Source organism: Coloeus monedula (assembly GCF_965178545.1).
Source record: "Coloeus monedula genome assembly, chromosome: 19".
In the NCBI taxonomy this organism is placed as follows: Eukaryota; Metazoa; Chordata; class Aves; order Passeriformes; family Corvidae; genus Coloeus; species Coloeus monedula.
In genome coordinates, this window is record NC_138799.1 from 5,216,267 (window position 1) to 5,338,162 (window position 121,896).

Genomic DNA, 121,896 nt, shown 5'->3' on the forward strand with positions numbered 1-121,896 from the left:
GGCTGCAGGGTCCAAGTTCTGGGGTTTTGGACATGTGGCCAACAGCTTTGTACTGGCTGTGACAAAGCAGCTGTGCAGGTAAGTGGGATGATGATCCTGCCTTGGTCTCAGCATCCACGAACTGGTGTCCACAGTGTGTTCAGTGAGCCAGAGGCAGACCTGGCGTTCCCTGGTGCTGAGCCCGCTGGAGGCAGCAGGTGGAAAGCAGCCTATGCTCATATGTGAGCAGAGAAATTGCTTCTGCTGGCTCTGTTTTTGCACTTTTAATGCTGCTGTTGGCATTAGAAGGGCATTGTATCCACATTATTCATGCACTGCTAATAACTCCGGAGTGCTGTGTGCTGCATCTTGCTTTCAGTTGCACCCAGCACTTCAGCTATGCTGAAGCCAAGGGAGCTGTGCTGACAGATCTGAGAAAAGTCAGAATTTGATATTAAATAAATCTGGATCCGTTTCCAAAGCATGGCTATAGAACAGGAACAGTGTGATCCCTGCTGCTGGCATAATTCCATTTAAATGATATATCTGCAGATGGAAAAGCTGCTGGTGGGTCTGTCTGGTGGTGTAGAGAGAAACGGAGCACCAGGCTTAGAACACCTGGTAAAATAAGTTTTTGTCTTCTCTTTATGGACTGGAGATGAAAGGTGTGTGGGCCAAGCAGCTCTCCTGCTGCAAGGGGGTAACAGGTATTCCAAGGAGGATGCAGGAGATGGAAGAGTCCACCTAAAATGCTGCTCCCCCTGTGCTTGCCCTGATGCTGGAGAGACATCAGATCTGAACCCTGTGTGTAGGGATGAAATGGGATGGTGCAGCACTGAGGTGTGGCACCACTCTGGGATGGAAACCCTCCAGGGGAGCATTGCTCTTGATGAGATCCATTTGCAAGAAAATGGAGTGCCTTTCTCTGGCACTGGAAATTCCACCTGCAAATGCAGTCCTGGGGCTGAAGGCTGCTTGGTTCCTCTTTCAGCTCTGGCAAGGCTCTAGAAATCTGAAGGTGCCTTTGAGGGAGGATCCTTGTTTAATTAAGTTCTAAGTGTTGGGAGGTGAGTGAGTAATTTCCTTTGTTAGTTGCTGCCTTGCTTGGGGAATGGTTTGCCTTGCAATTAATGAAACCTCTCCCTTCTGCCATGCATGGAAAACTCTCTGGAGACTAATGAAGGCCCAGACCCTTCCAGAGGTGCCATTGCTGCTTAGGGACACCAAAGATGCAATTGGTTTTTGTGGGGAACAAACCATCTAGCAGCAAAGTAACCAGCTCCCAGGCAAGCAGGTAAATAAACTGGATGTGTCAGCCCAGAGGGTAAATAATTCCTAAGGGAGAAGGGAGGTGTCTCCAAGAGGTGTTGGAGGCCCAGGAGCAGGATTACAGGGCTGGGACCTCACCACGTGTTCAGCTTTGAGTATTGCTGGGTCCTGGTGCTGCTGAGCTGCTCCTTTGCACAGGATGTGCGACTGTCTTGATCCTACTTGTGAAAACTTGTGTAAAACTGAAAATCAGAGCATTCCCACCCACGGCAGGTGGTGTTAAAGAGCAAGAAACCTCACACAGAGTCACAGGGGGAAGAGCCAAAGGCTCCAGTGTTGCAAGGTGAGGCTAAAACTCCCCCCAGCCAGGATGGAGAGCAAGGCTGGAACCCTGGGCAGTCTCTGTGCCCCCCAGGGTGATGGGCCTGTAGCTCCAGCTGTGCAACCTGATGTTGATAAGCATTAAGTGCTACAGACACTCACATTGGCTTCGGGTGTGCAGCATGGAAAGCTCCTCTCTTTTATCACTAATAATTCTCCAACCTAATTCCTCTTTCTCCGTACAAACCAACACATTTCCCAGCAGCTGCCTGCTAAATCCCAAGCAGGTTTTGTAATTGGCCCCGTTGCCCTGGAAGCTCTGCCACAGCAAAGCAGATTTTGTCATCTTTTGGTTCCTCAGGAAACTTTTCTTTCTTGGTGAAGAATGAACTTTTTTCATTTTGCCTTCAGTCCTTCCAGGTGTGGCTTTGGGGCTTTCTGGGGCTGGAGGAGCAGTTTATCTCTGCTCCCCTGACTGCATTGTTAAATTCCTGATAATGCAGATAATCAAGAATCATAAATATGAATTTGAGCTTCCCGTATTTCCTTTTTGGGGGTTTTTTTCAGTGTTGGGAAGTAGGCAGGGCTGCAGTTGGGGTTCTTGCTGGTTTGCTGGGATAGGGCCCTTTGGGTTAAGGAGAAATTGAGACCACTGGATGCTGTTGGGGCCTGCCATAGGGCTCTGGACAAATCATGATGCTCTGGTGTATCCTGATTCTCTGGTGGAGAGACCATGTACACAGTAAACCCTCTTGCAGGAGTGTCCAGTGCATCAGGGGCCTGCTGCTGCCAAAAACTGCATTTGAGAGTTAAAGGGAAAGGGTGTGATGGATATCCTGCAGTTGTGGACTGCAATGGCAGCAGGACTTTAATGCTGGCCTGTTTTCATCCTGGAGAAGAATCCTGATAATCCTGGTGTGCCTCTGAATATGTTGTCAAAGGCAGCTGCAGCTCTGTGCTTCCTCTGCTTGCCTGCAAGGTCTGTCTTGGGACAAGAATTTCCTAGGAAACAGTGGAGAGTGATGGATCTAACCCTACTGCAACTTTGGGCAGCTGAGGCTCACTGCCAGGGTCCTGTTTGCTGGGATGGGATACGTAAATGGGGGCTGCAGGCACCTGTGTCAGGCAAATGTGCTGCTTTTTCTTGGTGCATCGCCTGCAGGCAGGGTTATAGCCCTGTGAGGGATCCCTTCCTTACCTCGGGGTGTTGGGAGCTCCTGGTTTTCCCTGGCAGCTCTCCATGGCTGTGTGCACAGGGAACACAGTGTCAGGTAAGAGCATCTCCTCCTGGGAGCCCAAAGGCTCACTCTGGATAAATTGCCAGTATCAGCCCTTGTGTTGCTGAGCAACTCTGTGGGCAGCTGGCAGGGAAGGGAGGGGGCTGTGAATTAGGGAAGGATCCACATCTGCTGGCTCTACTCAAGGTCCTGGCCCTGATTGCAGACTGCAGCCTGATTTGGCTACTTGTCTTAACTCGAGCCCTGGATGAGTGTTCATAGTGCTGCAGCGTTCACAGATTCCATCCATCAGAGTTTGCATTTGTTCCTAATGCTTTGATCATGGTAATAAATCCCAGATCCTCCGGCAAATGGAATCTCACCTGGGAGTCTGTGAGAGCTGTTAACACTGATGGGTTGCTCTGCTATCTCCCAGCTTCCTTCCACTCTGCAGGATGGTGACACCTTTCCTCAGCCCATTTTGGGATCATGTCCAAGGAGGCGAGATGTTTTCCCTCCCTCTGCCCCTTGGATTGCCTGTCCCAGCAGTGCTGGTGCTGTGCTGACAGGGAGTCCTTGGGCTGCCAAGAGTGTCCTGGGGTGGGAGTGCTGGTGCTGTGGAGGGGGAGAGGTCACCTGGACATCCCACAGGTGGGTCCTGAGGGTGACAAACTGCTCTCCAAGGCGTGAGCCCTTCTACAGTGAAAAAATAACTTCTAAACTTGCCTTGTTCCCCGTTTGTCCTGTCTTAGGAAAGATAACACACTTGGGCTTGCTATTCTAGAGCAGTTTCTAGCCTTGGGTGCCCCACAGCTTTGGACTTTAACAATGAAGCTGAAAATCTGGTTTCTCTGAAGGGAGGTTCCCAAACAGAACCAAAGCCTGGCATTCCTGGGCAGGGAAGCTGCAGCCAGTCAAAAGCAAAGGGGAGTTTCTCCACAGGTTTGTGAGAATTACACTGAGGACACAAAGTTGTCTGTAACTGCTCTGCCTCTTTCAGAAAGGAGCCACCTGGGGCAGCCACTGTGGTGGAAAGAGGCTGGTTCAGACCTTCCCTGGTGAGGGTGAGAGGGGCACAGTGTGTCAGTGTTCATGAGAGAACCCAGCTGTTCCCTGGCCAGGGGTGGGACTCAGCTGGGGAATCTCTTCCTTGTGTGCCCCAAGCTCCTGGGGCACTTACCCTGCCCCAGGCCCGGGATCAGCAGGTCAATGAGATCTGCTGCATCCAAAGGATGCTGCAGGGAAAGAGCTGTCATGAGGGAATAGCTTGGCAGGACTGGGTGAGAAGTGATTCCTCTGAAATCCAGGCCTGTGGCAGCCAGAGAGCACCATCTGCTGCAGCCTCTCTGAGGTTTGAAGGTCAATCACCTTGAGATCTGTCCATGCTGATTCTCACTAGTGCCACTGGGGCTGTCCTGGCCAGTGGCTCATCTCCCAAATCTGCTGTCCCAGCACTACCTGCAAGAAATTCTGGCAGCTTCCACCATAATTTGCTGGTCCCTGAAAATCCTGCATCGGTTTTGCATGTAGTTCCTGAAGGTTGATTTGAATGTTTTTAAGCATTTTGGCCTCTGGTTTTGTTTGCCACCCACTCCCCTCACCTGCTTTTCACTGTGACTTTCTTCTGCTGGTTGCAGCCTGCAGTTCCCCAACATCAGTCTCCATTAGGTGACACCTCTTTACCAACATTTGCATGCTCAATGTACAATCAGTTAATTGCTGTGCAATTTCTTGCCCAGGTGATTTATTACGAGCTCAACCAGTCACAGGCTATAATAATTAATCTGCAAATTGAGTGTGCCTTTAAATTAAGCCATACATCATAGTAGCACGATTGGGTAAATGCCAGCTCTTTGGATTTAGAAGGCAGTGTCACTTCTCCCACCAAAACAAACCATGGTGGCTTTCATGTGTCACATCATCCCCAAGCATTGGGAACCCAAAGCAAGGATTGATCTTGGAGCAATGAGAGCAAAGGTTGAGTTGATTCAATTTATTGGGAGCCATCAGCACCAGAAACCAACTTGCATGTGAAGCAGAGCAGCTCACTCACCAGGCTGAAAACTAATCCTAATCCCAAACTTTGCCTCTAATCCCCTGATGTTGGACTTGACTTAAAATATCTTGAGAATAAGGGAAAAAGAAGATTTCATTTTTGCTTGTTTTGCAGCTTCCACAGGGCTGCATCTTCCTGATCCAGCTGGGAGAGTCAATAGGTCTCAAATGAGCAGTGCTTGGTATAAATTCCTCAGTAAATACCAAATGCCTTTTTGGTTTTCTGCATCTTTGAAGACATGGGGAGGAAACTACTGTCACGTGGGTGGGTCCATCACTCAAAGAGGACAAAAGCTGCTGGGAACTGAGTGCTGTCAGCAGCTGGAGGTTCAGTGTTTCTGTAAAAACAGCCCTTCCCATGCCATCTGTGGTTGATCTGATCTTCAAACCCTTCCTACCTTTCCTTTTGCTTGATTTTCCCTTAAGTGAATCCTTTCAGAGATGAGTGTTAATCCATCCACATTTGAGCAGGGGCTCCCAGGAGTGTCTGTGGTGCTGAACACTGGTTGTACTGGTTCTCTCCCCCTGGCAAGTCCCACTGTGGTTGGTGTCCCCTCCTTCTCCCTGCAGCTGGGAGCCCAGCTCCCACCCATTCATTCATTAATCCCTTTCATTCCCTGCTCATTTGTTCGCATCCTCTGCAGCGTGGGGAGAAAATCGCAATCCTGAAAACAAATAGGAATTCATCTTCTCTTTGGAAATAAAAGCTGGTCCATTTAAATACTTTGTTCTCTTTGAGGTTTGCCTGTGTGCAGATGAGGCTGAGGTCTCCTGTAATGGAGTCGAAGCCTCAGTGCCAGGCAGGGACAAAGCAGGGAACCCATCTCTCTTCCTTTTGTATCAGTCCCTCCCTGTGCCTCCCGTGCTGAAGGGGATGAGATGTATTTTCCAGGGCAGATAGGTCAGTTTTAATGAGATGCTTCTGTGCTGCCCTGGCCTCCAGTGCACATGATTAAAGCAAAGTGATTTGCTGATTAGTTTGGGTTTTTCTGAAGGCTGTGAAGGTATTGTGTGGCTCCTGCCGTGATGTTTGTTCCAGCCTGTGCTCAGGGGAGGTGCTGGGCTGCGGGTCCATGTGATTAAAAATTTGCCTGCTAGGACAATGACCCTTTTCCTGAGCCCTGGCAGCTCAGGAGGGGCTAGGATCCAAACCCAAGAACCTGCTCCCCTCCTAGAGGCATGGGAGAGGCTTCTTGGATTCCTGGGAGAAGAAGATGGCAGTGACATCTCTCTCAGTCTGCTGCCTCATCCCATCTCATCCCTTCTCTTAGACTTGTCCTTATGGAAAACATAAGCTTTGCCTGTAACTTTGCTGGAAGAGCAGATTTAATTCCAAACAGAAGAGACACTGGAGCTCAGCCTGCCCAGCTTCCCACCACAGCTGGGCTGGGTCCCAGGGTGTGTCCATGGCTAAACAGGGCTTTCCTGAGCTAGGTGAGCTGCTGTGACCCATGCAAGGGTGACTGTGAGCCCAAAGCTCCTGCTCTGTGGTGGGGATAGGGCTCCCTGGGGGCAAGGGACTCTGAGTCAGGCTCCTGGTGTGGCTGGTGGGACAAGGTTTGGGGAACTTGCTTTGTTGCCTGTGTGTGAGTGGAGGCTGATCTTTTTTCCTCACAGAAACTGGAATGATTCTGTTGCAGAAGTGGAATGGAATAAGTCCTCCCAGGTTGGACGTGAACAAGCTATTTAGCTCCTGCAGATCATTAAGTGATCCTTAAAATGTAAGTTTCCCAATTCATTGAGATGTTGAGGTGCTCTGGAAGTGGTTGCTGCCTTCTGAAGTGCCTCAGTTTAAAGCTGAGCAGATCCTTGAATGGCTTCTCCCCATCTCATACAAGGAATTTCTTTTCTATCTTGAATAGTCACCAGCTATGCTTCCTGTAAGAAAAGCTTGTGAGAGTAATGAACTCTGGAAACTGCTTATCTGCCTTTTGAAATAAAAATGCTTTTGGCCTGGAAGCCAAATGATATCTTGCACTTAGCAAAAAGAACTAAACCACTCCATCTCACATGTCATCTGCTCACAAAACTGCTCTTGATTGACCCACAAAGCTGGAATTGTTTACTGTGTGACTGACAGGGTTTAGTTAGTATCAGTTCCTGGAGGGCAATATAGCGAATTAAATCTTGCAAAGTGAGCTCAAGAGTCTTTGCTTTGGATGAGCCCTTTTTACCTCATTCTGTCCAAGTGAAATAGTGCTGTTACTTCCCTAGGATGTAGCTTGCCTAATAGGATAAGGGATCCTGTTACCCAGTGCTGGCAGTCCCTCACTGCCTCTCTGGCTGCCTTCATCCTCCAGTGTGTTTGGAAAACTGGATAATTTTGCCTGCCAAACTGGCAACAGTTTGTCTACCACAGTGCCAGAGAGGGAAGACCCTCCAGAACCTTGTCCCACGTTGCTGTCGGTGACGTGCTGGAGAGTAACCACTCTGAGGTTACAGAGCCACCATGATCCCCAAAGGCATCATGAGCAGTGGCCTGCACAGCTGCTGGGAAGAGCACTGCTGGCTTTTTCCTTATCCAAAACTTCTTGGGTTTGCCTTTTGCCCCTTGAGTTCTCTGTAGGAAGGAGTGAGAATCTCCAGCTTGATCTGAATGGGTAAAGTGAGCTGTTGTGAGCACCCAGAGCAGGGTCCCTTCTGGAGGGCTGACCTCAGCAGCAAAAGGCATCCCTGAGGTTGTGCATTGCTCTGCCAGCTGGAGGCTAAAGCTCCTCCAAGCCTCGCTGCTCTGCCTGCTTCATCCCTTTGGACTCTGCGTCTTGCTCCTGCTCCTCACCTCTGCTTAAGGCACAGCCAGTAAATCAGGAGGAAAGTGCCATTTCTTGTTTAGAAAACACTGGCTGCACTAAAAATACCTTTGTCCCTGCACCCAGACGGTGAGTGGAGGAGCTGGGGGCCCAGCAGGCTGCCGGAGTGCATCAATAATGGTTCATGTGCAAGGCTTGGTGCGGTGGATGGCTGGTGACTCACACCTGAGTCATGAGGCTTCTGGCTGCAGGGAAGTGTTTCCCCCCATGTGGAGCATGGGGAGAGGACTGAATTGAACTTTAAATTTTAAATCATTTGGGTGTCCTTCCAGAGAGTTATCAGCAGGTGCTGCTGAAAGATGTCCAACATCCTCCTTGTGTGGCTGCTCAGCAAAATAGGGACTGGCCTGGGTTGGGTTCAGCATCTGCTAATTAGTATTTAGCTTTAACCACTACACAAATGCAGCTCTGTTGCCCAATCTTTAATGCAGGATGACCTGGTCCTGCTCAGCTGTGAAGGACTTTCCAGTTTTGCAGCTCTTTAAGGATAAAGAACATGAAAGGTTGAGCTTTAATTGTGCCTTTAAGTGAATTTAAGTCTCTTGAAAAAGCTGCAGGTTGAAATAGAGATTTGGGAGGATGAAGTGCCTTGCTGCAGGGACAGCTGGTTTAGCAGGCTGGGGCTTGGGGTGTCTACAGAGAGATCAGAGCTTGTTGCCTTCTTGCAAGGTTAAAATTGGATGAGGAGCTACAGCTGGGCAGGGTCTTTACTTCAGCTGGAAGGCTGAAATAGCTGCTGGGGCCATCTCCCTCTTCCACTGGTCTGCAGCAGCATTGCTAGGCTGCTTCTTCTCCCCCACTCTAACTAACAAGAGAAATTAATTTCTGGAGCTGTTGCTTGCTGTTTCTTCTGAGAAGTGGAGAAATGCTAATGGGAAAATACAACATTTCCCCTCACCTGTCCTCTTAATTTTGAGTTAAAATGCATTCAGGCTCCTGGGAGGAAGAGCCTCTGCTGTGGTAGTCTGTCTTGGTATTTAATTTAATGCAATTTCATGGCCTGTCTCAAAAAGTCTTATTAACAAGGTGGGTGTGAATTCAGTGTGAAGGCACTCGGGCAGCACTGCTTCCAGCAGCAGCGTGTGTGGCCATGTGGTCCTAGTCCTGGTCTGGCTGTCTGGTTTGATTTTTAGCTGCTGCTGCCTTGTTCTTCAGAGGCAGCTTGCCTCTTGAGGTGGAGGAATTATATGAGATCCTGGGGAGAGATTTGTCATGCCCAGCACATACCCCACCAAGGCTGAACCTGTTATGGCAGAATCGAATTGCCAGAGGGTTAAAATCCCATCACACCAAGCACCAAGAGTCAAGGAAAAGAGCCCAAAATGATTGGTGGTTATAGGGTGGTGAGTGGGTGGGAGGGACCCCACAGGCACCCTCCAGGGATTTGGAGAGCTGGGAACCTGCTGACATCTATCCTTGTAGCCCCTGAAAGGCTGATGTCCTGCACTGTGGGGGAGAGCTGTGGAGGAGGAGGGATGCTGCCTGTGTTATTGGGTTATAGCTGGTGTCAAGGCTGATGTTCCTGGATGCTTGGGGTCTGCAGCACTGCAGGCATTAACTGGAACAAGTCATGTATTGATGCTGCAATCATGCCCAAAAGGCCAGAAGAGGGGGATCCAGGATGGGAACTATGTGTCTGACACACCAATAAAACACAATGATCCTCTGGGCTCCCAGCCTTTGCTACTTTGGGAAAGGAGAGGAGGGAAAAACAAACCCCAGGCATCTGTATTAAAACCAGCAAATGTACAGAGGCTGCTGTCTTGGGCAGGATGGGGGCACTTGGCACTGAGGTGAGCTTGCACAGCCCTTCTTGAGGAGCTGAGCTGCCTCTCAGTTGGGGAAAAAGAGCCCTGGCTTGCTGTGTGGTTGCACAGAGGGGGATCCAGAGCTGGGGGATCCAGAGCCAGGCTGGGGAACACTTCAGCTGTGGGCTGGAGGTGTGTGGGAAGCAGCGTGACCAAACCCCAGCACCTCACAGCTGTGTTTGTTAAATCCAACAGAAATGGCCCTTTGCTGCCCTGGCTTTGTGTGAAGCCCCAGCTTCTGGGAAGAGCTAAAAATGGGTAACAGCATCCAAAGGGGGCTCTATTCTCTCCTGTAATGACTCACTGGAGCAGCCATGGGCTGGGTGCTGCGTGCTGCTCTGCCTAAAACGATGGTTAATATGCTCTGTGCAGGCACTACTAGTTTGCATCCCTTACCCACTTTGTTATTGATGTAACTGCACCCAGCTGCAAATTAATTGGGACTTCATTGTCCCAGAGAAAATTGCTTGCAGATGTATCATAAATTCGAAGACAGTGAACTAGACTGGGGTGGTGCTGGGTGTGCTCTACACCACTCTGCATCAAACTGATTGACAGTGCTGGGAGGGAGGGAGGGAGGTGTGCTCCAGAGCAAAGTTATTTCAGCCCTGGGTGCCTACAGCCTTGCTCAGGGAGCCTGAGAGGAGGTAAAAATAGGAAAAGGATGGTGCTGGCTAAGCTTTGAAGTGAACAGCTCTTTGTGGAAGTATCTTAGTGTCGTTTGTCATCTCCTTCTGCTGCACTGGGGTCTGTGGTGCTGAGGTGTCGTGGGTCAGGGTGAATCTGGGAGTGATCCTTATTCCCTGTGGGAGCGAGGGTCTTGCTGTGCCTGGGCTGGAAGTGCTTTGAGCTGCACATGCAGGCTGGTTCTGGAGCTGGTTTATCTTCACCCAGCACAAGCACAGCGTGTGTGAAGTATTCCCTCTTCTCACAGCATCGACGACAGTGCAACATCAACAATCTCAAATTAATGGTATGTTGAAAGCTCAAGGCTAAGGCAGAAGGAATTAATATCCTTGAGACCTGTCTAGTTCTGCCTCTTCTGACACCTCCTAATTTTCCATGTAAATTAGCTTATGGATCTCTGGCTCTAAGGCTGTGTTGTGTGCTGGGGGAATCTGGCGTGTCTGCTAGGAAATTATCCTGAGTAATGGAAGGGTTATAATTGTGCTGTAGCTATTCAGATCTGCCTCCCCTGTGTGGATGCCCTCTCTGTGACTATCTGAATAATCACTGCATTTAGAGCAGTTTCACATGCATTTCAGGTTTGTTAAATACTCCGTGCCAGCGTGTGATGGGCCTGTGTGTGCACAGTTGTGCTTATAATAAAACATAATGTTTAATCCTTCTCTTATGTTGACCCAACCATGCATGAACAGCAGGGACAGTTCTTACGTACACACCCAGAAGAATAAGCCCAGGCTTCAGCTTATCCAAGCAAAATAAATAAACCCAGAATTTTGGAGGAAGTAAATAAAGGTGTGAGCACAGCTGCAGGCAAATCCATTCAAAAAGTATCGATTTGCTCCGTCCTGGATCTGTTACTGTACACCAGAATAGGCTAAAATCTGTTTCTATCTTCACAGAAAATCAAACGTGGGAGTTGATTTTTTAAAACTAATGTTGCAATAGGGGCAAAAAGCTGTACAAGTCATCTGTTCAGTGGAAATTCATTCAGCTTTTAAATTAAGAAAGGTTTATTGACTGGTGTGTTTTAAGTGCTGGTGATTTGAGGACTGTGTAGCACAATGAGAACTTGTCCCTCCGTATACATGTAATAAATAAAAACAAGAAATGTTTTTGTATATAGAGCCAGAGTCCCTTTGTGCTATGGGTTTGCAATTGGAAAATTCCCTCAATTTGCACGCTGCAGTGTTGCTTACTTTTGAGGCTTGAGATGAAGATGGGAACCATAGAAACATCACTAATAAATCCCCAGAAGAAAGGGAAGCTTTGCTGAAATAAGGTCTCTGCTTGACCCTGAAGGATGGTTATGGAAAAAAACCCGTGGGAAGCTGGAGGCACAGCCAGGTGTGTGCCAGCCCTCAGTGGATGCTCAGGGGATGCAGCTGTCCCTTCCTCAGGTTCAGCCCAAAAAAGCCTGGCAACTGCTTTAGGTAGATGTGTATGAGGGCAGGGACCTTTCCTAAGTCCAGGACAGAGAATGAAGTTTTCATTCAGTTCAAGCAACCAACTTCTGCAGTATCTCAGCAGAGATGCTCTAAGCACCAGCTTCAGTCTGACCAGTTAAAGTCTTTTTGTCTGTGAGGGAGGAAATGCAAATGTGCAGACCAGAAATGCTTAAAGGCTCGGGAAGGATGTTCCATTCCTGTGCTAGGTGGTCATGGCCAGCATCCCCTTGCTGACACTTTGTGCTTTGTTGGGTTTAATTTGCTGTACGGGGTGTTTGGGCAGCAGCATGGCCAGGGAATGCCCAGGGAGAGGAGCCTGGTGCTGAAACCCCTGTTCCAGTTGAACTGAAGAATTATAAATAGCCAAAATCAACTGTCCTAACAGAGCCACTAACAAGGCAAATAAGAGTGAAATAGATTTTGGTAAAACTTGCCTCTGGTTTTAAACAGCTCAATAATTCTATTCTCAGAGTGTGCTTGAAAGACTTGGAATTGACTTTGAGGGTTTTTTTATTTTCTTCCCTAAGAGAAAGTAGCAGGAGCTAACTTCTGGAGGTGGTATATTTAGAAAAGAAGAAACCCAACAAATTCTTTCTTTTATAAAGAAAAAGAAGATTGTTTCCTTTTGGCTACTCTTCCCTCAGTGCTGAAATTGTCTTGCTCTTTGAGTGTCCAGTGCCCACTGCTCCTTCTGGAGCTTAAAACAGTCCTCCCAGGGGTGCTGCTCACTTCTCTGGACTATTCCCCCTCCCCACGTGGCACTAACAGTGCTGACTGGTCTCTTTGCCAAGTCCTTAGGTCTTCCCTACTTCTGTTTTCCTTCCCACTGCCTGTATCATCACCCTTGGTCATGGATCTTGTTTAAAGATGTCTCACTCCCAGTTATTTGATGAAAACTGCCCAACTTTTTCCAGCTGACATAGCCAGGTCCCAGCTCTTTTCCTCTCACCACTGTCAGTGCTGTCCCATATTCCTCCTGTGCAGGGTTTACAAGTCAAACCCAGTTTGGGTAACACTGCCCTTTTCTAGCTCATCATCAAGGTGAGGAAGGAGCAGACTAAAGGAACCGTGGAATGTGCTTAAAACTTGATATCCTCAGAAGTTATCCCATTCCTCTTTAAAGAAGGGATTAAACACTCCTGGGAACCACAGCTGGCAGCTCTAGGTATACCAGAATAGGCTGGCTCCTCCTCACTGGCTGCTGGGATCTGTTTTCTGTGAGCAGTTCTGTACATCAGAGGTGTGTCACCCTGTCTTGTTCTCATCTGAAGCAACACTCACTGCTGGGCCAACTCCCCCAGCCCATGGGAGGTATCTGAGATCTTTGCAGCTTTTCAAATAAGCATATTTTAAAGAATTAGGACCATGAGGTGATTTGGGGAGATTAGAGGAATGGAGGTTATGTGCTGTCTGTAACACATCAAGGCTCAGCTGCTCTGCCTGGTCCCTGGTGCTGCAGCTCCTCAGCAGCTTTGGTCTGTCACTGGTGGCTTTGTCTTTTCTTGAGCCACCCACTGCTCTCTCTCCTGGTTTCCTTTCCTCTTCTAAAGGACAGTCAAGATAAGCAGTTGCTTTTCTCAGCAGTACTGTAGATTTTATCTGAGACAACAGCCTACACTTTCCAAGGATAAAATGATCCTCATTATTCTCCTGTCTCCAGCCTTCATCTGAGGTTTGGGTCACAAATACTTGTAAAATATCTGGAATTTTTAGACTCAGGAGCTAGAGGACAGCAACATGTCAGCTTTCCTCCTTAGCAGCTCATTTTGGTGGTGAAATCGGAGCCCTAGGATGTCAAACTCCACTCTTAGGCAGCCAGAAGAAGCTTTTGGCATGACTCAGACCTTGTTTTGCTTGGCTTTTCTCTAATCCCATGTCATTAATAGCAGAGGAAGCGGTGGTGAGTGAGAGGAGGCTCTGGATTTCCTCCTGTAGCCAAGGGGTCAAAGGGGTCTGAGGCTGCCCGTGCCCCTGGCCCTTTTCCTTGTGCCATCGTGGACTGGGCAGTGCTGCCATTGCCTCCTGGATGAACATGTGCAGGGTGCCATCCCATTTTGGAACAGCTGCCCATACCCCTTGGGAGGGGTGGTTTGGTCCCAGAGCATGTTCAGGGCAGGTTTCCTGCTTAGCTGTTGTTGTAGGTGAGAGGGTGAGTTTGAAGATAAAGTAAAGGAGTCTCCAGCGTGTTTAGGTCTTTATGATGTTCTTCTTCTGAGAAATAACTACCCAGCTCAGCCTCTTCTTCCATCCTGTAGCCTTCAGAGCACCAGGAAGTCTGGTAGGACCAAAGGGAAAGGCAGAACCTGACTGTACTCAGCACAGCCCTTTTCCCAATTGCACACAAAGCTGGTCTGCCCTCTTCCCACCAAAGCCAGGAGTAATTAGCTGTGCTGTGGCAATATAATGAACAGTGGGGCTGGATTTGCTGGGTAAAGCCTCCCTCAGCACACAGGAGACATCTTAATTAGCCTGATTGGGCCACTACATGATTCAGGGTTGATGGGGAGATGCTGGAATGCTGTTGTTCTTTTTTTCCTTTTACCCTGAGCCTGAGACTGTCAGGAAAAGAGGGGGGAGGTTTCATTAAAGTCCTCCGGAGAAAGACACATGATTTATTTCTCACGGAACAATCGATGTTTCCCATGCTGCAGAAAGGCTGAATATTAATTACAGCAAATGAGCCCCTTCTCATTGAGCTGCCAGTGTTTGTTCTTAGACCTGAGCCCCCCAGTAGTGACTGGGGGCTGTGGCTGGCACAGCCTGGGAGCAAATGTTCATGTGCTTTCTTCAGTGGCAGCAGTTGGCTGAGGAAAAGTGTCTGGATCTGAATGAAAGCAAAGGACTTGTTCTCACTCTGAGAGGTGACGTTTTACTCTTTCCTTTTTCTTCTCAAATAGTTTCTGTGTTGATAACATGACAAATGTACAAGTCCAGAGCACTTGAAGGTCTCAACTGAAATCCTAGTTGGAATCTAGGTGGTTGTAATGAGTTGACCTTTAAGAAAAAACAAAAGTGGGAGGGAGTTAAGTTCCCAAAATGTTTTGTGCAAGTTGAAATCTAAAGTCTTAATTAATGAGCAGACAGGATGGAGGGCAGGGAGCCCTGATGTGAACAGTCCTTTCACAATCTGTTTTGATTTCATGGTGGGAGGGACCTGGCTGCTGAAGAAGGTGCACTTCCAGGAGCAAAGTTCCTAAGGGAGTAAGTCAATCAGAACTTTTAGAAACTCTCATCAGTGATAACTTCACCCCCTGTTTCCATCCCTCTGCTTGTCCCTATTGAGTCCTCTGTGCCAAAATGTGCGTGAAAATGTTAGAATTTGGCTTTCTGTGTTCAAGCCCCATGGGAGAAGGGGTAGAGGATTGGAGCCCGGAGGGGGATGTGGGTGTGAGAAGTCCTGCTCCTGGATAAGGCAGGAGTCTTCCTTGCTGTGGCTGCTTAAGGAGAGCTCTGCTCTCTCCCCTGAAGTGTCTGGAGGAGCAGGGAATGGCAGCCTGGTGTTTGCAAGCATGTGCTTACAGCAGCATGTGTAGGAAGATAATTGTAAGAGCTCCTCCAGAATTAGCAAAGGCAACTGAATAGTAGCTAAACACCAGAATAATTAAAATGAAGTCACTGGCTCTGCCTACTCTGCAAGTGGAAACCTGCAGGGGACACAGGAGCACAGGTTGGAGGGTAGGGCTGACTCATCTGTTAACTCAGTTTTAAGTGGACGAAATAAGATTTAAAGCTTAAACAGTAACACAGGTTTTGGTTTAACTGAAGCTTGGAAAAATCATTGCCCCAAATGCATTTCTGTGGATCCAGACCCTGCAGATCCTATTGCCACCCAGTGCTGGATGATGATGCAGTTGGTACCTGGGGTGGGGTCCACTCCCTGGGGTGCTAAAAACCCCCTCACTGCTGTGGTGTCAGCTCACCCTGGTGTGATGGGCAGAACCTGGCTCTCATTTCCAAAGGTCTAACCCTGTGTGCCCCTGCAGGATGGGCAGAACCTGGCTCTCCTTTCCAAACGACTGACCCTGTGTGCACCTGCAGGACGTGGCCTTGAGCCTTCGGTGGTGCTGGTGCTGTCCAGCTGCTGTGTGTGGGGAGGGCAAGGCTGATGCAGTGACGGCTTTGGAGGAGCAGAGGAGGGAGGGCTTCCTGCAAAGGCTGGACCCCAGGGAGTGTGGACCTGACTCCAGCAGTGTTTAGAGATGGTGAAAGGTATCGAGGTGGCACCCTGATGGCTTTTCTGATATGTTTGTCCTCAGCACATCCAGAGGTGCCTCTGGATGCACCACTCTGTGCGCTGCCACGTCTCATGCTGAAGCCGCTTCTCAAGGGTAGCTTTGCAGTGGTTGAAGCCCAGCTCTACCCTTCAGGAGAAACCAGTGCTGCTGCTCTCCCTGAGCCAGACTGGGACATCAGGAGTGGTGCTTTCCATGCCCAGGGCAGCCCTACTGGTAGAAAGATGTGAGAGGAATGATTATTGTGTCCTATATGATCATAGGAGCTGCTTCCCAAAGGGGATGTGGATAGGGGCAAAGGATCCCAGAGCTGGTATCCTCTCCCATACCCTTCTGCAATTGTGGTCTACATCTCTTAGCAAGGTTTTTCCCCCCAGTGGTGCAGCGAGTTCCCTGTTCTAATGCTGCCCTGTAAAGATTCTGGAGACTGGAGGGCTCTCGTGTGCAGGAGGAGCCTTTCACTGGGAGATGGGGGCTATAGATGAGACATCCTTCCCCCTTCTCTTCTGTGGGTGTGTTTCGTTTTTGCAGCCCCCCCAGCAGGGATGGAGCCAGTGGAAAGGCTGCTGTGGGGGTTTGGCTGCACTGCTTTGCTAACGGGAGGTGAGCAGGGAAGGGCACTGCTGTGTGGTCCCTGCATCTGGCAGGAGGATTTAGGAGAAGCGAATGGGCTGGGAACGTATCCGTACCTGCCACGTGGCTCCTCTCCCACCGGTGAGTCTGCTGAATGAAATGTGTTCAATTAGCAGCCATGGGGGATTGAGGAAACAGGATTAGTCAGGTTCTGGCTGTGTCCCAGGGGCCAGTGAGTCACCCCACCTTTCCCTTCTCCCCACCCTGCAGCCTCTGTCTGTGTGCTCCATCACGGCTGAAGTTTTCTCCTGGGCAGGTTCAGCTGTGCAGAGACTTCAGGTGGAGAAGGGTGTCCAGGGAAGGGTGTCACCAGCTGGGCACCAGGGACCTCAGCTCCAGGGGTGGCTCGGCAGAGCTGTGACTGGGAGAAGGCAGGAGTTTATTTTGCTGCCTGTGGGGACGCAGGGAGGTGGAGAGTGGAATAGAGGTAACTGAGAAAGGTGAGCCAGGGATTGAATCCTGCCATGACCAGGCAAGGATGGCTTTGTCACTAGCAGGGAAAGTAGGAGTAAAAGTAACTGGACCATCTGCCCTTTTGTGGGAGTTCATCAAGAGCAGAGCTGTGACATGTGGCTTCACTCGCACCTCTGAGGACAATGAGGGGAAGAGGAGGGGCTGGAGAGTGAACCCATCTGTCACCCTGCTGTCTGACAAGGCAGCTCACAAACACATGGGATAAGTGCTGGCAAAATGAGCAGAGGAAATTTGTCTCCTCGAGCATAGTAGGCTGTTGATCTGAAAGAACAGATTGAATAGTTTTTCTATCACCCTTTGGTTCTGGGAATGTTTTTCCCCTGGTTTTTCAGCTGGATTTCCCTTTGATTTCTCTCAGACAAGATAGAAAGTGGGCTGTGTACGGCAAGCAGGACTGCCGGGAAATGAGCTGCCTTATCTCTGTGCCCTTCTCACGTCACCTCTCGGGCAGCCCTTGCAGCTCTCCAGGCTCCCTATCCCTGCATGAGTAGCTGTGCCCTTCCCTACTTTGCAATTCCCTTCATTCAGGCTCTGCCGTTGGTAACCAAGGCACTGAGACAGGAGATCCCATAATAAATACAAAGAGCAGAGAGACAAAGAGGTAAAGCTGAACACAAACCAGAATGTCGATGGACTCGCTGACTGAACAAAGCCAGCTCTGAAAAAGTTGGAAAAGGTATAGGATGTTTGGAGTAGGTCACACCAAGGTGCACAGACACTGTTTAGCTCCTGAAAGGCCTTGCCTTATCCTCTAGGTAGGGTGACACCTCTGAAGGCATTTGATCAATAGGTTTGCTTCTAAGGAGAGGCTTTTGTTCGTCTTGCCCTGTGCTTTGGGGTGATTTTGGGAAGCTGACAAAAGTTTTATGTTGGCTGTGTTCTTTGCTAGTTTGCTTCCTGTCTGTGCCTCTCTTCCCAGCCTCTCCATACACACACAGGCATCCACATCCTTGTCTTCCCAAGGAGTATTTGTCACGCTTTTATGGATGTACATGGAAAGGGAAGGACCCCACAGTCAGTGTTTAAATATTTGGACAAGGAAGCCCCTTCAGGACAGGCAGGAGGAACATGAGGGAATGGAAACCATGAGCCTTTACAGGGTGGTGGGAAGGGGCACGTGCTTCTGCTGGGACACTGGCTATATGGGAAACCGTGTCCCTGGTGTTGGGACCAGTCTCTCCAGTATGGCTTTCCACCTCACACAGATGAGATCTACAGGGCTTCAAGCTGGGAAGGAGCCCATGTTGTGGTTGGTGTTGGACTGGTGTGTTGACTTCAGTGTGATGAGATCTGGGAAAGGTCTGCCCCACAAAACCCCTTTGGAGTGCTGCACCAGCTGGTGCTGGGGTGGCCTCCCTTCTTGGTTGGCCCACTTGCCCCTGTGGTTTTTAGCACATGGCTTGGCCACACTGGGCCAGATTGACTCACTTCAGATGAGAACAGACTCATTCAACCATAAACAGCTTTACTGTGTAAGCAAGATAATATCTTCAATACACTGCTCTCCAAGAGAGCCCCGATAGCTCAGTCTGTTTTCACTTCTCATACTTTCCTTACGGCTGGCACTAGAGGAAGAAACACCCACCCAGTCATTACCACCTCCTTTCCCAGAAAATGTGCCAGTTCTTTCCTTCTCTGCCTCATGGGAGAAAGGTAGCACAATAGCTTCCCTTGTCCCGAGGGCAAGTCTGGCTGGCACAGCACACATCCTCCTCGACCTTCGCTCCATCCGAACCCTTCAGGGAGAGTACTGGCCAAAGAGCAAAGCAGCTCCATGAAAAACAGCAGGTGAAAATTCCTGGCAGTTAAAACGGGGCAAAGATTTTCGAGCCATAAAGCTTGAAAGCTCCGCAGGTGTCTGGCTTTGTTGGTCACGGAAATGCAGGCGGAAAATCCATGAGATACCCTCAGTCACGGTGTGGATGGGCTGGTTTTGACAGAGCCTGGAAGAAAATACAGAGACCCTGTCCTGAGGTTTGTTCAATGACTCAGAAAGCAACGTGCTGCATCTGATGGTGTCAAAGGTGCTGCACACCTGACTGCTTTGATCGCCAGAGGTGAGCGAATGGCTGTGTGCTCTCTACAGGGTGTAGGTTGAAGTACTGGCTGTACTTAAATACGCTGACAAGTGTGATGTGGGTGCATTAGGTGCACCTGTAAGTGTGTGTGGCTTAGGACATCCTGTGCAGGTGACACAATTTTGCTTTGGGGCTGAGTAAGGGTGAAATTCTGTTCTGGGCATATCGTGGGGTGGCTGGTGGCGTGAAACCGTAAGCGTGGTATAACAAATTCCTTTGGATTGTTTGATGGTTTTAGTTCTTTAAATTAAATCCATCAACAGTAACCAGCCCCTCCATGTCTGACAAAGTGTTGAACAATGCCTGCGTGGTCCCTGCGGAGCCTGGCACAGGCTGTCGGTGTAATCCCCGCTTTGAGCTGATCTCTGCTGTCTTTTCTCTACTTTATAATGAGCAGAGTTATTTCCTAACCTCCAACTGTTAAAGCCGCATATACAACACGCAGACATTTAATTTTCCCTCTTTTAACTTTGTGTAAAGCATTTGTTATTTTTGAGGAAGCTGCATAAGCAACTCTGCTTCCCCTGAGCTGCTTTTCCACAGCTTCTTGCTCCACAGATCTCTGCACATTGTGATTTTTAGTCCTGTTTAAAACCCTCTGCCGGGGGTTCCCCAATGGCCATGCAGACTGTGAGGCACAAGAGCAACATGAAGAACTAGCACTGTGAAAATCTGCTCATTGGCATGAAAAGCCACAACGCTGGTGTCAGCAGCAGTAGTTTTGAGAATTCTTTGCAGTCCCTTGAAGCAGTGTGATTATTATGTGTCTGATTTTGCTTGAAATATTTAGGATTAGCATCAAAATGAGCCAGTTCTTAAAATGTTTTGGTTGCCAAACAATACAGCGCATTGGAGGCAGACGGGGCCAGACTGAAAGGCCAAGCAACAGGGCTGGGTGAGACTTCTGTCCCCAGGATCTCTCTGCTGTGTGCTTCTAGGACATCAGCACAGCCAGCAAAGTCTGCAGACTACTTATAAAAAAAATAAATATGGTATTGTGGTTCAAAGGTTCAAGTTTTGAATGAAGAAGCTCTATGTTGACAAGCTGCTTAGGAACCCTGGTCGGGCCAAGAGGTGAGGAATTGTTGGGCAATGTTGATAGAGGTTTTACTCTTCCAGGGTGAATATTCCCCCTGGAAATCCACTTGTTGTCCTTTCTCTCTTTTCCATTCATCCTCTTTGGGGGCCCAGTGGTGGCAGAGTCCTCCTGTCCAGGATGAAAAGCAGCAGCACCGAACATCTCATAGGCTGGGAGCAGCGCAGGAGCAGAGCAGTGGAAGAGAGGCACCTGGACTTTTGGAGCTGGAAGTTTGTAGTCCACAGGCTTCTCTAAGACCTGCCTGCAGCTGCTGCTGCTCCATCAAGTCACAGATCCAAAGGCTTTCTGCTGCCCTCCCTTCAGAGTGCCCTAGTGAACAGCTACAGTCACTGGCAGCGAGCGTGGGGAGAAGTCCTCCAGAAACTGAGTCTGCTGGGTGGATTCTGGCGCCAGCTTCAGGCACACACTGGCCTCTGTCATGCTGTTGTTGTTGGCAGAGCTGCTGTTGCGACAGGGCTCTTTGGCAGGGCGAATGGCCACCAGGAACTGGCGCTTGAAGGTCTCGCTGAGGGCGATGTAGAGGAAGGGGTTGAGGCAGCTGTTGGCGTAGCCCAAGCTAATGGCAAAGTTGTAGGCGTAAAAGAAGGCCATGGATGGGGTGTCGATGCCCAGGTGAACCAGCTGAAGGATGTAGAAGGGAGCCCAGCAAATAAAGAAGGCGGAACAGATGGCGACTGCCATGCGGGTGACCTTCTTCGTACGCACCCGGAGACTCCTCTGGGGCAGCGGCACCACGGTGGTGGACATGTGCTGGAGGATCTTAAAATAGACCACGCAGATGATGACCAAGGGCACAGCAAAGGCCAGCATGAACTGGTAGAGGGTGAACCAGTAGATGTCGGTCTCTGGGTTGGGCAGCAGGAGAGCACAGCGCACAGTCCCGTCCTCCAGGGGCATGAGGCCTGCGTACATCCACACGGGAATGATGGTCAGGAAGGACAGGAGCCACACCAGGCAGATGACAAGAGCCGCAACACACGGCGTCCGAACGTAGGTGGATTTGAGGGGGTGGACGGTGGCCAGGTAACGGTCCAGTGTCATCACTGTGAGGATGTTGGTGCTGGTGATCTGGCTGTTTGTGTCCAGGGCGGTGATGATGGTGCACAGGGGAGCTCCAAAGTACCACGAGCCGTTGCCTAAGAGCTGGTGGATGAGAAAGGGCATGCCCAAGAGGAAGAGGAGGTCCACGATGGAGAGGTTGAAGATGAAAATATCAGGCACGGTCTGTTTGCATCTCAGCTTCTTCTTCTTGACGATAGTGTAGATCACAATGAGGTTCCCCACGATGCCCAGGAAGCAGATGATGCTGAAGAGACTGGGCATGATCACGTTGGTGTGTGGTGCTGGCTTCTCTGCTACTGCCAAAACAAAGCAAGGCAGTGAGTGCAACCCAGAGATAACCTCTTTACAACTCTGTGTGCTTGTCCTGTCCTGCAGATGGACCCATCCCCATGAAAGACATAGCTTGGGATGATTTTTAATACCCTTTGTAGCACTTGGAGAGGCTTAGCTGGGGATTTGGCACTTCCTTCTCTGCCTCAGTATATGCAGTATGCCACCCAAACCTAGCTATGTGTAGGCATCTTTCCTCAGCTCTCCTGATGTGCTTCTGTCCTGCTCTGCAACTCCCCAGCCCTTTCTTGAAGGACTAACCTCTGGTTGGCATGTCTCTGTATTCACCAGCACCTGACAGAGTTGAGAGTAACTTTTATTCCATGGAGTGAAGTGTTTTTAGCTGTTTTTGAGGGGAGTGGGTGAGGCAGCTGGTGCTTCACACACTGGAGAAGTAAAACCTTTCTGTGGGTGCCAAAATCTGGATAAAGTCAATGCTCAAGCTGCTGTCAGAAAGCTTCAGTTCATCTGTTGGGTAGTTTATCTGTTGTATGGTATGAGACACAGAGTTCATTGACCATGCACGCAGACAGCTCATGCTCATCTGTATCGTGAAATCTGGGACCGTGCCCTGGCTGTCCCCTGTTCTCTTGTCAAGGTCAGGCCAGAGAACGTTCTCCTTTCTGTCTTCCTTCCCTGCCTCTCTCCCTTTCTCTAGTTTCTTTCCTACAAAGAAATCCCAGTGTGTGGCCAGACAGGGATTGGGAGTGTGTTTCAGAGGGGCCCTTCAACAGGGATTGTCCTAGGAGAAAAACAACTTAAAGCTGCTCTCTTTGAGTTCTGGATGTGGGTGGATTTCCAAGGCAAAATTCTTACCTGATAACATTTAGCTTATCCATGCCAATGCTTGACTGTCCCTCTCTGGGGTGGGAGGCCCAAACATAACCAAATTCACATTGGCCTTGTCCCTCAGCTGGGTGTAAAATCACATTTTGAAGCCACAAGCTCTTGGGCATGGGAGGTGGTGTCGAAGTGATGGTGGTGCTCTCTGTTCTGCAGGGTTCCCGTGTGCTGGAGTCTAAAATTGCCCTTCTTAGCTGAGGCAAATCTCATTTCATCTCATTACTCCTCTCCTATGGGACCTGGCGGGGTTTTTTCTAGGAAAAGGTTTTGTGTGAGTTATTTATGTGGCTGTTACAAGGACTGTGTGTGACAGCCCTGCAGCCTAGGCTGCCTTTCATTGAATTGCAGATGATTCAATGTGCTGTTAATTGGAAATGCTTTCAGTCGCTGAGCAATTGGATCCCCTTAGCAGCAGAAGTGGGGAAGCCTCCTCCAACAGAACCTAGGGAAATCTTGAAAATGAGATTAAGTGAAATAACAGATACTTACAGGTGTGGTCTTTGCCAAAGCGGTGTCTGTGTGCTGAAGTGGTACTTGCTGACTTTGACCTCTCAAATTCTTGAGTACAAACTTCTCCACATTTACTTCGGTGTGACAGAGAAGTTTGATGGAGTTGGCAAGATATCTGGGGCTACACTGCTGGCCTGTGGCTGGAAATGTGTGTGCTGTATTTCAGTGCTCTTAAAAGTGGGCCATGATGAGCTGCCACTAGCTCAGTCCTTCTGGCATTAGGAAGCAGCCAGCTTAGGCATGAACAAGTCCAAGGCCAATGCCAGAACACAGTAAAGCAGTTGCTGCACCATTTTATTGGGAAGCCTCTCTGCAGATGTCAGAAAGCAGCCAGTGAGGCACAGGAGAACTGGCCGGGGTCTGAAGGTGGAAGTCAGGCTTAGCTGATGAGATAGCCTTGTCTGGACCATGTGTGGGGGTTTAAGTGGTTCCTGTTCCTCCTGGTGACTCATTAATGCAAGGAAATGTCCCCTGTTATGATTTTTAGTAGAAAACCTATGGCCATCAGCACCCTGTTGAAACCTGACACTCTCGAGCATCCAACCTGTGCATCCCTTGAGCATCCAAACAGATCTCACACCTCCTCAATGCTGAAGGTGATGACTCTGGTCCTGCTGTTCTGCATGTAGCTGTATGAGTTCTGATCTCCTTTCTTTTAACCACAAACTTTATGAGTGTGGTGGGAAAGGACTGTTTGAGTGAAACACAAATGGCACATGGTTAGCTGGAAACTGGGACAAAATGTCTTTTTCCTGCTGTATAATCGATTCAGTGCTCATGGTGACTCTGTAACATTTGGGATGAGCTTGGCTGGCCTCAAAGCAGGATGTGTGCATGGCCAGAGGCTTTGTGTGAGAGGTGGCCTGGGCAGTGCTGTGGCATCTGTCCTGCTGATGGTGTCTGTACAAGCAGGGCTTTCAAGAATTATCAGCTGCGCTAATTTGAAGCTGTAGTTCATGTGTGTTTTATAGGCTGGTGCCAGAAGAGCACAACTATCAAATACTCAAAAGTTCTCTCTGTTCTAAAGTCTCTTTCATCTTGAGACATCATTGAATCTGAATTTTCAGTGCTGCTTTTGTGCATATCCAAGTGAATATATTTTGTATTGAAGCAGCTACTTCAGGCATTGATTTGTCCTTGCTGTGGCTGCCCTGATAGCTTTTCTTAAAGTCCCAAAGTGGCTGCACGATGTGAACTGAATGAGGGCTGGGCTAATTTTTTTTTTTCTCTAAGGTGGTTGTAGTTCTAAGCCATGCCCTGATACGTAAGAGACTTCATCTTCACTGCATTTCAGAAGGAAGTACCTAAGGCACATTTTTGGTTTCTAAAGGACTCTGCTGGTGCAGAGTCAAAGACCACGTATAAACCACCCTCTGCTGAAGAGTTTCACTAACTTTCACCACTGACAACTGGCCTGCCTGACCCTAAACTATCGATTTGAAAACAGGGCAGTGTGGAGAAAACGGGAGACTGGCGAGGATCTCTGCATCCCTCTCCAGCCCTATCTCATCTTCTCTTCGCTTCCCTCCCTGTCTAGCCGGGCTGGTTCCTCCCTTCCCAGCAGCCAGGACCTGCGGGCTGCTGGAGTTCTGCTGCCTGGCAGCCAACAGGTAGCGGCTGGCTCCGAGCCGCCGTGGCCAGCGGCGGGGCCGGGCTCTGTCCGAGCGCTGCGCGGTGCCCGAGAGGGTCCCGCACCCCGGGGGCCTCAGCCCGTCCCGCCCGGCGCTGTCCGGCCGCGGGTGCTGAAGGCGGCACGGCCAGGGTGGGGTGCGGGGGGTCCCCACCTCAGCCCCCCATCATCCCCCTCCTCCATCGCCCCCAGCCCCGCTGAGCGCCCGGCCCGCGCAGCCCCGCTCACCTGAGCCGTTCCGAGCCTCCGGCGCCGAGAAGTTGCGGGAAGAGTTGCCGGGGGCCATGGCAGCGAGTGCCGGCAGCAGGGACGGAAAAAGTTGGGCAAGTTGCCTCGGCGGCTCCGCGGTGGGATGGGATGGGCTGGGCCCCCGCGCTTTCCCGGCGGGATGCGGGAGGAAGGAGCCCTCCCGCAGCCGGCGAGCAGCGGCTGAGCCCCGGCTGCGCTCGGTTCCGCTGCCGCCCCGCCGAGCCCGGAGCAAGTTCTGACATCAAGAGCAGCTGACTCGGGCAGACACGCCGGGGGCGAGCATCCCTCGCCGCCGCCGGTGGGAGGGGATGGAGCGGGGCCGACGGGGGGCTGGGCAGTGCCCCTTCACATCACAGCCCGAGGGGATGGCTGGATCTGCGCCCTCCCGGCCACAGCCAGCCTGCGCTCGCCGGCGTCGGGAGGAGTAATCAGATTTTTGCCTTTTAGGTAGCTCTGATCTGCCTTCGGTGTGTATTTTTCTCTGTTTACAGACACATGCACTTTTCATCCCCGAGTCACAGGCACAGCCCCGGTGGGGCTGAGGAATGTAAAGGAAGCAAATTACCCACTGGAAACTGTTGCTTTGACACTCTGACCCCTCTAACTTCAATTCGAACCTGAGACACTTCACTGCAATTAATTCTCTGCTGTTTTCTGCTGTTCTGCTTCTTGTCACAGCTCATTTGCTTCCTAGCTCCAGAAATTAGCTCTACTGCTAGCTCAGATTTTATTCATCTTCTATTTGCCTTAAAAATATTAAGCAAGGACTCCCTCGGGTTTTGAAAAGCTGTTTTACTCTTTTTCTTTGCCTTGCCAGAGCAGTAGCCTGTTCTTTTCTGTGGCTTTGAGCTGATGTGCTGATTTTGTTGTGGTCTTGGCCACTGTTTATACCTCAGATAGGTTCCTCCATTATGATTTGATAAATCACATGTTACCAAGGCAAACAGATCATTCTGTACCTCAGAGCACTTCCTGCACTGAAAAGACATGATATCATGTCAGAAGACTGTGAGAAATCTGGCAGCAACAGGCAGGGTTTTCTCTGTGGCAGAGCACAGTGTAGGGGACTTGATTTGCTTTATAAAAACTGCATATGTCTGTCTGGAAATCTCCCTTGCTTCTGTCTCTTTCTCTCTGTAGTTGCAAAGGCTGGCATCAACTGTAGGAGGCATTTTTTGGAGCTTCATAAGTCTGTAGGAATCAATCTGTACCAGTAAAAGAGAGGCCCAGCACACACAGAGCAGCGATCCCAGCATGGGCTGTCAGCCAGATTTGGCAGCAGCATTTTCAGTATGGGCCATTTTTGTGTAACCCAAAGGAGTTCATCATTATTAGGTTGTCCTCTAGTGGACCAGCAGCAGACAGAAACCTGGAGCACATTTTGCCCTGGCATCACAGCTCTTAGAAACCAGACACAGGCTGAGGCCAATCTGTCTGCTCTGCTGTAAGGTTTTTGCTGAGTCTCTGGAGTTGCCTCAGTCAGTGATTTGCCCGTGAGTTTTTTTCCGTGGCAGGTATCTGCGGTATCTAAGTTTTGAACACGTACAGCTTGTGAAAAAGTGGTGTTTCCCAGCTAATATTTTCTTTAAAAACTCTTTCCTTTACATCTTGGGTGAAAGTTAGTGTTTGTCTGCCTGGGGTTACTGCTGCAAAGCAAGCAGTGGTTTGCGTGCGGGTGATGGAGTGTTGTGTACAGGGTGCTGTCCTCTGCAGAGACTGCCTTCAGGTAATTTAGCTTTATCTAGGCTTGAAGTATGGATTAGGAGTGTTTGCATGGGAAACTGGTAGGCAGATGCTATTCCAAACATTTTCCCTGCATAGCAAGCTCCTACTCACTTTCCCTGGAGAGGAATGAGCTATCTTATAGCTTTCAAGGAAAGAATCTGACATTTAAATGTAGCAGTTGTTCCAAAGCACAACTTTATTTTTAATTTTCGATCTCAACCATTGCTGTTCACTTAGAAACGCCTCACACGAGGAAGCTGTAATTCCTTCTTCTCAGCTGTAGAGGCATAAAACCCCACAGCAGCTCTGCCCCTGATGCACACGTGTCACAGCCGACATGACAAAGCCATGCTCAGCATCTGAGATTTCCCTCACCACCACGGCTGTGTCACTGTTTCATTACTGGGCTTTTATACTCAGGCTTTGACAAGATTCGGTTTTCCCTTTTTTTGCTCTGTCAATAATCTGTGGAAGTTCTTGCCCTGGGGAGGGACTGGTTGTACAGAGTTTTGCCGAGTTGAAGGGATAGAGAGAAGGGAGGAATATTAACTGCAGCAACTGGTGATGCGCAGCCTGTCTGTGCACAGAGCTCGCCGTCGGCAGCAGGAGCAGGCACAGTAATCGGCTCATTATCTGGCTGAACGCTTGAAGACAGCAGCTCTCTGAAGGACTGGTTCTGTGAGTGTTCATCTGCTGGAAACTGCAGCGGGATGAGAGCTCTCAAGGGACCTTGGGATATAGCCAATGAGTTGTACTAACCCACTGCATGTAATTACAAGGAAGATGGAGGCACTAACCCCTTGAAAACACCCCTTAAAAGAGAGATATAGTAATTAACGTTTAGGCAGGGAACTGCCATCTCGACAGCCTAATGATGTAGATAAAAGTGAGGAAATGAAGCTCAGCTCTTGAACATAAAAGAAAGAAAAATTTCTTCTTCCTACAAACTTGGCATCGCCACTACACTTAGACCATCCTGTCTGCAGCGTTGCTCTTATGAAGAAAGATAGTAATCATCCAAAGCTGCTGCTAGGCAAATTCTGCAACCAGGGAATGAATCTGGCTGGTCTAAAAGTGGTTTAACCCTGAAAGGCTCTTGCATTTCAGTAATGAGTTATATTTCCTGTGCCTGTCCCAGCTGGAGATCCTGACTTACGCAACACAAGTGGAACCACAGCATCCCGTGGGGCAGAGAGCAGCGCCAGCTTCTGTTACCGTGCTACTGAAACCATTTCCCCAGCTGGTTTCACCAAATAATTTCTCATTAAATGGAGACTTTCTCATTTGCTAAATATTTATTTAGCACCTGGCTGCTGCTCTGATTCGCACTCTGGAGAGAAGGGCCTTCGCTAAGAGCCAAGTTGCAAATCCTCCCCGCGACCTCACTGCTCTCCTTGCTTTCGACTCCAGACATACAGAATGGGCCTCTGCATTTTTACTGCTTAGCTCTTTGTCTGTGATTATATTGATCAAGTAGCCTAATGGGTGAAGTTTTGTCCTTGTAGTGGCTTTAGGGATAGGGATGATCTCACTCAGGATGTGTTAGACACGGTGCATCAACCCCCCATACTGGCTGAGTGCTGTCTTTGTCTGACAGCTGCATGTCAGTCTCCCTTCTTTACAGCAAGATTGGTAAAGTAGCTTCCAACTGCTGTCCCATTTTACCTCCCTTAATTCGGGAAAGTGGGTCTTTGCCACATTACGTTTTCCTTCCCAGTAGATGAGAAGTGATAGCAAACTTAAATAATTTCCCTAAAGCCACATGCTGAGCTTGAGGTCAGAAATTGACATCAATTCCCTCTACAACAGCCCTGGCTTAGGCAGCACCTTGTCCATCTTCCTGCAATGTCTATCTCAGCACAACTTTTGTATCTTCACAGAGGGATGTGTACTGAATGTGATGATCTGATTGAAAGAAAAACCTTAACACAGAAAACTCAAAATGGCTGGAGGAGGAGGTTTGTGAAGGCAGCTTGGTGGTGACTCAGGTGCTGCTGTCATTGATCCAGGTGTGCACAGCTGTATGTATGGTCTAGTTGGTTGGAAAGAAGCTGATGTTGTGTTGGTGCCTGATGTGATTTAGGTCAGTGCTACTGTGTGATCCAGTTCTGCCCTGAACTGGTATTAATGAGCAAGGAGCCTGAGCCATGAGCAAACTCCTGATTTCCCAACTCCCAGGCTCTGCTTTCTCTTAGACATGAGCATCTCTAATGAAAGCAGCAGGTGAATTCCCTTTCTCAGCTGCTCCATAGCCACATGTGGCTTTACAGGAATGCTTCAGCTAAATGGTCATCTAAGCTCTCCTGCTATCTGTGCTGGGTTTCTAATTAATTAGCATGAAGTGGGCATTTATCTGAAACCAGACGATGACCTCCTCTCTCCCCACAGGTTCCTGCCCTTGAAATGACAGGTCCAAGCTGCCTGGCTCATTCCAGTCTCACACTGCTAATTTGAGGTTTTAGCCCTCAGCCTCTGCCCATCCCACTGCTCTCAGTGAGCCAAAGGCCAGGGCAGCACCTTCTGTGGTTTCGTTTTCATTGCTAAAGGTTAGAGGATCCCAGAGACAAAGGCACAGCCAAAAATAACAAGGGGCTAAGCAGGATTTGCCCTGTGAGAGGCTGGCGGGCTCCAGGGCCAGGTCAGCCGATGTGCTGAGATCAGGGATGTGGATGTGTGCTTGGTACAACGGGGAGATCCCCTTGTCGGGGATAACAAGCTGCCAGCACATCTTGACGTTGGACAGGAACAGCCAGGAGCCCTCAGGGAGACAAATCCTGCCTCAGGGTTAGTATTTGTTGTTAGTCACTGATTCCCTTTTACAAGAACAGGCATTAGCACAAGGAGGAGGCAGCCATAACCTGAATTCCTCGTGAGTCTGAACTGGGGGGAAAAAAGTTTTGGCTCGGATCTGTGGCTTGTGGATAACTGTTCGTGGAGCTCAAGAGGAGGCAGAGCAGGAGGATTGATGTGGGGGGTTGATGACCAAGAGTAGGTGTCTGCCCAACCCAAAATGAGTGCTATGCCATCCTTCTTTTCAATGAGAATTAGCAGGTTGTTAAGCTTGGAAATGGAAATTACAGATCCAAGATGAAGCAAAAGGGAAAATCCTGAGAGGTTCAAGTCAGGGAAACGAGATAAACTCCATTCGGTGTCTGGAAAGAGCTGTCACATGAAATTGCAAATCCAAGTGTAAGGATTTATGACAGCTAATAAAAAAGTGGTGTTTTATAACCAGAGACTGCAATCCTGCTGCCTGGTTCTGAGAAGGAGCAGGGGTGGGAAGAAAGCAGTAATAGTTGATTTTTGATCTGTGGTGCATTGAATCTACGTGAAGTCCAGTAAAACATTTGATGCATCATGTTACAGGAAATTTTTAGTTTGCAGAAGATGTGGACAAGCACAAAACCTGTAAAATGAATAGGGAATAAAATCCCAAATGAGACCAAAGCCTTGTGTTGAGGGGGCTGTTAGCAGTGGTAGCATGGGATGGGAAACCCTCCTGACATGGACCTGCAGGCGCCAGGAAAAGTTCTGCTCACCTCAGCAACTGGGTCGCTGGAGCAGCCAGATGTTCCTTTCCTCTCTGCTTCCCCCCAGGAAAACCAACCACATGTTCCCTTTGCCACTGCTGGGCTCGGAGGCATCTGCTGGGCTCGGAGGCAGTGGCTCAGGGCAGTGGAAGAGGTGGGAACCTTTTAAAATGATAATGAAAAAGTAAAATGATGCACATTTATGAAAACAATAATTGGTAAAGCACTTTGCCTCTTGGGCTGTTGAACACTGAGAGCAGAGGTGGATGCTCCAGCAACAGCAGCCAGCATTTGTTATCAGCTGGGAGTTCATTAGTTGGAAAGATGGGAGAGGAGCAAGATGTGGGTTCAGTGTGAGCTCCCTGTTTAACGTGGCTCAGAAAAAGGTAAATGCAATTCTCAGAGGGACCTGCTGTGATGTTTCCCTGGCAGGAGTTACTGTTGTTGTGTAAACCAGGGGCGAGGCTTCCTCTGGAAACCTGTGTGGGTTCTTCATCTTTCATGTCCAGATCTACATAGAAAGTTGAGCTGCAGAAACACCGAGTGAGTCAGGATAGAGTTAGGGCACAGGGAGGTGACCAGGGTGATGCTGGGGATGAACAGACCTGGTACCACGTTCCGTTTTGCAGGTCAAGCTCACAGAAAAAATGTTTTCTCCAATGGTGCTTTCTTTCAGAAACAGTGCAGGTTCCAGGAGAAGGGTTAACCAAGCAGAAGCTGTCCATTTTGCTGGTAGCCTTAAAATATTTGGAGGGAGTTCATCTGGATAAAAATCAGCCCCAAATGTTATTTTTGATTGATTCAGTTCCTGGAGGGTTTTGTGGCAGTGGAGGATGCGGATACATCACTGCGACGCTTTCTAAATGTCCCAGTTTGCCACTGGGCGTCTTTCTCTCCTCTCCCCCCCTGATTTTTCCTGCTGTGTGAGAAGGGTTGTTGGTCTAGAAGGCAACAGAGATATTTCTACTGCCTCCTGCTCTGGGTTATTCCTCTGTGCAAAAGGCCCCTTCCCACATCTTGAGCCACCACAGCCCCGTGGTTCAGCGCATTCAGATCGTCTTTCCACTCGCACTGTGCACAGTGGCCTTCTGATGCCTGGGGTTTTTTCCTCTGTTCCTTATTTTCCAGACTTGGGTGACAGTCAGTGCCTTTGTAAAGCCATTTTAAATGTGCTGAGTTTTGTATAAGACCGTGTGTGTGTGTACGAATCTGGGCTGCTGAGGTTGCAGCTGGGGTTGTCAGCAGACCCAAGCAGCCAGACCTATCTCTAGGTCCAGGATTTATTCCCATCAGAAAAACATAGTTAATTAAAGCCTTCTTCTGAAAGGAATTTCTTAGCCACACTAGAGGGATAACAAAGTGAAAGCCGTGTCCTTAATCCTGCCCTTTCATCTCCTAGAAATTCCTTCCTCTCCTGTCTCTTTCTCTGTGTCCTGATTGTTAAAAGAAATGAGAAATAATTTCCACTTGGAAAAAACCCAAGACAACAAAACTCCAGCCCAGCTGATCACAGCAGAAGCCAAGGAGACGGAGCTGAAAGGAGGGAGCTGTTAATGAAGCATCAGCAGCGAGCCAGGGGCAGGAGCTGGAGCCCATCCAGATGGCACCACTAATTCCCTGCATCCACTTTACACGCGTGTCCTCCCGGGAAGAGCTCGGCCGAGCGGCCGCTCTGCACAGCGCTGGTCGGCTGCAGCCTCACCCCCAGCCCCAGGGGGGGATTTGCCTGGGTTATTCCAGGCCTCCAAATCAGCTCATCCGAATTCCCTCTATGGATGGGGAATGACATCTTCCCTGCTGACCCATCGAGGGAAAATGGAGCCCCAGACTCTGGTTTTCAGTATTGCATTCCTGCATGGATGCATCAGCACTCCAATTGCTGCGCTCCTTCCAATCATCCCTGTTAGCATGGCTGGGAAGGGCCAGGAGGAAGGGAGAGAGGGAGCAATGGGAATGAAGGGATCAATAGGAACGGAGAGCAGAGCTGGCAGCGTGGGGAGCAGAGGTGCAGCAGCATGGCCCCGATGGCAGAGCGTGCTGTGGCTGTGCCGGCACTGCCCCGTCTGCTCCCAAGCTCCCAGAGCTTCCCCCATCCCCAGGCAACCCGGATATTCGTGTTTCCTGGCCTGGCAGATAAGGCGGCCTTGCCATTAATCAGGAGGCCTGGAGAATGGGATCAACGCGAGGCAGGCATGCTGCAGAGTTAATCTCCTTTACTCCCCGATGATGGATGGAGCTCATTGCAGACATTAATCAAGTCTGTGAGTGTGCACCAGGCAAAATGGATTAGACACTGTGCTGTTGGCAGAGGCACGTCCCGAGTCCCTGGGCAATCCTGGAGGAAGCCCGATGTGGTGGCAGTGCCAGTCGGGGCTGCAGCACAGCAGTGAGGTGCGGGTGACAGAGATTACAGCTGCCAGAGCCCCAGGAGTGCCTAGGTGTGTCCCCAGTTCTGCTCCACAGGCACTGGCTGTGCCTCTCCAGGGGCTCAGGGCTGTGAGGAGGGTTCTGGTCACAGGTGGATTGTGCTCATCCATGGAGCTGCTCTTCTGAACAACCTGCAGAAGGTCCTGGGATGGTTTCAGGGACATCCAAACATCTCCAGTTATGCAGCCCCCAGATCTGCCTGTTAGCCAGAGGAGATCCAGCTGCCTGTGAAGGGAAGCTCTGGTGGGAATGGAGAAGGAGCATCAGGCAGCAGAAACCACCTGTGAGGCTCAGGAAACTGTGGGAAAGGGCTGTCCTGGATAAGCAGGAATAGGACCCACTGTCACATCCCAGCCCTGGCCATGGCTCTGCAGAATCCCTTGTGAAAGGCTCTTTTCTGGTGTGAGATCCTGTTCCAGCTCTGACCTGTGCTGCTTTGGACATCACTTTGGACATCACGGATTCGAGGAGTGGTGTCTTGGAAGCAAAGCACGATGTTTTCAGGCAACATGAGAAAAACGTTCTTCATCTGCTTCAGACTGGTGTTGGAAGGACCAGCAGTGAGAACAACCCCAAATCCTCATCTTCCAAAGGGGGAGAAGTTCAGGCCCAAGGAAGCAGAGGGCAATGCCCTGGAAAGTTATGGACTATGCCATTGCACAAATGTCACACCGCAGGGAGCAGGATATGGATTTCCAGCACAGCCACCCTGCAGCACCTGCTTCCCCCTCAGAAATGAGCAGCTCGGGGTATTCCCGGCGGGCAGCCCCGAGCCCCGATCCGTTGGAGCGATGCCGGTGGCCCACGCGCTCCCTGCTGCACGGCAGCTGGAGGTTGCAATATCCACTGACAGCCAACGAGTTGTGGTTTTCTGATGATTAATGACCCCTCCTTCCTCATGGGGGCCATTCAGCCTCCACGCAGCTGGATGATAACGGAGCCAGGGCGAAATTTGGGTGTTTCCAGAGAATAAGGCCCAGCGCAGGGAGTGCAGTGCTGCAGTTGTGCGTTGGGTTATTCCCCCCACGTCAGTCCTGGAAGGGGGCTCAGTTTCTGCAGGTAAATGTGCCTGACCTTCATTTCCAGGATGGATGCAAGTGGATGGGTGGAATCCAAGAGGTTTGTTAACAGACATTTTCTTTCCTCCCTCTGCCTTAAGTGCAAAGCCCAACTGACATCAAAGCAACAGAAAGTCTAATCCTGTTTTGAATCAGTGCAAGCACACGCAGCGAATGTTAAACAGGGAATCCGGCTGCAAAAAAGAGGAGGATTATCTTTAATTTCCTGAGTGAGGGACTAAGCAAGGGAGAAGGAGAGCAAAGAAAGGCACAAGACCAGAAAGAAGTGACTGTCAGCACAGGGAGGCTCGAGGAGGAGGAAGAGGAGGAAGGCAGGACAAGGAGGACAGTGCAAGCAGCAGCTCACGTGTGCCTGGAGAGGTGAGTCCAGTGAGAGCCAGGAACTGGCACGTGGGAAGGAGCCCCATGCCAGCACCTGCCCAAGTTCCCACAGGGATTCAGCATTTGGGTTTGCTGTGCCAGGGCAGGGGCTGGTGCAGGCTGCAGCTCCTGGCTTGCACGTGTTCGAGCCAGGCCTGTGGAGCTGCTTTTCAAGGGAGCTCGGAGCTGGACTGCTGTGGAATGATGTAGCGAAGGGTTGGTTACCTGATTACTTCTGGGGAGGAAACTATTTGTTGGAAAAGATACTACCTGAGCAGAGCTTCCTACATCACCAAGCCCTGCTACCTGTCTGAGAGCTGACTCTGGGTGGGTTTCTGTAGCTCTTTGCCACCAGCAAGTCCCACCAGGTCTGCTAAGGGCAGTCACTGCTGCATTTCATACTAAGGCTGATGTTCAGCTTCACAGGGCATGAGTTCATGGAGCTGTGTCCGGGTTCTGGCTTGGGTCTGGGATGTATCCTGGCATTGAAGCCCTCCTGGTGGCAGTGGCCAGCTGCAGGCTGCACAGCTGTGCTCTGGCATGACAGGAGATGTCTGGGGCCAAACCAGCCCAAACCCTTCTCTGCCAGAGCCTGATCTCTGGGAGCTGTGATCCTCCTCCTCCTCGTGGGCAGTGCATCTCTCTCTTGATCAAGCCCCCTAATTCATCTCCTTGGACTGCTTCCAGCAGCAGCTATTGCCAGGAGGGTGTGTGAGAGGCAATGGAGTAAATGCCTATGTAAGCACCTTTGTGTCCAGATCCTCCATCCTGCTCTTGCTTTGCCCTTGACACTGGTGCCAACGAGGTGGAGCGCTGAGCAGGGTGGGAAATGCCTGGCCTGGATGTAATGTGGGAGAGATGGATGCCTGTACAGGAAAGGCTCCGTGGGGACAGGACGTGACTTCTGAGGATCAGGAATGAGACTGAGACTTGTGGGGCTGCTTAAGGACACGAGCAAAGCCCAGCAGTGGGGCACCCATCACCCCTCAGTGCTCAGGGAGCCAGGTGATGTGTGAATCAGTGTCAGGAGCTGCAGGAAGAGCTCCTGTGGGTGGCTTTAAATCTGGGCAATAACCTGCTTTCTGACCTGAATCAGTTCAGGAGAGGCTCTTCCTCACCCTGCTTCATCCTCAGCCTGCACCCTCCTCCCTGCAGGACAGATCCCGTGGTCCAACACAGCCTCTGCCATGATGGTGCTGCCCTTGTGCAGGTGCCAGACATCAGCCCTGTCCTGACCCTGAACTGGGAGTGTCTGGGCAGTGGAGTCTGCACACCCATCCAGACCCTGTCTGCCATGGGCATCAAGCTGCCATTGCTCCCATGTTTGCCTGAGCCTCCTCCTGCCCAGGTGTGAGATGCAGCCCTGGGGTTGCAGCAAGTCTTTGGGTCGAGCTGGGCATGCTTTAAAAAACCAGCAGTGAAAGGAGAAGCCCGAGCCACAGCTGAAAGGGGGGATGTGTATTTCCACCCATCTGGTTCATAACATACTTAAAATGTTTTGGATGTCTGGTATGGGCCTTTGCAGACCTCCTACCCACTCAGTGGGGATTAAACAGCCATGAATTTCCAAGTTTGGTTTTCATGGGTGAGATTTGGGAATGGGAGTCTTGCACTCCAAGATTTGGAGCCGTGTCTGTCACAGCCCCACCTGGAGCTAGCACTGGCCATGGAGCTGCTGTGGATGTCACTGTGTGTATTGCTTCTGCCAGTGTGGCTGCTTCCCTGCCGGGGAATGCATCACTTTGAGTTTTACTCCATCTCAAAATAATGTCAGAGTAGAGAGGAGACGTTTGCACAGCTGCAGGGACTGCGAGACAAGCCAGGATGAGCTGCAGCCACCCAAGAGATGGGCTAACCTAAAAAAACCGCTTTGAATTGTTGCATTGAATTGAAAACAAAAACAAAAACAAAAAAACAAAAACAAACCTCCTCCCCAATACTTTACAAGGAGACGATCGCTGTAGCAGGCACCTCTAGATGGCAACATCGACCTGAGGAGCTGCAAGCAGGAGCCGGGGCCCCGCAGAACGGAGCAGCCTGACCCGGCTGGAGCCCCCAGGCCCCTCACCCGAAGTGGGGAACACAAGTCAGTGCTGCCTTGGGCACCTTTCTGCAGGGGCTCAGGGCAGAGCTGGCCACGCAACTGTGCCTGCACCTTGAAACCCCCTAAACTCTAAAAGTTCTCGTCCTGGTGCATAGAAGGGGGCGAATTGTTAAAGGGCTTTCTCTGCAGTGAAAACTCAGTGATGCTCTCAGCACCTGCTCTGCAGGCACGGGGGAATAAATGTCACGGGGGGTCTGCCAATTCTGCAAGGTGGGCACGGTTGAAGCCATTGGCAGCTCTTTGGGCTGGTGTCACCAACCAGCTGTTCAACCTTCAGGAGTGGATGGAAAACTGGGATTCATGGTGGGAAATGGGGGCCTGCTCCTTCCAGCTTCACTCCCTGCAGGCAGGGCCATAGGGGGAAGGCGCTGGGCTTCGGGGCAGTGTCAGGCCTGCCAATAGGTAGTCAAATGTTTGAAGACTGCACCAGAAATTTCTAGTAAATCCCTCCAGTGGCACCCTCCATTCACAAGGCTTGTGTGACACCAGAGATTAAAGTTTGAATTATCCAGCTTTAACCACACGAGTGTGGCTGCAGCAGCACAACCTTTGGCTGGGGATGTCAGGGTGCTGTGCCCTGACTGTGATGTAACAGCGTGTGCTGGAGGTCGCTGGGGTGAAAAAGTCCTTCTCCTGTCTGAAATGGGGCACACATTTTGTACAAAGCAGGACCTGGGCTCCTCTTTTGCAAAGTGGGTTTAGTCTGTGCTCAGGGAGCTGCAAAGCTTAATTAAGATCCTTAAAAGGACAAAAGGTGCTACATAAATTCAGGGGATTATTATAAATGTCACTGAGCTTTACAAGCTCTGGAAAAACTCAGAGGAGGAATAACAAGACCTTTCACTTCACAGCCCTTTCTAGCAGGGCTACTTAGAGCTTCGTGCTTCAGCATAGCAGCCGTAAAATGTTGACATTTATAACTAGATGTGCATAATAATCTCTTTATTCCCGAACTGAAAAGACAGGGTGTGTCTGGAAACGTCAGTCCCTCCTCCTTGCCAAGGATCCCCCTCCTTGGGATTGCTCATGAAACCATCATTTGGTGAAATGTCTCCGGGCCTGGTTTGAAGAGGTGTGGGATCTTTGCAACTCCCCCAGGGAGCTGCAGGCTGGCCATTTAGTGAATAAAACCAAAGCTTCCGTGTGTTTTTAATCTGATTAGTTGATGATAATCCAGTGGTATCATGCAACAAAAACTGTCCAGCTTTATTAGGCAATCTCTTGTTTTAAAAAACTGTGCTCTCGAGGGAGCACTTGCCTCTGCTGTTTCTGCTGAAGATTGGCAGAAATGGGTGATTTTTGGTGGTTTTAGTGCTTTGTGAGAGCAGGATTAATTTGGGTCTTGGACAGCTGGGGATCGGTGGATTTTAGTCCCATGGGTGCCACCAGCGGCTTTATGCAGCCCCTCTGCCAAGGGGGCTGGGGGTGGAGGGGGCAAAGGGCTGACGGGGGAGGGCTGGGGCTGAACGTGGGGGAGGGCTGGTTCCCAGACCACCGTGTTGCTCCTAAATCGATGATGGGGGATCTCCGTCCGGGGCCGGTCCTGTAGCACCGGACCGATCCCGGATCAAGCACGAGGTCGGTCCCTTACCGTGCCTGTCCCAGACCACCGGCTCGGCGCTGGATTGAGGAGGATGAAGGATTCCCAACGGAGCCGGTCCCGAACCACTGGCTCGGTCGCGGATCGAGAATGGGGAACCTCCCACCAGCTCGGTCCCGGACCCCGCCGGTCCCGCCCCCCGGCGCCGGTCCCGGGCCGCGCTGTGCGTCCAGCCGGACCCCGTTCAAAGCGAGCCGATGCCCGGGAGCCCGGGGCAGCCCGGCCGGGGGCGGAGCGGTGCCGGTGCGGCGGGATGGGCGGCCCGGCCCCTGCCCCGCTCGACGCCGCATCACGGTGAGTGACAGCCGCCCCGGCCCGGCCCCGCCGCACAACCCGCCGGGCTTTTCCAATCAGGCCGGGCCGGGGAGGGATTTCCTGCCGGGACGGGGCCGGCCCGAGCGGGACTTTGCTGAGCGCCGCGCCGCCTGCGAGCCGGGACCCGCGGCTCCGCTCCGGTACCGGCCCCGCTCCCGCCCCGCGCGGCTCGGGAAGTTGCGGCCGGGCCGGGCTCGGCACTGCTCGGTGCGCTGCGGTCCGGAGCGGCTCCGCACGGCGCGGCCGGGTCCGGTCCGGTGCCGTCGGTTCGCCCCGGCGCGGTTCGGTTCGCCCCGGTGCGGCGGGCTGGGAGCGCCGCCAGGTGAGTGGGGCCGGCGGAGCAACTCACCCCAGGAGCCGCGGAGTGACTCTCCTCGATGGGAGCAGAAATGCCCCCGAGCCCGCCCGGAGGAAGGAGCCGCCCCGCCCGGGGGTCTCGGGGCGGGGGGAGGCGGAGGCGCGGCCGGGGCCCCCCTCGCTGCCCGCCCGGCCGCGCCCGCAGCGGGGCTGGAGCCTCCCGGGGGCATCGAGCTGCCCCCGCCGCCTCTCGGGACCCGGCTGGGTGCTTTCAGCTCGTTCGCATCTTTCCTCCGCCACTTACGTAACTGGTTTGGGTTTGTTCGGGGGGTTTTCCCCCTCCCCTCCCGCCTGTTTTTTCCCCGGCGCTGCTGTTGGCTGCGGGAATGTTTGGGATACTTTGTTTCTCCAGGTGGATTCCTGGGCTGGAGGCTCAGCTCTGCTCGTGTGGGAGGGATGTTTTGCTGTTGGTTTTCCAGCTTTGTGCGTTTCTCGAATTTTACCTTCGCTGCTTCTCTTTGGAAAGGCTGAGGAGGTGCAGGTCGGCATTCGGAGCTCTCGATCCCTCCGAGTTGCCCGCTGAGCCCCGCGTGTTTCGGGAGCCGAGGCAGCAGCACCGGGGCCGTTTTCCAAGTGAGGCCGGGCAGACTTTTCAAACATAAAGTTGCCTCACCGCCTCGCGTTCGCTTCTTGTGAGCGGTCTTGAGGAGCAGTGCAGAGGGTTAAACGAAATAGTTCTGAAGACGGTGCAACTCAGGAGGTTTTGGGAGGGGATTTGTTTGCAGCAAGAGGTTAGTCTGAGTCAAGTGGCTGAAACTTTGTTGTAAGGTAGATAAACTTGTGCAGGTGCCCCAGGACGAGGGGAGAGCTGACCCCGACAGGCACCAGCTTCAGTGCCGAGGGGGTTCATCAGCTGAATGAGCTGTGGGTGGAGGGAGAACCCCCCAGCCTGGTGTGGGAATCACACACCCCTTGTCCCAGAAGCTGAGCCAGTACCTGAGGATAATTTTTTCGTCTGCCCTGTACTGCTGCACCCTGGGGAGTGCTGGAACATGGGGAACCCATGAGGGGTCCCTGTTTGTGGGCAGCTGCAGCTCCCAACTGAGCCATGCTGTCTGTGCCATGGGATTCTCCTTCTGGTTTTGCCCCCACCCCAGCAGGACCTGTCACTGTTGCCTTCTCTCCCCTGAGATTTCCATCCTCCAAACAGTGACCTCGATTGCTCGGAGGAAGCGGCACTCGCTGTTATATAAACTCTGGAGGGTGAGCGCTCCAGACTCCACTGAGCCATGGCTGGGGGAACCAGAGCTGGTTCTGATCTATCCTGGATGGGCACAGGGGAAGTGCAGGGGTGATCTGGCGATGGCCTTGCAGCTGGCACGGTGTGTGCTCCCTGCTCTCCTGCACGCACACTCTTCCCCGGCGTCGGAGCAGCCTGCCCAGATGCATGGCCCTGAACCAGAAGGGATTTTCTTGCCACACAGTTTGGGCAGCCCGGGCACAGTGTGGGAGCACAGGCTGGGACATGTGAACTGCTCCTGCAGGACCCCATGCCCTCTCCAGGGTACCCTGGCTGGCCAGGATATGGCATTGATCTTGTTCTGAGCACGGTCGTCCTGCTGAATTACACCCAGCTCCTCACTGGGGCCAGAGAGAGCTCCTCAACTGGTGAAGGAGTGTCTTGGGTCCCAGGGCATTGAGCTTCACGGGAGGTTTGGAGGGTGAGGGTTTATCCTTGCACAGGAGAAGAGTGCAAGGCAGGCTGATCCGCTCCCCAGGGGCTGCAGAGGGCTTTGGCTAAACCTTCCCAGCTCCATCCCTTGTGTGCTGCCACCGGGAAAGGAGAGGGGGAGACGTTGTGTGCCCCAGGCCCTGTGTGCTGCCTTTAGGGAGGACATGGTGTGTGTGGCCCCGGGGGGGTGGGACAGGGAAGGAGCTGTGCCCCTGTCCCACTCCGGGGGCAGCACCCTCGGGAGGTTTCCTCCACAGGTTCTTCCCTCTCCGTTTAACATAAGGATGAGCCAAGTCCCTCCAGGACTAAATATAGTCAAAGTATTCGTTCTTCGGCACGGATACAAAAGCTGTCGCGACGGAACCGGGAGGTAAATGGCCTTTGGGGGCTGACTCTGCTCTTCCCTCTGCAGGTCCCGGGCTGCCGCGCCGGGGCTCAGCCAGGCACGGGGCTCCCCAGCGTGCCTGCAGTGCCGTCACCGAGAGGAATGCCGAAACGAAGGGGCTAATGAGCACCAGAGAGGGAGGATCTATAACTTCCAGATGGCAACGAGCCCATAATCCCTTTGGGAAGAATTAGGGACTCGTCAACGCAGCAGAGCCTGCTGAGGGGAGCAAAGCACGACGCCTCTGGCTCCAGGAGTGCTGTGAGAGGCTGAGGGCATCCCAATGCTGCCAGCGCCGGACACCCTGCCCCGAGCTGCCTGGCTTTGTCTCACAGAGCCCTGGTGCTGCTGGGAGCCTGACCCCGAGCACTGAAGTAATTTTTGTTTCAACTGATTGCATGTTCTCCAACCAAACCCCATCTGGGTCCTGCTCCTCCCGACGCAGAAAGGGACTTCTGCTCTTAACAGAAAGACTTCTTCCTTCTGGCTTTTATGCCCTGTGGGATTGTAAAGCATCTTTCTTGCTGGATTTCATCTCTCATCAAAGTTTTTTGAGGAATTAGGGCTTATTCCCATGGCTTTATAAACCTCTGGGATCGGAGGGTTTCTGCGTTGCCACTGCTCCCACCTGCGTGCGATGGGGCGCGAGCAGGAGCTGATCCAGGCCGTGAAGAACGGGGACGTACCCGGCGTGCAGAAACTGGTGGCCAAGATCAAGGCGTCCAAGAGCAGTGAGTACCTGGGCACAGAACCGTGGGCTCCCTCCCCCTGGCTGGACACTCCTGCCAGTCCTGGGGTGTGAGTCTCAGTGCTGGCCAAGCCGGGGTGCAAGTGCTGGCTCTGACCCCCAGCACATGAGTTATGCCATGGCCAGAGGCGGGAGTGCAAACACAGCCTGTGCGGATGAATGACTGGGCTGTAAGCAATCCTACAGCTGAGCTGGGGTTCCCCTTGGGCTCGGGGCCAGGGGCCCTGGAGTGTGGGCCACTGAGCAGGGATGGGTGAAGGGAAGCAGCCATGGTGGGGGAAGTGAACCCCTTTGGGGGGGATGCTGCTACAAAGGGTTTTTAGCGGTTGCTGCTCACTCCTGGCTGTATTTATCTTGTGAAAAATTATCATCCCAGCCAGTCGACTGGAACCAATCGTCAAGCCTTGAATTTCAGTCTGGTAATGTTTAACCCTTCAGCAGGGCTGTTTTCTTGCATGTGCTCTCAGAAAGGTCAGCAGCAAGCACAACTTGGAGTGAACAGAGGGCTCGGGGGGGTCCCCAAGGGCACTGCAGATGCTGCACGACATCTGGAGGAGATGGGGAGGGTGGAAAGGTGGAGGAGATCGTGGTCAGTGCCACGAAGCCCTTGTATAGAGCTGAGCTCCTGGTCATTTCTCCTGACAGACCAAGAGAAGGAAATTGGGAAAAGTAAATAAAAGGGCTCTTGGTGCCGTGTCTGGCTGGGGGAAGGTGCACCCTGGCTGCCCGGGCTGTGGCAGTGTGGATCCCCCTGCCAAGGGCTGCTCATCGTGGGGGGTCTCGTGGGTGTGTGTGGGAAAGCTGAAGGGGAATAAGCTGTCCGGAGGAGGAAGAGGGGAAACTCAGGTGGGAGAAGCTTTAAGGCTTCTTAGGAGCAGCTCGGAAGAGAGAGGCTGGCATGGAGAAACCTGAGTTAGGCTGAGGAATATAAACGTGAGGAGGGGATCAGCTCCCCTGGGTCATCTACTGGAAAGCTTTGACTGGGGCCAGAACTTTGCAAATCCCATCTGCTGAGCTTTCAGAAGGGCTGGGAGGCACCTCCTTCCCCAGACTGGGGGCATCTGGTGCCCCTTCCCTGGATGAAGGTACTGGGTGCCATTGCCTCTGCTGCTCAGGGACTGTGCCTGTACAGGGTCCCTGAGCTGAACAGGAGCAGTCTGCCTGTGTGGGTGGGTTGAAGGACACCCCCAAGGCAATGAATAATGTCAGGACGTGAGTGTCCTGCTGGCTGACGCAGCCCTGTCTCCTGAGCTGGTGTCCCATGGCCGGGCAGTGTGTGCAGGCTGGGGTGCCCATGGCTCTCCTCCTCCTGCACACCCAGAGGGGTGAAGTCACACTTGTTTTCTCCTGTACCCTCCAGTAACTCTCTCCCAGTTCAATCCCGCCTGTTTTCTCTCTGGAGTCTTCCCCACCCTGCAGCCATGGGGCACCCACGTGAACATGTGTGTTTAACTCCCCCGCTGCAGCGGCGTCAGCAGCTCCCTCGGCTTATTTTCATTTTATTCCTGTAAAAGGAGGGGGCAGAAAAACCTGACCCCTCCAAGGCCACTGCTGCAAGCCCTCAGGGGAGCTCCTGTGCTTGACCTGCTGTGGGAGCTTGCCTAGTCCTGGAAGCTCATCCCTGGCATGGAGGGCACCACTGCTCCCCATCCCTTATGGTTCCCTCTCCCTCCTCTCACCGATGCCATGCGAGCCAAGCATTTGCTGCCTTTGCTGCTTATTAAAGCGCCTTTTCCATATGACAGGCTGAGATGCTGATTTTTATTTATTTTTATTTTTTATTCTGTATTTTTTTTTAAATCCCTCTAAGAGTCCTTCTGCTGTCTCAGTGGATTGGGAGCTCGATCACTGTGATCAGCCCTCTGGGGCTTCCTGTGCCTAAAAAAGTCACCGCACGTAAGCAAAATCCAAGCGCCAGTCCCGGCAGCGGGAACTTCAGGGACACGTTGTTTAATATTCTCCGTGCGCAGCCTCCTCCCTGCGCAAGCGCCGCCGCACAAATGGGTCACAGCACCTCTCATTCCAAGGTGGGGTGGGCAGGGACAAGATTTTTGGGGGCAGGAGGGAAAGGGCAGGTGAGGGCAGTTGTCCTGCCTGCGGGAAGGGGACGTCGGCGCGACGCCCCGGTCACTCCTGCAGCCAGGGAGGGGGTTCTGGTCTGGGAGAGCCAGGCTGCTCCTGCCGGGCCAGCCGTGCTTTACTGCGGTTCCCTGGCAATGGAAACATCCCGCTTTTTATTTTCCTTCTCCCTCTCCCCTCCCCTCTGCGTCGGGAGCGCTGCAGAGTTTAATTGAAATTGTTAAACGACCCGTCACGGCTTTGGCCTCTCTCCCCCGCGATCAATCACGTCCCTGGGCTGCTGCCCTCGCCAACAATGCACCAGTTGGCCCGGCCAGGGCCAGCACTGAGGGGCTGGGGCTCCCGGGGGAGGCGAGAGGCAGAGCCCCTCTGGCCAGGGGATCTCATCCTGCGAAGAGGCAGCAGCTTCTGGAGCTGAACAGTGCTCGGCAAACTTTGGGTGTCCCCATGCCTGGATGCAGGATCAAGGGGCAGGGATGGGGGGATGCCAGGGTGATGCTGAGAGAGGGGGTGCCCCTGTGATAGCTAGGGGCTGGAGGAGCCGTGGAAGGTGATGGGAGCTGGACTCACTGTTTACCTTCCTTGAGGGAGTGGTGAAGGTTTTTATTTAAACGTGTGCGAAGTGCAAAGAAAGGGCAGCAGCTGAGCAAACTGGTGTGAAACTCTCAAGGACGGGAAGTGAAGCCCTGCTGGGGTTCAGCTGCTGCCTTGAGGAGGTTTGGTCAGCCACTTGCCCCATTTCACCGGCTGTGTTGCTGCTTTCCAGACCTTAGATATATTAAGGACTGGGGTGGGCTCCTGGGATGTGGCTGTGTCTGGGCCATGACCTAGCAAGCTGTTAAATGCTAGCAAAGCTTGCAGAGGGGTCTTGGCTTTATCTCCATGCCTGTGTTGGAGCCTCTCACTGCTGCGTCCTGGCAGCACAAAGCACGTTAAGGTTTTCCCAAGAGCTGTGCCAGCCCTCAGATGCTGTTGCCACCATCCAGTTTGGCAGGAGAGGGACGATGCTTCTCTGTGTGCCGTGAGACTGTAGCAGGCAGGTGTGGGATAATTCACTCCTTCCCTCCCCCTTGAATTTCCTCCTAATCCCTAGTAGCTGTATCAGCTTAAGCCTCAAAGTATGAGGTTTAATATCTCTCCTGTGATTTGTTAACCTTTGCCACTGACACTCTGTGTCCCTGTCCTCTGACGAAACACCCGCCCTCCTTTCATGTTCTGCTGGGATTTCTGCTTCTCCTAGCAGCAGCAGGTCTGTAGTTGTTTGGGGGAGAATTTGCTCCTTTTTGCAATCTGGGGATTATTTTGTAATGATGTTGGATGTGCCTTTGTGCCACACAGCAAGCCCAGTGTGTCACCCCCCTTACTGAGGAGGACCATCCTCCTCTTTGCTGCTGCTACTGAGGGAGGCTTGTCCCAAACCCTTGGGTACTCCTTGGTCTGGCTGCAGGGCAGAGCCAAGACTGGCCTTGGGCAGGATCCTTATCGCATCAGGCTCTGTTACACACGATGGCTTTCCCTGCTGGCAGTGGTGCAGGGGTGCCTGGGCACCTTTCCCGCTCCAGTCCTGCCCCAGGCAGTACAGGAGCCTGGACCTGGCCCTGTCACATGAAGCCCAAGTTTTGAGGATGAGTTCCCAAAGCGTCCTTGGTGGTGTTCTCTCCTCTCCTCTCCTCTCCTCTCCTCTCCTCTCCTCTCCTCTCCTCTCCTCTCCTCTCCTCTCCTCTCCTCTCCTCTCCTCTCCTCTCCTCTCCTCTCCTCTCCTCTCCTCTCCTCTCCTCTCCTCTCCTCTCCTCTCCTCTCCTCTCCTCTCCTCTCCTCTCCTCTCCTCTCCTCTCCTCTCCTCTCCTCTCCTCTCCTCTCCTCTCCTCTCCTCTCCTCTCCTCTCCTCTCCTCTCCTCTCCTCTCCTCTCCTCTCCTCTCCTCTCCTCTCCTCTCCTCTCCTCTCCTCTCCTCTCCTCTCCCCGCACGCTGTAGGTCTGACGGGCTGGACCGGCTCCGCAGCCACGCTCCGGCTTGGAAAGGCTGTGGGCACGCCTGCGGAGAGACGCCGAGAAACTCTGCCGAAACGGGCAAAACTCCCTCTTCCTCTGGGACTGAGCCAGCAGCGGGGCGAGGCGCCGTGCCCGGGGAGCCGCGCTGGCGGCGGCCCCGTGCCGGGGACCCCAGCACCCCACAGCGTGCCCAGACCTGCTCCTGAACCAGCCTGTGGTGGGTGGGTGGTGGGAGCGGGAGAAAAGAGGCTTCAAAGGCTCCGGAGAGTGCGGCAGCCACGGGGCTGGATGGTGGTGGGGCTGCAGCTCCATGGCAAGGAGGGCTCCATCCTTTCTTCCTCCTTCTGTGGCTCCCGACCTCCGTGGAAGGGGGTCTCCTCTGGTAGCCTGGTGTTTGCTGGGTGGGTTTTCCCATTCACATCCTGGAATTTCCTCTGTCACTGGGAAGGAAAAGGCCCGCACGGGCAGCGGAAGGAGTGAAGGGACAGTTGGTTTTCCAAGCTGGGCTCCAACGGGTGTTGTGTTTGGAAAGGGGCCCGGCTGCCACCGGAGTGCCCGGAGCCAGGGAAAGCGTCGCTGTGCCGAGTGCAGGAGATAAGGCACGAGCAAGCAACGTCACACGGGGAGGTGGAGGAGCCTGTGCTGGCTCAGCAAGCCCAGCCCCTGCCCCTCTGCACCCCCTTCCCCTGTGTTCACAGCTCCACATCTCCCCCTGTTCCGGGTCTGTATTTCTGTCCTCAGCCTTTGGACGCCCGTGGGCAGGGCAGCCTGTGGTCCCTGCTGTCAGCCTGGGCCATTGTAGCTGACTTTTCTTGTCTCTGTAAAAGACTGGGGGGAAAACCAGGCTAATTCTGGGGAAGAGGATGAATGTGGGAACTTTTGAGCCTGCTCCAGGCCATGTTGCCATCCTTTGGAGATACCCCAGCGCTGTCTGGCTATTCCAGGGAATCTGGGATCTCCTGGAATTGTGGAGGTCCCTCAGGGCCATGGATGGAGCTACACCGGCAGCCATCCCTAATGTCACAGGCAGGAGGCTGAGGTTTGGGACAGGAGGGGAATTTCCATCCATTGGGCATTTCCTGGTGACTCAGCCCAGACCAGGGGCCTCAGCTGCCCCTTCCCAAGGGCTGCAGAGGCCATTTTGGCTGTCTGACCCAGAAACACGGGACAATTCAGATGACGACAGCTTAAGGGCAGACAGGGAGGGCAGCCCCGAGCACTGGGACACCGTGTGCCTGGCTGCCAGCAGCACATGGGCGGCATAACCAGGACGATGCTCCCCAAGGCTGGAGAGAAGGGGACGTGGCAAGGACACTGCCAGCACAGGCATTCCATCCTCTGGCTCGGCTGGTTCCAGGAGGGAGCTGGTGGACCATGACAACAACCAGCATCACTTCTGCCACCTCTCTGTCAGGATCCCAGTGCTGCCAGAAGGTTTTTCTGGGAAGGTGGGAGGTGAATTGTTGGATCCAAGTGGCAATGGACTTGCGTGTAAGATGGTTTCCTGCTGGAAATGGATGATTCCACCAGCATCACTCCGGCAAGAGTTAAAAGTGGGGTTGGATGCCGTGCGTGTGTGTGTGCATGCACGCGCCCTGCTTTGTTTTTAAAAGCGCCTCGGCTGTCCTGGATCCCTGCCAGACCCGGGGCCCGCCGCTGGCAAAAAACTCCGGCAAAGGAGTATGAAAGGGGCAAGAAACTAAATAACAATAAACCACCTTTTTTTTTTCTTGGTTGCTCTAGCAAGCGAGAGGGTGGGGAGGAGCTGCGAGCATTCTGGCTCCCCCGAAATCCTATCCTGGCTTCCCTAAAAAATCACGCCTGAGATGGAGAGGGAGAGATCTGTTTGAACCTTGGGGCTGTAATATCACCCAAGCCTTGCCGAGGTGTCCTGGTGAGTCACAGACCTGTCTGGAGATGCCCGAACTGCCTGGAAATGGCTCTGTCGGGATGATCTCTCCCCTCCCAGGGAAGGGCTGGATACTCTGGCCCATCCCTCGCTCCTGTGGGATGCTGCCCGGGGTAGGTGCGCAGCCACCCCGAGCCGTTTGCAACCCCAGGGAGAAAGGCCGGAGCTGCAAGCGAGCAGGGCTGCGATGGCGAGATAAGGGAGCAGGGAGAACCTGCGCGAGGCAGGTATGCGGCTCCCGCAGCATCCCAGGCCTGGTGCAACACGTCCGGCTGCGCTTCCGCCAAGCCCTGCCAGCGCCGCTCCCCGCGGGCCCCAGCCAAGGCTGCGCAGGGAGCACGTGGCCCCCGGCGCTGCTGCCGTGCCCAGACCCCTGCCCCGGCCTCCCCCGGTGCCATCCCAGGAGCTGGGTCTGGCTCGGCCACCCGAGGTGGGCAGCTGTGCCGGGAGCGGTAAAACTCCTGCGACTTTGTAATGCTGGGCACAGCTGGTTGTGTAAGGCCCTGTCTGCTTGGAAGGGAGTTGGTGAGCACGGCAAGGGCGTCAGGTGCCTGTCACCGAGGTGTCCCCAGCAGCGAGGGTCGCTCAGGCTCTGCCACCCACTCTGCTGGTTCCTCTTGCCCCTGTGGAGCATCGATCCCAGGGGCTGCCTGCCTCACTCTCCCCCTCGAGCACTGCTTGTTTCTTTGCCACGACAGGTGTGGATAAGCCTGAAGGGGGGTTTCCAGCTGGAGGTGAACTGGCTGCAAACAGCAATATGGAGACTGGGGATTGGGAGCCCCATGGATCTTCCCCTTCCATGGGTGTCCTGTCTCCCTGGGCAGGACACCCAACTTGCAGCCTGTGCGGCCCCTCAGGAACCCAGGATGTGTCCCCACCATGGCAAGGCCACGTGAGAACTACTTACCTCAGTGGCCTCCAGAAACGGCCAGAGTCCTCCCTGGTAGCTAATCATTGCCTGCAGGGGGGACACAGGGACACAGTGAGTCTGGCCAGCAGCGTGGGGTTCAGCATGGCCATGGCCCAGGGATTGCTTTGGGCTGCAGGCCAGGCTGCTCTGGTCGATCTGAAACAGCTCTGGTTTGGTTTTGTGGGGCTGACACAGATGGGAAGGGCTTCATGAGCCCTCTTGGCTTCCGTGAACCAGTACCTGCTAATCCTGCTGGCTTAAAAAGAAGGGAGACGCTCCTCCTTAGAGGGAAGGAGGCTCCTGCAGACTGAGGTGCTGCCTCTGAGCCTGCTTTGTGTTTCCAAACCTCAGGAGCTACTTAAGCATTGGAAGAGCCCTCAGTTTCCTCCTCAACAGTGTTGAGGTGCAGGAAACTGTCTTGGAGCATCTGTCCCACTGGTTATATTTAGCAGCACATGGATATCCTGGAGCTGCTTCTCTGTTCCTTCCACCCCAAACCTGGTGTGGATGTGCAGGTGTCCAGCTCCGAGTCCCCAAAGTCATGGCTCTACTCTGTCCCACTGCAGCCTGCTCCTAATGCCTGTGGCTCTGCAGGACTGAATTCACACCAGGTGAGTGGTCCTGGACGAACACTCTCCTCCCAGGAGCAGTGCACGTGGGTGCCTCTTCTCAACCTCAGTGGGGGACAACCCAGACCCTGGAACAGAGACCAGCATGTGGCCGCCAGCCCCCTGCACCCACATGTGTTGCTGGTGGCCATGTGCTTGCAAAAATGGTACCTCATTTTCCAGGGGGGGACATGCACCTTCCAGGGCTGGTTGGCTCTCCAGGTGCTTTCCCAGAAGGATTGCCACAGCTCAGAAAGCCATTCCCTGCCAGGCCTGGGGATGGAGCAACCTGCCATGATCTCATGGCCGGCGTGGGGGGCATGGGATGCCGCAGGAGGGCTGGCACAGAGCAAGAAGTGGTGCCTTTTCCTACAAAAAGGAGCTGATGGAGGCAGGAGGGTCCCATTTTCCCCTGTGCTCCCCCCACTTTCTCCCCACACCCCCCTCAGGATGCTGCGGGGCAGCAGGTGGGGGTTTCAGGGCTCGCTCCCACGTTCTGCCTGCGCAGCCAAGTCGGGCTTGCCGGGGCCGTTCCCGACACGCACCCGCCGTGCTGGGAAGGCGTAAACAGATCGGGTTCCCGGCAGGGGTCCAGGGAGCAGGCAGGCCTTGGCTTGTGTCCCACCACCTCTCCGTCAGGACGGGGTGTGGGGAGCTCCCAGGCAGGGCTGGGATGGAGGGGGCTGACCTGGCAGAGGGGTCCCCGCAGGCAGCGGCATCCCTGCGGGAAGCTGGGCACGACCTTGGCTTGACAAGGAGCCAAGGATGTTGCCTCTGCCTCTGTTTACTTCTGGTGCTGAGGTGGGCCTGTTCTTTGGGGGGTGGGAGGTGTTGATGTGCTGCCCCCAAACCCCTTCCTGATCCCTGTGTGGGGAGCTCCTGACCAGAGCTCAGCCCATGAACTGGGGGTCCTCAGATCCAGCTTCTGCTTTTCTATTGGAGTTGTATTGTGATGCCTTTGACCTTGCTGTAAGTCAGCCCTTGTCCCTTCCAAGGTACGTGGGGGGATGGGGCTGCTCCGTGTCGCCTTTGTCCCCAGCTGGTCCCCAAGCAGCTGCTGCCTGACTCTGGCGTCCGGGCTGGGCAATGGGAGGAACCCGCTGCCCTCCCTGCTGGCCCCGGAGCAGCTGGGACAAGGGAAGGGGGTCAGGAACGCAGTGCCCAGAATAACTCAGCAGTCACCAAGGGCCCTGAAGGGATGGCAAGGTGGGTGTGGGATCCTGGGGTGGGTTCCTGCTTACAGCATAGGGAAGGGGTGATGCCTCTCCCAGGACACAGACTGTCACCGGCTAAGTGTTTGCTGCTTCCATGTGGGGACATGCAGGGTGGTGCAGGACATCCTGGTCATGTAGCTGTCATGTCCCTCTCCTGTCCACTGCATATGGAATCCTATTGTAGACCCCAGGCAAATCCTTCACTGCCACAGCTGCATGAAAATAGCCCGATCCAGCTAAGGTACGGGGCAGATGCTCGGCAAGATTTTGGCAATGGCTTCTCCCACTTTGGCATTGTTCAGCCAGCCGGAAACCCAGATGGGCAGTTGGAGGGTCTGATCCACCTGGGAAAAAATGCTCACTCTGGGCATGGACAACACCATGCTGCCTTCCCTGCCTTGGGAGGGAAAGGAGAGAGTGGCAGCAGGACCATCTCTCTCAGGCTGCTTGTCCCAGGCTGGAGAGAGTTTGGCCCGTGCCTGCTGGGGATGGACCCATTCCTCTCCCGTTCCCACTTGCAACAGCATGGAGCAGCCAGTCGGTTCCCATGTATTTTGGTAGGTGACCTTTGCACAGGGAATGGGAACAACAAGGTGCCCTCTGCACCCTCACCATCACTGGAGAAGGGATTTGGAGAGGGATCCCTCCTGTCCATCATGGCTTGGGAGCTGAGCAGCCACTGCTGGGTGAGATCCTTACTTTCTTTCCCAGTGCAGATGCCAGAAATGGCTGCAGCACCACAGAATCTGCAGGAGCAGTCACCCATCCAGCATCCCTTGAGACTGGCAGGAACCAGAGGCCACATTTTGGCTCTGTCCTGGAGGCAAGGAGATGTTTTGCTGAAGGTGCTGAGATCCAGGCTGCAGTTCAGAGGGAGCTGGACAGCCCAGGCATCGCTTGCTGGAAGGTAGCTTTAGGAAGCTCAGCCTCTTGTTTCAGTTCAGCAATGGAGAATATAGTCAGCAGCCCCCCAAAAGTGGAAATCCTTGGTTCTTAGAAAAGAAAACCCAGTCCCCAGGCAGCAGCTGCCACGTCCCTGCACAGCGCAGGCTGTGACCGTCCCGGGGGACCCCGCCGGCACGTCCCCAAGTGGGGCTGGCAGCAGCACCGGCTCGCGGGGTCAGAGTTGAGGAAAGGCATCCGCAAGGTATTTTTAACCGTGTGACTCCGAACTCTGGCCGCCAGCAGCCATCTGAGGTTAGTCCCGGGCTGCCGACGGCTGATTGCCCACAGGCTGCTGGCGAGAGGGGGGGGTTCTGAGTAAAATTCAGTTCCCAGCTATGTCGCGGCTTCGGGAAGGAGTGGCGGCACTTGAACCATCGACCTTCTGGGTGACCTCGAGCGAACAGCTTCACCTCCCGCTGCCTCCCCTCCCATCCTGTGTGTGCCTTGCCCAGATTAGCGCAGCCAGGGTGGGGACAGCCGCTCCGGTCGCCCTGGCAGCGCCTGCTCCAGGTGCGCGGCAGCTTCCCTGGGGCCAAAGGAGGAGGATGTGACAGGATTTCCAGCTTCTGCATCGCTGTGTGCTTTGAGTACTGGCTCCACCGGCTGGAGCAGCTCCTGGGTGCCAAGCTGCCGTGTGCAGGCGCAGGGCTGGCACTGATGGGGACACAGTGCTGTGGCAACCCAGTCCTCCAGCCTCAGCCTTGCCCTGCTTCCTCTGGAAGCTGCATGGTTGCTACAATGTCCAAGCTACAATGTAGGAGCTGGATCCTTGTTTCTCTCCCTTGAGCCCACAGGGTTTTGCTGGCCACTGTTGGCTGCTCTAATTTTCATCTGGGGCTCATTGTTAGAACCATAAAATAAATAGGTACGTGCTGCTCTGGAGCGTCAAACTCCTCCAGGTGTAGGTGGGTTGCTGGGTTGCTGCGTCCCTGTCCGCCCTCCCTAATTAACTGTTGCTCAGCTAATCCAGACTTACTGACCTGCCCTAATCTTCCTATGCGAGGCCAGCCCTTCGCTGCTGACTCCTGTCGCTCACCTCTCATGTCCCCTGTGAGCCTTTCTCGTGTTCACAGCCCTGGGTATGTGATGGAAAATGGTACCCCAGGAAGCAACAGAATACATGGTGGGAGTTTGCACCCTGGGAAGCAGCATCCCCCCATGCAGGGCTGCTGAGGTTGTTTTCCTGACCAGCAGCTCCCTCCATGCCCACGCTCACACTGCTCCTCTCACCGTCCCCCCACATCCTGCTTCCCCTCTTTCTTCCTCCCATTGACCTGCTGCCGGTTGGATTATTTCTCCCCAGATGCTGCAATCTGCATTTTTCCCAGGTTGAATCTGCCTGGGTTTGTTCTCCTAATCTCTCTAAGTCCTTTTTGTGTTATTTCTGGCCTTGTCAATGTGTAGCACATCCACCACAGATTATTTTAATGCATCATTTGCTGGGTATGGCATTAATGACAACACTGAGAGTGTCCGTAGGTGCAGCCCCTTTGCCAGGGTATCTGGGACAGTCCTTCCTTGCCTTCCAGGGAACCAGTTGGACTTGAGCTAAGGTGCATTGTTAATGCTGGAGGCCATGCTCTGCTGCTCCCCGTGTACCACAGCCCAGGGATGGCCCTTGGCCCCACGGAGTGCCCAGTGCAGGTTCAGGCAGTGCTCGCACTTGGCCACTGGCCCCCACTGCTATCGGCCCATCTCTTCCCGCTCGGGAGGCGTCCTGTCCTTTCGGAAGGATGGGGGAAATGGAAAAGGCTCCACCTCTTCCCTGGGCAAATACAGCTCCTCTGAGTTCATATCCTGGAGAGCGGAATAGCCAGGTCCCAGCAGGGATGGTGACTTCACCTCCCGGTAACGCGTTTCCCCGGCCAGCTGGGAAAGGAGCCCTTGTATCTCCGAAGGAGCCGGCTGCCTTCCCCCACCCGAAGCCTTTCCCAGCTGTTTCCATCCTGGATAGGGCTGGGGGATGCAATTTCTGCTCTGTGGGGAAGGGGTGTTACCACTCCTCCCAGCCAGGGGAGCTGGGCTGGGCTGCATCATTTTGGGGGTAGGCAGCCACTACAAACCCACAAATTATTGTGGAGAAGGGGAGCAAGCACCATTCATCCCACCCCAGCTGAAATCCTTCTGGGGACCTGAAACTCAGAGCAGGAGCACGTGTTTGGCTTTTGCAAGGGGTGAATCCAGCCCCAAAGAACTCCTGTGATGCTCCTTTCCCCTCTTGGCGTTGGTCCCCTCGGTCCCCTGTGGCCATCAAACCTTGGGGTCGAGAGCTGAGAGCTGCACCTTCTTCCCAGCTGTGTGGATGGAGACAGGGTTTCCGATTCTGCTTTTCCTTTCATTGTTCTGGGAGCCTTCCCTTTGAACAAACTGCCTGTTTTTTCCTGCTTTGCTTGTGAGGGGAAGCAGCAGGGGGGAATTGGGGGTTTGGATGGGGGTCCTGGAGTGGCTGGGCTGGGGGTTAGTGATCAGTGTGCTGTGGGGATGCTGCCTGATGTCTCACCTGCTGCCAGCCTCTTAAAAAACCTTAAATGTTTGATTTCCCCTGGAAAAATGACTCCCAGCCTTTTCCAAAGAAGGTAAAAGGCTCCCAGTTGACTCCATGGTCCTTTTGCCCTATCCCTGTTTGCCAGTGGTGGGCCTCCAGGCCAGCCCAGGGTGGAAGGCAGATCCTTGGACCTTTCAAACTCCTCTGCCTTTGCCATCACCTGCCTTCATCATCATCCACCATCATATCCAAACATGTTGCAGGACAGGATTGCTTAAAGGAGATGAGGAAGGAGGCCAAGCTGCCAGAGGAGACTCGACACGCCATCAGCAGAGACAAGATGGTGACAGGAACAGCTTGGGCTCTGCGTGGCTGTAAGCCCTAAGATTTGGGGCTCCAGCCAGGGGTAAATGGTGACTTGTATTGAGGTTAGAAACGAGCATTAGGTGCAGGGATACTCACAGCACAGGGGTGCTGTGTCCAGCCTCAGGATGCTGTGAGGAGCCACCTGGAGCTCAGCTCCTGGAAGGTTATTGCGCCTGCTGGGGTTATTCCAGGCTGCTGAAACCAGGAGCAGGACTTGGTGTGAGGGCCATCCTGCAGCCTGTGCAGTGTCAGAGCAGGCAGGGCCCTGGTCTGGTCCAGGGTGTGGTCAGTTTCTCAAGGGATGAAAATGCCAGTTACTCTTGAGGAGTTGCCAGGTGTTGGTGTAGGGACACTAAGGGGCTCCCAGCTGCTCTCATGTCATTGCCATTTCCCCTCTGTTGATGGGAATCTGCCCCCTTGATTGCAGCCTCCCCATCCCTGCCAGTTAACCCAGTGGCTTTGCACCAGTCGCACCAACCCCATAGTGCCTGGCTTGGCAAGGGACCTGTTTGTCAGCGTTGGTGGGGAGCCCATCTTCAGTGATGCTGCGGAGCCTCAGACCCGGCATGGGCTATTTGTGGGCAGGAAGGCACCTGTGGCATTTGGACACCCGTGGTGTTTGGACAGTCATGGCATTTGGGCACAGGGATGGGTGCTCAGCAAGGTATCCCAGGCAGCAGCACCTTGGCAGCCAAATTCACCCACCATCACCTTGGGGGAATTAGGGGAGCCCCTGTCTGGGGAGCCAGGCACAGCACTGGGCTCATTGTTTGTGTTGCAGCTGGTGGCTGCAGTAGAGAGCCAGGGTCAGGAGCCCTTGGCTCTCACCCAGCCTCTGTTCCGAGCTGGCTGGGCAGCTTTGGTTGAGTTTCTTAACATCGCTGTGGCTGAATTCCTTCCCTATCGAGGTGGGTGAATCTCTTCTGAACCTATTGGGAAACTGCTCCTGAAGCAGCCGGTCTGCCAGGAGGCTGCACTGGGAGGAGCCGGGTGTGGCTGGCCACAGCGGACGTGCCTGTGGATGGAGAGGCAACAGGGAAGGGTGATTCCTGCAGAAGAGGGATGGACATCACCTCTTTGGGTCTTGATTTTGGCCAAGACAGTGAGTCTGTCCTGAGCCCCAGCATGAACCTGCCATATGCCAAGGCAGGGCTACCCCAGGCCATCACAGGGCAGGTTGGGTGAAGCTGCCACCTCCTGCCACCTCCGCCTCCAGCTCCAGAGGCTGCCACCAGCATTGGAGACGGCTGGTGCTCTGTGGGATAGCAGCTGATTAGCCCCTCCAGCTGGTTTATTGACTTAGTGGTGACAATCCCCAGGTGGATTTCCTTTTCCCAAGAGGGTATGTGCAGGTATTTGGTGTGTCCAATGCACACAGTGCCTTTCCCACTGCCCAGGGAAGCAGCATGGTGTTCCTGCAGTGCTTTTGCAGGGCTTTCCTGCATGCATAGCAGGCAGTGTAGGGGTACCCAGGACTGGATGTTCAGGGATGCTCATGGTACAGGGACCCTTGGGGTGGATGCTCATGACACTGGGATGCTCAGACCTGCAGCACAGGGAGGCTCATGGCACAGGGGTGCAGCCAGCAGTGTGGGGATGTGATTTCCCAGGATAGGGGATGGGATGAGAGTCTGTGACACAGGACTGGCAGAAAGGGGTGTTTGATCTCCAGTTACGGATCTGTGTGTCCTGCACAGCAACAAAGCCTTGCAGTGGTGGAGCTCTGCTGTGGCTGCCCCGGGTGGACAAAACCGCTGGGGGGGTCACAGCAAAAGAACTGCCTTCTGGAGCCTGACTCCCGTGTGAGAGCCAGGGCAGGAGTCTCCAAAGGGCAGGACTCCACGGGATGTTAGGGCATTTCCTTCCGCAGCCAAACCCAGGCAAGCGCGTGTCACTGCATCCCAGGGAGCGCTTCGGAAGGATTGTGTCCGTCTCCGAGATCTCGGGGTGAAGCTCACGGCTGTCCCCGCAGGAACGGGCTCTCCGCTGGCGGGCGGGGGGTGACTCAGGGTGCCCGGTGTGCCGGCACAGGGGTGCTGGGCCGGGCGAGGGCACGCCTGGCTCCACGCAGCCGGCACAGCCGGCGCCAGGCGAGTGCCTCGGGGGGGTAAATACGGGTTTGTGCCGGGCCGGCTGCCAGCGCGGCGGGTGAGGTGCCCGCCCCGGCCGGCCGCTCCCCGGGTGCCCCCTGCATCCCACGAGGAGCCCAGCCCAGCCTGGCATCCCCCGCCACGGCAGTGCAGCCCGTGGGGAAACCGAGGCACAGGCAAAGGAGGCTGCTTGGGAATGCGCCGTGCGGGGCTGTGCCACGGTGGGGACACAAAGGCCGAGGGCCGGAGCCGGGCCGTGCCAGGCATGAGGGTCCCGGCCCCGTCTGGGGCTGGGCGGCCGCTCTGCCTTCGCCACGGCCGGCGGCCGGCCCGACATTTGTAAGCAATTTGCCGGAGCGTTCCGGAGGTGCTTCCCGCTGCCGCTTGGCAGCCAGACGCCGCACAGAAGCTCGCCGGCTCCCTCGAGGCCTCGCTCAGGCCCGGCCCTGCGCTGCGGAGCCTCGTCCTGCCCGGGCCGGCGCCGGGGAACGCGGCGGGGCCGGGGCAGAGCGGGCTGGGAGCCTGGCGGGACCCCTCGCGGGGGTCGTGCTGGGGAGCAGGGCCGGGCAGGGGGAACCCGCGGCTGGAGTTAACCCTTGGGGTGCACCAAGCTGGGTTTTCCCGGGAAATAACCCCTTCAGGGTGTGTCGTATTTCAGCGCTGGGTCCGTGTTCTTCCCGGGGTATGAGTGTGCTCCTGGTGGGGAGTGGGGGTTTCGGATCAATCCTGAGAGTGCCCCTGCCCCAGGGCAAACCCAGCGGGGGTGATGATGTGGCTGCGAAGGGTCTGGCCACACCATCCCAGTGCTGTAGCTGGATTAACCCTGCAGCCCTTTCCCAGCCCAGCTCTGCAGTCCCCTGCGCCTTTGAACAGGCGAGTCTGAGAGGGCTGTGGGATTTGGAACAGCTTGGCCCAACCTCTGCTGATCTCCAAAACATCTGTGTGGAAAAGGATGGGTGCCCTGGGCACCAGCGTGGAGAGAAGGGGCTGAAGAAATGTGGGGAAAACCTGGGAAATTGGTCAAAAGGAGCACATGGATGAAATGAGGAAGGGGCATGCAGGGAAGTGTCCCATCAGCTGCCTTCCTGGTCACCGGGTCCCCGGAGTTTGAGACTGTGCAGTAGGACAGCACTGGTGCAGGGGTCCCAGCTGCCTGGCTGTGCTCTGCTTCCCCTCCATTCCTCCATTCCTCTCCTCTCCCATGCCTTTATGCTGGGGTACCCAGACGCTTTCCCACCCACACTTCACCTTCCAGCCTTGCTGCAAACCCTCCGGCTCTCCAAGCAGTGATCTAACCAGCTGCAAACCAGGGATGAACTCTTTCCCTTCCTGCCCAAGGTGGATCCAAGCATTTAGGAAGACCTCCAAATGGAACACTGCTCCTGGCTCTCCTATTAGTAACCTGCTGCTTTCTCAGCCAGCCACACCATGCCTGTGTGGTCCTGCCCTGTGTCCTGACCTGGCTGGGCTGCTGCAGCAGGGAACAAATTTGAGGAATGTTGCTTAGGGAGATATGGATGCTGACAGCTGTCTGGGAGCAGGCAGGGACACCCACCATGTCCTGGGACATCCCAGCCCTGCTTACTGGACCCTACTAGCCAGCTCAGTCCCCTTGAAGGTGGGGTTAGAGATGGAATTTTGGGGTGAGCTCTCCCTCTTTAAATAGTGGGGCATTGCTCAACTCCAGGAGCAGCCCCCAGGGGCTGTGGAATGCTTCTGCCTCTTCTGGAGGTGCTGGTGTTCATTGGGCATCTCCATCCAGCCCCTCTCTTCTTCCCAGCACTGCACTCCCAGTGGTCATCATTCAGGGTCTGCCCCTCCTGCCCTGGGTAAGGACCCTTCTTCCTCCTCTTCTTCCTCCTCCCCATCCTGCCCTTTTCTGGTGGCAGTTTTGCAGACAGTGGGAGCAATCCCAGTGGTTACGGTTGCTCCAGAACTTGGATCAGAAGTAGCCAATTTACAAATGAAATGTTATTTTTTTCCGGGCTGCTGAGATCAAGGGAAGCAACTTGTCCTTGATGAAGACCCCCGATCCTGGGCTCTTGGGGCTGGGAGGGAAAAGTGGGAGCTCTGCTGAGTGCTTTGGGAGCCAGTTCCTTTGGGAAGGGCTGTCGGATTGGTGACTGAGGCTCAAAGACAGTCCCTGGAAGAGGTAATTAGGGTGATCCTGTCCCGATCCCCTCAGCTGTGGCGAGTGACTGGTGAGGAGTCACGAGCCCTTCACCAGCAGCCACTCCAGGCCCATTTTGTGTTAATTAGGCTGTTTACAAAACACTGTAAATTGCTGTAATGAACACCCCAGTGCTTGGTTTCCTTTAATTATCCATTTGCATGATGAATGAGCCAGCCCGTCTTCAGCCCTTCTTTTCCAGCAGAGGGGTCACACAGCCCAGTATGGCTTTGTATGGGATCTGCCATGCAAGGTGGGCAGAGACCTCGGGAGAGAGGGAGAAGAGAATTGAGGAGGAGGAGAGGAAGGAAAAGCAGGGATCTTCAGCCCTGGAGATCTCCCTGGCTGTGAGGAAGGGGCTCCTTCCTCAACACCAACCACATTTAGAGTGGGGTTTGAGCAGCTGTTTCACCCCAGGCTCGGAGCCTGGCACTCAGACTTTGATTTTCTGTAGGAGAAAGCACAGAAACCATTCAAAGCATTTAATCCTCCCTGGCTCAGTGATGGGGCTGCCTAGAAGGGCAGAGGAGGAGTGGCAGTATTTCTTGGCCCCCCACATACCTTCCCCTTTCTTTCCCTTTTGACTTGGCGGATGAATTCCAGAGATGTTAATCCGCTCTCAACCCGTCGGTGAAGAATAAAACGTCCTCTCTGTGTGGGAGGAAGGAATCCATTCAAATTAATTGCGGGAAGGAGCAGGGAGTTGGGGGTGCACTGGGTGTGAGGCTGTGCTGAGGGTGGGCTGAGCATCCTCTGCTGCCCAGTGGTCCCCAAAGGGGAGGGAGGGATGGGCAGAGGGATAGGGATATCTGAGGTGGCACAATCTTTGGGTCCCCAAAGGGGAGGGAGGGCTGGGCAGGGGGATGGGGATATCTGAGGTAGCACAATCCTTGCATTCACAGCTGGAAGCTTCAGCCTCTGCCCTGGCCATAAAAATGCCAACCATGTGGTCTGTGGGCCAGGGCTCAGTGGCAGTGGCGGGCACAGGGAGCGAGTGGGGGGCAGAATGGCCCCACTCAGCAGTTTTGGGGTGTCAGTGCCTATAAAGGGGAGGGAAGCGCTGTTCCTCTGAGCCAGGCTGGCAGGAGCTGCGGGGTCCGACCCATCCCAGGGGCACACAGGAATCAGGCAGAAGAGATGGAGGGAGGAAAGTGCTGAGCTCGAGCTGGGTCAGCCCATTGAGGGTTCGTGGAGGTGAATGTGGACGCAGAGGAGAGCAGAGGAGAGACCACTGGGATGGGCCAGGCGCTGTTCTGTGCGCTGGGAGGTCAGTGTGGCTGTGGGATGGGGTTCCTGTGGGGGCCTGCAGGCTCTGCAGCCTGCCCTCACCTTCACCTCTTGTCTCTGCAGAGCTCCTGGGATCTGCCAAGCGCCTGAACGTGAACTACCAGGATGCGGACGGGTGAGTGCTCCCCTGGAGAGTGCTGGGTGCTGCTGCCAGCCCAGGTGGGCTCCTCTCCCCAGTATCCAGCCAGTCCTGCAGCTCAGGGTATCATACAGATTTTCAGGGGAGCTGGAGAACACAACAACATCCCAGAGCCAGGGCAAGCCCTGCACAGGCAGAGCCAATGCCTGCCTGGATCTAAGCTGAGGGCTGTGCTCAATCCATCCTGAAAATCCTTCATAAATCCCTTCTGTGTCCCCTTCTGTAGGGATGGGGGTGAATAGGGATGGCAGCATGTCCAGCCAGTGCCCTGTTTTCCCCTGGTTGAAGACCAGAGGAGCACCCGGCCGGCCTCAGTGCCTGCACGTGCCTCTGTTTAATATCCCAAAGGCAAAATCCCATTGTTTTGGGGGGAGTTAGAGAAAGAAAAGATGAGGTTGCCAAGTGACCACAGCATATTTGTGTGGCTCATCACTTCCAAAATCCAAGTACTTAATAAGCTGGGTACTGAGAGTTAAAGAAACCACAAAGACCCATAAAATAAATAAGCGCATTATTCTTATTGAATTAGCTCTGACCTGTCAGTCATTAGCATTGTTTTTATGTGCTGTTGTTGTACCTAATTTCTGCATGTTTTCTTTTGGAGGACTCTGTAGGAAGAGGTGTCCATGATGAGTCCTAACAGGCCAGCGGGGGGTTGGGAACCTGCAGGATGGCTCAGTCTTAAAATAATACTGTGCAGATGGAGCTTAATAGAAAAAGAATTTAATAATAGAAGCTATGATCTGATTCTGATAAGACACAGGGTTTGTGCTCAGGCAGCTCCAGGAGGGCTGATGGTGGGAACTGGGGTAAAGGGTCTGTTCCCTGCCCGAGGGACACGGGCAGGGCATTGGGTTTTGCTGGGGCACAGGAGGGGGATGATGGGGAGATGAGACACGAGCATGGGGATGGCAGTGTGTGTCCTGGGAGAGCCATGGTGCTGGTGTGTCCTCAGCATCACCTTGCTCAGGGCTTGGAGAGGATGGAGTGGGCAAGTGTGGGTTTGTGCAGCCACCTCAGGGCAGAGTGGGACCCCACAGGGATTTTGTACCCCCCAATGTCACACTTTGGCAGAGGTTTTGCTGTGGCTCAGAGATATGGTGGGTGTACTGGAGGAGGGAGCAGCCCTCTCTGCTGGGGTTAGTGTTAAAACTTGCAGAGTCTCAACACTAACTTGCGCAGGGATTTGGGGATGCTCTGGGACTGCAGATTATGAGGAGAGCCGTGCTGGAGGGGCTGCATCCCCAGCATGGGGTTTGGACACTGCAGAGCCCATCAGAGCCCCACGCTGGTGCTGTCAGGAGCCCCCACGTCCCTTGGAGCAGCACACAGGCTAATCCCCGGTGGCACAGGGACCCCTCGCTTGGCCTTGGCCCTTCACGTGATGGCTTGGGGGGAGTGCCAGGCAGACAGGCCCCTTTCACAGCCCCAACACACTGGGCTCTTTCATTACCAGGGGCCTCCCACGCTCTGCCGTGGGCTCCTGGCAGCCCTGCTGGCATGGGGAGGGGGCAGCTGGCAGAGGGGGCAGGAGTGGCCACGGGGCTGATGTGTTTGCTGGATGCTGTGAGCAGCGCTGGGGCTGCCTGGCTGCTCCATGGAGAGGGGAGATGCATCTCCCTCCATCCTGTCTGTTTCCCCCAACACAGGGCACGGGGTGAGTGACTCCCAAGTACACAAGTACTTGGGGTTTCCCAAGGCACACACAGTGTGCCTACATCCCTTACTGGGCCCTGGGGCACAGACAGCTTGGAGGGATTTATCAGTGTACTGCTGTGGGGAATCTGAGGCACTGTGGGAGTGTGGAATCGGGGAGGACGTAGCCATGAACAGCCAGTGACAATCCCAGCCCTCAGCCCATGTCGCCATGCAGGGGGTGGCTGTGGGGACAGCACTGTGGGGCTGAGGGCCAGGCTGAGCCCTGCCTTGTGCCACAGGTTCTCAGCGCTGCACCACGCAGCCCTGGGCGGCAGCCTGGACCTCATCTTGCTGCTGCTGGAGGCACAGGCCACCGTCGACATCAAGGACAGCAACGGTAAGGGGTGACCCTGGGCACGGCCCCTCCGGCCGCCAGCGCAGCCCCCTGCGCCAGGCCAGGGGCCGTGTCCAGCCCTGCTGAGCCCCGCTGCCCACAGGGATGCGGCCCCTGCACTACGCAGCGTGGCAGGGCCGTGTGGAGCCCGTGCGGGTGCTGCTGCGTGCCGCCGCCTCCGTCAACATGGCCTCGCTGGACGGGCAGATCCCGCTGCACCTCTCGGCGCAGTACGGCCACTACGAGGTGGTAAGTGAGAGCCCAGAGCCACCCACATGCCCTCCCCGGGGCTCTCTGGGGTATATGGGTGGGGGCAAACCCCGCCGTGCCGCTGCGGGGTGATGCTGAGCCCCTGCACCACGTTGCTCCCCCGCAGTCGGAGATGTTGCTCCAGCACCAGTCCAACCCCTGCCTCATCAACAAGGCAAAGAAAACACCGCTGGACTTGGCCTGCGAGTTCGGGCGGCTGAAGGTGGGTGCTGTGGGCTCTGCCCTGTGCCAGGGGCTTCTCTAGGGGCTGCTCTGGAACCCACTGGCTCCTCCAGGAGCAAAGTGCTGGTTCTGGTTAGACTGTTCTCCCTTCACCACAAGACTCAGAGTCTGGCAGGCAGCACCTGCCTCCTCCCATGGCCAGACACGGCCGGATCCTGAACCTGGGAGCCGTGGGTTTTGCCCCTGACCTCGCAGCAGGGCAGCGTCAGGCTGGGAGAGAAGCCAGGAATTGTTGCTCCCGGTTCTTCACAGCCTCCCCCCACCCACCCCAGCTTTGCTCACAGTTAAGCACAGATAGGCTGAGCTGGCTAATCCCAGCAAGCTCTGAGCATCCAGCCCTACTCCAGGTCCCCAGCACAGTTCATGGGGACAGGGCCACCCCGTGCTTTGGGAGACCCTGGCCCAGCCAGCACCACCGGGTTGGGCTGGAGCATGGCCAGCCAGACTGTTCTGTACCCCTCTGGGAGGGGACCAGGGGGATATTTCCATTTTTGGAGTATCTATAATGTCTGCAGCTATAAACAGGGCAGTAAAAATAACTCCTCTGTGCCTCTGGGTTGACCTGAGATGTTGAGAGTTGCTCTGGACTGGAGAGACTGGAGGTTTTTAGGGCTTGGTCTGAAAAGCATGATTATGGGAAGACTATTTCTGGCTGTTATGACCTTTTACAGCCCCTCACGATAGTGTGGCCATGCCAAGCACTGTCCAGCTCCAGCCAAGCCTGGGGCTGTGGATGGAAGGGAGTGGCAGGATGGGGAGTGGTGGGCTGGCCCCAAGGATGAGCCCTTCACTGGGAGGGTGCGGGTGGGGGTACATGCACCCTGTTGCTCACCAGTGTCTCATGCAGGTGGCCCAGCTGCTGCTGAACAGCCATCTGTGTGTCGCCCTGCTGGAGGGACAATCCAAGGATGCCACTGACCCCAACTACACCACTCCGCTGCACCTGGCAGCCAAGAACGGGCACAAGGAGATCATCAGGTAACTCCCTGCCCTATGCTGGAAAAACCCATCAGGGCTTCAGTCCTGCTTCCTCCCAAACACATCTTCCTCCTGCAGGCTTCAACCCCTCATCCCCAAAGCAAATGCAAGGTGTTGTCCCCTTCCCATCGCAAAGCAGCCAAATGCCTGATGTCCGTGTTCTGCTGTTCATACCTCTCCCTCCTTCCTACCAGGCAGCTGCTGAAGGCTGGGATTGAGATCAACAAGCAGACAAAGACAGGTACAGCCCTGCACGAGGCTGCGCTCTACGGCAAAACAGAGGTGGTGCGGCTCCTGCTGGAGGTGAGCGTGGTGGGGACGGAGCTGCGTGGGGGGACAGCCCCTGGAGGTCACCCAGCACCCCTTCCCCTTGGTCCCTTGCCTCCCTTGGGTGTGGTGGCAGGGAGGGATCTGGCCTTGACCATGTGTCCTCCCGGGCAGGGCGGTGTCGACGTGAACATCAGGAACACCTACAACCAGACAGCACTGGACATCGTCAACCAGTTCACCACCTCACACGCCAGCAAGGACATCAAACAGCTGCTGAGAGGTGAGGTTGGGACGGCACTGAGAGGGGCTTCTTCCCTGTGGGATCTGCCTGGGTTCCCAGTGCTCCTGAACAGCCTAAACCAGTGCCAACATCCCAGTCCCCTCTCACATGTGCCCCCATCGTGGGGCAGTGTCCGGGGATCGAGTCCTTCCTGCATTATTAATGTTTTCTTCTCTCGTCTCCTTGCTCTCGCTTTCTCCTTCTGCTCTCCCTGGCCTCCTGTCCTTCCTCTCTATGCTCTGGCACCTTCTTTCTTCCTCTGTCCCTTGCCTTCAGAGGCATCAGGAATCCTGAAGGTCCGAGCTTTGAAGGACTTTTGGAACCTCCATGACCCGACCGCTCTCAATGTCCGAGCAGGAGACATCATCACGGTGAGGCTGCTCTCTGCTCCCCATCCCCCTGCCCCACCATGGCTCCAGGTACCAGCCCCATCCCTCTTGTCCCATGGCAGGTCCTGGAACAGCATCCAGATGGCCGATGGAAGGGGCACATCCACGACGCTCAGAAAGGCACCGATCGGGTCGGGTACTTCCCCCCCTCCATTGCTGAAGTCATCAGCAAGCGGACAGGTCAGTGGCCATCCTGGGGACAGTCCCCTGTGTGAAACCTTCCCAGCCTTCCCAGCACCTCCTGTCGGACAGGCCCTGCAGCCCTGGCTAGCTAGGGGGGAATGGAAGGACTCGGGGGGTGTGCCATGGGTGGGGTACTAATCTGGGGGTTGTGGCTCAGCTCTGCCCCCCTCCCTGCCTCCTGCATGAGCTCTGACCATGCGTGTTTTGTCTTTGAATGCAGGCATGGTTGTCCCCCGCGTGGCACCCGTGCAGCAGCGCCAGGGTCCCCCCGGGGCCCTCCTGGCCCCCCCTGGGGGGCTGCAGCACCTCCCCGACGAGTGTCCGCACCCAGCGGCCCCGAGCGGTCCAGCGGCCTTTGGCCACCTCACTCTAACCCGGACGGCCCCAGGCCCTGACAGCTCAGGTCAGGGGAGCACCTGGGGAGGGAGAGGGGCTGGGGACCTTCCCCTGTTCCCAGCCCTACCTGGGCAGGGGCACAGGGGGAGACTCTCCCCCCACCTCTCCATGGGGAAGCAGCCAGATGAGAGGAAGCAGATGCAGGAAAAGGGAGTTTTGGGGAGCCCTTAGAGCAGCCCCTTCTCTCCCTATGTCTCAGCCCTCTGTGTGTCCCTTGCCAGCCCAGGTCACCCTGTCTGTGTTGTGCATGCTGGGAGGTGGGAGGGAACTGATGCATTGTCTGTGGCTGGAGGGATCTTGTGGGAGACTGTTTTTTTACTGCCATCACTGTGTTGGCACACGGGTCCTTGCTGGGGACCTCTGTGCCCTGTGTTACCCCCAATCGCGGGGTGCTGCTGACGGGCTCCCTGCTTGCCCCGAGCAGCAGGAGACAGGAACAGTGTGGGCAGCGAGGGCAGCATTGGCAGCATCCGCAGCGCTGGCAGCGGCCAGAGCACCGAGGGCACCAATGGGCAGAGCACCAGCATCCTCATTGAGAATGCCAGGGTAGGTACCAGCCCCTGCTCCTCCTGTGCTGCTTCCTCCTGTGCTGGCTCAGGCTGGAGATGGAGCCCTATCCGCTTCCATGTCCCCTCCTAGCAAAGGAGGGGCTGCTGGAGTTGAGTATCCTACACCAAACACCTACTTAGTGCCAGGACTCAGCAGGGAGATGCTCCTGGGGGGACCCCAGTTGTCTCCCAAAGCACAGCTGGCCTTTCTGAGTGGAGCTGGAGGCTGTGGTTGGCATCACACAGCATCTCCACCATGTGCTGTCACCTGAGAGGATAATAAAAGACCCTGGGCCAAATCCTGCCCAGATCTCTCGCTGGGGGCCAGCCTGTTGTTGGGTGAAGCTGTGCCCAGCAACCCAGCATGGGGACCCCTACTCTGCTCCTGGGGGTATGACAAAGCTGGACTTCAGAGCAGGGTCCTTCCTCCACTCATTCCTTCTCTCCCTCAGCCTCTGCCCTCCACTGGTGATGACCTTCAGCAACACCTTTTGGGATCAGAGCCACACAATGGGACCTCCCCGGCAGGTGAGAGCTGTCCCTACTCCATGGGGCCTTGGGGACAGCTGTCCTCCCAGCCCTAGGGGCTGTTGGCTGTTTAAGTGCCCCTATGACAGTTCTCCTCTCTCCTTTCTGCCAGGGCCACAGGGCCTCCAGACCCCAGGCAGCTGCCCCCCTGGAGACAGGCTCTTCTCCCACCAGTTCTTGCGTCCTGAGCAGCTCCTTGAGGGGAAGGTAACTGGGACAACTGGGGAATGGTGTGCTGGGTGAGAGGGCCATGTTTGGGGCACTCAGCTCAGCTCTCACTGCAGCAGGGACACAGAGAACTGGGTCTTGAGGACACTGGGGACAAGTGGGTCTTGCCCAGGGAGATCCTGCCATTGTGCCTGGAGCAGCCAGGTTCTTCCAGCCCCTGCAGCCACCATCACGGGCTGTTCTGTGTCCCATCCTCTCCCCAGGATGCAGAAGCCATTTACAACTGGCTGCGTGAGTTCCAGCTGGAGTCATACACTGTCAACTTCCTCAATGCCGGCTACGACGTCCCCACCATCAGCCGCATGACCCCGGAGGTGAGGCAGCTCCTTCCCCACCCCGAGCTGCCTGCAGTGGGTACCCACTGCTCTGAGCTCCCTGAGCCACTGCTGACCACGGCCCCACTCTGCTCCCATTAGGATCTGACAGCCATTGGCGTGACCAAACCAGGCCACAGGAAGAAGATCTCCACGGAAATTGGGCAGCTTAGCATTGCTGAGTGGCTGCCCAACTACATCCCGGTGAGTCCCTGGCAACGAGGCTTTGGTCACCCCCTTTTTCCCAGTCTTTTCTCAGAGCTCTCTGACCCCAGGATAGGACAGGATGGGGTCTGTAAGTAAATACACACTGCAATGGCTTTGATTGCATTAAAGCAGTCAGAGGCACCCTAAAAACACAGTCTCCTGGGCAGGGCAGGGCAGGGCAGGGAGGGGATGCTGAAGGTGCTGCCCATTCCTTGATGCTCACAGCAATGGCTCCATGCTCTTTCCAGGCTGACCTGATGGACTGGCTCAGTGCCATTGGGTTGCCTCAGTACCACAAAAAGCTGGTGAACAATGGCTACGACTCCATCACCATTGTGACGGACCTGACGTGGGAGGATCTGCAAGAGATTGGCATCAACAAGCTGGGTGAGTCCCTCCTGCCATGCTGGGGTGGCCCAGGGCAGCCAAGTTTCCCACCCAGGTCTGTCCCCACGCCCCGTTCTCCCTCAGGCTGGGAGGTGCAGGCATGTCCTGAGCACCTGGAAAGGGCAGTTCCTAGCTGTCCCTAAGAACTCTCCTTGGCTAGCTGGAGCTGGAGCCAGCAAGGTAGATGCCAGCAGTAGTTTGTCTCCTCCCATAGGCAGAGTTTGGATAACCCTGAGGCCTTTGCCCCGGTGTGTGATATAACTACTACTCTTTTTGCCAGGAAACAAAGGCCTTGGGGGCTGGAGCTGACCTGATGTCCCTTTCCTTCCTGCAGGCCACCAGAAGAAGATCATGTTGGCTGTCAAGAAGCTCAGAGACCTCCGCAAAAGCCTCAACCAAGCAGAAGCAACTCTGGCAAGACGCAAAGTCCCCGGTTCCCTGGACATTGTCACCATCGAGTCGCTGGAGAATGGGGAGTGCCAGTCCCCACACACACCCAAAATGACAACCTTCCAGGACAGCGAGCTCAGCTACGAGCTCCAGACGGCCATGTCCAACAGCTGCCACGAGACACTCGGCATCAAGAGCAGCCAGGGAATGTCACGGAGCCAGGAGAGCATCGGGGTGCGGTCGCGGGGCTCGGGGCACTCGCAGGACAATGTGCTGTCCCGGCGCCTCTCCAGCCCCTCGCAGGAGAGCCTGGGCAGCGGCGAGAGCAGCAGCAGCAGTGGGCAGTCCTGTGCACCCCCCCGCAGCAAGGAGAGCCCGGTCAGCCTGCAGGGCCGGCCCAGCCCTGAGCCCTACGGGAAGCTCTTGTCCCCTGAGGGGCTGAATGGCTTTGCCAATGGTGGCGGGGGCAGCCCTCTCAAGGAGAGGAACCTACCTGAAGGCACGGATCAGTACTCCCGGCCTGTGGCTCAGAAAGGAGCCGGGACTCCAGCAGTCACTCCCTGTACTCCTCCCCAGACTCCCAGCAAGGGAACAGCCCCCTACGTCTTCATGTACCCGCATGTCTCCCTGAAATCCCCAACAGTCCCGTCCGTCCTGGGAGCAGAGCAGCCCAAGGCCCTGGCACACCCATACCCCTCCGTCTCCCCTGGACAGAAGAGCAGCCTGCAGACGTCAGCCCAAAAAGGCTTCTCCTACCTGCACAGCCAGTGCGGCCCCACGGAGCCGCCCACCACAGCCCCCATGGCCGGGGAGCAGCACAACGGGGGCGAAGGCTTGAAGCACAAGAAGCGCTCGCACAGCCTGAACCGCTACGCGCTGTCAGACGGGGAGCACGAGGAGGAGGAGGGGGCCCCCAGCAGCACGCTGGGCTCCTACGCCACGCTGACACGGCGGCCGGGCCGCAGCCAGATGCCGCGGGCCTGTCTGCAGGCGGATGCCAAGGTGACCCGCAGCCAGTCCTTCGCTATCCGGGCCAAGCGCAAGGGCCCTCCGCCGCCACCTCCCAAGCGCCTCAGCTCCGTGTCCAGTGCCCTCGCTGCCGAGGCAGATGGCGAGCAGCCCCCCAACCCCGAGCGGCAGCCCGCAGCCCCCCAGGATGCGGCTGACACAGGTAACACCCCCAGTGATGCCGGCCGTGGCAGGACAGTGAAGAGCCTGGCAGCTGCGCTGGAGGGAACAACAGATGCAAGTCCATCCAAGCCCCTCCTAGCCCCAAAACCGCTGCACCTGACTCAGGACTGTCTCCCCCGGGCAGATGTGGGTGAGGAGTCCCACGATGGTGGTGACACCAGCAGTGCCACGCTTTCCGATGGCAGCAGGGACCCCTTTGAGAGCGGCAAGCCACGGAGACGGACAGTGAGTGAGCCGAGCGCTCCTATGACAGAGGTGGCTGTGCAGGGTGAGCGGGAGGATGCCTGCTCGGACACAGAGGAGGAGGCCAAGCCGGGGGTGTCCTCTTCATCATCCCAGAACAGCTCCAGTGAGTGCATCCCCTTTGCAGAAGAAGGCAATTTAACCATCAAACAGCGGCCAAAGCCCAGCGGGCATCCCAAGGCCGACACGGCCGTGCTGGACACAGAGCCTGGTTCCCAGCCAGCAGAGCCCCAGGGCTCTGCTGGGAAGGAGCCAGCAGCCCCCGCTGTGACCAAGGAGCCACCCGTGCTGGAGTTCAACCTCACTGAGTCGGACACGGTGAAGCGCCGGCCGCGCTTCAGGGAGCGGGAGCCGCTGCAGGCGGTGCTGAAGGCGTTCAGCATGGCAGGGCAGGCGGAGGCGGGGGGCACCCCCACACCCCAGTATGCCCAGGCCCAAGCTGTGAGCATAGCAGGCCCCCCCGCCCCGGCACCGGCAGCACGGCCCGCGCCAGCTGGGGATGCCTTTGATGATGACAGCGTGGAGTTCAGGATTGCTGAGATAGAGAAAAGCATCTTGTCGCTGGAGAAAGGGATGAAGAAGGCCCCGAGCCCCACCAAAACCCCCAGCCCCACAGAGCTGGTCAGCACGGCCGTGGTGAGGACACCCACTCCAGGTATGGGGGTTTGTGGAGCTGTCTCCAAGGTGGTGGTGGTGGGGCTCCCTCCCATGTCGGCATGGGTGGTAAGGAGGACCTGTGTCACCACCTACCATGAGTCCCCTTCCTTTGCAGATGTCCCTGCCAAGCACACCTCCGTGGCATCCACTAAGCTCGTCTTCTCTGGACCCAAGACCATCTACCAGCAGGTCCTGCAGCCCTCCCGCCACACTGTTGCTCCCTGGGCGGCCACCGAGGCGGTGCCGGATGTGATCGGGTCTCTGCCCACTCCCAGCTCACTGACGCTGGAAATGGGCAGCAAGGTGTCAGCAAAGGCTTTGGCAGCTGCCCCAGGGGCCACCCTGGCCCAGCAGCGGCTGGAGCAGACCAACTCCAGCCTGGCTGCCACACTGCAGGCAGCAGAGAAGAAGATCACAGTGGAGGAGGCAGAAAGGTGAGGGAAATGCTGGGGCTGGGCCCCTTGAGGGGGGTTGGGAAGGTCCCAGGGTGGGCAGGAGAAGGGCTGTTCATGGGCGTGTCATGCCTGCACCACACAGGTCACATGTGCTCAAGCCCAGCTCTGTGTTGAGTTCTTGCTGCTGGGTTGGATCCAGCCTCGCCAAACCTTCCCCATCAGCACCTGCAGCCTTTGGGCAGTGCTTTGACTCTCTCCCTTTCCTCCCCAGCCACCCTGGGACTGCGCACTCAGCCAAGAACATCTTGGAAGACATCAGCAACATGTTCGACGACCTGGCCGACCAGCTGGATGCAATGCTGGACTGAGGCTTGCTCCCTCCTTCCCCTCCCTGCCTCTGGCTGCTCCACCAGTGCCCCTCGCGATGGGGAAGAGAGAATCTGGCACCGAGTGGTGCCTGCAGGTCTCTCCAGCCACCTCCCTCCCCGCACTTTGCACTGCGGCTGGGAACACAGCTGCCCTCCTTGCCCACCCCTGGCTCTTGTGTCACACGTGCCAGCGTGGCCTTGGGCTGGTTTCTGAGGGGGTCAGGCATTTCCCACCAGACTGGCAGCAGGAGGAGAGCCCAGAGGGGCTGCACATGCAGTCCTGGAGGCCACGGAGAAGCCCTCGTTCCCTTGCACAGAGCTGAGGAGCCTCCACAAGGGACCTTTCTCTTTCCCCGCTGCATTGTTCAGTCCTGCCTGTTATTATTTATCCCCTGCCAACAATGTGTCACAGGAGAGACCTCCCCGGGCAGCCGCCACCGAGCTGGCGATTCACTGAGCAGCCCCAGCCCTGGCCAGGCCTGACAGCAGCTAAAAGAAGACAGGGCTTGTCGCAATTTGGCAGCTTGCGGAGCGAGGAGGAACCTTTCTGCTTTATTTGCTGCTTTTCCAAACGCGTCAGCGTCAGCCAGCGTGAAATCCAAGTGGATCGAAATCCCTCCAGTGGGACCCACAGACCCCTCGAGATGGGGCTGGCACAGCCTGCGGAGCAGCGGATGCTCCGCCACAGCCCTGCCGGACATGGGAGCCTTCCTGCCCCTTCCCAGAGTGATGAGGATGGTGATGCCAATGCCAAAAACCTGGGAATTTGGGCCAGTCTGTCTGGATCGTGCTGCTCAATGGAGTTTGCCCCCTGCCGACACTGTGCCTACGCAAACTCCCACCCTGGTCCTTCCAGAGTGAAGCAGCAGCATGATTAATGCTTTTAAAATTTTTTTCTCTCCTCCCTTATCCCTTTTTTTTGGGGAGAAAACAGTCCCTTTTCCCAGTGCCCCTCCCTGTGAGGAGCTGCTGGCACAAACCCCGCCGTGAGCATTGTTCAACAGTAGCAGCGTTTGGGACGTGATCCTTCCCCGCGGCTGTGCAGCCCAGCGGGGGAGCTGACCCCGGATGCGCCGGGGGAATTCGGCTCGGGAGCAGCTCCCGCGCGCTGGATGCGGCCGCAGCCCGTGGCTGCAGCGGGGGAACGGCAGCGAGAGCTGCCTGCATCCAGGCGGGAGGAGCGGCTGCATCGCTCCGAGACACATTTCTCTCGCAGGGGCTGCTCAGTAGTGCATGGCTAAATATGTCCAAGAGCCCCGAACTTGGCTCGCGCTCGGCATGCCAAGCAAATGAAAGCATCGGAGCACCAGAAGGGAACCGAAGATTGTGCTGAAGTGCCATTTGCTACAAGAATTCCAAACAAAGGGAAAGAAAAATCCACATCTTTTCCTTAAAAAAAAAAAAATCACCAGTGCAAAACCAAACTGGAGAGGGAGAAGGTGGCTGAGAAGGCAGTTGCTTCCCAATCCTGTTGGGAGTTTGTGGCTGGACTGGACTGTTTGCAGCCCCTTGTGCTGTTGCATGGGAAGGAGAGCAAAGCCCACCTGAACATTCCTGAGGGTCTCTGCGCCTGAGGGCAGCTGAGCTGCAGGCAAGAGGTGCCAGCCCAGCTTCTGGGCTAAAAAGCAAAGACAGAAAGCCCTGAAAAAACCTAAAATCCTATTGTTGGCCAGGACTTGAGGTCAGTGTGAGGCGGGTAAGACACTTCTTCCCTGGCTCTGATTTTCCACACTGAGTGTATCCACTGTCCGTGTCTGAGTGCCACGTCATGAACATGATGTTTTCAAACAGCTACAACCAGTGGCACTTTATCAAGAGGTTCACAGAAACCTTTTAAAACTGATTTTTACTCTCATGAGTCAACCTGGGACAAACCCAGGTTGGTTTTTTTTTTCCAATGTTGATAAACTGTAAATGTTTTTTTTTTAAAGGCCAATGTATATATTTTAAATGTGATTTATTATATATATTTACTAACCAGAACTGCAAGTCTTGGGTCAGGGATAAGAGGACACTGGGGTGGAGCTGCCGCTGTCTGAGCCACCTGAGGGCAGCACAACGCTGCTCTCATTGTCAATAAGGGAATTAAACATTTGATTTTGCAGAAGAATGCCTATTTTTTGAGCTCTAGATCTCTATTTTGAAGCTACTGTATGGTGTGTAAGTTATGTACACTGCAACTGGGACTTACTGACCCCAGCTGCACCTGCTCCGTGCAGCGAGACAGTGAGGGGAAAAAATAGCCCATGTAATCACCAGACTGACAACAGATTTTAAACCATCTGCTCTGTTTGTGTTAATCATGTGTTTTGTTTTCCACTAACATCCATTAAGACTAAATTCTATTAAACAGTGGGGCATATTTTACCCTTTTGATAGTTTTGCCTAGTTGTGTCCTTTGTGTCAAATGGCACAAGCTTGTTTCCTACTGCTTGAAGCCCATCAAGGATCAGCTTTATCCTGTCCCTTGACTGCTCCAGGGTTCCTCAGATCATCTCCCCGGTGAGTCCCAGTCACCTCCAGTGAGGTTAATGTTCAGTGGGAGTCTCTCCACCACGGCAGTAACGTGGTGACAGCACTGGTGTCGCAGTGCCCAGCTCTGCCCATGTGACACCTCCACTACCCCCCTGTGCCAGGCAGAGCATTCCCCCCTCCTCCTGCCTGCTCAGAGTGTGGCCACTGTCACCCCACGGCCTGCTTTGGTCAGGACAAGCAGCCCAGGCCTCCTTATCCCACCACCGCTTGTCTCCAGTGCTCCCAGTGCCTCTTCAACTCACCCTGACCTTTCGTCCATCCTGAGGGATTCAAACTGTGCCACCAGTCTTAACTGAAGCAGTGCCTGGAATCCAGGAAACCACCACGTAAGCAAACTTATTCTGTAGGAAGAGGCCTTCAGAGATGGACAGATTTGCCCAAAGCTGAGCAGAAACTGGGAAAAAGGCCAGAACTGGATCCCAGGAGCATCAAGCTCTCAGACTGTGTCCCTACAACAGAAAAATCACACCCTGTGACCCCAGCAGCCACAGACATTTTTACCTCCTTGCTTTGTTGGGTGCAAATTTGTTCCCACTCTTGGGTATGTTATCCAAGACAATCATTTATTGCCATTCATATACTGGATGCTTGTGGGTCTGGGTTTGTTTCTTTTTTTTCTTTTTTATACAATTTACAAGTTTTAATACAAATGAAATATTTTTACATACATCCCAAAAATTTAATATAAAATATACAGCATTTAAAAACATTTTGATGTAGGAAATTTCCTTCTGAAGCCGTACACCTTGACCCTTGGACACTTCAATGGCTGAGGGAAGGGTGGCACTGGCAAGACCATCCAAAAGGTTCCATTCACACACTTTAGCTCCCTCCAAGTCTAGCAGGGGAAGGAGGATGCAGGAAAATAAACATTTGTGATCACCCAGAGGAGGAAACCTTGAAGGTGCCTCCTCCAGCAGAAGGTGTGGCCAGCAGGAAGCCCTGGAATCTGCTGCCTTTTATCACCTACAACAGTTCATGGCACAGGGCAAGAGCTGAGGTCTGGGTGGGGGGAAAGTTGGGACAGCAGTGAGCAGCCCTGTGCTGCCTCTGACTCCAGCTCAGCTCTGTCACAGAGGAGGTCATATCCCACTTGTGATCCAACCCTGGCATCAGGAAGGAAAGCTGATTTCTCAGGGGCCAGGTGTCACAGATCTGGAGCTGGCATTTAGTGCCAGTGAAAGGTGGCAGCCTGTTCTCCCTGAACCCTGCAGGTGCCAGGGGAGTGAGGGCACAGTCCAGCCTGGCTGGCAAAGCTGGGCAGACACTTGCTGTGGTGCAGGGGAGCAGCCCTGTGCTTCCCCAGGGAGCTGCTGGCTCCCTATCCCATGCAATCCTGCCAGCATGGGATCTCCCCAGCTGCAGGAACTGGGTTCAGGGCTTGGAACACCCCCAGCTGCCCCCCTCCAGCATCCTCAGTGTGTCCCCAGAGTTCAGGGGTTGGCTGTATCCAGCTCTGCTCCTCTACCAGCCCCACAGCAGGGTGAGGGTATTGCTTAGAGACACTCAGACGTGTCCATGCTCTCGGGTTATGCTGAAAAGTGAGGAAGACAAGGTGGAGCAGCAGAGCAGAGCTTGGGGGTTCCAGCCAGCTCCCTGCCTGCCCAGGAGGGACCAGCTGCCAACTGTTAATCTCAGCTACCAAAGGGGAAGTAACAGCCAAATATTGTAGTGTTAATGTTGGGACCAAAAACAGGGCTAGGATTTACCAGCTTTAGTCAGTGTTTAGAACTAGAGTCAACATCTCCATGAGCTGCAAATATTCTGGCAGCCAAGCCTGTGTGCTCCTGTGTGGCCCTTGGCTGTCAGCCCACAAGGGCACCAGTGCTCCCAGTACAGACAGGGTCTGGTCAGAGCTCAGGAGCTTGTGTGCTGCACTGGGGCAGATGATAGCTGGCTGCAGCCCTCAGGGGAGGGTCTCTCCAGGCAAAGGAAGAGACCTCCAGAAAAACATTCAGCAGATGTTGCCCAGGGAGGCTGTGGCAAGCCCTGGAATTGTTAAAGGTCAGGTTGGACAGGGCTTGGAGCAACCTGGGATAGAGGAAGGTGTCCCTGCCCATGGCAGGGGGTGGAATGAGATAAGCTTTAAGGCCCCTTCCAACCCAAACCATTCTGCGGTTCTGTGTGAAGGCATTAGCACAGAGGGGAGAGACTTCCCAGCACTATCACAGACAGATATGATTGGGGGGTTCCCTGTGCCTTGGAGAGCAAGTACTGGATGCAGCACAATCCTGGGATTGGGAAAGGAGCCATTCACCAGCTCTGTATTAGTCACAACTGCAAGTTGCATATATCCTGCCTGGAAAGACATCCCCTCCATCTAGGGTGGGATAGGCAGGGCTCAGGCTTTATCTGGAGCTGTGGCTCTCTCAAGCAGGCACATTACTGAAGCAGAACAGCAATTCGGATCACAAGCAGGAGAACAGCTATAAAACCTCTCTGGGGGTTGTTAAAGAAGATAAAAGCTGGTTCAACAGGGCTACAGGAAGTTGAGCCATGCTGGCTCCCTGCAGGCAGGCAGAGCTGCCCTCCCTCTGCACCAGACCAGAGGATCACAGGCAGCTTTTCCCAAAGCCCTGTCTCATCCCTCTTCCGACACAGCCAGCACAAAGCTGTGACAACGACACTAGAGGGCAGGGCTGGCTCAGCCCGGCTGTCCAGAGACCCTCTCCACTGTCCCCTCGGGAATGTGAGCTCCCAGCACTCCTGGGACTGCAAGAGGGATGGCTCCTTTGCCCCGGGACACAGGGCAGGGAGGTGGGGAGGGCATGCACAGGCACGCACACACGAAGGGCAGGCAGAGATGGAAAACAAAACGGGTTTCAATAGAGATCTCCTGCTTCAGCAGCCCTACTGGTTCCAGATTCTCCTGACAGGCCCAGGAAACCCATCTGCTCACAAAGAGGAAAGGAGTCGCTTCGTTTTAGCATCACCATGATACTAACAAATACCTCTAGCAATAAATAAATAAAGGAGGAGCAGCCAGAACAGGCACCAGAGCTTGCAGGCTCCCGTGAGGGTACCTGGCAGGCTGGGGAGGGGCTGCATACCTGTGGGGGGATCCCTGCCTGGGGCCTGGGAAGGTGCAGATGTAGTTTTGCCAGGAGGCTGTCAGGTTTGCATGTGTGAGGGAAAACTCCCTGAGCCTTTGGTGCAGCCACTCTCCTGGTGGCTGTTTGGCCCTGGCTCCAGGGAACTTGAGCTGGGTGCTTTTAAAATGGCGAATTCATCCCCAACTTGGTTTCAAACTGCAACTTCTGCCTCTTTTGGTAACGGACACGGACCCTGGAGAAGAAAGAAGAGAGTCAGTATGTGGAGGGGTGAAAAGGCAAGACTGCCCCACTGCCACTCCTGAGCTGCCAGTCCCAAGAAGCAGGGAAGCCCCTGGCCTGGGCCCTATGGTAGCCTGGGAGGGGAATCAAATCCAGAGAGCAACCCATGGTCTCACTCCTACCCCATCCAGCTAAATCCCATCTCCAGGGACACCAGACACAGCACAGAAAGGTCCAGAAACCCTTTCTGGGAACTGAGATGGTGTCTCTATCCCCATCAGGGTTCCCTGTAATCCCTGCTGCTTTTCCTCCCCAGCCCATTTCCTGAATCAATGTTCATTAGCGTTGACTCCCAGCTCCGGCTGCTCCCCGTGCAGGGAAGAACAGCCAGTCACTCTGCCTGCTACTCATTCTTGGCTTCAGCCACTTCCCGTGAAAACGAGTCTCACAGTCCAGGCTCTGTGTGAAGGCACATTTCCTCTGCTGTGATTCAATGCCTCTCTGTCCTCATGGGACAAGATGGAGAGAACAGCCCTCCCCAATTCCATACTTGTGTTGCACAGACCTTGGCTCCCTCCCTCCCTTTGGTTTGAGATAAGGAAATTTTGTTCTCCCTTCCTGCTCCCAATCACTGCCACTGCCCTTCTCTGACCCTCCTTCCTCCCCTGCGCTTCCTCCCTGGGAGGTGGAACATGGGCCTGCACACAATAGCCAGGTGATTTACACAATGCAATCAGCTCTTCCTTTTTGTTCCCCACCCTGTTCCCTGGGCATCATTATTTTTTGCAGCTCAAGGCCAGGCTGGAAGGAGGCTCCAGCCCTTTCTCCCCATCCTCCCTTCAACCCCCATACCTGATTTCATGCAGCTTGACTATCTCATTGATAATAACCACAAGGACCAAGGAAAGAAAACCCAGGAGCCATGAGACTGGAGAGATGGAGACGTGGTTAAACGTCAAAGAAGAATTGAGGTTTTCCCAGAGTTTCAGGTCCAGCACAGTCTGTGCCACTTGCCCCAGCAATCTAAGATTAAAAACAGACAGAGCAAATCTCAGCAGACCTGACAAGCTTCCCAAGATCTGCAGATCAGGGTTCAGGCCCAGATGAAATGCTCACAACAGAGACCCTTCACCAGTTCAGCAGTGGAGATCAAATGCCATGTACTTTATTCTCCTCAGCACCAGCAAAGTGGTGCTGGAGTGGGCCTGGAGACCTCCTTGCTCCAGCACCCTGGAACACCTCTCCAGGGCCTGGGGGTACTTACACAACAGCCACAGTGAGCGTCCACCACCGGTTGGAGAGGGGGCTCTTCTTCCACAGGGGCTTGGTGCGATGGACGTGGGTGATGGATATGAACACTGCAGGGAAAAGGGGATTATTTAGCATCACACACAGATACAGCACTTTACAAGGTACATCAACACCTGTTACTCCTAAGGGATATGAGGTTCACGTCCCTGGAAGCAACCTTCCATTCAAGGCTCTTTCAGACCAGGCTCCTCACAGCAATGCCAAGTCCCTGGAATGCAGGTGGGGGAAGGGCAGGGGTTGTACTGCACACAGTTATTCACTGTTGGGAGGTCGGTTCACAGCCTGAGAAGCTAAAACAGAGCAGGGAAAGGCCCAGGTCTGGGGAGTGGGACAAGGGTGGGTGTGCTCTTGTTCCAGGGCTGCACCAAAGGAAAGCTCCAGCCCAGAGGGAGATTTAGCCAGAGACCCAGAGCTGTCTGCATTTGCTCAGCTTTCACTTGGGCTCTTCCCAACAGCTGCCAGGCAAAGCACCCCTGCCTTGCCTTAGTGGTCTGAGGGACACAAAAGTACTGCAACCCCCCCCCCCCCCCTTCCAAAGCTGGAGATCAAATCAGGAAGCACTTCCATTGGACTGGACACCTGCACATCTCAACACACAATGCTCTGCCCAGCACCACGGACATGAGGGACAGGGAGCAGAGACCCTTTAGAGTTCTCAGGGAACAACTGGACCTACTCTGCCAGGCAATGGGTGCTGGTGATGAGGGTCAGCCAGAAGCTGGCTGCACACCCCTCCAGAGGGTTTAAAAAGGCTTCCAGCTCTCAAACAGTCACAGCTGCACCAGTGCCCTTTGGAGGAAGGCAATGGGGTACTTCACAAAATAGCGGCAGGGATATAAACACTTTTGAGGCAGGGAATATTTTTGGAGAGCTACAGGTGCTGCTAGTAACTTTCAAGAAGGCAAAAGGGATTTGGCTCTCCTGGTGAGACTGGACAGAACCAGCACTTCACCAAGCTGGTAGGAAGCAGAATCAGTTCTGAGAACGTTGTATTTAATCTGCCAGGGCAATGTTTAGTGAGACAGGGGAATTTGTGCCTGTGCTGTGAGGCCACTGCAGTGTCTGCTTCTATCAGGGAGCTTGTGCTCTGGCATAGGGGGCAAAGAAAGAGACAGAGGATGCAAGTTTTTCCCCAGAGCAGGGAATGGGGTTCTGGGAACAGGGACTTACCTGTGTGTAAAACAATCAGGCCAGCTGTGAGCTTCTGGGCTACCAGGAGAACATTGGAAAATGTCCCAAACCAGTCAGGAGCACCATCAGCATTGCTAGTGAATGAGAGGACACAGGAAAGAAGTCAGCAGAGGGCACTTAACTGTCTGACCTGTTTCCACCAGGGCCGTGTCCTCTTCCAACAGCTGAGGAATCTGTGTGAGCTCAGGCTGTCCTGGTACCAGGACATCATTAGCAGGCACTGATGTAGCTGTCAGGGCTACAGGGAGAGCACCCAGCCCTGGGGGGTCATGGAAGAGGCTGAAGCTTGTTAGAGGACTGGAATCAGTTCTCCTTGGAAAGGGCAAGAGCAGTAGGATGTGTGTGCCAGGCCCAGTTCCTCACCTGTGCAGCATGATGGAGGAGCAGGCTGTGAGGTTGAGGCTGGTGGTGTTCACCCCTTTGCAGGACTCATGCAGGGTGAACCCGAAGCAGATGAGGCAGGAGCAGATGGTCAGGCTGAATTTCAGCAGGAAGCAGAGCAGGAAGTAGTGCTGAGTCTGTGAATAAGGGAAAGGAAGGAGGATGACATAGGCATGTCACTGGTACAACCTCCTCCCCGTGAACCATCAGAGAATCAGTGGCTGCAAAAGACAAGCTGTAGTACAGATGAGATGCTGCACTGAGGATCTGCCCTCTGGGCATGCTGGATTCCCTTCCTGGCTCATGCCATGGATCAATTTACTGAGAGAGCCAGGAAGGCACAGGGCCTCAGCTATGCATCAACACTGGGACAAAACAGAAGAGAAAAATGCGTGGACAATTTAAATCTGAGGGGCCACCTACCTTCTTGGGGATGGAAGTCAAGTTTTTTCCTGTTGCCATGGTCATGATGGAGCTGTGGGGAGGCTTGCCCAGGAGCGAGATACTGGAGAAAGGCAAGTTAAGTGTCTCAGTAACGTGTTCAGGCACCAGAGATATTGTGCTTTTATCTGTGTCTAACATTTGAACCCAAATAACCTACTCAGACTGCTTGAAGCATTGGCACTTATCTTTACATATGTTGTAAAAAGTGTTATTCATGGCAGGTGCAGACAGAGAGAGAAGTGACCTCCAAATGTATGAGGGAGACAAAACCACCTCCCATGACCCATGACCTCCACCTGACACCCCAGACTCTCCATCACACAAGGCAGGGGTTAACACAGCAGCTCCTGTCACTGTTTCAAGCACCTTGTCAAAGCAGGTGCTTGGAATAATCCTTGCAGCCTTCTTAGCATGCTGTGGGTGGTCAGCTTTCTTTTAGCATGGACACAGTGAGGCTGAGAGACCGGTCTGTGCATCCTGTGCAGGGTGGGAGGAGATTCCACCCTGACAGACTCACCTGAGCAGTGGGTAGCAGAAACAGGAGAGCCACACGATGTCTGTGGTACTGAGGATGGGTGGCAGCTGCACCAGGCAGGAGAGGAACTGGACAGAAACAACCCAGAGTGAAGAGCATGAGCAGTGCTAGGACACACTTGTTACCCAAAATGCTGCTGTCTTCCCCCAAAACACTGGGATGAGCTGGTAACTGGACTGCCACTGCACAGCCCCTCCATATGTTCCCATGGCAGGAGCTGCAGGGGATGCTTGTCTCCAGGAAAAAAGTGTTTGAAAGTAAATGTAGGAGGCTCAGGGAGCAGAGGCAGTGCAGGCTGAGATCACATCCATCTGTAACTTCCCCAAATGTGCTGTGTAAACCTGACTGAAGGCCACGTTCCTCTCTCGAGGCTGCCCCACTGCAGCCAACCAAATCCACGTGAGCCCTCCTGTGCTCTGAGTTAAACACTGTCCCCAGCCAGGCCAGGACTCACCTGAATGACAACCAAGGTCAGCTGGCACTGCAGCAGGAAGAGGAAACACTTGCGGATCCCATACGTTGCATGCCTGGCCTGGAAGGAAGCACAAGCCCTCAGAGCCCTGCTGGGAGCAGCTGCCAGCCAAGAGCAGTTATTGGCAGGCAGGGGCAGAACATGTGGCCTGCAGGGGAAGTGGGAGGGGAGAAGATCTGGACACATTGAAAGCAAAAAGGGAAGGTCTCTTGCCTACATGGAGAGGTTCTGAAGGAAAGGTAGAATTTAGCCAAGGGGTAAGTTTGTTTAAAATCTTGGCTTCTCTGGGGTTACACTTCTCCCTAACACTGCATTGTTGTCTGGCTAGGGATCTCTGCAAGATTATACTTCATCCAGATGAACAATATTCATGTTCTGTTGCCACAAGGCACTATTCCCAAACCACCCACTACACCTTGGACTAGGAGGGCCAGGCAGGAAGACTTTCCCTGTTGTTCTTCCTGAACAAAGGCCAGGAGACACAAGCAAAGCTCCTGCTAGCAGCACTGTGGGCACCTCAAGCAGAATGCTTGTGGGAGCTCCTGGCTGTGCTCCTTGCAGAGGGGAGAGGGGATTGCTTGGCTCACCTGCTCTATGAGCCTGATGATGCTGGTGCTCTCCTCCTGGCGGAAGGACATGGAGCAGGGCAGGCTGTTGAGCTGCCCTGAGAGCTGCAGTGGGGTGAGCTCCTCTGAGCCATTGGTCAGGGTGGTGCTGGTGGCATAGCCAAAGGTCTCCCAGGAGCAGCGGGATGGGTAGAGAGGGTCCAGGGCTATGCTGCAAGGACAACACAGGGGTGTTGGTGAAAGGCCTCATCCCAGAGGAGAAACTGTCTCACTGCAGTCCAGCTTGGAAGGTCACACTGTGCTGTGCCATGCTCTGTATACCTTGCTCAGGCAGAGAAGCCTGAGCTATGACATGAATTTAGGATCAATCTCCCTAGACTTTCAGTTATCCACAGAGAAATAACCAACATATTTGGGTTTGTGGCACAAGGTCAACATACTGGCTGTTTGAGAGGGGTGTTTCCACTCTTTCACCCAATGGGAAGCATCTGTAATCCAGTTGGGGCACAACAGTCCAGCATGCAAGAGTTACCTTCCTTTCAGACATGGAAATACCTCTGTGTGTCAAGGGCCCTAAGCAGTCATCCCATCCAATACCCCCAAATCTCCATTATGAAGACAAAAGCAGCTAAAAATGGGCAGAGCAATTGTGAGCATCTCCCTGCACAATGCACAGATGTGGTATGACCCATGGCTGGGTACTTGCTAAGATCAAGGCAAAGGCAGTTGGAGGATGAATAGACCCTGCCCTACCTGATATCACTTTGCAGGAAGAGGCAACTGTTCCGAAGGTTGGCAGAGCTTCCCAGGCAGCAGGTCACCTCCCCGTACTCCTGCATGATCTTGATCATCTCACACATGGCTGCAGAGGGACAGAAGGAACAATAGTGTGTTATGTCATTATGCACCCAAAAATGCAGTGTTCCACACCCTTTCCAATCTGGATAACTAACAGATCTTTTAAAACTGCCCCAACTGATACTTGCCAGTCATGTACAGGGAGATCCACAGCAAAAGCATACAATTAGACAGTTAATGAACTGCAGGCCAGGTGCTCTGTATACCTGCCACTGCAGGAACTGAGCTGTGGTTCAGAGAACTGTGACCCAGAGATTTGCATTTTTCAGACCAGAGCTGTAGGTATAACCTGGGTGCATGAAACAGCTTCAGCATCAAAGGGTCTTGTTAGAAAACAGCAGAAATGAAATAAACCTAAAGCATTCAAACTGAAAATAAATAGTGTTTCAAACTCTGCTCAGCAGCACATCACTAGTGTTGCTGCAAGTGTAAAGGAGTAGAGTAACAAACCACCCCAAAAGCAGCACCACACTCAGCCACTGTTCCTGCTCTCCCACCCACCACCACCTCTACCCTTTATCAATATGTTTATCAACATCCCTGGGGCCTCTAAGTCAAAGCTGCTGTTTGATCTGATTTTAGTTCTGTAGCTCTATGCACAGTGCTCTCTCTGTGTGTACATGGATTTTCTAGAATGCTCCAGACAAAAATCCCCAAGCCTCCCCTCTGCAGACTTCCTTGCAAACACCTTCACTAAATGCCTGGTGCACAGAGACCTGCAGCACAGTGATGGGTTGGGTCAGGTGGGGAGCTGCCACTTCTGTCAAAGAGAGAGAGAGGAAATTTGGGCACTAAGTGTGAAGGCAGACTGGACTGTGATTGAGATGCTGCAAACTGTGACCAGAGGTACTAAAATGCCAAATCATAATGATGCTTCACACTTTTACTGGAGACTTGGCAGGTATTAGCCTGCTGAGCACTCAGCCCCTTTCTTAGATAAAGTAATACCTCAGAGAGAGAAAGAGAGAGAGAGAGATAGAAATTTTGTCCTTTCTGTTTTTTGCAATCAAAACCTGCAAAGCAGCAGAAGGTGTTAACAGCAACTGCCAAGGGAAAGTTCTTCTGGGAAGTGATTTCTGAGTTATATAACAGTTGTGAGCAGAGATCAAAGTCTCCTGGTACACTGATAACACTTATTTAATGAAGGGCAGTAGCATTTTGGATGTTTACTTTTGTGTCTCTTACGAATGCAAATTGAAAGGAGTGGTTCTCAGCCCAATTCAGTAGCTGGGCAACAGCTGCACTAAAATTAAGTTAACACCTGGTTCCCCACAGGTAGCAACAGAGGGTAATTAGTATCAATATGACCTAGATTTCTGGAATGTATCCCCTTCCCTTCACCCATGTCTACTCTTGGATGAGCCAGACCAAGAAGCTGGGGAAGGAATTAATGGACAGGAGCAGGAAAGGCCACTTACTCTCTGGGGTGCAGTCTGTGAACAGGGGCACCAGCAAAGGCACGTTGTCAATGTTCTGCAGGTGAGGTCTCACCTGGTGGATTCCCCGGGGAAGTTTGGCCTGAAAAAGAGAAAGGACAGATAAGGCAGGGAGTGTGAGGGAGAGGCATTTCAGAGGGAACTGCTGAAATGAGAATGATGACTCCTAGAATTATGCAAATACATGTTCCTGCAGACAGAACTGGCTTTCCTGAGCCATTGTCAAAAGTTTTCTGATAAAGTTCTACATTGACCTGCCAAGCTGCCTGTGCTTGCCCTCAGGGTTTGTAAGGTCAGTGAGACAAACCTGTGCTCAAGGATTTCTAAGGACTTCTTGCCTGTGTGGAGAGTCTAGTCAGACACATCTGCTGTCTCCCAGCAACTGGATCTATTTCAGTTGCAGCCACATCAATCTGCAGCAATGCAAGAAGGGTTCTTGCCTTCTAAAACCAGGCCTAATAGATTTTTTTTTTAATCTGTATCTCTGATATTCCTGTAATCTCTGCTGAGCATGTGTGAGGTCTTTATAAAGCAGGAACACAGGTCTCACACTCTCACCACTGGGAAGCACCAGTCTGTGGGTCACAGCTGGAGGACAGTGTTTCTTCTGTCTGCATGGAAAGTGGGGATGTTCCCACACCCTGCCCAGCCCATGGGACCCAGAGGAACTGAGATGCAGCTCTCAAGGTTACCCCACGTGTAGTAGCCTCCAGTCCTCCAAAGCAAAGAGCTGTTCAGCAAAAGAAACTAACTAAGAGAACCCCAGATTTCCCAGGCTCTAAATAACCAAGCTGGAAGAGAGTGAGGGAAATCAGGAGACCCAACACAAACCAGTGAATCTGCTTCGAAGAGGAATTCCCTCTGGGATTAATGACTGATTAATAACACTCCTGACCATGACAACAGTACGAGGTGTACAGGGAAAGGGACCCTCACCCTGTTGCAGTCCTCCAGGAAGCTGGGGATATCACTGTCTGTTGGCTGAAAGCTGATGAGATCTGAGTGCCCTTCCTCTTCCATCAGCAGAAGCCCCTCCACATCATCTCGAGAAACTGGAGCAGAGAGAAGCAGCATAAACAATAATCACAAACCTGCCTCTGCCACCCCTGTGCCACCCACGTGGGACATGCACGTGGCGCTGCAGAAGCCAGGAAACGTGAGGCCTGATTTTCTGGGTTAGCAACACTCAGATCTCCCACTCAGTCATCTAAAATGCAGTATTTTTAGATGACTAATCTGTTCAGAGGTAGATATGGGAGCCTAGTCTCTGCTCTTTTGAGACATGATACTTTATCTGTTCTGCTGTCCTTCTAGGGGAAGAGAATAAAGAAATCCCAGCTGAAGTAAGAAAAAAAAGTGTAATGCACAGGCAAGGGACCTTCACTGGATTGACCAGGGTCCCAGCAAGAACCAGAAGCACTCTTGAGGACCTAAATTCATGGCAGCTGGTGCACAGAAGGATGTCTGTTTCCAAAAACTTGGTACTGGCTGGCTGAAAAGGCTATAAATGTACAGTGCTGTCGCTTACACACACATGCACCTGAGGCCCATCCAGTTTTGTGCTCAAAGCTCTGATGGATCAGGTGTCAGGTGTGGACACAGCAACCTATGAATGGGTTTAAAAGAACCACCCAGGAAACACATGGCATTCAGAGTGGCCAAGGCACAGTTCTCACCCTGGTGGAGGTCATCGTGCAGAGAGCCAGCATGGCTGGGGCTGGAGGGGGGGATCTCTGAGCCAGGCACATCACCATTGGGTGTTAAGGATATGTGGCAATTCCAGCCAGTCTCCAGACCCATTTTCTCAGCAAACACCTGTGGGTGAACAGACAAAGGGTTTTAGGGTGGCTGCCCAGGCCAGAGCACTGCAGACTGATGCCATACTGGAGCACAGGTACCTTCTGGACTCATTAGTGAGCTGAATCAGATTAACCTTAGATTGCACTGGAGCTAAACTCTCCAGTCAGACAACGAGGGGCCATGCAAGGTCAGGGGGTTCAGCAAAGACAGCTTACCTTGCTTTTGAGCTCATCTTCCAGGGAGAAGTAGACAAAACGAATGCAGGCATTGACCAATCCATCAATGAGGCGGACAATGTCAAGGCGGGCCTGATACTGAGATGAGACCATTCCCATGAAGATCTGTCCACTCAGAGCCTGGATACAGTCTTCCTTCTCCATCACTTCCCCAATCCCTTCTTCAGGCATGCAAACAACACGCAATCACATTGACACAAGAGGGGCCACGTGTGCATCAGACAAAGGACACGAGGTAGGGAGGCCACCAAGGTGACACCCAAGGACATGGTATCCAGACACAGAAACATGCAGGAACACAAACACAGGAGGAAAGATGAAGAGACATCCATTTGTCCCAGCATACCCAGTCACAGCAGCGGTTTCAGAACATCCCCACACACAAGACCAAGAACACAAGTGGGAAACAGCAAGCGTGGAAAGGAAAAAGATAAAAGGCAGGGATCAGTCACAAGGAATTTGGGTAGAAAGGTCAAGGATGTGTGCTGCATAATGTTCACATGTGCATTTTAAACACATCCTACTGTGCCTAAACAACATGGTGAGTCTAGCTGAGGCACAGTGGCATCAGAGCACGAGGGGCTGATGCAAAGGAATTGAATCATGTTCCCTGCAGACACTTCCAAAGAGCCTCCAAAGGCTCTTTCACAGGGTTCCTTCACCATCACCACATCAGCCTGTGGTGAATGGGGGCTGGATGCAGCATGAAGGACAAAATAATAAAACACTTCACACAGTTGCAAGGCTTGCCACAGGTGGGACTCAAAAGTGTTCTGAAAACAGTCACAACTGTCCCCAGCTGCTGGAAACCCTGCTAGTCACATTTTACAGGATGGGAGACCAAGGCAGAAAGAGGTTAAGACTGGTTTTCCAAAGAGCCTCCTGGATTTATGTAATGGTACGTGCTTCTTTCTCAGTTTCCACTGCTGTTCTGAAGGACATGTACAGTTCATCTACTGGAAACAGTTCCTTCACTACAGCAATAAAATCCATCAAGGGGTAGTAGTGGCATAGCACCACAAATTTCATTCCTTTGAAAAGCCCATCACATGTGATTTCCATAAAATCAGACAAATAGTAAATCAAGTACTGAAACACCCAGAAGTCTTGACTCTCAGTAGCCCACTTTAGAAACAGACTTCCCACAAGGAGAATTTCTCTGCAAGCTTCAATAACTTAACTAGAAATACCCCTACCAGCTGCCACACCATTATTTCCTCTGAAAACGCATCTACTTCAGAAACCCTTCCTTCCAAATTTCCATCTGCTACTCTGAATAACAATGTTCTTACAGCTCTAGACTGATCAGATCCAGCCCCTGGGCCAGCAGCAGATCTGGTTCCAGCCAGGACTGAAGACACACATACCATCCGAGCTCCAGCTGTTCCTCCGGCTGCTCTGTTTGATGGGAGTGGTCCCGGGGAGGTCGCAGCACGTGAAGATCGCGCTCTGCCCCGGCACCTGCACCAGCTCTATGCACTTGCCATTGAGCTGGGAGGACAAGGCACAGTGCATTGGCTTGTATGCAAAGGCAGAGCAGTATCCCGACAGACAGGCTCGCTGGTAGAAATCCAGCACCTTCTTCCTATGTGGAAGAGAGAAAAAACAGGCAAAGTTAGCAAAAATGTGCCGTGTTTCTGACAATGTATGCTGTAGTTCCATGTATCTGGAAAAGTGTCTTCCTCAAAGAGTGGATAGGAAGTTTGAAGAAGCCTTTCCCTACTGTTTCTGCATTCTCCAAGCTGCAGGCACTGCAGGGCAACAAGAACACATATTCCAACAGGGGCAGCGGTGAATATTTCTGTTTGCTCATCAGATTGATGGGTATGAACATGGAGCTCTTTGAATACACTTATTAATATAATATGCTCTATATGGCTGCCAGATGACTCCAAGGAAGTTCACTGCATGACAGAAGCAGCTTAATTCATCAGACATAATGTATATGTAGGGAGATAAACACCAAGGAGGGAACTGACAACTCTGACAACAGGATCTATGGCAGAGAGAGCTGCAGTAGCAAATTTTTCTCCTATCCCCCTTCTGAGTCTGGGTCCCAGGAGCTGTATTTAGTCAATACTGAGTCACTGAAATAAGGTAAGGTTCCTTCTCTAAGTTGAATTCACAAAGGTAACAAATTAGACTTTATATCAGATGTTTCATTTGCTTGTAACATGATCAGTATTCCAAAAAAGATCAGTGGGAGTTTTTTCACACCTGAGGATAAGCAGATTTAGAAGAACAATGTGAAAAGTCAGTGAAACCAAACATTACTGGTCTGCTGTGCCAACAGGAACAGCAATTCAGCCTGTAGATGAAAATACAGCACACACTGTCAGATATTGAAGCAGGACTCCAAGGGTGTGATGCAGTGTGTGGACTGGTTCAGGCACAATTGATCATTTTCCATTTCATGTAAGACAACACATTTTTCTTGAAAAACAACAAAAAATTCTCTGCCACCCGCATGACCTGATTATAATTCAGTCCTACTACACAGTACAGTCAGAATCCACTTACAAGAGGACAATATCCCAACAGATACAGTATTAAGTGGCTTGCTCTTACAGTCCAACTGAGTGTTGTTGCTATCTAATCTCTTACATTGCTATGATAGCAATTAATTACAAGCAGAGATGGCTCCTGTTCATAACCTACTTGAAGCTCTTAAAAAGCTTAACAAGCATCACAAAAAGAATTTTAACAGAGTGACCAGGTTCCCTCTGCATTTCATCTGCAGCTCCTGAATGCCCCAAATGAGAAAGCTGCCCACCTGTCAGAGCCAGAGAGGGGGTAGATATCGGTACCATCCCAAAAGTCAGTGCAGGCCTCAAGGATGATGTCAGCTGTCCCATGAGAAAACATCTGCTCAGTGCCTGAAGTGTAGGAGAACAATGAGTCAGCATCACACATACAGCTCCCAGGAAGGGGATATCACACCAACTGCTCCCTTATTTGTTAAAACATGAGTGGTCCCACAAAATGCTTTGATGCATTCCAGATATCCCTTTTTCCTCTGCTGAAAGTCTTCAGTCTCCACCAAGAAAGTATTCAGGATTGATGATGCACTTGCAGCTGCCCGTTGTCTAACTGTGGATTCAAACAAGGCTGTGATAAAATGCGAGCCATGTAGTCCCTTCCTATTCTCCCCTTACCCTGTGTATCAATCCTGCTCCTATAAAGGTGGGATAATATCTTGCTCCTGCATCCCACAGAGCAGAAGAAGAGAAATTCCTTTGTGCCTCTTGTCATGAAAGTACAAATACCAGTGATGAGCTGGGGATCAAAGTCTGCCTACGCTGCAAAGTACATTCAGTTTTAGGCCAGACGTGGAACCGAAGGGTAAGAGCTATTCTTGAATACTTTTCATTCAAGTAGCAGAAGATAATTTGACAGTGTGACCTGCCACATAACAGCCTGTTTCACATTTTCACCCTGAAAATGTGTTAAATCAGGATGGGTCAAAAGTTCAACTTAACAGACTCTACAAAAGTAACTCATGTTGTCTTTAGGGAAGAACTGAAAATCAATGGACACCACAGCTTGTCCTGTTTTTCTTTCTCCCCCTCTTTCAGTTTTTAATACAGACTCAAAATCTCTTATTCCCTCTTGTAGACAGAGGTGTTAAAAGGTTTGTCTCAGAGGCGTGTGACATCACTGATGCAGGTCCCAGGAACAGGACACAAGTTCAGGGATGTGGGGCTGCCTCCCCTCCACACCTCCTGCTCCTTCTCATTTGTTTTGACCCATTAACATTTCCTGCACGTAGAGTCTCCCTTCCCTCATCCAGCTGCTCTGTGACTTTGCCCCCAACAGCTTCAAAGCTGAGCTAATGAAAAAAAAAACCCCAAAAAAAAAACTACTGCCAAGAAAAATGAGCCCAAAGGCTTCTTTGCAGGCATTGTTGCTGACTGCTAATGCTCACACTGGCTGGTGAGATCCAGAGCCAAGAATATCCCCTCAACACAAACCAGGCAGGGACCTTCAGGAACACTGGAGGATTTTCCAAAACATAGCAGCTCTCTGCTTTTGCTATAAATAGTCATCACAAGCCAAGTTTATCAGCATAACAAACCTCCAAGAGGAATAAGAGCTGTGTGTGAAAGAAGGAGCCTGTCTCAGGGACACAAAGGAGCAATTGTGCAGAGCTCTGGTTAATTTTATTGTATAAACACCTAATCCTTCCCACCTTGCTCCTAAGGTCAGATAGTCCTTGCTAGGAAAGAAGGAACAAGGGATGTTTATCCATGTAAAACCTATGTCCTGGACACAGAGCAAGAGCTTGCAATGACCACATGCACAGATGTACTGACATTCGTGCCTGACAGCAACTGCAACCCATTTCCCATTCATTCCCACCAGAATCTCACACCACAGCCCTGCTAAGGGGAAAGTGGCAGTGGCTGCAGACATTATAAACTGCAAGGAGTTCACTGAGCTGTCCTTGCCAGTAAAATGAGCTCAGCCCTTTCCCTTCCCAAATCATGAACTCTCAGGCCAGAATTTCTCTGGCAAAAGGGGAAAAAAATAATCAACAAGGCAGGGAGTATGACCAGGCATTGATGGCTGCTGGGACTCGTTGGGAAGAACCAAACTTCTCCAGCTGTGCCAGTGAGACAGAGCAAAAGGAAGGGAGCAGTGCAGCTCCAGCAAAGGAAGACAGGGATGGTATCGAGCCGTTCTAATTCGTGGAAGATGCCAGTGAGCCCCTCATTTCCATGTGGTTACTATGGATCTGGGATGAACACTGCCAGATGGTGGGACACATATTTCAATGGAATAGTAAGGGAACATACAGATAAGCTGCCTCCTATTTCTGCTACAGCTGTAGAATTTATTATGTATCTCCCTTTGACTGCAGCGTGTCATGGGAGTGGGAGGATTCAAAGATTTATTCACAAATAATGTGTGGAGAGAGGTAAGTTACATTCATCTGGTCTGACTTCTGCATAAACAGAGCCATTTGACTTCACCCAATGTTACCTGCACAATCCAGTATTTCTGATTCTAAAATGGTAACATTTTAGGAAGTTTCAAGGGATAAGACCCCTTGTGAGAGGTGTTGCAACAGTTAACTAAACCCAACTGGCAAAACTCCTCTTAGAATTTACCCTAGACAGCATAATCCAGGTCACACATATCCGTCTGAGCTCCAGGCTCTAACCTAAACTGTTTAAAAGTGAGGATAAGGAGTTGAAATGAGGCAACATTAAAGGTTTTTTCTCTACACTAAAAATCTCAGCATCAAAATAATTCCTGCTTATGAAGGCAAAATAGCAGCAATCAGAACAAATGAAAAAGCTCCTTCCCAGAGAAACATAAAAATTTAAGAAGAGGGTGAGAGAAGACAGTTAACCTGGTAAAACTCTGGCCAGCACAATGATCTATTTCAGATACAATATTGAACATATGTCAACTCCAGAGAGCCAAGTTCAGTCAATTTAAGGAATTACAAAGAGACTAAGAGCTCTGACAAGCAAGCTGTTAAACCTTTCTGAGGTGCTTTAAGACCTCAACCAGCTGTACATCGTTTCCATCCTAGCCCACTCCTACGAGAGTAGGAAGGAGTAGAAAGAGTGGAGAAGTCTGCATGGCTTCAGGTGTTGTATTTATGGTGACTGTGAGTTTGCATGGGAGTTATGTGATTTCTTATTATTATGCAATATAGGAGTGTGCAATGTAATGTGCAGACAACTCACAAAGATAATAGTTTATGATTTATCAGAAGCATGAGCATTATTAACTAAAACCCAGAGTGATATTCAACCCTGTGCAGTATTAGTTGCACTACCATCATAAAGTCTATTAAAAGCTCAATAAACCCATACCATGCTCTGCACTGCCATTTGGTCCCAGAAAACAGGTCTACTATGTGCTATCTAAGATAATTTTTTAAATTATTTATGTTTCTGGAGTGAGTCAAGGCTGGGAAGAATTCTCCCTCTCAGTATACCACAGATGATCACTGAGGTTTGCTAATCATATCTGCACTGGCCATGGGCAGAGCAGGGCCATCACCCACAGGGACTCCAGGCTCTTCCAGCCTGACATTTTCTGGGCTATCTAAGGAAAAGCTCCCCCTGTGCCAAGTGGATACCCAAAGAAAGAAGCAGCCTTACTGGTAGTGGTGTCCTTCACAAACAGGTTAATCATGTGGCTCAGGGGTGGTCTCCTCTTGGTGATGGATGAAAGCTTCCCCAGGATGGTTTCCTTAACCATCTCATCACTTGGCAAGCGGTACAAAGCCAAATAGTTCTCCTGCTTGAAAAGATCTTTAGCACCTGGTGTGAAACCTGAAACATGAACACAAGAAGAAGGAAAATTAGGCTCTAATCAATGCAAAAAAAAAGTCCCTTCTCCTGCTTCTGTGCCACCCACTTTGTGCTCATTCTGACACCTCCCCAGCAACTGGAAGGTGAGCTGTGCTCATTGTGCATCATGTAAATATGGCTCAAGATCTAGGATGAAAAACACTCAAAAGGACTAGATTAGTAATTACAGTGTTCATGCTCTTGTTCACTGAAGAGAGTAACTCTGACATTGCAGGACAGGCACAGAAATGAGTTCAAGTTTCCAGGTTTTAATCCTAGTGTTACCTCTAACCTCTTACATCCCCTATGACTCCATTTTCCCATCTATAGCTGAGGTACACCATTTATCCCCAAACTCCCTGTAAAGCCCTACTGTAAAGACAGGACAGGTATCTGTTCATTAGCAGGTATTTTTGTCTCCTGATGAGACTGGCAGACTCACACCAGAGAATACGAAGCCGAGCCAGGGCTGGCTGGCACTGTCCTTGATGACATTTGTTCCTTGGATAGCGCTGACAACGTCAGAACTTGCCAAAAGCCATCTCTTTAATAAACTCTTTTGGCAACCAAACAACAACAGAGTCAGCTCTGAATTTCCACCTCCTCAGCAAACAGGACTGGGGAAATACTCTTGTGCTCTCTAAGGATTAAGTGTCTATTGACAGCTCTGATTTCTCTGTGTCTGCTCATCCAGTTCCTCCTCACCTATCAGCCTGGCAAGCTCACAGAGGCCCCAGGGCACGTGGACAGGCAGCACAGCATTGTGAGTCTCCTGCAGGGCGATGTTGCAGAGGTGGTCGGAGAAGCGGCACAGCCGCTCGGTCACGCCGGCGTTGCACAGGTTGAGCAGCACGTTCAGGCCCAGAGGCTTGAGGGAATTCAGGTGCATGTGCCAGTTCGAGTCATCAAACTGGATGCAGGAGGGGTTCTGCTGGTCTTGGGACAGGCTGAGCATCTCCAGGTGGTAGTCACACACAAAGTCTTCAGCCTCACAAGCCAACACCTCGCTGTCCCCAACAACCTGGTCCAACAGGCAGAGAAATTCTAATTGGTTACAATGAATACAGCTTGAGCCTAGAATCCTGCAGGGAATTCCCAGCTAAATTGCCCAAAAGGGGGTACTCTATGTGTTTGAGTCGGTGTTACAGCTTCACAAAAGCCTACTTGTGTGCCCCTACAGTATGTCTTACCTGAGTATGTTCCTCCTCTCCACCCTCCGTGTCCTTGCTAAAGCTCACGTTAGATCCAGAGGGATGTTTGCTTCTGCTGTTTGGCTTTCGGTGGGCAGTGGCTTCAGGAGCCTTTGGAGCATCACCAGACCAGTTGTTCCTCTCTTGTTCATTGGCCATGTGCACTGTGTCTGCCAAGGGGCCAGAGAGCAAAGCATCTCTTTCATGGGGCTGTGGGAGACCAACAGAGTGAAGGGTGGTGATTCAGTGGTTGAACACAAGGCACTGCTGATTCACCCGCTGCTTTAGGACTCCTGTAGAAAAGGATCCTTCCTGCTTCCTCATCTTTTAAGCAAAGAATTATGGCACAGGACTTCTCTACAAGGCCCCTCTATAATATCACATTGTGTGTCAGTCAAACTATGATTGCAGCCAACACACTACATTATGGATTATGGATCACTCACCTCATCTTCCATCTCAGGATGGCAGAAGGACCGTGTGGAGAGCTCATCAGTCAGATCTTCGTGGCTGTCATGAGGTGGTTCCACCTTCCCACTGAAGAACAGAACAGTCTCTGGGCTGGGGTTTGGCCAGGAAAGAATCCCCTGCTTGTCTACACAGCAGAGCACCTAGAACATCCCACAACACCCCCAAGAAAGCAAAATCTTAGTGAAGACATGTCTCAATGCTCATGCTTAGTTGTAAATATCATTACTTCATTAAACACATGGGAGGATAGACAAGTCTCTCCTTCATCAACTCTCTCTCTTAAAAAACTGCACCTAATAACACTCCAAGAAATCCAAGAATTCCTTGCTCTAACAAGATTGATGGGTCGTTTAACACCAATTTTACTTCAGCATATTATAAACTAGGCATGAAGACCAAGGGAAGGAAGCAACTACTCAACCTATTTCACCAGCTACTACCGTACCAGGACCCAAAGCAGCTGATTCTTGCACAGGAATCAAGAGGGCAATTTGACCAGAACCAGAGCTGGAAAATACAGACATCCTGTCAGATGTCACAGAGTATCTCAAACCATTGTTTTAGCCTGTAAATGTGCTTGGACATGACAGGACAGTTATAAACTCTTCTACAAAGACAGGTGCCTGAAGGGTTTCTAATTCCAACACAGTGAACTGACTGCAAACAGTCTGTGCTCGGGGAAGGACGACATGAACGATGGAAATGAAGCATCCTCACAGGGCTCCTCTTTCTGACAACCCAGCAATACTCACAGTGACAGATCCCAGACTGTGGAGCAAGCTGGAAGTGAAACTCAGAGTTGGGGATTTGCCTTTTAGAACACAGAGGAAGTGGCTCCAGATACAGCGTATCATTTCCTGACGAGGGAAGCAGAGGACATCAGCCAATTAGATACCCATTCATTGGAAGATGAAGGGAGAGAAGGAAAAAAGGGAGTATGACATTACCTGCTTCCACTTTCAACACAGGGATACACTGTAAGATAGACATCAGCCTCTGTGGGAACCTGTTACCTGATACAGTGCTGGTGTTCTCAAGGGAAAAGCATTTCTTCCCCTTTCCACTGATTGCTAACAGTCAGTCTGATTGTTGAACTGAGAATTCACTGAAACTACCTCTGCCTACCCAAAAACAGAGAAAGAAATTCTGAAGTGAGCTCATTTTGAGTGAATCAGTTGTCACCTCTTAGTGTTTTTTTCCTGAAGTAATTCAACCCCTCGGATTATGGAGTTTGAGGCCTTTGGTTTCCCACCACCACGTTGCAAATCAGGTAAAGGATGGGGTCCCTGTGGTGAGGTGACTTGCCCAAGCTTAGTTACTGAGGCAGTGACAATGTTGGAAATAAAGCCAAGGTTCCCTGACTACTCCATCATTACAAAGGTATTGTAATGAAACAGAAAGAAGGGGATATTTTGCAAAATTAAAATGTCCAGTTGGCACCCTTCATTTTCCACACAAACATGTTTCAGAGGGAGTCTGGATGGCAGCAATCAATCCAAGCACCAGAGCTGAGTGTTTTCCTCTGTGCAATCCTAAAGCCAGCAAAACCAGGATTGAATTACTGTGTTATTTTACCACTTTTTAGCTGTTATTCTGGAATACTGTCACTGCAGAGCACTTCCCCCAAAGCTCCTCAAATCATGTTCTCTGGATCCTAATGATTAGTACAGCAGTAAGCTCAAATGCAAAACAATCCGGAGCTATCACCAAGAAAAAAAAGCTCTTATTTAAACCAGGTTCTCCTAAGCAAAAATGTTACAGAAGAAAAGAAACAGATCTTCTCAACAGGGTAGGTCAGCTGAAATCACTCCTATTTAGTACCTGAAAAACATCTCAGCTAAACGATGAACTGGCAAAAAAAGGCAACAAAACATTCAGCAAAGGAAACAGGTGTGTGTGCACCCATGTGCATTCCTCTGAGCGACTGGGAGCAAGGAAACAGGAACTGACTCTTATAAAATCTAGGGATTTTTAATCACTCCTGGAGTCCATCTGCCTCCTTATGGAAAGGGGAATATTGATGCCAGATTAGACAGAGAAGTATCTTTCCTCTACCCACCTGTTTAATCTGGATGATGCAGTTTATAGAGTGGCCGGAGCAGTTCCTTCCCCAGAAAAAGGGCTCCTGAATGTTTAATTGCCCCAACTTTGGAAGCACCAGTAATGTGCTTAAGCCTGATAAGGAGCCCATGGAACAGGATCAGACTTTTTAAAAAGCCTGAACATTCCATGGTCCCCTCTGCAGTTTGGTCTCGGTGCTGACCACCATTCCCTCTGGGTTTTAGTTTTGGCTTGAACAAGGTTTTTCTGCTGCAAGCAAAATACTTCCCTTCTTTCAGACACACATCATAAAAAGTTTATTTTACTTCTGGAACAGGCCTTGAAAGAGGTACTGTGTTCAGGACAGAAAACATTGATTTCAAACCATTTGCAATATTCATAAAAACACAACTGGACTCGGTATCGAGGTCACCTCAATCTCTGGTCAGCAGAGCAGTATTTACATGGGGAGGTGGAGGGGAAAGACATGCAACCTGCATGCACAGCAAATTAAAGCAACAAATGAGTGACAATGGACAATTGACACAAGTAAAAAGGGTCTAGCAACAAGCAGGAGATCAGAGAGGAAGGGAAAGGATATCATGAAGTTCTGCAGTGAAGATGGAGGAAAACAATTCATAATAATAGTACCTGAGAAGATACCATCTCTGTGTAGCTGCTGAGAGTGTCCTCTGAAAACTTAGCAAGCTGCAGCAAGAGAAGAGACCAGTTACTATAATTGTGCTCAGAAATGTGCCAGGAGGAACATCCTTCCCTCAGGATGTGCCTTCAGGGAGGAGAAAGCAGGAGTCCTGCTCTGTGGCAATCACTGTACCAAGGCAGACCGATAACTCAACAAAGCAATTAAGCCTTTAATGGACTCTGTCTTTATCTACTTGTGAAGCACAGGCAAAGTGCTTGGTGCTGTACATCACAGAGGAACACACAGTCATTACCTAAATGTCTACAGAGAAAATAATAGCAATTAGACCCAGAGGAGGCTCTTTCTGTGTGGCTATTTTTAGTCAGAAAGAGCCAGGATTCAGTGATCTGATTTTAACTTATATGGGTCAGTTACAGAAAGGGAGCTGGAAGAGGGGTTGGAAAAGCAGGTGCCTGGAACACAATGGACACAGAGGAATGAGGTGATACAAATGGGATGTGGATAGCAAATGAAAAGAAATTACAGCAGGGCACTACAACGGTGCTTGTGGAATTACACTGAGAAATTCACTAACTCATAAGTTTTGCATCCAGCACAAAGGCATTCCACACTAGGTGTAATTCTGAAAAAATTTAAATTTAAGTCTATTCATAACCATAAGTGAACATGGCAATTACATTTATATGTAAATAAAACTATAGCCCAAATCATAATGCATATATCTGGCACTTCAAAAAGGATCAGTTTAACAAAGCCAAAAAAAGGCAAGAGAAATCTGTCAGAAATCATTTAAAGTGAGAACTACAAAGGATGATTAGGAACTGGTTAAGAATATTTTGTTACAATTTTAAAAAGCAACAATCCCATAGTAAAAATAAGAGACCAGTTTTGAGTGAAAGTGAAAACAGAAGTAAAAATTAACATAAAAAATAACGAAAAGTATACCAGTAGGTAATTAAAACCAGACCACTGCTTGTTAAAGACGGTGAAATTACAAATGACATTGTAGGCAAGGCAGACATGTTAAATAAATATTGCTATTCCTTATTCAGTGATAAAATCATACCATATGATAACTATGAAATATTTTCCATTCCAACACCAGCTACTGAAAGTAAATATGTTTAAATTAGCAGGTCTGGACAATGACTGTTACTGCTGATTTTGCACAAGGCTTGAACTATGGATTAAGTCCCAGTTCAAATGGAAGTGGTGCCAATGCCCAAAAAGGGAAGGAGAACCATCCAAATTACCACAGGACCCCAGACAGACTTTGATTTCAGACAGAATAACAGAGTGGCTAATATGAGACTCAATTAAAAGAAAAGAAGTGGAATAATACAACCAGTGCCAAACACCACAACTATATGAGCAGCAAATCTCCTCAAATTATTGTGATATCTTTTTTGACAAAATTACAGATTTGACTGATAAAAGTACTGCTTTTGACATAGACCATTTGGTAATTTGACTTGATTCTAAATGTTTAAGTGGTTTTCTAACAAAAATACCAAAGAAATCAGGCCCATAGTAGATATATTAGAAATAGACTATCTCTAAATTGAACAGAAACAGAAATTATTTGCAATAATGTGATACTAGCTCAAGCAGGGACAAATCTGGGTATTTTGTTAATAGCAACTAAAAACAACACATTACTGACAGAGACTGTAAACAACACAAAGTTTGGGGCAGAGTGCAATGTAAAGAGAAAAGACCACTGTCACAGAACAATATGGATTGCTTGGGCAATATGCAAAAACACGTATCTGAACAGGCACAAATCTAAGGCTGCGTATTTAGGTGCAAAAATGAAGGCTGGAGTTACAGGACGAGGACTCTCAGAAAGCAGTAACTGCAGACTATCAGCTGAATAAAGCCTGGCCTTTTAAAGCAGTGGCTAAAAGATCTAATGGGATCCTTTGTTGCACAAACAAGGGAACACAGAGCAGAAAGTCCAAATTATTCTGAAATTTAGCAAAAGCACAGCTATTACTGGAATATTTTGTGGGTTTTGAGATTCATAACCCTACAGCGATCCTGAAACAGTGGAGAAAGCTAAGAGGAACACCAAGAGAAAGATTAGAGGTTTGGAAAATACGTTCGTAGTGCCTCAAGGTGCTTAAACTGTTAACCAGAGATGGTAAAAGGGAATGTGAGTAGTCACAACAGACCAGAATTTTGACTGACGTGCTCTTTGCTCTTAAATCTAGGAGACAAAAGATGTAAATGTTCCAAAGGCTGGAAATCAGATACTGCAAAAATTCCCACTAATGCAGAATGCCCATTTTTAACAGTGAAGGTAAATAGTTACTGAGACAACCTATCAAAGGCAGTACATGTTTTCAAACCGACAGCAAATTCCTTTCTAAAAGGAATGTTGCTGCAGTCCAACTGTAGTAATGCAGCTTGAGGCAGGGGCTTGTTTAGGGGGGCACTGGTTTGTGTCCTTTCAACCAGGCACAAAGGTCACCTCCAGCCTTGAAAAATTGGGAATCCATCAGCTTGAACATGATAGGAAAGGGAAGACAGTGGAGAAGTGGCCAAGTCGCCACCAAGTAGGCCACGTGATTGGAGATGAAAAGGGTCTTACCTGCTACATTTTGAACAGAGAAGAAAGAAGGAAGGAGGGAAATAGAGAGGCCAAGTGACTGCCCTGGTCAGGGGGTGAGTGACCAAGGCACATCACAACAGCTGTTCTGCAGCAGCAAGGATGGAGGATCATGTCTGAGATGCCACAGAAAGAGCTGGCTGGAGAGACAGGGCTGCCTGGACAAGAAAAATGAGAAGAGAGGAAAGAACAAAAGGAAGGTGCAAGTATGAGTGACAGGGCAAATGGGAATGTTGAGAATGATGAAGCAAGGAGGCCAAGGAGCTCTGGCTTTTCCCAGCTGAATAGCAAATTGTGAAGGGAAAGAGGGAGGCTTCAAAAGTACAAACCAAGTGATGCTGAGAATGGGTAGGAAAGGCAAAGTGGAGTAAACACTGAGAAGAGATTCTAAAGGTGCAAATGCTACTATGGGATGTAACGTGTCCTTCCTCCCAGGACACAGGCAGCTTAGTCATGTACAACTAGAGGGAAAATAGAAAACACAGACCCAGAGCCACAGAGGCCAAGGAAGGACAAGGAGGAGGGTGAAACTCTGTCCAAGTAACAGAAATCAGCACAGAAGACAAACATAGCTCAGTGCATCTCATCAGCACTGCCACCAGGACAGAAGAAGGGACACCTCACAGTGCATCCAACTCAGGATCACACCCCATCAGACCACGAAACTCCACTCCCCAAACCAGCACAACCACCAGAAACTGCTCTTACTCCCTGACCTACTCAAAGGCCATGCCTACAAACAAAGCCCCAGAGTCTCAGGAAAGGACTGTTCAGCCCACAGAACACTGCAGAGGATATGATGTATCACATTCCTTCTCAGTGGCTACGCGTTGCCCAGATATAGCCACCACAGGGCATTTATCTCCCTGTTGACCCCTGTGACAAATGATATTTATCTGACAGAAAGCACATGCCTTGAAGAGTTTTATGGAATCACAAGAGCTTCCTATCACCTTGGGATATCTGTAGAGAGGTTGAAAAAATTAAAGCATCTGTTCAAGAAGTAATGTTGTACTCCAGGGAGAGGGAACAGCTGGGACAAAGATATAACAAGGTTTTTTAATTATGAAGACACATCTGCTAAATTCAGTGTGGTCACTTCACAGAGCCTTTTCATCTCCTGCCCTTGTCTCTGCAATGTGGGAGAAACCTACCAGTGAGGTGGATGAGGCCTTGCTCATCTGGGCCAAGACTCTGGCTTCTCCAAAGGCTGTAGCAAGAATCCACAAGACAGGAAAGAGCAACGGAAGGATGGGTAAGACACCATTCACCTGAAAAAAACAATCTGTGATCACCAACAAGCACAGAGAGACAACAAGAAGCAGAATCTCCCACGTGACATCTTTTCCACCACAGTGAGAGGATAAGGATAAAAGGCCAGGGCAGGAAGGAAGGGGGCTGGAAGCAGTGCCAAACAGTGCACACCTTAGGGGGGTTTACTGAAGGAGGCCAGGAATCAATCACACCAACTTGCAGCTGTTTTTCCTGCTGAATTTGGTGTAAATGAGTTTAAAGGCAAAGGATATCATATATATAGATATAGATAAATAGATACAGATAATCACATACATGGCAAATGAGAGAGCAAAACACTTAAAGGGAAGTCTATAAGGGATGGCCAGGGAAGTTCTGTTGTCCTCCTCCACTGAATGCTCCTGGATCCAGCATGCTTCCAGATCCAGGATGCTGCCATAGGATGCTGTCACAGGATGAATTAGGTCACTGAGGGAGGGAATCCATCTTGGTGGTGCTCTGGGGAGGAGGTGGTGTGAAGCTCAAAGCTCTCCTTTACCTGCAGCTGAAGAAGAGTGTACTGCCAGGAAGCAATTCCAGGAGCTTGGAAAATGAAGCGCACGGCATTGGTTATCAGGAATCCAGCCTGCAATTCAGAGATGACACTGTCACCTGACTACCTGCACTTGCATGGAAGGGGTTTTCAGTGCCTTGTAACATTCTCAGGCCTGGGAAAGTATGAAAAATGCATTTATGATCTGCTGCTGCAGCTCCTCCCTCCACTCTCACGGCTACATGGCTCAGCATCTCTGAACTGCCCAAGGTACACACAGAGTCAGCTGCATGAGTGAGCCTGGCCACAACTTCCTGTTGATGGCTGCAAATTCTTCACCTTTATTGACAACACATGGCTATTCTCAAGGACAAAGGCTTGGAATGAGACCCACCAGCACGATAGGGACGGCATATTTCAGCATCACTGACTGTACAGTGAACCTCTCATTATCCAGGGCTGTCACAGGCCGTGACAGAGCCATTTCCAGGCACCACCTAAAAAACAGAAAACAGCTTGAAATTTCAGCAACTAAGACCCTAAACCTTCACTTTCCTTGGATATAAACCTCCTAGCAGACCTGATTAGAACACTGTGCTCAGCCTATGCTATGAGGGATGGCTGTCAAAAGAGAAGCCAACATCCACAATAAGAGTGTGGCACTTGCCATGGTACATTTTCAGTGTTGTCAAGCAAACTCCTCAGGACCCCTCACCTGCTTAACAGGAAGGCACCAACAAGGACATAGACAGCTGGGCAGGCACTGTGCCCTGCATTTAACCCACCTGACATTATCAATTATTGGGGTCTTCAACACACGGAAGAGACGATAGAGCTGAGGGTTCTGAGGTCCCTTCTTCACTTCTCCCCTTGGGGAGGGCGGGGGTGAGAAGGGTGGAAATAGATCTCCAGGCTCCAGGACTATGTGCTCATCATCCTAGAGAAAAGGTCAGAGGCTTGTGCTCAAGCACATCCGGTTATTTCATGAGAATTGGCATTTGGAGTGAAATCAAACCCACCAAAGGTACATTTCAAGCTTTAAACTTTTTCCAACCTTCTTCAAACAGTAAAATCTTTGTATAGATCTTGTAAGTGATTAGTTAATTTACTTTTACCCCAGGTATTTTATATTACCTTCTTTTATAATAAATCAGTAGTAAGGAGAAGGTCAAAGCAGACAAACTTTATTTCTGCACATAAAAAGCAGGATAACGGACGGGGTTTGTATGTCATATTATCCTACTGGATAGATTCACTCCACTTATATTTAGCAGCACATTACATTTTCCCCTTGACCTGGGAGAGGAGGAAACACAGTGCTTTTGCATAACATTAGTGTCTCCTGTCCAGTGGGTTTGGGAGTTCATAGAGAAGATGCAGCCTGGCTAACTATGAGCCATCCTTGACTGAACTGGAATTTCAAGCTATTTTCAAGGTCAGAAGAAACCAAATACTCCCATAACCTGTACTCTGGGAATTAAGAGTATTAGCAAGAAAAACCTGGGAAATATATTGTTACAGGCCAGGGAAATTAGACAAGCAAGTTACCTTAATCCCTCTCAGAGAAGCAAATGACTCCTGGCCTGGCCTCAAAGCAACAACATCTCCTTCTACCAAGAGGCTCACGGGCAGGTTGACAAGATGCCCATCCCTGTAGGCCCAGTGAAGGGACCAGGATGGGGCATAAGGCATGTGAAGGTCAGGGTACATGGAATCTGACCATTTCACCTCTTTGCCAAGTGTATCTGAAAGCACAAAGTGTGAAAGAATGAAGTGGCAGCAAATCTGGATTTTCCATCCTGCAGTGGGCTATAGGTCCCCCAGTGCTAAGCTCAGCCCATTCCCATGATCTTTTATCATCTCTCTCTTCCTCTGTGATGGCTTTTCCCTTCTTTCTCCACCCAGTATTAGCAACTAAACAGTCAATTAAAACCCTGTACAACAGAAAAGCTAAAGGCTGTCCTTGAAACTGCCCCACTGGAATGAATTGCCCCCTCAGGTCCCAAAGCGCCCGTTGAGACGATGCTCATGCACAGCAATTTATTTCCTTCTGCTCTGTGTTGTGGTACAACCCCAAGTGTTCTCCCCCCATCATCTGCTCAAGGCAGATATTTTTATAAGGATGTTAGGATTCGAATTACTCCAAAGCACAGCCATAACAGACGCCCACCTGGTAGCACACAGCTTGGAAGCACACGGCCACATGACAGCTCAAAATAATTATTTTACAGGACAGGCATGAGGAGAACACACTTCCCACAGCCTGTTTCCGTGCAACACAGGGGAAGGTTAGCAAGCTTAATTAGGAATGCATGTGATCAGGTTTGGGGAAAGATTCAACGGGAGGAAAACAAAGTGCAAACGGGACAGATGAAGGCGACCTCACCGTTTATCTTATCAACGATGGTTTGAAGCCTCCTCTCCACCTCTCTGCACTTCAGCCTCTCTTGACGCCCGATCATGAGGAGATCCAAGAGGAGCAGGAGGAAGAGTGCCAGTGCATTGACTATCTCAGCACCTTGGCTTCACACAGCAAAACAGGAGGAAGCAGAAAGCAGATGAGGTTTGAGTAAACGAGCAGAATACACTGCCAGACACCCACAGAGATAAACACACAACTGCCTGGTTGTTTATTCCCACATCTCACAGATTTATGGCTCAAAAAGAAATGCATGATCACACTTCTTCTTTAGGATAATGACACCAGAGAGGTCTGAAAGGACCCATCTCAATTAAGAAATAATTTACAAATATGGTCAAGGCATGTATGGCACACTAACTTCTCCCATCAGCCACTAAATTCTCTGGTTTCAAAATACTTCCTAACTATTATAATGCCCTAGGAGTTTTAAAGATCTAGGAATGCTGTAGAAAAAAAACCCCTCAGTCTCTCCATAGGACACTCCCCGGGTCTATTAGAAGTAAAATTAAGTTGGCTAAAGTTCTGTGGAAGGGATTGATAGGGAATTACCAGTGTGAGTATGCTGATATCAAGACATCCAGACAGAATGAGGGACAACACTTACGTCAACCATATACAGTACTAAGATGATATAAAACTAGCAGCTTGCTTCAGTTAAGCAGCACAGGAAGCTTTGCTCACCTCCCCTGTGGCTGGCTCCCATAGCAGCACAGCAGCAACAGCACTGCCAGCAGCATCAGAGACGCACCAGGCCAGTGGAAACAGGAGCAGCGGTTACCATGGTACAGAAAACTGCTCCTCCACACCTCCTGCAAAGGCAGAGCAGCAGACAGTCAGCACTCATGGAACACAGAGCCAGACGTTTGGAAAAGCAGAGTGAGAAAGGGTGAAGGCAGCAGCTGGTGCTCCAGGGAGAACAGAACTTTGCCAAACCCCTGAACATGACACAGAGCATCCCAGATCCATTGTGTGAATCCTACAGCACCAGTGGATGCTCAGCTGGTGAGTCTGAGTGAACACTCTGCTTTTCTCTTGATTGGAAGAATGAAAAGGCTTCTGTGCCAGGCTGTCCCATTGTCACTGACCAACCAAGGAACACTTTTAAGCACTGTGCATAAACACTGGCACTTTGTATTCAACACACACGCCAGGCAAACACGGTGGACAAGGGGAGACTGTTAAGCTTCACAGCTCTTTATCTCCACCTGTGATGGACCCTCTAAGCTCACTGCCCTTGGTGGCTCTTGAAGTCCTTAGATCCTTCACATGGCAAGAGGCATCTTCCCAAAACTCTGGCATCCAGGAGAGAAGTGCTGACAGAAGCACACCCTTAGACAGATTCCTTGCTTTGTTCCCAAGGACTTTAGCAGTTCTACACCTGGACACTCTGCAGCTGCACTCTGGAGGGGAACGCAGCCAACTTCTGTTTAACCCTCATCTTTACTTTGAGAAGGGGAGACCGAGTGCCCAACTTGTGCTGTTTGGTGCCTCACCTTCCATGAAGTCCCTTTTTTCCGTTCCTTCTGATGCCCCTCCAGCAGTGCTGACAATTGGTCTCTCAGGATCGTGAGGGCTTTCTTTGTGGTAAGGCCCAAACTTGAGGTCATCTCATCCTGAGGTGCCAGAAAAATAAACTGGTTAGTGCTTCCCTATTTTCCTTTTAGGCTTTCTCCTGGTGGCTGACAGAGCAGCTGACGGTGAATGCCCTGTACTCAGCAGCAGCAGCCTGACTCTCTGTTTTCCTGAAATCATCTTCCCTCCTGTGAACTTTAGACTGCTGGCTGGAATTAGAGCACTTAGACAGTATCAGGTAAACAAACCAGTCCTGACTGTGCTGATAAATACTTTATCAAAGAACAATACTAAGTAATTTCTGTGAAACAAGATCTAATCGGTAGAGGCTGAGGACAATACAAACAGAGGTTATGCAGGCTTGAACTGGTGTCAGCTTGTAGAGAGAACAGAACACAGTTATGGTAGAATTTTAATGATACAGGATGAATTTGTTAACAATACTAACAACTAAGTAGTAGAATATCAGCAATTCAAAACAAGAGTGGTCCAATTTCCACAGCTGCTCACTACAGATTTTTATTTGTGAGTCAGGCCTCTTTGGCTACTTTGATGCAGAAGCTCCCAGATTTAAGTGCTAGGCTGTGGGTCAGTTCAGGACCAGACATGACCCCGCCATCAGCTCCTCCTTTTACAAGAGCAAACACCGGAGTTTTAAGTGCTGAGCTGCAAGAGAGATATCTGGACTTGCAGGAAGCACAGAGTTCACAGCACCTCTCCCTCAGCACTCAGTAAAGAGGCAGCAGTCCCAAAGGACACATCCCAGGAGTGTGTCATATGGAAAACACCACCATAAGATGCTGATAACAACAAAGTGGGGTAAACACTCGCATTTCTGGGGCAGGAGCATGAGCACTTTCCTTTCTTTCAAATCACAGATTGCAGTGAGGTACTGTGGGCACCATATCACTGACAGCAAATCAACAGGGAACAGCAGGTTGGTGTCCATGAGAGGGCTGCAGCAGGGAACTGGTAAATAAAACTTCTCATGGGCATTTCATGTTTCAATACAAACACATTGAGCATGTACAGCACATAGTGTATCCTGCATGTTGGAAATGTTCAGGTGTGTCATACTGTGCACAGAATACAGAACTACTGAATGCAAACCAGCAGGAAGTTTGTCCCTCCTGTCCCCACCAGTGTGATACAGCCCAGAGCTCAGGCAGGAGCTGCAGCTCTTCCTGCTCTTGTAGCTCTTCCCAGCCCTGCCAAACCCACCATGCTCTCAAACCGCAGCAGTTCTGCTCCTCAGGAGCTGCTTGCACACACTCAGCTCTGCAAGTGCAGCTTGGCCTGATCTTTTCTTCCTGTTCCTTAACTGCATGGTTTCGTGATGAACATTTACTGGAAACTAATCTTGGACTTCAGACTCATTTGCACTGATGGTCCAATCCAAAACTGTAAAGCAGTGTTGAGGAAGAGCACAAAAATTCCCTTTAAAATACCATCTACCACACACACACACTCTCCCCACCTATCAGGGACAACCTGAAACAGCAAATTCTGTCCAGGCAGAGTCCAGCAATGCTGCTTTAGCTGCACTTTTACAGAACTAAAAATAATCCTGCTGCAGTTCTCATTCTCTGTGTCAGTTTTAGGAATACAGGAAGCAGTTCTGTGTTGTTCTTGGAAGCAGCCCAGGTAACATCAGCACAGGACTAAACGTAGGAGTCTCTCAAAGACTCCCAGAGGAGAAGATGGCAGTGGAGCTGGCACCAGCCATGCTGCTGCACCATGGAGTGCTGGAAACAGCAGTGTCTGAGAACAACACCAAGCAAGGAACAATCAGGCTTCTCTCTCTTGTCTGGCTGCTGCCTGTTTGGGGCAGAGCAAGGCACTCACAGAAATATAAATCCTCTCCAACATGGGGAAAGCAGACAGATAAATAAAACACACAGAACAGAAGGCAGAAAAAATAAGAGGGATTTGAACTGAAAAGCAAAGTCTGCTTAGCCACTGAGCTGGTTCCAATGGCCACATCAGAAGCTACAGAAGAAAGAAATGAGAGGAAAGCTGCACTTAATGCCAACCTCTACTACAGTCATACAGTGCCTGGAAAGAGAAACTGCCACAGCACAGCAGGCAGCAAGCACAGAAAGGCAGCAAATCCAGAGGTAATCAAAAAAGGTTCCTGAAACACCTGCACACCTGCTCCAGACTTTACACAGGAGTTACTGGTTTGACATAGTGTCAGTCAAGATAAGGGCAGCCACAAAGAATGTGGCTGTAGCAAGTGACAAAGGACAAGTGCAGTGTGGCAGGGCTGGGGAAGATGACGGGCAGGAAGGGCAGGAATTGTTAAACACCCATCCTGACACTCAGAACATGGAGTATTTGGCAAAGGAGGCAGAGCCAGTCTGGTAAACAAACACTCTAATACTGTGAGTGAGGACTGCTGGGGGCACTCGGGTAACTTGCTGTGGGTGAGCATCAAGGGCAAGAGCCTGGGACCCAAGTGAAAGGGACAGGCAAGAAGAGCCACCCTGAGCTCCCGGCAAGGGGCAGCTCCAGGTTTTCACAACAAGAGCTGCCCTGCTAAGTCATCAACTGCTAATGAGGCATTTTTCAAATGCCCTGAAGTAAACCTTTGTATATGGCAAACCCAGGCGCTCTGAAACTGTCCCAGAGGGATCTTTCCAGCCTTTCATCAGCTGCAAGTGCTCTTCCTGCCACAAACCAGGAAGTGAGCACCCCAGGGTGAAGAAGCCATTCACAGGAGGTGTCAGTTCATTAATAAAAAAACCTCAACATTCACATCTTTGCTTTGGAAAGTTGCATTCAAAGAGAAATCTGCAAATTTTCCGGTCCAAACAGAAACAGCAAGATACCTTCCCACCCAGCTGCCTTAGCATAGCGTTTCCTGTAAAGAACAACAAAGAAAGAGCAGACAGTAAATTCCAGGTTACAGTGAAAACAAACCCCTGATGGGTATCAGGAGGCATTTTAAAAGGCTGTACTTTCCTTTTCCCTGGGCCTAAAGGCAAAAAGTCCTAAGGAGAAAATGAGCAGTTGCTTCCTCCTTTGCCCCAGAGAGCACAGGAACCTCTAAGTGCACTTAGGGCTCCTCTGGAGCTGACCCCTGCCCTGGCCATCCCAGCCTCAGTGTGATGAGAGAGGCTGGAGTCAGGTAAAAATGGGATGATTGCATCCTTCTGCTTTGGGATGATACCAGGGCTCTCAGGAGTTGTGATCTGTGGGATGGCTGTTAAGGAAAAAACAGTGCAGGACATTTCCTTTGAGAGTGTGATATTATTTTCTAGAGGCAATGAATGTGCTGAGGTGTGGACTGGATGGAAACATGAAAAGATGTGTGAATTTCTCCACTCGTAGTAAATATTCTACATGTTAAATTACTGCTTAGCTTGCCTGAAAACATTAGGGAAAGGGAACCTGACAGAGATCTTGCAAATGCCCAGGTTTAGGAGCTGGTTTGGCTCTTCAGGAAGGAAACAAGAAGCAGCTCAGAGGCAGGAGATGAGGAATCACAGAATCTGTAGACTTTTCTTTGCCTTGTCCTTTCAGCTCAGCCTCCATAGTCTGACAGGAGTAAATCAGTTGTCAAATACCGAGGAGTTTGTTTAAATCCATAGCCTTGTCTGGCTCATGGCAAATAGGTTCTCTTTGCCTTCCTCAGGGGTTGCAGGAGCATTTTCAGGCTGATAGGTAGGAAAAGTGTGGTTATTTTCTGATTTTTCCTCCCACAACGTGAAGTTGTTCCCGAGCAACACCACCCCCCCATGTCTGCTTCCTGCAGCCCACCTTCATCCTCACACAAATTCACCACTGAGCTCTCTTCCTAAAATTCCCATCTTGTTCTTTTACACATAGAACTGCTTAAGATTACCTTAAAAGTTTATCAGCTATCTCACATTCTCTGCTATCTGATGAAAGACAGAGGTCTTGCAGCTTCCTTCCAGAGGAACAAAGAAGTAGAGCCCAGAATATGTACAGAGAAATGGACACAAAATACTAGTATATTTAAGTCCTCTTATATTTTCCCACAGCCATTACACATCCATAGTAGCATATTTATTTGTTGTACCAGTAAATGTTGATATAATATGTGCCAAATATTTTTTTTAATAATACTGGAACACAAATATGTTCCTTGCTTTCCAGAGCAAAGTGGGTTGAATCATCCTCCATCCTCTGTGGATTCAGTCTCTTGCAGAATAAGGGCTTCTCACCAAGATTGCTGTATACTTGAATGTAACTGCCTTTACAAAGACTGTTTAAACAAGTAAGTGAACAGAATGCAAAATATTTGCTATAAGTTTCAATTCTCATAGATTGCAGATCCACCCCTCTGATTGAGAGTGGTGGAAAACCCCTGCAAGGCAGTTGTCAGACTGTTTCCCTCTTTCCAGGCTGCACTCACTAGGTTCCTTTTATAACACCTCTACTCAATTGCTTTTCAGATCTGAACAGTTGGAGGTGGGAAACTGGGCAGCAGAATGTTCTTCCTTTTTCTGAGAGCTATTTTGCATTCCTTAGCAGAAAAAGAAGGCAGTTTTTAATTTAACAATGACACTTTGCAGGCGAATAATCTACTACAGGGATTACACCTCCTGAAATGTAAGCATTATTCACAGGTTCAAAAACACACAATAAGGAGTAACTCCACCAAATACATTTGCATTTATTACTGTAAGTCCAATTCTTATTTAGGATAAGTCACAATACGACACAAAGTCGGGTTTTTGGGTCTGATCAGAGAGGATGACAGACATCAAACACATGACAGCACACAATTTCTTGGGGTAGCATTTCATACAGCAGCCTAGTGCTAGAGAGGGATTTATTCTTGTTCTACAGCAAATCACACATCAGGATGCTACAGCTCCTGTACACCTGCAGCTGCTGATTTAGTGCTCGGACTGCCTGAAATGGCTCATGCCTGCTTCAGAGTGACACAGATGGAACCAGCAGAGCCAATGCATCAGTCCCTCTGGGCACAAATTTACCTTTATTACCCCATCCTTGGTCCCAATCTTGTTTTCTGTCTTTCTTGGTGCTCTCTTGGCTACTTTTCCTAAGAGATCAGATCCCTGAGTCCAAGCAAGAACGCTTCTCTAGTGACCCAGGCTACATCAATCATCCCCCCTGACACATTCCTACTCCATGGGATAAACTTTTGATTAAGATTCTGGACTGTCAGGACAGCTGGATTCTCTAATTCATTCTGTCACTGGTTTCTGCGTGACAGTGGGAAAATCAGATACTCCTCTGTGCCTTAGTTTCTCATTCTGTGATGGGGCTACCAACTCCCCACCAACTGTTCTAATTGTGAAGGTTATAACATTCACCAGCCCACCTGAACACTACTGGAAAGCTCAGGAAAAATAAATGTATGTTGATATCTGCACAAAACAGGCAGCTCCACCAAGCAGACCATGGCTCTGTGGGGACCACTGCCTTTAAACCTGGACATGCTGGGAAAAGCACCAGAAGGCACAAGGAACACAGCTATTGAACTTGGTTTGAATGCACCTGACATGAACTTGGCAGCCACAGCTTAGCTGTTGGTGGTCTCAAATCAGGTGAAACAAGCCAAGTCTTCAGCACAGCAGTGCCCAAGTTAATGGACAGAGCAATAGGCAGCAACTATCTCCTTCCCCCTCCCTGTGCAGCCCAGGATGAAAGGCAGCCCAGACCTCCCGCTGCCCCCAGACAAAAGAGCCCCCCAGTTGGGTAACTGGTTGCCTGCAGGGGCTCCAGTGTGGATGCTCTGAGGCTCCCCACAGCTTGTGACTAACAGGGCCTGCAGATTCCCCCTGCAAAGAGACAGAGCTGCAGGAGCACTGAGCTCTGAGATGTGGCCAAAGCAGCGCTCGCCAGCCTGAATCACTGCTGCACTTTTCTGTGCACAGGGTCCATTTTAATCCACTCAACAACATCCACATTTTATGCTCTCCATAAAGCATGGAGTAAGATGCCAACAGGCACAATCAACCTTTCTACAGAGGTAATGCAAAGCCCAGCACTTTACTTCTCCCCAGTAGCAGCCCAGCAGCAAAGAAAGAGGCAGCTGCTCCCCAGGAAACAGCCCAGTTTGGAATTGTACGTTCCTCAGTCCGTCCCTTCAGTCCTGTTTGCAGCAGCAAATCCCCAACCATAGTTACCTGTCCCACCAGGCTGCAGGATCAGGCAGGGTCTGTGCAGCACTTTGAAGCACTACACAATTATTAAGCTTTAATTACTGTAATTTAGCCAGTTGCATTACTCCTCCAAGTTCAGAGAGCAGTTAGGGGTCTGTATTTATCCTGGCTTCAACATGCAGCAGTGTTTTATGCCAGTGCAGAGATCCCTCCAGGGAATGCTAATCCCCTCCCAGAGGCCAGCAATGCTCAGAAATCCACAGAACTTCAGCACATCTTTCATCCCCTTGAGAGCTTCCTTCCCATCCCCACTTCTTCAGCTGAAGACTTTGGGGACTAAAATGATGATCCAGCCTGGCAGTTGCACTGCTGGATGGACCCCACAGGGATAAGGAGGTTCAACAGTTACAGATCAAAGCCTATAGAAGCAACCGACAAATTTAAGCTGTGAGGCAGAGGGGCAGCAAAGCAGGAGTCAGAACCTAAATTCCTGTGTGGATCTTCCTGTTGGTCCTGGGGTTAAAACTGCAGTTTGTTTAAAACAGTTTCTTTTCCCCGTCACTGCCAACAAGAAGCTATTCCCTAGCTAAAATCATCACTCCCTGTTTCATGTCCTGCCATAACCTCCTTCCCCAAAACCTCAAAGCTCTTCATGCCCCATCACATCAGGCAGGGTGCAGGCTGGGGAGGGAGACAGGGAAAGCCATTTTGAAATTAAATGTTAAGGGAGAGGAACTTACTTTGCGACATTTGCCTTGGCGGGGGATCCAGAGATCAGCCTGTTTGAAGAGCATCTGGGCTAAATTCCTGCACCACTTCCCCAGCAACTTGCACTGCTGCTGCTCTCCAAAAATGAGAGAGCAAAGAGGGAGAGCAAGACTGTGCAGAGCCCAGCGCCGCAGAGAATGAGACAGAAGCAGCAGAGTGAAGCACCAGTCTGCTGATTAATTCAGCCTGTTTCCAGTCACGCTGCAGATCCAGCAAGGAGGCGGTGGATAGGGGTGGGGGATGAGGGAGGATGAGGGATGGAAAGAGGGGGAGAAAAAAGCAGAGAGGGAAGAAAGTTTGCCCAGGATAGCACCAGATGTCTGTGAGAATGGTTCATTCATCAGATGGAGCCGACACAGTGAGGATCCCTGGGCTCCCTGCCTGCAGAGCTGCATATGCATGCACAGGAAGGAATGATGCTGACAGACAGGGGTCTGTGCAAAAGCAGATGGCAAATTAGGTAGGACAAAGTGCTATAAAATACACTACAGGGGAAAGAACACCTGAATAGGCATGGAAAATGACTACATTGAAACCAAGAGACCCTGGAATACTAACTGCCCCACAGATGACTCCGCAGCTTTGGATTCAAGCTCAATCAAAAATAGAAGTATTTGCTACTTAAACAAGTCGAGATGGTTACAGGTCCCATCTGAAGTGTTCCCTCCCTTTTCTCTTGTTGACAAAGAATGCAGCAAAAGCCCCTCTCCGCAGCCCATATTCATCCTGAACCACACAATCTGAACTAAAAGGTGCACATAAACTCACCATAACCATGCCTGGGGCTCCACATTTACCTGGGCATGGCAAAGGAGTAGTGTAGATAGGGAAGGGCTGGGTAGAACAACAACAAGGGGATAAAAAGGTGAAGAAGGAATGAGCCTTCTCTCTCATTCTCATCTTTTACAGGAATGTTTCCTTCTCATCGTTATGTGAGTTTTTACATAGCTCCTGCTTCAGTGCCGTCCTAATTCTGTCTGGGGCTTCCTAGTTCTGCAGAGCAATCACTAGAACAACTGCTTTCATTCCACACAGAAAGGGGTAAAGAACTGGCCCAGCCAAGCACCACCTCAATAGCTTGCCAAGGATTATAGCTAGCTGGTACCAAACAGGACAGGCACTGCAAAGGCTTCCAGTCTCAGCATATTTTGCAGCTCTGAAGACCATGTACAGGTGTCAGGACTCACCTAACCTGCCTGGACAAGCTCTTCACTTCCTTTCTTTTCCTGAGGTTCAAATGCCTCAATAGGCACAGCCCATATTCTCTGTTTTAAGCCTGAAGGGCAGAGATTAAGTGGCCTCAATATTCACAACAAATCCAACACAGAGTCTGGTTATCACCTGTGTGTTGGCACTGAGTTACACATGGATGTGTAATCTCACAAAGCTCTTAGAGCCAAAGCGAAGGGAAGCAGACACTTTGTATTTATTTCATGTAACTTCGGGAGAAAGCAGAAAAGAGAGAGAGGCAAAACATCCTTTATCCTTCTGCAGGGCATTTTGTTTCCTAGACAACAATTTTAAACTGCAGAAAACAAGAAAATGTCCTAATGGCACAATTTTCCTTCCTGCCTGCTAAGGAACTACTCACCTACTCCTTTCAACACAAAGAAAAAAGGAGAGAAAAAAGAAAAGATCAACAACAAGATGGGGTGAGAGTGGATAAACCTTCACACAACATACTTGTAAGACCCCTTCTTTATCACAGTGCTCGCTGATTTGTTTCCCATGGCTTTGTACCTTTTGGAGACTCGAATGAAAGTGAATAAAACAACTTGCTTGTGCAATCCCAGGAACAATTCCTGTGCTTCATGCAGCTAGAGGTCCCAACCTCAAAACCTCCAGCTTTGGTCATGGACATAAATGGAATTGGATCAAATTGCTTCTTCTTGTTTACCCCACTGCTGAGAAACCTTGCCCTAAAGTGTTTTGTGTAGGGCAGTAACTTGTACTATGTAGCTTCCTTCTGATATCAACTGGTATCAGAAATTGCATCTGGAAATGCATTTGTGCATTAAATAATAGAATGAAAGAGCAGAAGACAAAAACTTGGGATCTGAAGATAAAACTGGGAGTTGAAATAAAAGGCTGAGTACAAAGGCAGGGACTGACCTATACAAAATCTGCAGCACAGATGAGAGACGCCTGTGGAAAAAGGATCGGTCTTTGAAAAGGCCCTTGGAAGAAGAGCTGAGCTTTTAGAGAACAGCAGGGAATAAAAACAGAGACACAGTCACTGGCAGGATGAGAAGTGGCAAAGGACTTGGGCTACTTTTCAGTCCAAAGGTAGGACTGTACCTCTTGTTAGGCAACCTGGAACAAGGACCAACAGTGCTGGAGCTGCAGCGATGTGGAGCACAGCACAGGCTCCCTGAATACGTTTCCAGGCTCTGGCCAGGAGGCACGGTGCTGTATCCAGGCTGCAGCAATTACACTGGGACAATACAGCTCAGTTGTTATGGGTAACTGAGCAATGGATGATGTCAATAATTTTTATTAGTTGTGTGCTGCAAATCCAGCCTACGTCTAATGCAACGCAAACTCAGGAACCTCCCACTGTCCTGGGGCAATCAGTGCTGCTCTCGCAGTATGGGCTCAGTGGTCTTGGAGCAGAGATTCTGGTACCTGTCACAAGGATTAAATTCACTTCAGAAATACATAGAAAATTAAAAAGTCAGAGGAAGAGGAGAAAGAACAAGATATCAGCACATTTAATTTAAGAAGGTTTTGGCTCTGGTCCTAAAATACTCTCTGCCTTTCTCTGTGCTGTCTGGTTTCTGGCAAAAACTGGAAGGCAGCCTGCATTACACCTGACAAACTCTGATCCTCAGCCATTCCTGACAAGGGAACTTATTAGTCAACTGGAGCCAGAGGACAAGTCTCTCATCTGAGTGACAGATGTCTGTGCTGCAGCAGTGCTCTGAGCACGTCTCCTGCTCCACGAGTGCTAACTCTCCATCACACATGTATATTGAAGAGATTGCTTTCAACCAGATTTGGGACTGATGTTTTCACGTGGGTTCATTTTATTTTTAGCGTTTTAAAATAAACCTAGCACATTGAATTTACTGCTGAGGTTACAAAGCAGGTTAATTTGTTCCTTTATCAGTGTATATGTGTCCAAGTTCTTCACTTTAGGAAGATGGATTCCAGCTTAAAGGGGGTGAAACAAGGATCTACAGTATTAAAAAAAACCAAAAAGGAGCAAACCCCTTAGCACCAAACAATAATTACAGAATGGTTTTGATTGGAAGGCACCTTAAAGATCCTCTAGTTTCAAGTCCACTGCCATGGGGTTGCTAACAGGAATAAAATCATTGTCTTTCCTCAGAATCCAATCAAAATTAGTTGCAAAATGCAGCTCTACGTACCTATGATTTTTTTTAATTCCTATTGAAAAGATTGTGGTGATCTCTTGCCTTCATTTTTAACTCCCATTCAGAAAAGAAGGAGAAAAAATTTCAGGAAGTCAGGAGTGGAGGTTAGGGCTTGAGAACACCATGACTCCCCCTGCAACCTCCTTATCAGGACACTTTCCTAATAGGCCTTTTAAAGGTCTATTACAATAGCATCCATGCTGCTGCCTGTCCAGCAATTTGATATGATCTTCCTGCTTTGTACAGTGGAGAATGTGTCATATGAGAAAGATGAACCAAAGATAGTGACCTACAGTGAAAGTGCCCCCACTATGCCCTGCTCTCTGTGGTGCTCTCAGATCCTAAACAGAACACACCCCTGCACAGAGTGGTAAGTGCATCATCTCTTAAATGATCAATACCAGATTAGCCCATGATGTCATTAACAAGAGAATAAGCAGATAACTGTCCTCATCGGAATGTTAACTCCATGGTAATAAAGCAGTTTGATATAAAGTAACATAGGTCAAACACGTCCTCTGAGCACTCCAGCACCAAGAGGTTCGGGCAGGAGCAAGCCCAGGCTTTCCTGGCCTAGCACAGCTCAGAGCAGAAACCCAGCAAAGAAGCAGTTAAGTAAGCAAGTGCCACACCTGATGTGAAAAACTGACCTTTAAAAGTCACTTACACTGCTGTAATATCTTTTAGAGCTGATCTGAGTCTAGGTGAGTCCCTAACAGGTACTTTGCACTAATGAACAAAACCACTTCTCACTGCTGCAAACAAAACAGCAAGGAAGGGATGCATGGAGAAAACAGAGACAGCCAACAGAGGAAAGCTCACAGTGTGGTGGGGAAAGGGACACCAGAGGGAAAAGCCAAGAGTGCTCTCTCACCAGAGCTGGCTGAGACCCCAAGTTACCACCAGCAAAACTGGACTCAGATGATTTATTTAAAAAATCTTCCCAGTGAATCCAGCCTCTCAAGTAAAGCAGAGTTGAGTGTCCATGGGAATGGAGCCCCAGCTTAGAGCTTGAGAGACACAGCAGATGTGACACTGGACACCCCACCTGTGCTGTTCCACCATGGTTGCCTCAGTCCCAGCCTGCAAACGATTTCCCTGCTGATACAGGGATGTGAAGGTGACAGAACTCTCAACTTCTATACTAACCATGGATTATACCACTACATAATAATGCCACCTGGTGAATCTTGACCCAAAATAATAAAGACATTTAAAAGGACTCAACACTTAAGTTGGGTGTGACTGTTATCAGCCAACCTACCTGACACTTCTCCTTGAGGTCCATGGCTGTGCAGTTCTGTAAGCATGTCCAGCAAAAGGGGACTGCTCCTCAGGGGAGAATGTCTCCTAGGTAGAGAAGAGCTTGGCTACATTTACCACATCACCATCTGTAGAAACAGAAAGGGAAGCAGTCAAGTCTCCCACATCGCTTCCTTTAGGATAAGAAAGTGATGAAATTCACAAAATTCAAATTACAGAATTAGTATTTAAAAGAAGGAGAACTAGAGAGATTAAAGTCCTTCTAATAGTACGTCAACCCACCCTGTAACTCGGAAGTTAAGCTAGCTTAACTCTCCCCAAAATCTGGCATCCATAGATGAATTAAGTTCCCTGCAGTGCAGAGTAAGAGTATTATCATAGTCCTGACAGGCTTTTGGGCAAGCCTCCAAAAACAGGCTGATAAAGCCTGGATTCCACCAGGTGTTGGAGCAAGCTGTCACCCACTGTTATTTGTCTTGTTAATCTTATCTATCAGAAGCTTTGTCCAGCTACTCTCTAATGGAGCCAGCAGTGATTCTTCCATTTGCTGAACATCACATCCAACCTTAGACAAGGTGCTGGGCTGAGCATGGATCTGATAACCAGTAAGTAGGCCGGAAGTCCTAAAAACAATTCCAGATGACCTCAGATCTAGGCCTTTTCTCTTTTTAGCAAAACTGGGACTCTAACAGAATTGAGGTAGTAAGCAGCTCTGGAATTCACATCCTTCTTCTAGCTAACCCTCCTCTACCTCCCATGGCACAAATTTGTTCTCCTTTCACAAAATGTCTTTTCTGATCAAAACAAAGGATCTGTGTACATTGCTCCAGAGGACTCTCTTACATATAAACACAACATGATCCTATAAGATTATGCTATGATTGTGTTGGGAAACTCTTTCTCTTGGTTAGTAATTCTTGGTTCTATCTTTTAATATCACACAGAAGCTCAGGGCTTGGACATATCTTTCTCCTAAATCCAAACAAACAAGGAAGCAGATAGATATGCAAATCAACCCAAACCACCCACACATCTCCTAGATACAAAGAGACTGGCCTTTGCCAGCTGGGATTTACTACCCTGGTTTATACAACACTGCCTTCTTCAAAGAAGGATTGTGGAGAGCCCATCCTTGTGGCAGTCACCTACAGCACTGCTCTGACAATGCTGCACAATTTCAAGGAAAACAAAAGGCATCCAAAGCTTACTCAGAAAGCCACTCTGTCCCACTCTGCAGAGTTAGATTTCAGTATTTCCTCTCCTGCAGACAATCCTGCACCTGCATTGTGGGGGGGGGGGGAAGCAGCAGGCATTCAATATTCAGAGTGATGGTTATCAAAGACCTGCCTGCAGAACCACAACCAGCACCGGCAAGTGCCATTTTTTGGCTGCCGGGCTGGTTGGCATGAGCCACCAGTCTGGACTCTGCCCTACTTTTCTGTTCTGTGACCCTTTCAATGTGCACACAACGAGGGAATAAAGTTATTTTCAGTCACTTCATATCCCTGCCAGGCCAATTAGCAACTGCAAAGAGAAGATCAGACAAAGTTACTGGAGTGAAGCTGACAAAGAGCTCCCAGCAAAGGGCTGGGAGTGGGAAGGAGGAAAAAGTACTTTTGTGTGTTTGCACACAGCAGTTTAGAGCCTTAGTATCTTGCCTTTAATTTGAGAACGACTTCAGTATAAGGGAAGGCAAGACAAGATGATTTTAAGGAAAAAATGGTCACTAACAATAAAAGGACTAAGATAAACCCATGATTCTTTTTAGTCCCCTCCGAGAGAAGATTTGTTAGTTGATCTACTGAAAGACTTATGGATCATGCTCTCACTTGTTCAAACAAAACTAAGAGCCTGAATTTCTCTCTGGTTCTGGATTTCAAAAGCATCCAGCAGGAGTGGGTGGCTCTGGCTGGAGGGCAGGGGGATGAGCTGGGCAGGAGGCAGGATTTCTGCACTGCCCTCAGTGACATTCTGGTTCTGGCAGCAAACTGAAATGTGATCCCGAATGCAAAACACGCCATTCCTTAAAGTTCACAGCACATCATCTGCATGCTTAGGAACACACCCTGGAGTCCTTCAGTGCTAGGAAGCAGGAAACACGCCAAGGGTGTTAAAAATGTAAAGGATTGTTTGGAAAGAGTGAATATTCCCTGTTTAGAGAAATTCAGAAGCTGTTATAATGGACAATATAATGAGCTTGTGAAAATAATCCGTGGTGTACAAAGCACTGCTTCATCATCACACATGTTCAGGGCTTCTCCAAAATTTGAACACACTGACCAACCCAGAAGCAGTTTAGTTTTTCTCACATCCCAAATTTAAGGTATCAGCAACGGTAGATTGTAGACATTTCACACACAGAAAGCAAGAAGGCAAGTCTTCCCTGTGCCAATCCAGATACACAGAACAAGGAGAACATTTAATTTTCCAACGTTTAAAAAGGATTGTCATTTAGAACCAAAAATTCCAAACACAGCTAATCCCAGATAGGTTGGGATATCTTAGTTTTGGGTTAACTGAAGCCAATAGCAAAGACAGGCTAGGATGATGAACCAACCTCCCTCAAGTTCTGCACCTGGACTGGCACTGGAGCCATAGATGTGATTTGCATGCTTTCTTTTAAATGCAGAATTTATCAAAACAAAACTGCAAGAATTTTGTCATTCCAACTAAACACCTCACATGCATTACAGAGATCTTGGAAACACTCAGGAAACAGCTCCACACACTGAGGCTGCAGCAATTTAATAAATTCTGGAGGCAGCCTGTAGATCTGCAGAGCTGTGCATCCACTCACTCCTGACCCTGCACTGTCCTTGTGTGCTCCCCTCCCAGATTCCTCTGTTTCAGGGACTCCTGCAATTTCCACCTCCAGACACGTCTCTGATCATCCCCACCCTGCTGCAGGGACTCTCCACACTCTGGACTCACCCTAGTTTTGTGCACTGCTATTCCACACTGGAATATCTGCTTCCTTCTGCCCTCCCCGTTCTTATCTCTCTTCTGTCTGCCCAGGCAATTAGTCACGTCGACATGTTACACTCTGCAGGACAGAAATGAAGTGGGGCTGCTTTGCTGGGACATGTTGGAGGGTGTTAAATATTCAGCCACAGACTACCAGAGATGCTTGAAGCTGTGGCTGCACTAATCAGACACCACGTGCTCCCAGTGCAGCCAGTTTACCCCTTCCACTTTCCTACACTCCATTCTCCTCAGCATTTTCAAGCCTAGAGCAGTTTGTGAAACTTGGGAATGGCTGGATGTGGTGTTCAAGTGTCATGTTGCATTCAGCCTGAGAAATATTTCCAAATCGTTGGGTAAGAGTGAAACCCAGGATAGGGTTCACCAAATAATCCAACACTAACAGCAAGCCAGCTGTCTGGAAGCCCTGTATGCCAAAAACAGCCAATGGTTATCCCACAGCGGGGGGGAGAGGTATGCAATCCACTTTAGAATATCTCTATTTTATACAACTGAGTGAGTTCGGTGCCTGGGTTGCCATGTGTGACTGATATCCTTTTCAAATTGAAAAATACATCCATATCCCCCCTGCAACTTGTTTCTGTTTGGATATGCCCTGAGCAAAGAGCAAGTCTTGTAGCTTGATCTGAGTATCAACAAGTATTTGAAACATCCCTCTGGACAGCAGAACTTTGCAAGAGTCCTTTCACCCTTTTCTTTACCAGATCATCTCTTGAATAGCAATGTGTTATGCAGCCAGTGTATTTACATAGGTAAAAAATACCATGGTTCAGATTTTCTTTTGAAATCCAAGGATTTCAAATCACTTAACCATCAGTGTGAGGTAGCAGAGTTGAATTTTAATAAAAAACTATACAGCATGATGTGTTACTTACTGAATTTATAAAACAACTAGCAAACAGAAAGATCAGGTAATTATAGAACCTACAGACAGTTGGCAAGAAAAGTACGTTTCAGAAGCTGCTGTCTTTGGGGAGAAAAATAAATCAACCTAATGATACTATTTTCCCTAAAGTGTTCAATCACTGATGCTTTCATGTTATTTACTGAAAATTCCCAACACAGATTACTCTACGAAAAATGATGGGGAGCGTGAACATTTCTCGCTGCCAAAAGTGAATTCCTCAAGAACAGAAGCCTGATCTGTCACCAAGAATAGAAACACGGGGGAACAGATAATAACCAAAAAAAGCAGCTGCCTTGGAGAAAATGGCTTCGATTTGAGCTGATTGTTTTGGTATCAGCAGAACCATACGGTCTTCCTACTCATGAGGAGCTGATGTCTGCCTGATAATTTGCAACATTTGCTGATACATGGCCTTCCAAAGGTGCATCAAGTGATACTGTCAATTGCTTTGAGACCCACCGAGAGCACGGAATAATTACAGCAAGGGAGCTGGCAGCCACGCTTCTTGGCTTCACTATTTGTCTGTGAAAAAGACTTGTCAGAATTTGGGCCAGCTAAACATTCTCTGCCTCAATAACCCCAGATTGTAGATAGGAATATGAGGGAGACTGTGAAGTAAATTTATTAGTATCTGTAACGTGAGATCCTCTGAAATACTGCTGTATATGTGCTAAGTATTATCAACTCAGTAGCAGTCAAATATCTCATTTGAGCCTGGCTGTGAAGAATCAGGAGTTGATTTCACACAGGCTCTGCTTCCCTTCCTAAATGACAGGAATCAGAGAGAGGTCTATCTACACTGAATCACAAACAGGATTAAACTTGAAATGAAAACTTAAGAGTTTGTCTTCAACTGACAAGTGTCTCTTGGAGGTGAAACTACTTTTTGTTTAAACCTTACTTGCTGAGAGTTTTCTAATAAAAAATATCTGACTCTTTCCTTCTTTCTTCAGCACATTCAGGACTTGCACATTGGACTGTTACAAAAGAGAGGCATTGCTCAAAATGAAACCTGAGCAACAAAGAGGGAGAAGGGGAGTAGGGAATGGCTTTGGCACACTTTTAAGAGTCAGACCTTTGGTTTACTTACAAGATAAGATTGATAAAACAAGATGTTCCACAAGTGAAAGAACACTTTTATTTTTGTTTTCATTTCATTCTGGTGAGCTGAGAAGCAATTATCAGAAGAAATATGATCAAAAGAATTATAAAGCTAGTTTAGTCTACCTTACTGTTTCCACAGGGGCTGATACTGTCTCAAATTAAGGTATTGTAAATCTGAAAAGTATTTGCTGTGTTCATTTTTCTTTACTTGGTTAAAAAGAAAAGAGAGTGTTTGGGAATTAAAGGATTGCTTTATTTTTTCTGCTTCAGGTACTGCCCGCCACAGAAAGACACAGCATGTACAGAGTCTGGATCAAAGTGAAATATGCAACAAAAGGCACAATTCTGAAAGGTGGAAGGGCCCTTCCACCTTCTGCAGAGAGATGAGACATTGTTGTGGCCTGATGCCTTGAATAGAAATTTTTACAGCAAATCTATGGAAGAATTCACTGCAAAAGTGACAGCTGCCATTCATCATAATGATATTAGTTATTATGGTAACCAGGATTGTATAACTGCATCCATCTAAAAAGAAATAATCCTGAAATGTTAGAAAACCACAGAAAGACAATGGTCCAAAATAAAATTTAAAAAGCTTGCACTGTAATTATAGAAACTTTTAACAAATAATGTTTGCTGATATACACTAACTCAGAGACAAAAGTGCAGCTTTTCCTCTTAAATCTAGATTATAAATAAAGGTGTTGTATTCATAGTTTATAGTAAATCTAGGTAAAAAAAGCATTCTTACACCAGTGTTTGCCATTTAGAGATATTTGATAAACATTGTGCCAATGGGAAGGCGTTCTCTGGGAGTTCCCCAGAGCAGACTCAGCAGCTGAAGGCCATTCAGACCAAGCTCAAACACCCACTCCAAGCACAGCACAGCCCTTACCTAGAAAAGGCACTGAGCAGCTCACAGATTGTGTATTTTGCTATTCTCACAAGCCCCATGAAAGTTCTATGATGAACATGTGTAGGATGAGCCATGCCTAGAAGTAGGGCAGTGAGCTGCCTCACTCTACTATGAAAGCAGAAAGGAAACCAGAGCTCTCTGCAGCTCCTGGAGAACTTCCCCCCAGTCTTCACTCAAGAGTATTCCAGAGACCCAAACTGCCCTATTTAGTGTTCAAGAGTCCCATACATTATCACAGATGTGAACCCAACCAACCCAATGCAAACCCTGCTCCCACAGGTCCAAGTGCAGGACAATGCTGCCCAAGCCCAGGCAGGTCACTCTCTTTGGCCAACCCAACCAAAGGATTTGTCTTTTGGCCAACCCCCCATGGCCCCTGGCCCTGCTCCTGGCCAGTCCCAGCCAGCCACAGGGGGACAAAAATCCTCCCAATCCACACCTTCTCAGGGTTGTGTCTCTGCCTGGAGTAGGTTGGTCTCTTGAGTACTTGCAGTGGCTTCCAGCACCTAATTTGGGTAGGGCTCTGACAGATCAAGCTGTAAACAGAGCTGTAATGTGAAGATTAGAGGACAAAGGCTTGTTTTCTTGCTTCCACCTGTGGCACCAATAATAATTTGTTTGGTGACCAAGGCTAGAAGCACTAATATCTTAATCCTCTCATGACATAAAAAA

At 51.1% G+C, this 121,896-nt stretch overlaps 3 protein-coding genes across 7 annotated transcripts; 1 reads left to right on the forward strand and 2 right to left on the reverse strand.

Annotated features, from left to right (window-relative positions):
• Positions 1 to 20,416: 20,416 nt before the first annotated feature.
• On the reverse strand, positions 20,417 to 24,769 carry LOC309580374 (melanin-concentrating hormone receptor 1-like; the record flags this gene model as incomplete). The annotated part of the gene is made up of 2 exons (XM_082294299.1): positions 24,711 to 24,769; positions 20,417 to 21,465 (listed from the first exon to the last, which is right to left on the reverse strand). The coding sequence occupies exons 1-2, from the start codon at positions 24,766 to 24,768 to the stop codon at positions 20,417 to 20,419; spliced, it is 1,107 nt and encodes a 368-aa protein (XP_082150425.1). The 5' UTR covers position 24,769.
• A 13,250-nt stretch (positions 24,770 to 38,019) lies between these two features.
• Positions 38,020 to 72,080, forward strand: CASKIN2 (CASK interacting protein 2). 4 transcript variants are annotated; one of them, XM_082293953.1, is made up of 21 exons: positions 38,020 to 38,193; positions 40,313 to 41,016; positions 59,151 to 59,202; positions 61,164 to 61,261; positions 61,362 to 61,507; positions 61,635 to 61,730; positions 62,598 to 62,728; positions 62,923 to 63,031; positions 63,170 to 63,278; positions 63,555 to 63,649; positions 63,730 to 63,847; positions 64,071 to 64,253; positions 64,671 to 64,792; positions 65,247 to 65,322; positions 65,435 to 65,529; positions 65,754 to 65,864; positions 65,967 to 66,068; positions 66,320 to 66,458; positions 66,793 to 68,937; positions 69,055 to 69,373; positions 69,606 to 72,080. In XM_082293953.1, exons 2-21 carry the CDS (start codon positions 40,923 to 40,925, stop codon positions 69,700 to 69,702), a joined length of 4,437 nt encoding a protein of 1,478 aa, XP_082150079.1. In that variant the 5' UTR covers positions 38,020 to 38,193; positions 40,313 to 40,922; the 3' UTR covers positions 69,703 to 72,080. The 4 variants fall into 4 exon arrangements, with proteins under 4 accessions (XP_082150079.1, XP_082150077.1, XP_082150080.1 ...); XM_082293951.1 differs by having other exon boundaries at positions 66,793 to 69,373; XM_082293954.1 differs by lacking the exon at positions 64,071 to 64,253.
• Positions 72,081 to 73,124: 1,044 nt separating this feature from the next.
• Positions 73,125 to 115,433, reverse strand: TMEM94 (transmembrane protein 94). Of its 2 annotated transcripts, XM_082293958.1 has the most exons (31): positions 115,317 to 115,433; positions 103,728 to 103,847; positions 102,916 to 103,043; positions 102,199 to 102,335; positions 101,361 to 101,557; positions 100,598 to 100,749; positions 100,207 to 100,309; positions 99,819 to 99,905; positions 99,181 to 99,297; positions 95,403 to 95,459; positions 93,464 to 93,568; positions 92,687 to 92,851; positions 92,241 to 92,450; positions 91,756 to 92,071; positions 90,859 to 91,032; positions 87,513 to 87,615; positions 86,107 to 86,324; positions 84,719 to 84,900; positions 84,380 to 84,518; positions 83,640 to 83,755; positions 82,686 to 82,785; positions 81,163 to 81,271; positions 80,431 to 80,620; positions 79,826 to 79,903; positions 79,354 to 79,439; positions 78,816 to 78,897; positions 78,375 to 78,529; positions 77,991 to 78,085; positions 76,774 to 76,867; positions 76,362 to 76,532; positions 73,125 to 75,522 (listed from the first exon to the last, which is right to left on the reverse strand). In XM_082293958.1, exons 1-31 carry the CDS (start codon positions 115,338 to 115,340, stop codon positions 75,450 to 75,452), a joined length of 4,083 nt encoding a protein of 1,360 aa, XP_082150084.1. In that variant the 5' UTR covers positions 115,341 to 115,433; the 3' UTR covers positions 73,125 to 75,449. The 2 variants fall into 2 exon arrangements, with proteins under 2 accessions (XP_082150084.1, XP_082150083.1); XM_082293957.1 differs by lacking the exon at positions 95,403 to 95,459.
• Positions 115,434 to 121,896: the final 6,463 nt, after the last annotated feature.

Excerpts from the sequence above, each read along its gene's own strand:
- CASKIN2 (XM_082293951.1), top strand. The coding sequence starts at position 40,923 with ATGGGGCGCGAGCAGGAGCTGATCCAGGCCGTGAAGAACGGGGACGTA. Across the intron at positions 63,032-63,169 it reads TGGTGCGGCTCCTGCTGGAG|GGCGGTGTCGACGTGAACAT; the intron begins GTGAGCGTGGTG and ends CCTCCCGGGCAG. Across the intron at positions 63,650-63,729 it reads GAGCAGGAGACATCATCACG|GTCCTGGAACAGCATCCAGA; the intron begins GTGAGGCTGCTC and ends GTCCCATGGCAG.
- TMEM94 (XM_082293958.1), bottom strand. The coding sequence starts at position 115,340 with ATGGACCTCAAGGAGAAGTGTCAG. Across the intron at positions 95,460-99,180 it reads AGGCCTCATCCACCTCACTG|CTTGCTAAGTTTTCAGAGGA; the intron begins GTAGGTTTCTCC and ends CTCTTGCTGCAG. Across the intron at positions 83,756-84,379 it reads GCACGATGACCTCCACCAGG|TTTCTCGAGATGATGTGGAG; the intron begins GTGAGAACTGTG and ends TCTCTGCTCCAG.